The 144,179-nt window shown below is 39.8% G+C and overlaps 2 protein-coding genes and 1 pseudogene across 8 annotated transcripts; all 3 read left to right on the top strand.

Annotated features, from left to right (window-relative positions):
* The first annotated feature begins 37,309 nt into the window (after nucleotides 1–37,309).
* On the top strand, nucleotides 37,310–37,409 carry LOC121930205 (annotated as a pseudogene).
* Nucleotides 37,410–44,126: 6,717 nt separating this feature from the next.
* Nucleotides 44,127–58,092, top strand: NDUFV2 (NADH:ubiquinone oxidoreductase core subunit V2). 2 transcript variants are annotated; one of them, XM_042463109.1, is made up of 10 exons: nucleotides 44,171–44,284; nucleotides 46,821–46,972; nucleotides 48,207–48,348; nucleotides 50,540–50,605; nucleotides 52,545–52,607; nucleotides 52,689–52,805; nucleotides 53,499–53,667; nucleotides 56,081–56,190; nucleotides 57,453–57,529; nucleotides 57,935–58,092. In XM_042463109.1, the coding sequence occupies exons 3-10, from the start codon at nucleotides 48,346–48,348 to the stop codon at nucleotides 58,026–58,028; spliced, it is 699 nt and encodes a 232-aa protein (XP_042319043.1). In that variant the 5' UTR covers nucleotides 44,171–44,284; nucleotides 46,821–46,972; nucleotides 48,207–48,345; the 3' UTR covers nucleotides 58,029–58,092. The 2 variants fall into 2 exon arrangements, with proteins under 2 accessions (XP_042319041.1, XP_042319043.1); XM_042463107.1 differs by lacking the exons at nucleotides 46,821–46,972; nucleotides 48,207–48,348 and having other exon boundaries at nucleotides 44,127–44,284.
* A 10,388-nt stretch (nucleotides 58,093–68,480) lies between these two features.
* Nucleotides 68,481–142,758, top strand: ANKRD12 (ankyrin repeat domain 12). Of its 6 annotated transcripts, XM_042463097.1 has the most exons (15): nucleotides 68,482–68,907; nucleotides 96,922–97,014; nucleotides 99,153–99,289; nucleotides 103,886–103,964; nucleotides 105,589–105,736; nucleotides 112,140–112,208; nucleotides 114,757–114,903; nucleotides 116,616–116,816; nucleotides 122,298–122,440; nucleotides 124,448–124,595; nucleotides 128,656–133,259; nucleotides 134,774–134,872; nucleotides 136,204–136,347; nucleotides 139,784–139,879; nucleotides 141,329–142,758. In XM_042463097.1, exons 5-15 carry the CDS (start codon nucleotides 105,655–105,657, stop codon nucleotides 141,512–141,514), a joined length of 5,919 nt encoding a protein of 1,972 aa, XP_042319031.1. In that variant the 5' UTR covers nucleotides 68,482–68,907; nucleotides 96,922–97,014; nucleotides 99,153–99,289; nucleotides 103,886–103,964; nucleotides 105,589–105,654; the 3' UTR covers nucleotides 141,515–142,758. The 6 variants fall into 6 exon arrangements, with proteins under 6 accessions (XP_042319028.1, XP_042319029.1, XP_042319030.1 ...); XM_042463094.1 differs by lacking the exon at nucleotides 103,886–103,964 and having other exon boundaries at nucleotides 68,481–68,907; XM_042463095.1 differs by lacking the exons at nucleotides 103,886–103,964; nucleotides 112,140–112,208 and having other exon boundaries at nucleotides 68,481–68,907.
* Nucleotides 142,759–144,179: the final 1,421 nt, after the last annotated feature.

Below are 144,179 nucleotides of genomic sequence, written 5' to 3'. Positions count from 1 at the left end.
CTAGCATTTGTTATCATATACAATAATGGTTTTAAGATCTTTCTTGGCATTTTCATTTACAACCATGTGTAATAAATATAATTCCGGTTCTAGGGGATACTCTTGTTTATATATATATATATTTGGATCATATTATGTACATCTTTCCAATATTTTTTAACCTTTGTGCACATCCACCACATATGATAAAATGTTCCTGTATATTCCATATTTTTCCAGCATTTCCCGTTTTTGTTTCAATACATTTTAGACAATCTGTGTGGCGTTAAATACCACCTATGTATCATTTTAATTAAGTTTTGTTTTATATCCATACACTGCGTAAATTTCAGATCTTTTCCCCATTCCCTTTCCCACTGTTGCAATTATAAATTATGACCTATGTTCTTTGCCCACTGTATCATACATGGTTTAACAAATTCCTTTTCTAATTCTAACTTCAAACACAATTTATAAATACTGGAGATTGTTCCTTTTTTTCTTTTCCTTATAATCACATCCAATTCTGTTTCTTTCTTTAATAAACCAGGTTGTTTTATGTCCATTTTGAATCTCTCTTTTATTTGACGATACAAGAACCAATACAAATCATATCCATCTTTGAGTAATTCTTCACAAGTTTTCAAATCAAATTTCCCAGTTTCTTATTTCAAAATGTATTTGTATTGGAGCCAATTTGTCCCTTTCAAATTTCTTCTAATCAAAAAAGCTTCTTGCGGTGATGCCAAATTTGGGATTCCCCTATAAACTTTGTTTTTATATATTTTCCAAATTCTATATATTTCTCTGCTAATTATATGGTCATTAAAAATCTTTGTTTAATTCCAATTTGTGATACCAGAGGTAGGCATGCCAGCCATACCTCAAATTATACCCCTCCAAATTTAAGAGTTTGTCGTTTTCCAGATATATCCATTCTAATGCATTTTCCAGACAACAAGCGTGGTAGTATAATTTCAGATCTGGCATAGACAATCCCCCTCTTTCTTTCACATCGATTAACAAACTCCATTTCATTCTCGCTTTCCTCCCGGCCCAGATAAATTTCGTTGTCTTTTTTTCCACTGATCAAATACTATATTGTTTAACATTGTTGGCAAATTGTGAAATAAAAACATTACTTTAGGTAGAACACACATTTTAACTACAGATATTCTGCCCATTAATGACAGATATAATTTAGACCATTTTCCTAAATTTTGCTTAACTCCTTGCCACATACCTTTATAGTTATTGTCAAATAAGTCCTCGTTTTTCTTTGTTAAATATACCCCCAAGTATTTCACTTTCTTTTGAATTTGGATTTCTGTCTTTTTCTGTAACAGTTCTTGATGATTTTTTTACATGTTATAGGCTATCATTGCTGATTTGGTTTTATTTATCTTAAAGCCTCCAAAGTCTCAATATTTTTTAATTATTTCTAATATTTTCATAATGTTTTCTAGCGGGTCTTCAATTATTACAACAATATCATCTGTGTATGATTGAACATGTAGTTTTAAATCATGGTTCACTTAAAAACCAGGGTTGAGAATTGTGTGGCTCTTGGGAGGACCCCCTGAACACCAAACCTCCTCATTGCAAAAGGAGGAGGAGGAGGAGGGAGGGAGGGAAGGAAGGAAGGAAGTGTTACGGCGGGAATCAGTAATTAGTAAACTTACAATGACGGAGACAACAGCCAGAAGTTCAGTAGCTCAGATATGCTGTTTATTTGCTATAGCAAAGAGACTGACCCTTTGAATCACTTCAAGAAGAGCCAGTGTTGAAGGTAGGCTGGTGGCTCTCCTTTATGCACAGAAACCACAGAAACCAAAGCTGTCACAAGTGTTCAGTTTGACCAGACAATTACACCATGTCTCATTCTTAGTTTCTGCAACTTAAGCTAGCAACCTAAGCAAGTCTATATTTGCAATCCTTAGTGTAGCATCAGCAAGCTAGCAAGTTAACATTTGGCCTCCTTGTCCCCCATGTCTCCCCCTCCCCTATATATTTCTCGTTAGTCTAACCGCAGGACAGAAATTTCCCGTACAGCGAATGTCCAGTATACTACCTATGCAATTTTGGTTATCCCTTGTCACACATCTCTTACAGTTAGGTTTGGCAATTTCTTGTCACATAGCAACTTTGAATTGTCAATGGCTTCTAGTTATCATTTATTACCTTTAGCCCTTAATTTAGCCTCCTTTTTACCCTATCAGAAGGAAGGAAGGAGAAAAGAAAAGAACCATGTCTGCAGGGGCCTCCAGGAGATATAGATTCTCTATTTAATTGCTGTTTGGGTGGGTGCACCTGAAAAAAGGCCCCGAATAGGGGCATCACTAGGGGGTGCAGGGGTGCTTTCTGCATTGGGTAACACTCAGAGGGCTGTGTCACCTGGTGCTGTCCTCTGAGGAAAAGAGCAGTGGTGGTGGCAGCAGGATTGCGGAGGCCTGAGTCCTTCAGTTCCCCCTCCATTCATGTGTTTGGAGCACTGCAGCCTCCTGAGGCCTACACACACTCACCACCACCGCCGCTGCTTGCCTCTTCGGGGCACTGTTGCCCTTGAGGAAATGAGCAGCAGCAGCAGGAGGAATGTGGAGGACTCAGCCCTCCACCATCACCCCACCTCCACCACTGCTCATCTCTTTGAGATGCCACAACCTCCCAAGTAGATGGGTAGCAGTGGCAGCAGGAACACGTTCATCATTTGGGGGTGTCAAAAATTGATCCGCACTGGGTGTGAAGCATTTCCGGCATGCCACTGGCCCAAAACAGCGACATTCAGAAAAATGGAAGTGACCAGAATATCACTTCTGTGTTAGGGGGGAAAAAGGGTGGGGGTATTGGTACAGAGAGAGTGAAATGAAGGCATTACTCCTCCATAAAAATGCTGTCTCCTAAATTTCTAACATTGCAGAGAGTGGGGAAAACATTCACACCTAAAACTCTTATATTTACCAAATTTATATTCCCTTGGTAACTTTCCGTTCCTCTTTTCTTTGGATGCCTAAATTGTATTACTAAATCCTCAATTTAAATCTTAAATTACAGCAATGCTGGAAATTTGGGGATTGAAGAAAAATTTCACACACACACTCAGAGCTATGTTTCTGTGCTGGCATCTGGGACAGCTGAAAATGGAGAAGGTATGATCCCCACAGTGTGGCAAAGTGGTTTGAGTGTTGGACCACAATTCTGGAGACCAGGCTTTGATTCCTCGCTCTGCCATGAAACCCACTGGGTGACCTTGGGCATGTCACATGCTCTAAGCCTCCTCTGAAGGCAATGGGAAACCTCCTCTGCCAAGAAAATCCTATAATCAGTTTGTCTTAGGGTTTCCATAAGTTGGAAACAACTTGAACGCACACATCAACATGATCCCCACAGTGCTTCTGTGACTGGCTGGCCCTACTTGACTTGAATATATCCAAGTTTTACATGGAAAAATTATTATCATGTGTTAAATTTGTCTAGAGCACTAAAGAGTTGGCAGAGATTACTGGATTCTGGAAAAGGTATACTATGTAGTGAGAAAAGTGGAATGAGAGCAAATGTCTATGTATGCTGAATGGGTTCAAAAAATTCAGCCGAGTAAGATCTATTTGTCAGGCAAAATAGACTTTGATTTTTCTTTAATTCTGTTGCCCATAGAGGTTTCTGTTTCCTAATGATGCCAACAGGGGATCCAAGGGTCCTGAGCCCACAAGTTAGTGTCCTTTCTTCTCAGGCTATGTTGATTTAATCGCTTATTGATAACCTAACTCAAGCCCTTTGGCTATAAGAATAATGAAAATACATCTCATTGAATAAGTCCTTCACCAGCACTACTCAAAGTGGTGGTTTGTGGACGAATGTTAGTCTGTAAGGAGTTTCCAGAAATGAAAGGGACAGTGGTGTAGATCTCTGGTACATTAGTGAGTGGGAATTGCATGAGAAGCACAGTTCTAGACATCATGGCTTCAAGGAACAATTATAGACCTGAACATTTTACACATCTTTGGCTGCATCCACACTGTAGAAACAATCCAGTTTGACACCACTTTAACTGTCATGGTTCAGTGTTATGGAATCCTGGGAATTGTAGTGTGTTGTAGCACCAGAGCTCTCTGACAGAGAAGGCTAAATGTCTCACAAAACTACAATTCCAAGGATTCCATAGCATTCAGGCATGGCAGTTATAGTGGTTTCAGACAGGATTATTTCTACAATGCAGATGCCCTAAATTTTTCAGGCAATACATACTGGTTACTATATATTCAGAAGAGACTCACAAATAAGGGCTCTTTAAAAAAAAAAACAGTTTGAAATGCACTATATGTTATGTTGCTAATAATTTTAAATTTCAACCAGTCCTAATTAGACATCTGCCTCTTTCCAAAGAGCACTACACAATGCTAGGACACATAATGAATCAGTACTGACAGAAACCCAGAGCCTATGATAAGGCAAGGAAACAAAATCAGCACAAGGCTCCCTTCAGAATATGTCCTCTAGTACAATTGTTTTGGCATTGTACTTGGAGTGCTAATCTGTTATTTTATCACCAGGGATTGGGAGGGGGATTCTGGAACTCCCTGTCTCATGTAGCCAAATGACCTGCATGCCCTTGAATAATAAGCACCTGGATGTTGATGAATGAGTGGGGAATGCTATTTACTGGCATTTACTCAGGCAACATAATGTCTTGAGCCAACTCTATATATACAGCATGAACCAGGAACATAGGCTGAGATAAAGCATCAGGAGAAGGGACATAAAGTTCGGCCCCAGAATGGAATAGCTGGTGTGGATGGGGGTGGGCTTCAGATGCTGTGCAGCAAGTCTGGGGAGGTGGCAATGGCCCAGACTAATACAGCTATGCATGTGGACATACTATAAGACTGCAGCCTTTATGTGTAAAAGATATGAGTAAATCAAAAACCAAATTAGTGATACTTTACATAAATGTAATTACGAAGAACATAGTGCCTAATCATTTTATCAACTGTGGTGGCTTATAATTTCCAGGATTCGTATCCTCTTCAATGGCATCACTAGGGGGATACAGGGGGGCAGCCTGCACTGGGTGACATCCAAAAGAGGAGTGACACTTGCGCATCTTGTAGCCACAACCTTGTTGTCCTCATGAAGAGAATGCGACCGTGGCAATGAGGAAGGCTGAACAGCCCCCACCTCCTTGAGTGGCTCTGTTCTCCTCATGAGCAGAATGGGGTCACAGAAAAGAGGAAGGCTGAGCACATCCCCACACCGCCTTGCTACAGTCCAGCCCTGTCAAGCGCCCCCCCCCCACACACACACTTCCATCTTTGGAAGCCCTACCACACACTAGAAGCCTCACCCCAGAAACCTCCACACCAGGAAGCCCTGCTCCCCACACCAGGGGACACCAGGGGCAGGGACATGAAAATGTAATTTGTGCTACCCATCTCCCAATAATGAAAATTTTCACACTGGCACTTACTGTGAGTTATGTGCCGGTAAAACGTCCCTGAAGTGCAAGGGTGTGAAAGCCAGTCATGCTTCTGAAACATCAGTGAAGCATCCCCTCGCCTCTACCATTTTTGAGTTTTTGCGGAGCAGCCAGTTCCTATTAACAGGAACTTTGTGTTAATAGGAAATGGCTGGTCCGTAAATGATTGAAGGACAGTAGAGGCGAGGGGACGCTTCACTGACGTCTCAGAGGTGTTACTGGCTTTCACGCCCTTCAATGTTTCTCATGTATATCTAGCTGAAGTTTTTGTAAGTGGAGTTGCGCATAAGGGACCATTCAACCTACAGCAGCACACCAAAGCAGACAGAGTTGGGTGTGAATGCACATCCCCTCTATTTCATTGCCATTATATGATGGGTTGTCAGCCACACACACTGATTATGGTGCTGTTCGGTATAGGACTTGTGTAATGTAATTCTGCCGGCAGATATTTACACTAATCTGAAGCAATGCAGGATCTTGCCTAGGTCAGTAGGCAGTGAATTCACACATGTTTGAACTTAAAGGAGCTATGCAAGGTGCTCATCCTGTCCCCAAAATAGGCCCAGCACTTTAGATAGTTCCTTTAAAGTTTAGATTAAAACCTGCAATGGATTAACTACCTCACTCACATGGGGCAATTGCCACTACTTATAAATGCAGAGCATTTTATACTTGCAGTGTATTATCTTGTTTCTGCCTACTTTTTTGTTTAAAATAATAAATGCTTCCCATCTTCTACCTTAATATTTTGTAGGCAGAACTATATTCTTGTCCCGAGGATGCTTTGAAAGCTCTCTTAACTGGTCCATATGAGCAAAAGAAGCACCGGTAGGTATTATCCAAGGATACTGTGACCTTGATGAAAGCCATTCACTAAAGAGAGGGGGGACTGCATTAGACCAACAAGTTCAAATGGCTCTTTGCCAGCTGGCAAGAAATCTCTTTTGTAGGAGTTAATCCATCTGGATTAATACAGAATTTTAATAGCTGCTTCCTTGGCAGCCACAGATCAGAATTTGATCTCTCTGATTAGAGAGAAGTGCTGGTACAAGGTTGAGAGATTCACACTTTCTTTCTTTTTTTTAAATCGGTGGCAAGTTTGCCTAGAGTTCTAACATTTATACATGTGAAGTGTGCAACAAACTCCATTTGAAGGAATGCGTTAACACATCAGAGAGAGCGAATAATGTTTTCTAATGTTCAAAGTGGGGGAAATAGTTTTATTGTTTTTTACTGAACACTCAAATTGCACTATTTTGTCAGGGGGAGCAAATATCCCATTGCCAGCTCCCCTTTAATATATGAGCTGCAACTGGAATTGAATTAATTGTCATGGAGACCTATAGGCTAGTGTTTGTAACATCATCAGTAATAAGAATGTCTTATTCTTCATATCCTGTCTTTGAGCCATTTTGTGAGATTTTAAAAACTGGTTGGTGGGTCTTCTCATGCACCTTATTACGGTAGTTTCCTCTGAGAATGTAAAATCTTCATTCTTCCATTTTGGTATCTTCTGAAGCACTCATGTGCCTTCTGAAAAAGAAAGGGTTCAGTGGCTGACACAAAAAAGGCTATGTCTTCCCTGGCAGAATTCCCCTGGCATTTTTGTGAATATTTTTGTTTCATTTTAATATGTACCCCTAGGCAATGCAAATGCAGTCTCTCTCTCTCTCCCCCCTCCCCACACCTTTTGCTTTATGATCATTTGATTTAAAGTACCAGCAAATCCCTTCTCCAAATAACATATGGTCCCATGGCATAGCTAGCTGTCAGTTGCATGGGAAGGAGATACTGTGCTACTGGAGGTGGATTAGAATAGTGTTAGAATAAGTCTAAAAATAATCGGTAGTGAGATGCTTCCTTGGAAGCTCAATACAAAACCTTCTACTAGTGCCTAATGGGATGAGCTAAAATGGAACTTGACTATAGCAACTGATAATCAGAGCTTGGGAGTTGCTTTAGTAATTAGATAAAGTTATAAGTCCCAAGGCTACGTCCCAAAGTAGTTACTCTTCTAAGTACATCTTTAAAAAAAAATCAACACAATTTTATGTTCCTGTTCCTCAGAAGTATCTAGATCAGTTCTTATTTAGACTTGAAAAAGAAATTAAATGCTGTAGGCTGCTGGTTTGTGGTGCAAAACACATTCTCCTCTCCTGAACTACAACAGAACATCAGGAAGCTCTGTGAGGCACAAGAGTAGCTGGATCTTGAGCCATGTGATATTTCTCCTCCAGCACTTGTAGAGGCCACACACTCATAACTTACCATTTCTTTGCAAAAGGGTAATGTTACCTCTTCTTAATTTACCATAATAATATAATCTATAATATAATAACATAATTATTGGAAACAGGAATTAATTGCAAGCAATAGTTACTTGCAACTAGTTACATCCAAGATTTCTTATTAATTGTTTACTTGGAACTGTGGAAGCTGGATTCTGAAAAAGATAACTATGCTCTATTGTTCCTTATTTCCAAATGTAAATTAACCCTTATCTTTATTTATTTTTTAATATTTAAAATATTTATGTCCTGCCTTTTATCATGGGATCCCAGGATGCCATACAATAAAACAAGAAAATAATTTAAACCAGTCAAAAATGTATTAAACAAGTTAACCTTAAAATAGCTTAAAAAGTTAAAACAGTTAAAACCATTTATGCACACATTTTAAAAGTAAGTTAGGCCCCAGAGGCTTTATTACAAAGTCACGCTTTGAATTGTCACTAGAAAAAAACAACATTGGCACCAATCAGGAGTGATTTATTCAAGTTTTTTACTCCAAGTCTCAAGTCAAGTCTCACATTTCTACCTTCAAGTCTTGGGTCAAATCTCAAGTCCTTACAGGATATTTTCAAGTCAAGTCTCAAGTTGAGTCTCAAGTCTGCAGCGTCTAGGAAAAACTTTAGAAGGCTCCTCCTATGTGCAGCAGGGACAGATTGCTGAGTAGACCTCAACCCCATTGCCTAACATGTTTGTTGTTCCCATCCAAGACACATGCCCCATACTCTCAGCTTGAGTTCAAACTTAAGGTCTACTCTGCAGCCTCTCTCTGCTGCACATCAGAAAAGCCTTCTAAAGCCTCTCCTAAGAGCAACAGCAGGTAAGATGCACTCTTATACCACAGGGAGCATTTCTCAGAGAACAGTAAACATGTTCACAAATGGGCTTGAAGCGAACGTCTACAAGAAGCAGGGTCTTCCTATGTGGTAATGATAATGTACCGCTTCTGCCATGTGACCAACAGGTAAAAAGAAATGAAATGGAAGCATTGTTCAAAGGAGGAAAACCATTTCCAGTTCAGTAATATTTCTGGAAGAATTTAGGCTAGCAAGCTGGTTGCTAAAAATATACAAGTCAAGTCAATTGCATTTATTGTGGAGTTGAGTCCAAGTGGAGTCATTGAACTGAGTCCAGATCAATCAGAGTCCATATCACAGTCAATCAGAACTCCAAGTGGTGGACATTCCACAAATGCTGCGCCACAGTGGAGAACATCCTCCCACATGTTCTCCCACAGTGCACTGTGCCCACATCATCTCCATCACATCTCATTCCTCAGCAGCCATATATAGGGATAGGGACTCTTTCAAGTATTAAAGTTCTAAGCTGTTTAGAGGTTTGAATGTCAAAACAAGCACCGTGAATTTAGACTAGAAGCCAACAGCAATTTTAAAGTAGTGCTGTCTATACCAGTGCTTCTCCAAGTGGTGGCCTATGGACTAAAGCCAGTTAGAGGTATTGGCTGCTTGTCCGCAGACAGTTTCCAAGAAAGAAACAATTATGAGCACAATTATGGTGTCAGTCCCTCGCACAATGGAAGGAAAACCCAACTAGCTTCTCACGCAGCCCCATGTAGAGAACATTAAAGTAGTCTAATCAGGAAGTTGCCAGTTCATGAACTACATGGTTAAGTTATCCTTGTCCAGGAAAGCTGTAGCTGCCAGATCAAAGCTAACCACAAACACTCCAAGCCACAGAGTCCAGTGACAAAGATGGATCTAAGAGTACTCCCAAGCTACACACCCGTTCCCAGGGCTGGTCACTTACTTTCCAGAATGACCAATTCACATAGCCTCCTTCTTGTTGGGATTCAGCCTCAGTTTATTGACCCTCATCTAGCCCTTTACAGCATCCAGGAACTGATTAAGCACCTATACAACTCCAGCTGACGCCAGCAACAAGGAGAAGTAAAGCTGAATATCATGAGCTTATTGGTGGCACCCTGCCCCAAACCACCTTACAATCTCCCCCAGTGCCTTCCTGTGACACCCCACAGCTTAGTGGCCATGGGACTGAACAGGAATCCTGCAATGCTACTTTCTGGAAGTATCTTTCTCTTTATAATTTCTTCCCTTCCTTCCTTCCTTCCTTCCTTCCTTCCTTCCTTCCTTCCCTCCAAAGTTCCTGGTAGCTGTGGGATTGCAGCTCTCCAGATGTTTGTGGAACTCCTAGCATTCATCACCATTGGCTAGGACTGTTGGGACCCGGAATCCAACAATATCTGGAAGGCCATATTATTTCCACCTGTTCTATGGTATAATATCCATGCCGTGTTTTCCAAACACATGTCATATCAGAAGAGCATTCACATTCCCTTGGCATGCAGTCAAGTCAGGCACAGAAACAAGTTGGCACATTCTTAAAGAGAATATTGCACTGTGGTGTGTGTTGTTAGACACATCAACAATGTCAGTGATAAGCATTTCATCATGCCAAGCTGGCAAGGCAAAAGCTGCAAAATGCACATTTGTTTGGCATAACAGATGCCATGAAATAAGATACATTTACATGCACACATACCCACCCCCACCCCACTGAGACTGTCACTTAGGACTGATGGGGGAGCAATGTTAGTAGTAGTTATGATTTAAAAAGCAATACAATTAGAATAGTGAGCCAGCTCTGACAAGCTATGGAAATCTGAGAACTGTGCATGCCTGTAGTATTATTTTTAAAAACCGGGGGGGGGGGGGGAGCTGTGTTTATCTGTTGCAGCAAAAATAGTATTCTGCCACTAACAGTTTCATACATTGATTGTGGCAACAAGATTTGTGGACTGCAAACCATTGTATATTAGATGCAGTTGAGATGAATGTATACACATTATGCACATGTTGGGAGGAGTGATGTAGGGTAATTGATCTTTTTACCTTTTTCTTCCCCTGCATTGCCCTCCCCCCATGTAAATATCTTGTAACAGAGACAGCACTCCAGGCATCTGATGAAGTGGTCTACAGTCCACAAAAGCTTATTGCAAATACAATTGAATCATCCTGCAGGAGTCACAAGACTCTTCAATGTTTTGTCTTTCGTGATGTCCTTGTGTCGCTTAATTATATGTTATCAGTCATGTGCTGAAAGAGAATTGAAAGCTTGATATGTTGTGGGAGCTGCTGTTTAAGTTTAAGATCAGTCTCTTCTGGCAGACCTATCCAAATGGTGTTTAAATTATGAATTTTAAAGTTTGTATTGAGTGTTTTTAATATGTATCAGTTTCATATCCTCTTTTAGCTAGGTTATAAATCGTTGTTACGCCCTGGCTCGATCCATAGGAAGAGGCAGGTAAGAAATAAATACTGGCCAAAATCATGTTGGAGCCTTACATCTTAGTAAGTAAACTTACATCTGCAGAGATTAGAGTTGTGCAGTGGGGTAACATGCAGTAGAGGCCTGCTATTACATTACTACATAACAGAACTGGCAAACTGCCTGATGTGCATCAGTGAGCAATTCCCATCAATTTGTGATGCACATTGGTGTGCATCACACTCTGTTGTACATTACACTCTGGTGTGCATCATGCACCAATGGACATTGGGAGCCCTTGCCAGTGGCATATTACACACCTTCGCAATTCAGTAAAGAGGTTTCTTAGTGCTTCTGCTATACAGCTAAGTAGATGAGAAGTTATGTAACATTACAGGTCATATATGATTCCAGCAGTGTTGATGACAATAAGAAGGACTGATTGTGCACAGGGTAAAAAAAAGAAGTCTGCACAAAGAGAATCACACGTAATGGTGCAAAAGTCGGAGCTGTTCGTGTGCTGTTCAAAAGATTAGCCTATTCTTGGTACTAGAGTTCTGCCAGACTGTGTGGATAGCTGGAGTACAGCTGTCTTTCGCTGAGGGGCTTGGATGAGGTCATCACTGCAGAAACAGAACAAAACACCCTAACAGAGAGAAAGGATGGAAGTAACTGCAGCAAGAGATACTTCTCTATAACAGCCCCCCCCACACACACACACAAAGGTTTTTTCACAGTAGAGTGCATAGAGTTAACAACCTTTCCATGCCTAAACTCACTAACTGCTAGTTAGCATACCACTCTACAGGAATTTAGGCACAGCATATATTTATGGTGACTTCCTGTTTGCTATGTTTTTCCCTCTCTTCCTCCATCATCTTTTCCTCTTTCCTCTGTTAGACCATGTATTTGATTCTACACAAGAATTGCTAAGTAAAACTATTTTTAGATTTTAAAGAAAAGACCAAACCCATTTCTTTTCTCTGCTAGTTCCTGAGTAAATTAGCAGGTGTGGGACTGCTGATAGTTCAGCATCTGCTTCAGGGACTCACTTCAGTACTATCACATTTCGCAAAATAAACAGCCCTCAAATATATCCTAAAAATTGGTAAAAACCCAACAAGACGTGGTATGTTCAGTCCATCAAATGTGAATATAAAGGCATTGTCGTATGTACCAAATTGTTCAAGCCCAGTGGTTTGTAATGGGTCTGGTGACTTTTCCCTTATTCCAGGAGAAATCTTCTGGGGCAATTTGTAGCTGCAGGACAATAATTCCCAGATTCACTTGGCAAACTACTCCATACAGATAAGTTCCATGTGCAAATAGCCCCTCTATGGCAAGGCCACTATTCTTTTTTTTAAAACTGAGGTTTAATCACTTATTATGATAGGTAGATCTTAAATTATAATGGGCCCTTGATATCTGCTGGGGTTTGGTTCCAGGACCCCCTGTGGATACCAAAATGTGTGGATGCTCAAATCCCAGTATATACAATGGGATAATAAAATGGTGTCCCTTACATAAAATGGCAAAATCAAGGTTTACTTTTTGGAATTTTTCTAAAAGTATTTTCAAGCTACAGATAGCTGAATCCGTAGATGTAGAATTCATGGCTGCAGAGGGCCAACTGTATTGTTCCCATGCACCAGATTTCATGTTTGGGCTCTTCATCTTGTCTACGGAGATTATCACACCAAGAAATCCCACTAGGATAGACACGGGATTGAAAAACCAAAACCAGGTGTTATCACACACAGTCACGACCAGGGAATGGAACCCGAATACAGTCTGGCCCCAGCTGCACTTATCCAGCCATTTTTCAAAAACAGCAAGCTCTCATTTTTGAAAGCAGCCAGCTAAGTGCAGTTGGGGTCCAGACTGCATACAGGTTGCACTCACCCAGCTGCAGTTGCATGTGATAACACCCGTTTTTGGCTTTTCAATCCCGCATCTATCCTGGGGCAATTTCTGGGTGCAATAATCTCCTAAATCAGTACTAACGACACATCAAGTCAGCCTGTTCTTGGCCATTAAGTGACTTGCTGTTTAATGACCCAAAGGAAATGATCTAAGTGCTGACAGTGGAATTGGAAATTTTGCTACCTTCCATAAAGGAAGGCTTTGAAGAAACTTGAACTGCTATGCCAGCAGTTTGGCAATTATCCCAGTCAAGGGGATAACCTTTTAGTGAGGCAGGGGAAGATCATAAGTACTTGATTATAACAATATCTTTCCATCACAGTTCTCCTTGGTATATTGTGTAGGTGAATTCATTCAAAATCTAAAAGAAGATGTTTCAAAGGTTGTTGAAAGATGTTTCCTGACATCAGGAAACCATGGGAAAGTTACATTTGCAACTGAACAGTGCTCTGCTAAATATCAGAAGTCACAGATTATGGACAATCACCTTTTAAGTTAAAGCACAAGTTTGTTTCGATTATTGGGAGACCAAATTATGTCGGCAGATATTTCTAATGAGAACAGTAAATCCTTTCATATCTTTGGTTGCACTTAATTTCTTTTTCTTTTTGCATCTTATTTGGGTGACCTTTGTGATTGACAATGTGTATGATGTTGACAAATCCACAGTTTGCCTGGATGTGCAAGTCAGCACAGTAAATTGTGACTGGATGAAGGTGTAGCAAATTGCAGGTGTAACCAGAATAAGGTAAGCCTGCAATTAGTAAATGAGAGAGCAATTGGCTAATTAGGCCAGGTGGCTATCATAGCCAATCTGCAGACTATAACTGCTTTGCAAGTCTGCTGAGTTTCTGAGAACATACTGGTAATGTTTGTTCTCCATGCTGCTGGAGCATACAGGGAATTGTATGTCCTCCATACTGGCTGGCTTTGTTCTCTGTGAGGTTACATGCTGCAGAATTGATAATGCTGAACTGACATGCTGCTATCATTATTCTACTAGCTGCTCAAAGTGGAATTAAAAACAAAAAACAAATCATGATACCACACACCTAGGGTTGCCATACATCAGGACCTCCAAACCGGGACAAATGTAGGACAAAAATTTCAAATGTAGGACACTTTTTTGTGTCCTACATTTGAATAGGAGCCTCGCTGAGGGGAGGCTTTCCCTCCTGGCCTGGGCTTTGGCCTCGCCGCGGCGTCGGCGGAGCCCAAGCGGGGAGGGAATCCTCCCTTCAGTGAGGCTTTCCCTCCCGGCTTGGGCCCCGGCCTCGCCGCGGTGGTGGTGGAGCCCAAGCGGGGAGGGAATCCTCCCTTCAAGGAGGCTTTCCCTCCCAGCCTGGGCCCCAGCCTCGCCGCAGCGGCAGCGGAGCCCAAGTGGAGAGGGAATCGTCCCTTCAGGGAGGCTTTCCCTCGTGGCCTGGGCCCCAGTCTCGCCTCAGCGGCAGCGGAGCCCAAGTGGGGAGGGAATCCTCCCCTCAGCCCGGGGGTGGGGGAAATCCCGGGGGCGGGGGGAAATCCCGGGGCGGGACCGTGCGGACCCACCCAAAACCGGGAAAGTCCCGCCCACAGGCAGGATATGGCAACCCTACACACACCTAATATAGCATTGTATTATCCAGCAATGTTCCTTCCATGGCCAAGACCTATAGAGTATAATCATTCAACAATCTGATTAGAAAGAGTACAGGCTCCTATTTCTGAGACTTTCCAGCCACCCTCAGAGGCCAACAGCAGCCAATTCATACTAGCGTGGAAGAGCAGATCCCATTTAACACTGAATATCAGTAAAGAAATATATGTGGTGATGTCAAAGCCTTCACTAAAAGCATCTGGGATAGAACAGATCCTGAAACTCCACATGTGTGGTGTTACTAAGCAATCACTCCAAGAGGGTTCTTGTGTCTGCCTCAAAAGACAGCAAGAAAACAGGTATAAGATCCATTATAACTCCAATTTACAGTAGGAGCACCTTCACTTGTCACTTAATTCTCATTGAGCCTGCAAGCTTGGATTGTCTTGAACAAACAGGTTAACAATCACATTGAAGAACGGTCAATTTGTCAGTCAGTGTTTCTATACCTGGGATTGGCCTCTCCCATAGTCAGCAAGGATCAGTGTGTATGATGGAATTTGTTCCTGTAGAAGAGGGCAAAGGGGGGGAAAAGCAGACATGAATAGAGCAAAAAGCAATAATTAGTGGCTGAAACACATGTTCTCTAAAGATGGCTGTGAGAAGGTGGTGGGAAATGTCAGAAATAATACTTTATCACACAAGCAGAGTAATCAGATTGGCAAAGGAGAAGCTGAACAACACGGAATAAACAAATTTGTATAAGTTAGCTTTACGCACAAACTACTTGTCCATAATCAAACACATAGTCTAATGGATTCAAGAGAAAGAAGAAGAAAAAAATAGCTGCAGGTCAGAGTAACGTAGCAAGTGAATGGGTGTAGTTAAACAAGCAAACAGGAAGTCATCGATACAAACTAGGAAGCCATCAATGCAAACTAGTGAATCTAGCTGCTCAAAGTGGTTGTTGACCCTAATAGCATGTCAAGGTTGTTGACCCTAATAGAAAGAAGAGAGAATGTTGACATCTAAATGCTCATCCAGTGCTCATACAAGGCAAAAGGGAAATACCTCACCTGATCTTTGGCCAGAAATGTTAACAATTGGAATATGTCACCTTTGCCAAGAAAGAGATTAGCTGTATATCAGGGCCAACTGTTTGGATAAATGTCAGACTGCAAACAGTAGGTCCCATGAAGCCTATGAGATAACCTTTTTCACCTTTCTACAACTGCAGGATGTTAACTTTTATCTTGGTGAATTTAATGAATGCAGTAAACCTGCAAGCTCTGACACCAGTCAAGCATGTATTCAGAAAAAGAAATCCAATCTAAAATGGGGGAAAGTGCAATACAATTGTATTTGATTCCAAATGATGTCTCTGGCTATCACACAATTCAGTTTCCCACAAAGCCCCAACCTGAATAGAGGATAAAATTATCAAACAATGATGTTCTGTCCAACTTAATTCTGTCCAGCCTTTCTTCTTAGCAAAGGCCAACCCTCAATTCTACAAGTAGAAGTGACACTAATTTTTTTTTTTTGCATATTAATAGTGGAACAGTTTAGGACATGTTAGTGGTGGAACATGTTAATGGTGGAACAAGTGGATTGTTCTAGAATCACCTGTCCAACAATTCCTTTGGAACCTGATTGATGTTGCTGAAAATAGTAATAAAGTTGGGTAGGCAAAGGAAAAGTTAAACAAGATGCTTGCCTTTCAGTAGGGCCAGCTGTAATGGTAGGGCCAGCCATACCATTAGTGACAAAGTGGAAGCCATCTTAGGAAGCAGATACTGGATGCAATGGAAGGACAACAAGTCCTGTGTCAATTCCGATCCGCATGTGGTTCACACTTGTGTAGATTCAATTTATCGAAAAAGCAGCAGAAAAAATCAGCATCAAAAAGATGCGGGTTAAATGGGTCTAGTTCATGGCCCAACTCTCAGAATTGCTTCAGCAATTCAGATTAAGAGGGAACCAGGGCCGTTTGAACCAATTCAAATTGAGTCACAATCCAGTTTAAAAGATAGTGGAAATGAGGCCAACAACTCTTTGTATCTGTGTGTATACACACATGTAAACACACACACAACAATAACAACTACAGCAATCTCCTGACACATTTGCTCCATCTAGAAGCATCCATAACCATACAAGAATAACAATTAAGTTTTTTCTTTTTTTAAAAAAAACCATCAAATAGTCCTGTTGTCATCTAGATGGGGTTTTTTTTCTTTTCAGTAAAGATAGCCAAATCCACTGGCTCGTGGAATTAAAATGATAATTGTAATAAAATTGTAATAAAATCATTTTGTCCTCTCATAACATGTATTAAGCTCTTTGTGGAGATTTAGAAATGATGTACATCGTTTAGAATTCAAGAGTCTTCCACTATATATTCAAAAGATGACTCTCACTTTCAACAATTAATTTGACTTCTTGAGAGATATTGCCTCATTTAAAAATATCCAAAATCTAATTGCCCAAGTTTTTAAGACAGAGACTTTTATTGGTAGCTGTAAAATCACAGTCTCAGTTCAAAGACAAAGATAAAACACTAATGAGTATAGCAAAAAGCAAGGAAAATACTTAGACTCAAGATCACTGCATAACATCTAAAATTCTGAATTTAAAGATTCGGCTTCTGTCTCTTCTGAGACCTGGTAAAGTTTTTTTTCCACCCTAGCTCTTTTATCAGGAATTTATTTTTTTTTCCTTCATTATCTTTATGGACTCTCCATATAATATAATTTACAAATAATTCCAACTGATTCTATGTTGCCATTTTTAAAATCTGGTTTGTAGTGATTTTTAAAGTGTAGATTGGCAGAGCTCTGTGGAAGGCCCCCTCAAACTTACCTTGTAGTTTTTTGCAGGCTGTGGTTGAGGCGTAGGCATAAGGAAGTCACTATCCCCCCCCCCCCCCCCCGCTCAGCATGGGTGACTTGTCTCAGGCCCTTCATGTACCTAGAAGGAAGTAGCCAAACAGTGTGTAGGAAAGGGTGATTCCCATACCCTGGCTCAAACATTGATCAGAATGGAGACTGCAGTAAAGAAATAAGAAGACAATGATTGAGAAGGGCAGCTATGAAAGAATTAGACAATATTCTAAAGACATAAAACTGAGCACTAAAGTTTGAATCCTCCAAGCCATTGTATTCCTCATCACCATGTATAGATGTGAGAGTTGGACAGTGAAGAAAGCTGATAAGAATAAACTCATTTGAGATGTGGTGATGGAGAAGAGTGCTTAGGATACCCTGTACATGCAAAAAGACAAACAAATGGGTCCTTGAACAGATCAAGCCTGAAACCTTCCAGGAAGCCAAGATGATCAAACTGAGGCTATCATACTTTGGCCACATCATGAGAAAGCAAAACTCATTAGAAAAAGACAATAATGCTAGGAAAGGCAGAGGGTAGTAGAAAGATAGGAAGACTGCATGTCAGATGATTAGACTCAATTAGGGAGGGCATAGGCTGAAGCTTGCAGAACCTGAGAAAACCAGTGGATGAAAGGGGGTCTTGGAGATGTCTCATCCATGAGTCAGGGATGACTCAGAGACATTTAACAGCATCAACAAAGTAGAATGGTGTCACTTATATAAAACGGCAAAATCAAGGTGTGCTTCTTGATTTTTTAAAAAATATATATTTCAAACTGTGGCTGGTACAGCCTGGAGATGCAGAATCCATTGATAGGGAGAGCCAGCTGCAGCTATTCATATCTCTGTCTCTTCATAATCTCAAGTAGGCCCTGACATTCCTGGCGTGGGAGGGATAATGCAGTGCCTCTCTGATGTTGCTGATTATGTTCCCTGTGAATAATTCTTGCTTGCTCCATGCTATCTAAACTTGATCTGTACTAGCTGATTCCTAACACATCTGCTCACACACTTGACATTGTTTTGGAGCACTTTGGAAGGAGTTTGATTCAGCTAGAAACTGTCAAGTATACTTGTTAACTGAAAGGTCTGGGGGCACCAACAGGACTATTTGGTACTTGGTACATCTTTATGATCATCAGATTATGAACAGAAAGAATCATAGAATCATAGAGTTGAAAGAGACCACAAGGGCCATCCAGTCCAACCCCCCTGCATGCAGAAAATCTCAATCAAAGCATCCCCGACAGATGGCCATCCAGACTCTGAAGACCTCCAAGGAGGGAGACTCCACTACACTCCGAGGGAGTGTGCTCCACTGTCGGGCAGCCCTTACTGTCAGGAAGTTCCTCCTAATGTTGAAGTGGAATCTCTTTTCTTGTAGCTTGCATCCATTGCTCCAGCTCCTAGTCTCTGGAGCAGCAGAAAACAAGCTTGCTCCCTCCTCAATATGACATCCCTTCAAATATTTAAACAAGGCTATCATATCACCCCTTAACCTTCTCTTTTCCAGGCTAAACATCCCCAGCTCCCTAAGTCGTTCCTCATAGGGCATGGTTTCCAGGCCCTTCACCATTTTAGTTGCCCTCCTTTGGACACGCTCCAGTTTCTCAACATCCTTTTTGAATTGTGGTGCCCAGAACTGGAAACAGTTTTCCAGGTGGGGCCTGACCAAAGCAGAATAGAGTGGCACTAGTACTTCCCTTGATCTAGACACTATACTTTTATTGATGCAACCTAAAATCACAGTGGCCTTTTTAGCTGCCGCATCACACTGTTAACTCATGTTAAGCTTGTGGTCTACTTGGACGCCTAGATCCCTTTCACACATAGTTTCATTCAGCCAGGTGTCCCCCATCCTATATCTTTGCATTTCATTTTTCTGCCCTAAATGCAGTACCTTACATTTCTCTGTACTGAATTTCATTTTGTTAGCTTTGGCCCAGCTTTCCAGTCTATTGAGGTCATTTTGAATTTTGATCCTGTCCTCTAGGGTATTAGCTACTCCTACTAGTTTGGTGTTATCTGCAAATTTGATAAGTATGCCCCCAATTCGGTCATCCAAGTCATTGATGTGGGGCATACCATCCAAGAAGGATGGTCTCCCGGCGCCTGGTTTTGGTCCGCGGGGCTTCCCTGTGGACCAAAAAGAACCTGAGAAAAGCAGATTCTTCTTGCGACGCCATTACGACGTCACAGTGCACCAATGGCTATGCGTCCGGCATGTCATAATGGCGGTGCCCGTCTGTACAGATGGGCACTGCCATTTTGATGCCCTCGTCACATGCAAGAGGTGAGGGCCATCTAGAAGCCCCGCCCAAGGCACCCCTTGCACATGACGATAGTGTCCTTTTTGGCCCATCTGGACTGGGCCATTGATAAAGATGTTGAATAGTACTAGGCCCAGGACAGAACCCTGTGAGAGAAAAATTAATACTGGTAATTGTGCTTACACCTTTCTTAGACAGGATGTTGACTAGGCACATTTCTGTACACTAGTAATCATAATTCAAGTATATTCTTTCTTCAAATACTTTCAGAGCAGATGGGTTGTGCCTCTAATCACCCCTCCTCTTTTGATATCAGAAACTTAATAAAGCATAGGCTGAGTGAGCCTTCTAAAACCCTGAATGTGGACGCCATCATCAGAGAATAGCTCCTTCATGGAGGCTGGCAAAGCAGGGGTTGCATGGGGCCCCCAGTTGATTGATTGATTCCAGATATTCTGGAAGAGGTGAGGAGACCCAAGACTACAGAACAATGGGTTGCAGAGATAAGATAAAAAGCACTGGCAATCTTGCATGTTAATCCTCTCTGCCTCAGAAATGTGCGTCTATCACAGTCCATTCACACCTTGGAAAAGTGACTCCAAACCCATTTTCAAAGTATTTCAAAGACATTTCAAAGGACTCCAAAACCATTTGGACTTTTCAGCCTCTTGGAATCTGCCCCCAAGGGATATTTTTGGTATAAATATTGGGAGGATTTCAGCAAGTCCTCAGCTTAGTCCAGTAGCAGGCAGAAACTCTGTTTGCTTAACTAGCACATCTACCACTTGCCATCCCCGCTTGACACAGGAGCGATTGAGTCTTCTCTCTGTTCTTGGACACACTGCGATTGCAATCAAAATTTGCGTAGGTAATTATCACTGTTAGTGAAGCCTTACATCTATTTCAACCTTGCACCTTTTAGTAATTATTCAAGGCTAACCTGACATGATTGTTTCATTTAGAATGTGCATATTGTTCGTTTTGAATAAAAAGTTTACTGAAACATGTTGAGCTTCTTCCTGGTACAGGATCCACCCTCTATTCTTTTCATTTTATTTTTCTCTTGAGTACCAAATTTTCTGCTAAAGAAGTAATGCTCAGGAATGCATCTACTTTGTTAAGTGAGGTACTGTATATATCTTTTGGAACCAGTGCTTTTTTACATGCTCATAAGCATTCGGAGTTTGTGCTGAACAGTGAAATTTGTTGAAACATTTGCATTAAATTATTTAGAGGAGTGAGAATAAAAATGGATTGTGAAGAACTCCAAAAGGATGTTCCCAAACTGGAAGCATGGGGGGAAATAGCAAATAAAATTCAGTAGAAGCAAACTGATGCATATTAGGGCAAAATTCCAACTTCACATATGTACTCACAGAATCTAAGCTGGTAGTGACTGATCAAGTCAGGTGCTATTCAGCTGTATAGTAATATGGAATGTAATTTTTTTCATGCTGAAAATAAACCATTAATGATGCCCCCACTCCCCATTCCCAATATGATTCAGTATCCAGTGAGAGTGGATATTTCATTCCATTTCATTGTGGGTGTGGCCTGGTTGTTCCTCCCTTGAGGATTCCCAAATAAATCCACAGCACGGAAACCTCATACTGCCTGTATTTGAGCAGGGAGGACAAGGCTTCCCAAGAAACAAACAAATGGGTCCTAGAACAAATGAAGCCTGAAATCTCCCTGGAAATCAAGATGATAAAGTTGAGGCTGTCATACTTTGGTCACATCATGAGAAAGAATGACTCACTGGAAAAGACAATAATGCTAGGAAAGATGGAAGGTTGTAGAAAGAAAGGAAGTCCACATGCTAGATGGATGGACTCTATATCACAGGTATAAATTTACAGGATCTAAGCAGAGCAGTGGAAAAGAGGGAGTCTTGGGGATGTCTCATGCACAGGGTCGCCATGAGTCAGGATCAACTCAAAGGCAGTTAACAACATCAATAAGAAATGATTTGCAATTGAGCCTGACCTATTCAGATGCCTTTAGTTCATAGTCTTTTCCATAGATTTCTCCACTGCTTTCCTGTGGCACCACACACCACACTGTTACCACCACAGAGTTACTTTTTAAAAATATGTTTAGTTTTTTTTAAAGGAAATGGTAGAATAGTGCTATGACATCATGCCATAATAGCATTATTATGGCTTAAACAATACAAATGAAGTGGAAGGGTTTTTAAATGGAACAACTTTAAACAACTGACTAGCACAATAAGCATTTTTTGTTTTTCATGGGAGAAAGATAAAAATATGGCAGGGGATGGTGTAGTTTATTTCTGTTCCTGCGTCACCTCTCACATTACAAAGTCTGGGCTATGAAAGACCTGGCCAGTGATTAAGACCATAATGATGCTGTGCTATAATGTGGTATTGTGGTTTAAGGAATTCAATTGAAGCAGTGCATGTGAAGCATTTTAAACAAGACAACTTGAAACAACTAACTAGTCTGGTAAGTGTGTTTGTTTTTCACAGGAGAAATACATTTAAAATGGTAGGGATAGTGTGGTCTATTTCTCTTCCTGTGTCACCTTTCCCAATGAGAGATTTCCACAGTGATAGGCATACTGTAATAATGCTGTGTTTCAATAGTGTTATTATGGCTATATATATATATATATATATATATATATATATATATATTGAAGCAAATCAATCACAAAAGACAAGCTGGGGCACTTGGGGTGGTGACACCATCATTAGTGCAGATGAAAAATCTTTGCAAATCATCCTGTTACAGTGTAAATGTGGCAAGGGTGTAATACAGATGTCAACAATCAGCTATCATTGTGAGTGCAGCAGAAGCAGTTTTCAAATTGTATAACTAGGCATAAGAGTGTGGTGTGATGCAACTACATTTGGAATACTGTGTGCTGTTCTGATCACTGCATCTAAAAGGGATATGATAGTGCTGGAAAAGGTGTGGAAAATAGAAATGAAAATTATGAAAGAACTAGAATTAACCCCTATAAGGACAGGTTACAATATCTGAGACTGTTTGGTTTAGAAAAAGGGATGAGTAAAAGGAGATAGAAGTGCATGAAATTATGCATGGTGCAAAGAAAGAAGGTAGTGTCTAGAATCTAGGGTCATCCTCTGCAGTAAAATGGTGGGAGATCCAGGACAGACAAAAACAAGTACTTCACACAGTAGGTCATAAACAGCTACTAGTCAAGACAACTACACACCACCAACAGTATCAGAGACAGTATGCATAGGAGGGAGGCTGCAGTTGACCTCCCATCCATCTGATTGGTGACTGTGAACAGAATGGAATAGATCAGCCTTTAGTTTGACTCATCACAGCTCTTCTGTTGTTTTGTCCTTAAGGGGTTTTCTACCTTATAAAGCCCCACTTTAAAAAAGCAACCATATTTTCTGGTACCAACCAATTAATATTGTTCATAAAGGTAGCATATTTCAGTTCATTTGCGGGCATTTTATTTGTGATGTGGGTTCTTGTGGTATTTGGTGTGAGCATGTCCAACACTCTCATTCCTTCCTCATTTTGGCTCCAGGTGTGTCTCTGCTTCACCATCCACATGACATCTCTTCTTGGGTTTTTTCTTCAATGCCTCCTCATAATTTATGTTATATATTTTAAAAAAATCTCTCCAGAAGATTAGGACTAATTCTGTAAATGACCAAGGTATCAGTGCTGTGTTTAGTGCTTGATTCCCCTCCATAGCCTCCTACCTATATATCCCTATGTGAAATGAGTCACTGGAGGAGAATGAAGATTGAGAAAGGAGTGTATGTTTGGGAGGAGGAGGTGATCTTGCTCTAATTTTACAATACCACTATAGCAGTTAATAGATTAGCATTAATCTTCTCAGGAGATTTTAAAATAATTTTAAAATTTTAGAAGGCACATGGATAGAAATAGGAGGAAACCATGAGGAAAGCAAAGTGGAAACACACCTGGAGGGTGAATGTTGGAGAGGAAGGAGACTGGACATGCATACATGCAACATCACAGCCTACGGCACAAGCAAGATGCACACAAATGAACCAACATATGTTGTCTTTGTATTTTTTATTGAAGTCAGGAGATTGTTTGGAGGGAGAAGCAACAAGCAGCATAATTAAATGGTGTGGCAGAAATGGCCTGGAAAAGTCCAGAGGGAATAAAAGCAGGATAATTGGAGGCCAGTCAACCTAGCCAGAGTCCTTTCCTTCTCAGTAGGGGACTGTTGCCAAATGCATCAATGTGAAATGAGGGAACATGGCTTCTTGCCTGGATTTATGTAATCATAGCCAATAAGCTAATCACACCCTTGGGAGAAAAACCTTGTCAATGTGAGGGTAACCTAATTGGAGTGAGATTCCTTTATCTTTCCATGTTTTCACTAAATAAGTGTTTTCAGGAAGTCAGGTTAACTCCTACCTATCCTTTCACAGCCACCTTTCCCAGACAGAGTTCAAGCTTAGCTACAAATTCCATGTAACACACACAAATACATATACATAGAGAGACACGCAGGCTGGCACACATGTATAATATATCTTTGCCAGAGTATTGCTGAAGCCCAAGTAAGCAGCAGCCTGCCAGTTATACTACACTTTTTATTCATGTTTCTTTAGAAAATAATCCTTCCATGAAGGAGAGTTATCAGTATTTAAAACCTTTTTTGAGTCATTGGCTCTTTGCTGAAGTTCACCCTAGCAGCTGCCACAGAACATTTAAGCAGCACCATTCTCTGATAGGATTTCAAGGGATTGCGTAACTTGATGTTGAAAGGTTTCTAGCATCATACAAACAGCAACAGATAAATAATTAAAAATCTGACTCCAATTCCACATATTCAGTTCTCTCCATTAAGGAATAGGTTTTAAATGGGAACAAAATTTCCCTCAAAAGCACTGATTATTAAGCCAAGAGATTTTTCCTGTCCTTATCTTGTGTGAAGGATAGATCCTAATACAGATTTTAAAAAACAACCACTGATTAATTTTTTTCATATTTCCATTAAAAAGATTAGAGTGTGACCCATCTTTAAAGTTAAACATGAGTTTATTCCTACAGGAAAATGATGGGATAAAAGTTCATGCAATAATCTCCATTATCTGCTAAAGATGCAGTGAGAGATAAGAGTTTAGCCTTAATAGGATTTAGACTCCTATGTAAGAGAAAAAAAATTAGAAAAGGACGAAGGAAATCTAGTGATATTAGAGGAGTATGTTATGTTATTTGTGAAGTAATGAGCTAGTTTATTGAAGCCGGTGTTTAGAGAATTAAAAAAAAACTTCAGGTGGGGAACAAGTCAGTAAAGGAATTTGAACAAAGACAATTTGTAACAACTGCAGTAATATATATATATATATATATATATATATATATATATTGTAAGAACAAGCCTTGCAAACTAATTACATAAAAAGATTCTATCATACGTTCTGCTAAAAATGCAATTTTAGGCTGCATCAATAAAAGTATAGTGTCTAGATCAAGAGAAGTAATAGTGCCACTGTATTCTGCTTTGGTCAGGCCCCACCTAGAATATTGTGTCCAGTTCTGGGCGCCACTATTCATAAAGGACATTGAGAAACTGGAGCGTGTCCAAAGGAGGGCGACAAAAATGGTGAAGGGTCTGGAAACCATGCCCTATGAGGAACGACTTAGGGAGCTGGGGATGTTTAGCCTAGAGAAAAGAAGGTTAAGAGGTGATTTGATAGCCCTGTTTAAATATTTGAAAGGATGTCATGTTGAAGAAGGAGCAAGCTTGTTTTCTGCTGCTCCAGAGAACAGGACCCGGAACAATGGATGCAAGCTACAGGAAAAGAAATTCCACCTCAACATTAGGAGGAACTTCCTGACAGTAAGGGCTGTTCAACAGTGGAATGCACTCCCTCGGAGGGTGATAGAGTCTCCTTCCTTGGAGGTCTTTAAACAGAGGCTGGATGGCCATCTGTCAGGAATGCTTTGATTTGGATTTCTTGCATGGCAGGGGGTTGGACTGGATGGCCCTAGTGGTCTCTTCCAACTCTACGATTCTATGATTCTATGTAAATAAAAGTTATTTTCTTCTTGTGCACAAAAGAGTGGCCTGAAATGATTTATATAAGACATCAAAACACGTTACCAAGAATATTAAAACACTTAATAGTAGAGACCAAAGCTTACAGAGGGAATTCTAAGGGAAGAGAAGCTTCAAACTATTTAGGTTAAGACAAGAGAAGAATCCTGTGTAACCCAGTGGTCATGACAGAATTGGTGTCAAGTGGTGGGATCCAAGAGGCAACAGTCAAGGTAAACAGCAGATGCCTCCAGATTTCCTTGCTGAGCATTTGTGAACAACAAAATGGAAAGAAAAGGAGAGAGCAGATAAGTCAGCCTCTCAACTTACACCCAAGGTTAGAAACAAACAAATATAGAGGAAATCATATGGAAATGGGACACTGGTGAAATGAAAAAATAAATCATTTCTGGATATATTTTGGAAGAAGCTTTAAAATGGTCTTTAGACTGTTCAGAATGTTTTTGTTTACTTAGGCAAAGCTTACCCAACCTTTCACAAGTATCTGTATTGTTGGTTTTGGACAAAACAGTTGCTGAAACAGGTTGAACAGCTCTTCAGTTTTTGTGGTGCAGTAACACATTCCTATTCTTTCCATGTTATTTCTGCCTCTGGTACCAAAGTTTCTGTTAAAGAAGGAGCATACGGGAAGAACATCTACATGGTTAACTGAGGATACCACACGTGTTCAGTGTTTTCTGCTGTGCAATTTAACAGACTGAAGACAAAATCAAATACACAGAACAGTACATATGCACTGGAGGTGAGGTATACCTATATAAAAAATCTCTTCTTGGTAACAAGCTCAAAACCTAGACCTTGCATTAAGATCCCCATTGTTGTTGTTGTGTGCCTTCAGGTTGCTTCTGACTTATGGTCATGAGGCTTTCTTGGCAAGATTTGTTCAGAGGAGGCTTGTCATTGCCTTCCCCAAGGTTGAGAGCATGTGAGTTGCCCAAAGTCACCCAGTGAGTTTCATGGTTGACCAGGGAACCTGAAAGAAGCAGAAGGGAACATTTATCTGGCATGCAGGGCTGGAGTCATTCTACAGCGTGCATGCCAATATTAGAAATGCATATAAGCAATAATAGTGAGGCTTGGGCATAAATTGGAAAAGTTACTTTTTCAACTACTGTTCTCTGAGTCCCTCAACTAGTACAAGCTACTCAGATTATTTTAGTGTATTGGAAAAGGCTGTCTATAAAGTTACATGTTCTATGGATATTTTAGGACTTTAATTCAAAAAGCGGTCCACCAACTACGTACAATTATCATTTCAAGGTTTCCACTAGTTTTGTTTCTGAACAATTTCCCCCAGTGGTTTTATGTTAAATGTTATGGTTTTATGGTAAATATTCAAAAGCATTGGGACAACTGAAATTTGTGGCACTCCATGGGACAAATATTCATAAGGTGGAACACCAACCTGATGTCACCCCAACACCTCTTTCCAAAAACTATTGATGAAAAACAATGGAATCAAAACAATCTGGTGCCCTCACTCTCTTTCTGACCAGGCCATTATTTTCTGCATTCCCATAAAACTGCACAGTAACTGGCGATCAAGGCCTATTCAATGCCCTGTTTTTATTACTTCTTTTATCAGTAGCAATTAAGGATTAATTGCTGGGTTTGATGTACTGCTGAGCACAGACATCTCTAAATGTACACCCGCAGAGTAAACCCAGTCCTGTTCAGGACACCTTGAAGATTAAGATCAGTTTGTTCATATCATGAATCACAGTTTCCATCAAACTAACCTTTTGAGGCTGTGTCTGTTTTTCTAATGTTTACTGATATTCTTGGAAGGCATTCCTAAGTCACATATTAGCTTAGACAAATAGCTGTTATTTCATGACAGGAAGGTACAAATGAAGAGTACATATACAGTATTCCTTTTTTTGTGGATTTTGACTATATAGATTTTTAATGCTGCCATAGCAACGAGATTTGGATACCTTGTCTTTGAAGCTCCACTGCAGTAAAAACTCCCAGTTGCAGAAAAAACAACAGCATGATTACTATTAAGAAAAGAAGTAGAGTGTTTCTAGAACATGAAAACAACCGAGCTTTGCTTGGAAAGGTTTCTTTAGTTGCAGTACAATGAGGAGTGAAACTGAGACATGAAGCCTTATTGCATGAGGGAAGAAAGCAGAAATGGAGCTGAACATTAGCAGCTTTCTCTGTGCCTCTCCATATGCCATCATGGCACTTCTGTTCTCTTCCCAAAAGAGATGGTGAAAAAAAACTTACCTTTTGTCATATGGATTTTTCCAGCATGACACAAGACAGTCTTTATGACTGTCTCCCTCAGGAGGAAAATGGAAGTGCTATACAGCATGTGGAGATCCACAGAGAATGCCGTTTCTGCTCTCTTTTCTTATGCAATAAGGACATAACTGATTTTGTTCATGTTTATACATGCCATACACTCCAACTGTCCTGATTTGGCAGGGATAGTCCCATTTAATCCAGCTGCTTTTATAAAATGTCCCAGTTTCTCTTTCATTCTCCTACTTTCCCTTTTTGTTCTCAGCTTACTTAAATTGCAAATAATTGAATTCAACATCCAAAAGCAGTTTGCACTCATCTAAGTCTAATACCTCATATAGCTTTAAGGGCCATTTTTCTATAGCAGGGACCATCTGGCATATATCATTCTGGTGGATGTTATATAAAACAACACACATCCATGTTTTTTTCCCCTCTAAATTTTCTTCAGTCATATTTAACAGAAATAGCTCAGGTTTAAGTTCTAGTTTGATTTGTAATATTTTATTAATTGTTCTTTGTATTTTTGTCCAAAAATGTTTCGGTTCTTTACACATCCACCAGATATGGTATAGTCTTCCTTTTTTCTTTGCACATTTCCAGCCTTTATTGTCAGTGTTACCATATATTTTACAAATCTTTTCTGGTGTCATATACCATCTCTAAAATATCTTCTAGTAGTTCTCCCTCATTTCTTGGCACAGTGTATGTTTTAATCTGTTAGTCCATGTTACTTCCCACTGCTCTAGTTCTAGCGCATACCCTATATTTTGCGCCCATTTCACCATGGTTTCTTTAACAATTTCATCTTCGGTGTATTGTTTTAATAAAAATTTATACAGATTTGATACAGATTGTTACTTCTCTGTCTTAATATTTTGTAGGCAGAACAATATTATTGCCCAGGAACCCCTCTGAAAGCTCTCTTAGCTGATCAATGTGAGCCAAAAAGTAACACTGATAGGTATTTATCCAAGGTTGCTGTTAACTCCAAAATAGGTTCTGTATGTTTGATAGCTTCTTTACAGTTCAGATTAAAACCCTGAGTGGTTTTACTGCCCAGCTGATAAAGAAAGGCACCAGCTACAGTGGCTGATATGCTTCTTTCCATTGAATCACTTGGTAAGAGGTAAAAGTCTATAAAATGAATGGATCAAGGCCTGTCAGTAACAAAATTCCAAACCTTTCACCAAAAGATTACCAGAAAATTCCAGACACAGGTAAGTACTAGTCCCAGCAATGGGTAGGGATTAAAATATCTATGACAAACCATTAAAAGTTATTTATTCATTATCATATTAGAAGCCAATACAGTAGCAGCAATATGGGATGAGTTTAGTGGTTTTCCAGGCTGTAGGACCTGTAGTCCAAAACATCAAGGTGAGTAAATACTACTCTATAACAGATACCTTCCAGAGGTCATGCCATACCTGGGAAGATGAATTCTAACAAACAGAACGCCAGAAATAATAGGTGGGAAATGTGGTCTTCTCTGAAAGAGTAACAATTAACTTCAGGGGCTAGTATGAATGCACTGTAGCTGACATGGATCTACTAATATGAACTTTATTTTTACAAGAAAAGGACAAAGTAAGATGTGTAGCTCTTAAATCCATGGACAAAAGGACAAGGCAATATATATTTAAGTACCACATTGCACTAGTCACACGAAGAAACATACATTCACTTTATTCGAGCAAACCAATATATCTACAGATCTGCTAATTTAGGGCATAATCCACAGTGCTGTATCACTTGAATATACATGTATATTATTAGCTGTAGTTGTACTAAGAAATGTGAAACCTACCGGTATGTTTCAAAAACTCTCACTTCTCATAGTTTGGTAATGGCAAAAAGGAGATGCAATCCTATACGCGTCTACTTGGAAGTAAGACCTACTGAGTTAAATATGGCTTATTCCCAGCTGAGTTGATAGAAGATTATAACTTCTGTGTAGTTTATTTAGCAAGTGGATACAACACTACCACCTACTGGTTCCACAATTCATCTTTTGAGGAGGTGCGTGTGTGTGATGTATGTCCATAGCCTATACTGTAATATGTAAGGAAAGTTTACATCTTTTCTACAGTTATCTTTTCTTTATCTTATCCATCTTTCCTTATGTTATTCATCTTTTTCCTTATAGCATGCTCTTTTGCATGTTTGCTCAGAAGTAAATCTCATAGAAGGTGTCACTCTCAAAGAAGGAGACATAGGTTTACAGCCTTAATGTGCAAAACAGTCCTTTGTTTTACTTTTATTTCCACACAGCACAGTCCCACTACGTCTCTGTTCAGAAGTAAATCCAGATAAATTCAATGAAGCCTATCGTCCTCAGGGAACTAGTTGCATGGTTGCAGTTTAAATGGGCTGTTTTATAATTTTCAGACATACAGGATATTGACTGGATGTCATTATAAAGAATACAATTTAAGGATGAGTTTTTTAAACATACTATGCTTGCATATATACAAAACAAACGAATCCTTCCTCAAGGGATGATTCACATTGAAGAATTATAACCTATAAGGCAGCCTTGAGGAGTCTGGGAACATCCAGCTGTACAGTTTACCAGTCAGAATTGGTCTGATCATCTGCATACTAGCTGAGAGTTAATAGTGTTTTACATTTGGAATACATTTAGTATATTTGGATTAGAACTTGAAAAGTTACTTTTGAGAAAAATAAATATCATGACATACTGAAGTCACCAATGACTGAAAAATGAGTGGTAGCATGATCCTTCTAATACTCACTTATGGTGATCTTAAGCACATTGTTATAGTCCCACATTTTAAAAGTAACTTTCCAACCAATTGCAATAACATCCAAAACAGTGATACCTTTATGTGATCAATCAAAATGCACAAAATACATGATGCAAGATTTTAATGTTCCACTGGCTTCTTCATCAGGAAAAGGTGTTAAAAATCATAGAGGAGGGGGAAATGGCAGTGTTAATCACAAGGCTTGACATTTTGTCAAGATATAGCTGTGCTCAGTTTAGGTGGTGTGGAAGGACATTTATGCAGACAGGCCTCCCTCTTCTGGCCATGTGGGTGCTATAGGATATAAAATGTAAGTTCCATTTGCAAGACAGAGATGCTCCCCTTGAGATCCAAGTTGCCTCTGTCCTTTGTGAAGCTACATAGTTTTTTTTAATTGCATGATTTTTTAAAAATGCCTTCCTTGTCTGTACCCTGCCCAGAGATTGTATATAAATATCTAAGAAAGAGAGACTGAGAAATAAGGAATGAAAATTATATTAATCAGGATTCAGATCAACAGTCATCAGCAGAGGGAGAAAAAAGAAGAAAGGTATCCCATTGCCTTTGTTGAGAGATGCTTGTTCTCCCTTATCTTAGTCTGCATTTACACTGCAGAAATAATGCAGTTTATCACTGCTTTAATTGCCATGGCTCAATTCTATGGAATCTTGGGATATGTAGTTTTGTGAGGTATTTAGCCTTCTCTGTCAGAGAGTTCACAACAAACTACAAATCCCAGAACTCCATAGTTTTGTGCTATGACAGTTAAAATGATGTCAAACTGCATTATCTCTGCGGTGTATATAAAGCCTTAGAGTTAGCCATTTCATGAGGCTTACGGCAGCCCTAGGTACTGCTTCCATTTTAGCTTAGTCCTTTTTACTTTCAGAACTCGCAAATGTGACCCTGACAAAATCTTCCATTTATCATTTTCTGATGCATCTTTTAGTTTGCAAACCTGAGTTCATGGACTTTTGTTTTGTTGCTAATCTATCTGTAAGCTGCTTTTGGAGACATTATAAAATAAAAAAATGCTCTGTCACATAAGTGCAGCCTGCCCACTCCTCAGCTGTTCCCAAAAACATTCAGCTGAAGAGGTGAGAAGACCAACAGGATCTCAACATGTCAAGAAAGGAGGCTTAAACTTGGAGGGGTTGTTAGTATGTGTCAGCGGGGACTGGAAGGAAAGGCCCATCTGAGACCACTTAAGATATGTGGAAGTGAGGTTTGAATGTAAGATTGTGATTGAAGAATTTAGACCTACCCCATCAGGATGACCAGATGACCTCCCTTTACAGATCATGAAGATCTCAACCTTCTGTCCAGGAGGAATTTCAACATGTCTTCCATTTTGAGCATCACTAAGAAGCATGGATTTTAGCTTTTATTGGATCACGTTCTACACTTTTCTCGAATGTCCTACATTTTGCAGTACCTTGTCCTCGTTTGTGGTTAGGTCATCTGGTAACAGTATACCACCCATATACCACATCCTAGTTCTAGGCAAAACCACCAGCAGCATGTGGCCTTCATGAACAAAATGGTTACCCATCCTATCAGGAGTGGGCAACACACAGACACAAGCCAAAAGTGCATTCCTGGAACTACAATTCTTCAAGGTGCACATCCCCTTTAAACACTATTTTGGGGCAGAAGTAAAAAGTTTAAAAAACAATCTTTTAAAAAGCGTAGCATAGATTTCTGGCTACTTGTTTTTGTTGGTGGGGCAGGCCATGATGAGGATGGAAAATTGCCTCTGAATATAGTAACGCTTCCTCTTCTTGATACAAACAAATAAATAAGGAACAATATGGAGTTTATCACACTGTCCTTTCCCATCCTTTCCTCCCAAGCTAGTCGTGGGATGAAAACTTTAATACGTGGATTTTACGGGACATCTCCATGCCCATGCAGGAGGCATTCTGTACCTGATCATGGCATCCCGGGCTGTACCCAATCCAGACTTCTCTCACACTTTTTGAAAGAATGGGATTTTCCCGTTCTTTGAAAGGTGCGGGCGAAGTCCGGATCACGTCCAGGATGCCATGATCTGGGCACGGAGGTGTGCGATAAAATCAACGTATTAAAGTTTCATCCTGCCCCTAGCTCAGGAGGAAAGGATGGGAAAGGGCAGTGCGATAAACTCCTGTGATGCCAGAAGCATTTTTCTGGCCACTGCTGGAAAGAGGATAAAGAATTTGATGTATCTCTGAACTGATTTAACAGAGCTTTCTGCATGAAAAACTATTTAAAGTCATTGCACAGAATCACCAAACATAGATTGTATTAAAATTACACAGTGGGTAACAAAACAAACACAAAGAGAAATATCAACTGATTGTCAACTCAGTTGGCCATCCCTAATAACAGCAGAATCCTGTTACAAGGTGAACTTCACTAATGCCCCATTCAGACTGGCATCAAAAATCTGGAAGGAACTGGGCTGATTCAGATGCCCCTCCCCTAGGGATGCCATATCCCAGCGGGCCCTGGGACAATCCCGCTTTTGGGAGGCCCCTGCCCGCCCCTGCCCGGTTCCCCCCATCCCAGCCTTTGTCCCAGCCTCCGGGCCGGCCCCGCTCACGCGGCCATTGCTGCGGACGCTAATACGGCTGGCCGCCAACCCGCCTCCTCCTCCTCTCCTCGCCAGCGCCGCTGCCACGCCGCCCGCGGTGGGACTTTCCTGCCCACGCGCGGAGCTATGACGGAGGAGCTCATCCCCTTGGGCCAGCCGGCCATTGGCCGGCTGGCCAAAGGGGACAGGCTCCTCTTCCCTTGTGTGCGCTGCCTGGGCTGCAGCATGGGCCAGTGGCAACGCGTGCACATCCCCCAATTGTGCGCCCTCTCGCGGGGCTTCACAAGGAGCCCTTGCGCTGAGGAGGATGAAGAGGAGGAGGAGGAGGTGGAAAGGTGAGTCAGTGGCCATTTCAGGTCTGCCTTGGGGTTTTTTTTTAATTAATTTTTGAAAATATAAAATACTTATTTTTTGTTTTTTTATTTTATTAATTTTTATTATTGCTTTTAATTTTATTTAATTTTATTAATTTTTATTATTGCTTTTAATTTCATTTCATTTCATTTATTTTTATTATTGCTTTTTTATTTTATTTTATTTATTTTTATTATTGCTTTTTTATTTTATTTCATTTCATTTATTTTTATTATTGCTTTTTTATTTTATTTTATTTTATTTTTATTATTGCTTTTTATTTTATTTTATTTCATTGATTTTTATTATTGCTTGTTTTTATTTTATTTCATTAATTTTTATGATTGCTTGTTTTTTATTTTATTTCATTGATTTTTATTATTGCTTGTTTTTTATTTTATTACATTAATTTTTATTATTAAATATATATACCCCTGCCTTGTTTTTTATTTTATTTTTTCATTATTTTTTATTATTAAATATATGCAAGTGCATTTTCTGTGTATTTATGGAGTTTTGAATGCTAACAAGTCTGCCTTTCTTGGACAATTATAGTGATGATGATGATGATGATGATGATGATGATGATGATGATGATGATGATGATGATGATGGTGATATTGATATCAACAAGCCTCTGAGGCACGGCCAATGTAACTTGCTGTGATTTTTACAAACTCATGCGCAGTGAAGAAAAACCACAGTCCCTTTACCAAGTACACACTTCTGAGAAGTACAGTTGAACCCGAGGGCAAGTCCATTTCTGCCATCTGTCTAGGAATAATGCCAAAATGTCCTCCATTTTGATCATGCCTAAAAAACATGCATTTATATTAACATTTTTTAAAAAAACTCAAAATTTTTGCATGTCCTCCATTTTAAAAAAAACGTGTCCTACATTTGAAAATGTTGCCCTACATTTGTCCTACATTTGTCCTGGTTTGGAGGTCCTGACTTATGGCAACCCTACCCTCCCCCGAATCTCTCCGTTAGCAAGTGCCCACTACAAAAAGAGGGGCATTTTAAATCAAATGCATTCTGTGCCTGCTGTGAAGGTGCCTGCTGTCAATCAAGCGATCATCATGGGGACGTTTTTGCAGGGGCATCAGAGGTGTCCTCCCCCTCCTTTTTTTTAAAGAGCCATGCACAAAATGCCCTGGTGTCAATTTTTTTAAAACCTCTTTTTTGTGTGTTGTGTGTATGTGTGGGCATTTGGGTCAGATCTGCCCCTGTCCCCATTTTCAATCCCATGCAAGCTAATGCATCCCCCACTCCTTGCCCCCCAGAATGCCTCCTACACATGAAATAATAATAATAATAATAATAATAATAATAATAATAATAATAAATTCCTCACCTCAGAAATGCCAGTAAAGGATGCAATTGCCATGCATTCTTTTTCTTTTTTCTTTTCTTTCTTTTTTTTTTTCTTTGCTTTTAAAAGCAATTCAGGGCTGCCTCTGAATTCAGTAGCAAAAGCATGTATCATTATCTAATTGACAAGAGCAAAAGTGTAACATTCGCATTGTAGGATTGTAACATTTGCATTCGCAACATTTCCCCTTTGCTTGAAGCTAGCAGAGAAACCCCTTGCACAGGATACACGTGCATTTTACTGTCAATAATGGATCTTATCACATTCTCCTGAGGCTGGGCATATGCAGCCTGTGTGCAACCCAAGCTTATCCCACAGCTTTTAAAGGGTGGTATTTTCCAGTCCTTAAAAAGCCATGGGATAAATCCAGGTTGCATACAGGCTGCGTACAGGCTGCATCCACCTGGCATGGGATAAGGCACATGCGATAATCTCCTAAAATAACATGACAGCCTAATATTTCTTTTTGTTGGGAGAGGGACAGGAAAACGCCTTTCCCTCCCATATATTCCATGTCTCTTGACTAAGGGAGGGAAAAGTGTGGCCCTTGGACCATTTTGTGGCCCCTGGAGATCAAACAGAAGGAACTTTTGCATGTCATGGTTTGGTATTTTTTTAAAAATAGAAATCTGCCCTTCAGATCTATATCATTTGTCAGTCAGCTGTTACATTAACAGCATTTTCATTATGTTTTGTGGTGGCAGCCTAGTTTTTAGCCTATTAATTTCCCTAAAGGTGCTGTGCATAAAAAATCAAATGAGTGCTGATTCAAATGTATACCAATATGTGTCTGTCTGAACTTCTATGGCTAATTGTGCTAATTTTATCCATAGGACTGTAAAGGAAAAGTATTTGTTGTGCTTTGTCTGTATATCCAGAGGGTGGCAGTAAAGGACACTGCTATGCCAAGTTTTCACAGGAAAACAATCCCTCAAAAGCTAACAAGAAGTGTATGTCCTGTTTAAGCCTCCAGATGTTTTTGACTACAGTTTCCATAATTCCTTTTCATCGGCCATGTGGGCTTTTAAGTTGGATCCAAAACGTTAGGAGGGATAGATTGTCCCCACCACTGTGTTTAACAATACATAACGGCTGGAGAATATTTCTGGTTAATTTATTTTAGCTATTCCCTTTCTTAATATACACAGAATGAACAGAAATTCTCTTCTTTAGACATTTAGAAATGATAACAAAAAATCAGTCAACATGATCAGCTATTTTGGTAACAGTGGGCCATTTTCTTTTCATTTTTCTTTTGCAGGTGCGCCAGCTGCCTGTGTGACACACCCTCTGGTTACACTTGGCTCATTTACTCCAATGTAACTCTGTCTCATGTATTATGGAGTGTTGGCTCACACATCTGTCTGCTTTATGGTGATGTGGAGATCATCTGATCAGCATCTGTGGAAATATGTACTGAATGAAGCAAGGATATATTCATGCCAAGAACTTTAAAAGTGTGGTGTAGTGGTTTGGGTGTTGATCTGTGACTCTGGAGACCAGGGTTCAATTCCCAGCTGAGACATGAAACCCACTGGGTGACCTTGGGTAAATCACATGCTCTCAGCCTCTGGGGAAGGCAATGGCAAACCTCCTTGAACAAATCTTGGCCATGGAATCCCACTGGGCAAATCACACAATATTGTAATACACCAATTGATGTGCTATCACTCCAAATATGGCATTTTGATAAATAAACACGCCAGTATAAGTGCAAAAATATATAATCATAGAGTTGGAAGAGATCCCAAGGGTCATCCAGTCCAGCCCCCTGCCATGCAGGAAGACACAATCAAAGCACCCCTAATAGATGGCCATCAAACCTCTGTTTAAAAACCTCCAAAAGAAGGAGACTCCACCACACTCTGAGGGAGTGTGTTCTACTCTTGAACAGCTCTTCCTGTCAGGAAGTTGTTCCTAATGTTTAGGTGGAATCTCTTTTACTGTAGTTTGCATCCATGGGCAGTCTCTGGAACAGCAGAAAGCAGGCTTGCTCCGGCCTCAATATGACATCCCTTCAAATATTTAAACAAAGCTATCATATCACTTCTTAACTTTCTCTTCTCCAGGCTGATCATACTCTGCAAGTCATTCCTCATAAGGCATGGTTTCCAGACCCCTCACTATTTTGGATGCCCTCCTCTGGACATGCTCCAGCTTCTCAGCGTCCTTTTTGAATTGTGGTACCCAGAACTGAACACAGTATTCCAGGTGAGACCTGGTATATGGTACACTTCATGAATTTGCAAGTCATCCTTACACAAACGACACAAAATTCATGAAGCATTCTGTATTTTTTGATATAACTAAAGTTGGAATGATACAGAGAACATTAGCATAGCCCCTGCTCAAGGATGACAAACACATCTGTGAAGTGCTCCATATTATTGCATAAATCAACACACCAGAACAGCCTACTGGAAGAGGATTTGCTACTGCACCAATGCTGAATGCTGAGATCAGCATCTGAGGATTTTCTTCAAGTACCACTTCAAGGAGAGGCTCAGAAGGTGGTGGCAAGGAGGGGGGGGGTTGAAAAGCTTTCCCCACAAGATTTTGCCTATGGAATAATCTCCACAGGAAGGCCTATCAGACTCCAGTATCACAATATTTTGGGCCATATGTTAATTTATTTCTCTATTCCCATACATCTGATAGGATGTAACTGGCCAATCTTTAAATACAGTGGTACCTCGGGATACGAAATACCCAGGTTACGAAATTTTCGGGATACGAAAAAATCCCATAGGGAATCATTGTTCCGAGGCACCACTGTATTCAATTTATGGCAATTGCTAATCCTTATAATTTGCTTTTGGAATAAGAAGTTACTTTATATTGCATATTGTTTAAATTTTTTATGTTTCAGAAGCCTAGTTAAACCCTGCTACTTATACGGCAATTATTTTAAAACAGCATGTCATAATTACCAGTGCATGACTATTGGTGCATTCAAGATTCTAGAATGTAATTCAGATATTGATTGTTGAGGTGTTGAAACATCTGTCCTTGGAACTGTTTTGAAAAGGTGGCCCTTAGTACTAGATGGAAATTGAGAAAATTTAATAGCTTTGCTTTGGGGAATAAGATTGCATCAAAATTAACAGGATAAGGCAAGTAGAATCCTAACATTATTTTGCTAGCCAGCATGAATTTATAATAGCAACAGCTTACCACATTAAATGGAGCTTACCCTAATGGTATAATGGCACCATGTTCTTTCAGGGGAGTTTTTTTTTTAATTGATTTACATAAATCCTATCTTGGTAGTTACATTCTTTAAAAAGTGAAAGACCTGTGTATATTCTCATAAGCTGTGCGTGAGAGAATATTTGCATTAATAACTCTAAAGCTTCATAGATCTTTTGAAGCACTTTGTAATGATGGAGTCCAATGGCCTTTCTGTATAACTGAGGTTAGCCCCAACAAGATTTACTAACTTTGAAAGATTGCAGTAAGGAGTATTTTCATGTTCTATCTGAACATTAGAGGAAATTTTGTGCAATTGGTTCCCTGTCAATGCTGCTATTTGTTCAAAATAAAATAATCTCCCTCTGCCGTGTAAGTTCAAGAACTGCTTCTCCTGTATCTTCAGATCAGCTTTCTTCAACTATCTGTTATCCAACAATGTGGGCTGACTAGAAATCTGGTTATATGGCTTCTGCAACCCAGAAAGGGACAAAGGAGGCCAGACAAATTCCCATTTTACCAGCAAAGTTTGAGTGACTACTAGAAACTAAGTTGTGCTTTAGTTGAAGGGTGTTGCTCTTTTAATTAGCATGTTTTTAATTCTGTTTTAAAACATTTTAATTACGTTGTTTTTATGTTATTTGTACTTTTATGTTATGCTTATCTTTGTTGTGCACAAGTGTGTAGCCCGTGCTGCTTCTCAAATACAATGATGCAATGAAGAAGAAGAGGAAAAAGAGAAGGGGGTTAAAAGAGGGCTGAGAGAGAAAAAAAGACACATGAGAGATGTTCAGTGTGTGCCCTTGAAACTAAAGGTTAGAAATCTTATGGCCCTTCCCCTGTACTTAATATATTTAATTGGAAGCAATCTGAATTAAATTGAGTTCATCCATCAGACCTGTCAGCTTGAAGTCAGGGAAATTAAATTCAGAACCGTATCAAAGTATTTTGTCAGTTAAAATCTGAGTTGGTTAAAATGTAGAACATGCTGCCAATTTACCTCCTATGGGATTGGCATTAGATAGAAAACTAGAGAGCAGATAATCTTGTCAAACAACAGCAACAACTAAAGTGTCCGCCCTTGGTCCTGTGATGATCCCACTATGGTGATCACACTACTAACTACCACCTGTGGTTGCCCTGGTTCAATTCCTCACCTGGGTGGGTTCTCTTACTTCACATATGGGCCAATGAGTGTTTGCACTTATTGTATTTCCCATCACAATGCATGGATGTGAGAGTTGGACAGTGAAGAAAGCCAATAGAAAGAAAATAAACTAATTTGAGATGTGATATTGAAGGAAGAATATAGTAAGAATACTGTGGATGGCGAAAAAGACAAACAAAAGGGTCCTAGAACAGATCAATCCTGCACTCTCCCTAGAACTGAGGCTGTTGTACTTTGGCCACATTATGAGAAGGCATTACTCATTACAAAAGGCAATAACGCTAGGAAAGGTGCAAGGTAGTAGAAAAAGGGAGTAAAACTGCATGCTGGATGGTTAGATTCAATCAGGAAGGGCACAGGCCTGAGCTTGCAGGACATAAGCAGAGCTGTAGAGAACAAGGGGTTTTGGAGATGTCTCATTAACAGGGCCACCATGAATCAAGATCGACTCAAGGGCAGTTAACAACAACAACAACAACAACAACCTATTAAGTCTAGTGAGGAAAAAGGCAAAACCAGAAGCAAATCCTGTCTGCAGTTTTAAGATATCATGTGAACACAATAATATGGCACAAAAATGGTACCACTTCTTTGAGGGGGACTCAGAGAACCCTTACAGGGTCACACTAGATATTATCAGATGAGAGACATCCCATCATGTTCCTGTCCTTCTCATACGATCGTGGGAAGGACTTTCAGACCGGATTTGCACTTATCCTGTCTGGGAAGAGCGAATGATGGCAATTGCCTGAAAGGCTTTCAGATGAAGTCATGCAGATCCCGTCATTATTCCACCATTAACCTGTCATTAAAGCGACATTGGCTGGCATTTTGCATTAATGGAAGTCAATCCAATGCTGTTTTAATGGCGTTAATGGCATCATTGGTGCTACGATCTGAAAGCCTTTTGTGCCATCGCGGTCACGGACGGGAAAAGGATGGGGGAGTGATCCCTTCCCTATCTCTATTGTGGTGGCGAAGGAAGACAAAATCCACCAGCTCTGAGCAACCTGTTTCTCTAATGGCTTTTTCCTTCATTAGCAGGCTTTTTTCTCCTACCCCTGCTACTTTCTTAGCTATGATGAGCTAGCACACCAACAGGATTTTGAGTTGCCAGAGTGAATATTGGAAACAGCTCCTATACCTTTAATTCACTTGTTTTGTAGAAGAGATCGTTTCAACTTGTTATGTGGTTATATGACATACAACACCTGCAGAAATTCTTTCTTCCACACAATAATTAAAGGTACAGGAGCATGTATGGAAAGTCAATTTTCTTTGAAGGGAAGTCAATTATTTATTGGTTGATTTTCTATGTACAATATATTTTTATGTTTATATGTATTTTATATAATTGTTGAAACTAAAAACCTGGCTTAAAAACTTTATTCCATATAAGACTATGAGTGTATTTAGAAAAATGAAAATAAGCATTTAGAAAAAGCCCATTTTCTTTGACGGGAACTCAAATGTTTATTAGTTTGTTTTTTATGTATGATTTTTTAATGATTTTGTGTGTTTTCTAAAATTGTTGAGATTTTTAAAAACTGGCTTTAAAACATTATTCCATATAGGACTATAAGGATCTATTTAGAAAAAAGAAAATAAGCATATATGGAATGTTCATTTCCATTGAAGGGAAATCAATTACTGATTGGTTTGTTTTTCATGTATGATAAAAAAGGACATTTTTTAAAATTAATATATCTTTATTTTACAAAGCTTGTGTTTTTACAAGATAAATTTTTACAACAAGACATTTTTACAGCAGGATAAATAAAAACATATATCAACCTATATCAACAAGCTATAAATCTGATATATATTAGGCTTACACCTGAAAACTTTCCACAAGAAACTGTATAATTTTATCTTTTAATTACAAATAAAAAAATCTTGACTGGGTTTTCTCATAGAGGTTTTTTTAAACATTTGTCAATTTTAGCAGATTGTTTGTCATTCCTGACCATTCTTCATCCCATTTATCCATATCTTTTTTATTTAAGATTGCTATTAATCTGACAAGTTCTTTCATATCAAATATTTTATATTTCCAATCCTCTATAGATGGTACACATGTGGATTTCCAATTTTTTGCTACTAACATTCTAGCTGCTGTTATTAAATTCAGTTCTACTCTCCAATATTTTCTTTCTCCTTCCACACCTAATGTTGAGGTTACATTTAGCAAGTACAGTTCTGGGTTCATGTCAAATTCTATATTTAACATCTTATTTCAGAATGGATCTTTGTCCAAAACTTCTCTATAATTGGGCATTTCCACCACATGTGTGTATATGATCCTCTTTCTCTTTGGCATCTCCAGCATTTATCATTGTTTTGTTTATATATTCTTTTTAGTGAGCAAGGAGTCAGGTACCATCTGTTTACCACTTTGAAATAATTTTCTTTTAGGGCTTGAGCAACAGTAAATTTATTTGTTTTAATTCTTGCTTTTTCCCATTTGTCTAGATCAATATTATGACCCAATATTATTGGTCAAAAAAAGGACTTTTTGTATGTATTTCACCATAATTTTAAGTCTGAGAGACTTAAAAACTGGTTTTAAAACATTCAGTTTTATAGGCATATACTGATCGAGTTAGAATAAGGAAAATAGGCATGTATGAAAAGTCCATTTCTTTTCAAAGGAAATCAGTTATTTATTGGGTTATTTTCTGTGTATATCTTTCATGATTTTATGTATTTTATATAATTGTTAAGACTTAAAAAGTCCCAGCAGCTGGTGAGGCACCCTCCCTCCATTCCAACTGCCACTGCTGTGGACTCTGGAGGGAGAGCAGAGTGTAAAACACCCCATCAGAGAGAGAAGCAGAGCCCGGGGGGGGGGGGGGGAGAAGCTGCTGGTTCTACTGGTATTTGGACCTCTGCCTTCCAAATGGATTCCTCTCTTCAGGACTGATACCCTGACTTAGTAGGCACTGTGTTTACCATCACTCACAGCTGCTTTGCCTGCTAGGGCTATAAAACCAGGACCTGACAGGGCTCTGCTGCAAAACAGCCCAGCAGAGAGAATGAGGGGACCACAGTGACTATCTGGGGCAGAGGGAGGACGAAGCTGCTGATTCTACTGCTGCTTGGACCTCTGCCTTCCAAGTACCTTCTAAGAATAAGAGCCCTCCTTCCAGTCCATCTGGTGCCATTTGGCCATGGAGGGAGAGATGCAGGCCCAGCTCCATTGAGTCTGGCCTGAGCTAAGAAGCAAAACCCTCCCTTCAGTCCATCTGATGCCATCCAGCCAAGGAGGGGGAGATGCAGGCCCAGCTCCGTTAGGCTTGGCGTAGATTATTATTATTATTATTATTATTATTATTATTATTAATAGGATTTATTTATATGCCGCCCAATCACTGGAAATCCGGGCGGCTTACAACAGAGGGGATAATAGATGGTTCCTTGCCCTCAGGCTTACAATCTAAAAAGACACGACACAAAAGGAGAAGGGAATGGGGAGGGGGAGGGGATCAGGTCGAGCATTCTTCTCTCCCTCTGAGGCCTGGACCAAGGCAGATGGACTGGAGGGAGGGCTCTTCTTCTTCAGGCTAGCCCTGATGGAGCTGGGCCAGCCTATTCTCTCCCTCACAGGCTGAAGGATGACAGTAATGGAGGGAGGGCGCTCTATCTTCAGGCTAGCCCTGATGGAGCTGGGCCAGCCTATTCTCTCCCTCACAGGCCGGAAGATGACAGTTATGGAGAGAGGAGCCTCTTTCTTCAGGCTAGCCCTGATGGAGCTGGGCCAGCCTATTCTCCCCCTCATAGGCCAGAAGATGACAGTTAAGGAGGGAGGAGTCTCCATTAAGTTAAGATTAAGAAGCTGAGCCCTCCCTCCAATCCATCTGCCTTGGTCCAGGCCTCAGAAGGAGAGAAGAACCACTGGAGCTCATCCCCTTTCCCTCCACCATTCCCTTCTCCTTTTGTGTCGTGTCTTTTAGATTGTAAACCTGAGGGCAGGTTATTAAAAATAAAATCTTATTAAAAATAATAATCGTAAGCTGCTCTGAGAGCCATTAGGGCTGAAGGACGGGGTATAAATACCTAAATAAGTAAATAAATAAATAAAACTGGCTGAAAACATTCATCCTTATAGGAATAAAAGGACTTAGAATAAGGAAAATAAACATGTATGGAAAGTCCTTTTTTTTAAAGGAAGTCCCTTGTTTATTGGTTTATTTTTTTATTGATAATTTTTATATTCATGTATATATTTAATAAAATTTTAACCTATTTTATCATTATTATTTTATTTTTATCCCACTTTTCTCCCAAATTGGAACCCAAGGTGGCCCACAATATATATATATATATATATGTGTGTGTGTGTGTGTGTGTGTGTGTTATGTTTTATTGTATTTATATGTGCCTGTGTGTGTGTCACACTAAAATACTTTGGAAACAATCCAATTAAAACAATTAAAAGTTTAGAAAAATACATCATAAAAAATGAAAAACCCCAGGGCTATCGGTTTACTTTCAATGCATGTTATGTTTGTGGGTTTTTTGTATTTCATATAACTGTTGACTTTTTTTTTTAATATACAATATTTCCTTTAAAGTAACCAAGAGAGCGTGTTCCTGACAGAAAGGAAAACAACAACAACACAGGTACGCTTTGGGATTAAGTTTGGACTGATTTTCTTCCCGTAGAGACAAAAAAACCAACTCCTTCCTTCTGGCTGGTCAACGTCGCTGAGAATTAACCGCCGCTGCGCGCGGCCGTGACGTCAGCTGGAGCGCGCATGCGCGTCCCCGAAGCGGAATCTCCAACTGCGCCTGCGCGAGGGCCTGGGCAGCTCCTGCTCCTTTGAAGGAGAAGGTTCTGTGTCAGGCGGAGGCTGGAGGCCGCCATGTTGCTCTCCGCGCCTTTCCGGGCCGCCTTTGCGCGTTCGGTAAGGCGCTGTCTCTTTCTATGAGAGTCCGGGGAGAGCGGGAGGGCTCCTGTCCGGGTTCCTGGAGGGCGGCCGAGGCCAAGGGCACGGAGGGCACCCCTTTCCTGGCCGGGGAGGAAGAGGAGGTGCTTGGGAACATGGCTTTTGTGGCACCGCTTTAGCTCTTTGCTATGGAATTCTGGGAGTTGGAGTTTGTTGTGCGGCTCCGCTCTGGGCCCCACAACAAACTCCAACTCCCAGAATTCCATAGCATTGAGACAGAAAACTAAACTGAAAGCTGAGAACACTTGTATGAATATAAATGCATTTCATATGTTTTATTTACAGCTATATTACATGTTTGTTTTGTTGTGATGTGCCTTCAAGGCGGTTCTGACTATAGCGACCCTCTTCTCCCGGGTCATAGTCCGATGCTCAAACCACTAGGCCACACATACATTGTATTTTATGGTACACTCGACCATCCTTTTCTAATGAACGTGTATTTTTTCAAATGCCCTGTTGGCGCTCACTAAGGGAACACTGCTTAAAATGGTACTTTGCCAGCAACAAAGCCTTGACTGGATCTACATTTAAATCATTACTTTCATTTGTAGTTTTCCCATTTGTTCTCTCATAGCTCCTGCTTCTTCGTCAACCCAGATCATACAGTCTGCCACTGATCTGTTTCAGCAACCCTCATCCCTCTTTCTTTTCCACACCTCCATCAGAATCATAGAATCGGAAGAGACCCCAAGGGCCATCCAGTCCAACCCCATTGTGTCATGCAGGAAATCACAATCAAAGCATCCCTGATAGATGGCCATCCAGCCTCTGCTTAAAGACCTCCAAGGAGGGAGACTCCACTGCACTCTGAGGGAATGTGTTCTACTGTCGAACAGCCCCTACTGTCAGGAAGTTCTTCCTAATAATAATAATAATAATAATAATATGTTTTATTTGTATACCGCTTTTCCTATGATCAAAGCGGTTTACAGCATACATATGCATATACAACAAAGCAAGTAAAAAACAAAAACAAACTCTGCTTCTCTCCCCTCAAGATGGTGGTCGGGGGGAGGGCTCTTCAACTTGGCAGGCAGAGGCCTGTTGTTTCCTGCCTGCTTCTCTCCCCTAATGTTGAGGTGGAATCTCTTTTCCTGTAGCTTGCATCCATTGCTCCGGGTCCTTTTTCTGGAGCATCAGAAAACAAGCTCACTCCATCCTCATCATGACATCCCTTCAAATTTTTAAACAGGGCTATCATATCACTTCTTCATCTTCTCTTCTCCAAGCTAAAAATACCCTGTTCCCTAAGTCTCTCTGCATAAGAATAGTTTCCAGGCACTTCACCATTTTGGTTGCCCTCCTCTGGTCATGCTTCAAAAAGATCAGCTTTTCAGTGCATAAGTGAATTGAGCAATTAGAGTCTAATTTCTGTAGGGAAAAAACCCAGTGATGACTTGTCACTCAGAGATACAAGACACTCTTCATCACACCCCATGGATGCGGTGGTCACCCCAGATTTGGAACCCCTGGTTTAATGAGTGGTATGGCTAGTATTGAAGGCTTATAGCCTGGATGGGTATCTGCAGTGGTGTCTCTGATTCACCTGGTGAGGGGCGGGGGCTTCTGGGGGGAGGGCAGTGGGGCTTTGGGGCAGTGGCTAAAGGGGTGCACTTGCCCCTTCTCCTTTACTCCTGCTGCGGCAGCGCCATTCTCCGTCTAATTAAAAATAATAATTGTAACCCACTCTGATAGCCTTTAGGGCTGAAGGGTGGGGTATAAATACCATAAATAAATAAATAGAGCAGCACTTCAAGCAGCAAGGTTGAGAAGGCTACACTCATTCCTTTCCTTTACTGCTGCCACGGTGCACTTGTCCTCATGAGTAGAGCAGTGCCACAGCAGCAAGGTTGGGAGATCAGTGTCCTCTCCTTTGCTGCTGCTGCTGCTGCTGCTGCGATGCCATTCTCTTGAGGAGTAGAGCAGTGGCAGGACAGCGAGGTTGGGAGAGGTGCAGAGGAGGACACTGCTGCTACTGCAGCAAAGCAAGGAGGGGTGCACTTGCCCCTCCTCACCCTGCAGCAGGAGGAGGGCTCTCTCTTCTGGGGTTCACCCAGTATGGGCTGCACCCCTTTAGCAACAACATTAGGTATCTGACCCTTCTCCGCCAGTTCTTTCACATACATTCTTTGTAAGAAAAACCGACTACAAAGGCTTTACCATTTGTGAGATCCATGCTGCATTTTGAATAGAACTGTGTTTCAGTTGGTGCAATTGACAGGCCTGGTTCAGATTCAGTTCTGCAGCAGTTGTATGTTGTTTAAACAGGCTGATCGGGATTCATTGAAGATGAGTCTGTTGCCTGCTTGGCCATGATAACCATACAGAGCCTCCATGACGGTGAAGACTAGTGTACCCTTTGAACAGTGCATGCTGGGAAAGAATACCAGGATGTTGTCTTCATGCTTTCCATGTAAACATTCTGCACAGTGAGAGACAATCTTTTACAACTAGATTCCATCTGGATTTTTCATATGTTCTTTATATGCAGTTTGGACTGTACCAGAGATGCCTGAAGAAGGAAGCAGATTGATTTGGCAAGAATTTCTGCTGCATTCTCCACTGTAGTTATTTGACCTACCCAAGTTTATGCCATAATGGATAATGGACAACAGTCAAAGGCTCCCTATCTGACTGGCTAGGGTCAGTAAACCAGGTGACAGAAGGGGAGGGAAAGAAAACGCAGCCCTAATTTCCTCATTCTCATCTTCCTAGTCTCCCAAATTGAGAAAGCCATACCTCCTGAGGGGCAGCTATGTACAAATCAGCAGAGGCAGCAAAAACTGCCTTAAGCCATCTTCACGATCCAATAACTATTTATGGATCTGAGCAAATAGGTCAAAAATTATTCCGGATCTCAGTCACTAATGCCAGTACATAAAAGGAAAAACAATAGCAATGCCCATATGCTTTCATATTGGTGTTCAACTTTGAAGCCCTGCTTGGCTATGCTATACTGAGTATGTTGCTGTTGTATGCCTTCAAGTAAGCCTCCAATTTACGGTGACCCTAAGGAAAACCTATCACATGGTTTTCTTGATAAGATTGGTTTTGAGGGGGTTTGGAGATCTAAACCCAACATTGGTTTCTGTGCAATTTTCAAAAACAGTCATGTTATTTTCTCCCATTCCCTGGAATCTCTTTTTGGAATCATTTGTTTTCATTTTGAAATACTCGTGTCCTTTTTATAAATGTTGACCTTTGCGTCTCAGATAATGAAATGAGTCATGAACATGGAAAACCTCTAAGAGTTCAGTCTATCTATCCATAAAGAATCCTGCATCCTGAGCTGTTTATGTAGATCAGAAGTTTTAAAAGGTTTAGCCTCAGAAACAGTGGGGTTTTCCTGTCATGGGAGAGGAAGAACCACTGTTTTGTTTTGTTTTTGGAAATATATGGTCACACCTTCATGGTTCTGCATTTCAATGCATTTTATCCCTGTTGGTCATATTTCAGGATGGGAAATATATTGAATTGATACCTGCAAATACTCTACATAAGTGGCGTCATGGAGGGGACAGGGTTGCAGTGATGCGGATTGCACTGGATGACACCCCAGAAGGGGTGACACCCAGCTGAGTGCCCTCCCATCTCCCTGCTGCACATTGTTTTATTTGTGTGTAAAGTGGTGCCAGGCAAGGAGGAAGAGGGTCCAGTACATCCCACCTCCCTGCCTGGCACTGTTTTATTTGTGAATAAAATGGCACTGGGCAGTGAGGAAAGGCACGTAGCCTTTTGGCCCCACCCTAGAGCCCCCCCCCCCATGTACCGGGTGACAACCTGGATGAACACCACTCCTCTGTATTAGTGGGTGAGAGGTCAGAGTCAGTTTGCGTCTACCTTTACACATCTCTTAACAAAAATCCTCTCGTTTTAGACTAAAAAGAAGCGAATAAAAAGCATGGCAGTGGGAATTCTTATTCTAAATCAACGTGGGCAAGAGCTACAAAAAGAGTGAGAGTTGTGTGACCCTCCATATGTTCTTGGACTACAGCTCCCATTAGCAGAGCAAGGGAATGGTAAGGGAGTTGCATTCCAACATCATCTGAGGCAGCTGGGTTCCAGAAAGCTGGGTTATGTGTTACTAAGTAGAGTGATATCTACTTAGTGTGACTCTGGGTTTTAAGTAAATATATCTTTTAGATATAAGTGGGGGGCTCTGCAGATTTCTCTGTCGTGACTGTTGCATGGAAATGGGAGTCCCTGATTTCAAGCAAAAAGCATGTAATGATAAGCACCACCACACACAAGACACTTGCAAGGATTCCTGAAATTTTAGAATGTATCTCTACAGCATTTTTATTTTTGTATGAAAAGTTACTGTAGGTGACTGAAACAAGTGTTTTTGAGCAGTTTTCATGAAGAAATGAAAATGTTCCTTGGATATAAGTTTGAAACTTAATAGGAAGTCACCAGGCCTTACTGTCATCTTTTGTGTGCATGTGTGTGCTCCATTTCTTCTATTTGTTTTCCTGGAATAACATGCTGAAGATCATCATCATTGTACTGGAACAGTAATAATTCCATATGCATACAAATTTGTATATGAATGACAGTTAGAAGTAGCCTTAGTATTTTTCTAGTGTTAAATGTCTATATGAGTTAAATTATAAGAGTTAAACTGTATGGACTAAATACAATTTAATGCAAGCTAGTGTTCTATTTAAATTAAAGCATTATTAATGATAATAAGAATATAAGAATGCTTCTGGATTAAACCAGTGGCCCTTCTGGTTCAGTGTCCCTTTTTCTTGAAGTTGCTAAGTGGCAGTTGTCTCTGTGGGGACTGCAAACAAGCCCTCACCCATTGTTGGTCTCTAGTAACTGATATTGAGTGGCATACTAGCTCTCATTCTGCAGAGCAATTTATGACTAGTAACCATATTAATCACATCCTACAGTAGCAAATTGTATAGTTTAATTAAGCACTCTATAAATACATTTGTGAGGTTTTTTGTCTTTCCTGATAAATGGAGGCATGATGATTCTGAATTAGGAGAATTCACAGTGACAAGAATTCTGCTGTCTCTGATCATACAGTTGTATAGTGATGAGCAGCAAGTCTTAATACCTCTGCAGAGATTAATGGATTTGGTTGCCTAAATTGTTTCTAAAGCCATCAGAGATTACTGCTATAGGTCTTGAGGTATTTTTACCTCCAGCATCCCAACTTGAGTTCCATAGTTTGGGGAAGGGAGTAGGATTGGGGAGGGTCATGTGATTTGAGAGTAAGACAGAAATTTAGAGAAATGCAATGAATTGCCCAGTGATGCATTATGCTGTGTAGTGATTACTTTTCTTTGGAATTCAAATGTGAATGGGTTGTTTCTCTTCATTCAGAGGGATGGTCCTATTAGGCAGTGGGGTGGTCACCTCATACATCAAATTTTGAATGCCTTAGAAGGGCAGTAAATTATTTGTTATTTAAGGTATTTTATTTTTACTGAGAAGAAGCAGGGAGGTGCTAGTCAAATTTTCTGCCTCAGGTGACAAAATAACATAACTACTGTATGGACCTCGACTTTGAATGGCCAACCATGGTATCATTTGCTGCCCTGCCTATCTACAAAATGTCCTGGTCTGTCCTTGTCTGTAATAAACTTGATAGCTTATCAAAACACATCTTAATCCAACAATGTTTCCATACTGTTTCACAAATAAACACAGGAGGGTGGGGATGTATGTTGGTTCATAGGTACTCCAAAGGAATTCGAATTGGAGGTTCTTTTCCATAGTTTGATCTGGATCCTGAAGGGTGTTTTTCTGCTTCAAAATTCTGTCTTGTTACTGGGTTGTATTTCTGACTCATAGCTGTACTGACCATTATTTCTATTTGTAAATTTCTTTCCATGTGTTGGGCATGATATAATTGTCTTCTTGCCCAAGTATGGGTACTCATTTCGCTATTCAGTTTTTCTTGACTTCTTTGCATGCTTCTTTGCAATTGTTTTTTGCTATTATGTGTTTTTGGTGTCATTTTTAGGGATATCAGTGATTCTGTTAGTAAATGTACAGGGAAACTGACTCACACAAAGCTACCAAATAGTGAAGTAGATCAAGCATATAACCTAGCAGTGAGGATTCTAACTAATACAAATAAGATGTGTTTTATAAGAGGTCTCAATGGATCTACTCCAGGTACAACTAAGGTTGCATTCAACAGATTAGCAGTAATTGAAAGAACAAATGGTTTTACTTTGTGATTTGTAGGTGGCACAGGTTCGCTGCCTTCATACAACAGCTGCATGCAGTGGTGGTGGAGGAGCTTTGTTTGTGGTAAGTACAGTAATTCGTTTATATGGCCAAAGCAGATGCAACTGAAACCTGTCTTGTATTCCCAAGCCATTTAGTTTCAAATAAAATGGCCAGGAGCCTTATGCTGATGGAAGAAGATTAAGAGGACTGAGGAAAAGATGATTTCCCTCTCCGTACAGTACCTGTGAACAAGATGCTGTTTTCTCCCCTACCCCCTGAACTGTGCTATCTCAAACTCTGTTCTGAAGGGTTTTCTAGACAGCGCACTAGAGCAGATATTAGAGGTGCTAGTATGAATTTTCCTCTCCCAGGATCTGGCTGCCTTCTGACACTGTAAATACCCGGCTTGTCCTTAACATAGCAATAGTAATTTATAAAGCAAAAATAAGGCTATGCTGTAGATTTTCCCCTTGTTTAATTGTGATGTATTTAATTGTGGCAGTAGAGTTACAGATCTGTTAGTCAGGTACAGAGGCATGACTGTGGCTTGATTTAAAAGAATTACCATGAATAATACTTCTATAGTAACTGCTGTTTTGTTGGGATTAGAATTGCACTGAGGAATCCAAGAGTTGGTATTAATCAGATAGGTACCGTAGTAGTGTTTGGCAAGGTTGATGGCAAACACGCTTTAGCAACTAGCTTTCACGTTACATAGGAAAATAATGTTGTATATTTCTCTTTTGTTGTTAACAAATATTATAATTAAAGAAAATAGATAATCTATGAAAGGTGGCAATAATATGTAAATGTGGAAGCACCACTCTGTCCATTCTAATCAAGTGTTGTAGTTTCAATGGTGATGCCACAGAATTTGGTGTATAATTACTTAGATCCTGGCATATGTCAAATGGGGGAAAGCCATTAGACTATCTACTCTGATTCCAGCAGTGTGTCTGAAACTACATTGATTCTGGGATCTTTTGACACTGAGTATGGCAATATTTTGCATGCTTATTCTGACCCAGATATCAGTATAGGTGTTGGGTCCAGAATCTGCATTCTGTTGATAGAAGGGTTACCAGTATCCACAGAAGGCTTGAGATCTGGCAGAACATATTTACTATTACTGTGGGAGGGAGTGCTTCATCTGCTCTGAAGGTTTGCAGGGCTCTCTGGAACAGTATAGAAAGTAGGGCTGAGGGCTGTAGGGGGACACTTTCCAGAGTGTCTTGAATTGCTTACCCTACTCTCATCAAGGAGTGCTGCTACTGGTAAAAAAAAAAGCCTGGTTGTATACCAAGATTAAGTGATTCAATATTCTGTAGAAACCCTTAACTGCATCTAGTGCCAGCTGTATGGAAGTGAAGACACTGACAAGAAAGCCTGTGCTTGATGTTAACAGATTTGCAGTAGGAACATCTTTTTAACATTGCTCGGTTTGTCCTGACTGTAGCTAGGCTGGAGCAAGCAATTCCTGTGATCAGTGACAGCATAAGCACATTTTAAAAAGATACTACATAGTGGTATTCTTAATTTCATGGAATATCTAATAATAGGCAAATAATATTCAATCAACTGACAATATTTGGTTGGGTGCAAATTCTGAATATTTTAGACTCTTGTACAAACGTTACAGTCTGCTCTAAATTTTTACATTTACAGCCCTAGCATACAAGTGTTGCAATCTGCTAATTTAATTGGATTATACCTATATAGTAACTGCAGATTTGGAAACATTTGCTATTTGTCCTTTAAATACATACTATGTGTGTTGAGCCTATGATTAAACTGTAGGCAGTAAGATTTCACTTCAACAATCACGTTTGAAATGGCTAATCAGATGCATAGGAGATTGTGTCTGTACCTACAATTGTTGAGAATAGTATTTTTTTTCAAACTGATCTTTTAATACCTGCATGAGATGTTGCACTTGCCCTTTTCTACACAACTGACCAGGTGATAGACATATTTTAGGTACAGGTTTCAAATATTTATGTTTGTTTGTTTGCTTGTACAGCACAGGGATACTCCTGAAAACAATCCAAGCACCCCATTTGATTTTACACCTGAAAACTATGAGGTATGTAATGATGGATAAAAGACTATATTTTTGTAGCAATATGAAAATTTTGGCAGCTGTAATATTTATTTTCTTTAATAGAGGATTGAGGCGATAGTAAACAACTATCCAGAGGGACACAAATCTGCAGCAGTTATTCCAGTCCTGGATCTAGCCCAAAGACAGCATGGATGGCTACCTATATCTGCTATGAATAAGGTACATTGCTATCTTTATCTTTCATCCCACAATTTTTAACTATTTAAAAAGCACCTCCAATAACAATTTCTTGGTAGAATTTACATTCGGTACACTATTATGCAAATAATACTATTCTAATGTGAATTTTTTTAACCTTACTGATTTTTAAAAAGGAGCTTTTTTATTTTTAGTTATGATATCTTCTATGATACGTCTTCTAAGCAGGCTTTTGAGACTGAACAAAAATGCATTGACCAGTCCTGCCATACACATTCCCCTTTGACAATGTCCTAATAGAGGCCTGGAAATAGTGGTCAGCACTACAACCAGAAACAAAAAAAGAATATACATTTAGATTGTGTATTTTGAATTCTGTCATAATTATTTTCAGTGTGCAGATAGCAATTTCTGTCATAATTATTCTCAGTGTGCAGATAACAGTTCTTAAACCGAGTACTTTAGAAACAAGAAGTATTTTTAAATGGTACCAGTTCTAGTAACTAAACATTTTACATTAAACTAACAGTTTTTGCTTGGCAGTATCTATTGACTCTGAGTGGTACTATTAATTTGCTTTCTGTGAAAAATTCTGTAGATTAAGAAGATTCATGGTATAGCTGAAATTATAAATGATATTGAGAAGTATCCCTTAATAATAATTGAAATTGCTTTTTGTACCAAAAATAAAGTTGTCTTCTCTCACTGTTTTAGGTTGCTGAAATTCTAAAGATGCCTCCTATGAGAGTTTATGAAGTAGCAACCTTTTATACAATGTATAATCGTAAACCAGTTGGAAAATACCATATTCAAATCTGCACCACCACACCTTGTATGCTGCAAGACTCAGATAGCATATTAGAAGCCATTCAGAAAAAGCTTGGTACGATGCAAAGCATATTATCCCTGTATTGTGCAGAAAATTCATACTGTATTGCCTTGTCATATTTAAATCAGTTTACACTGTAAACTGGAAGGTAAATTGTGAGGGTGGTGAAGTCTCTGTCAATCAGTGACTAATATGCCCTAATATTTTACAGAGCAAAAAGATATAGAATGGTCATTGCCTGCCAATGACTGGTGTGCTCTGATGCAAGAGGAATGATCGTTATACTACCTGCAAAAGTAGAAGAAGCTGAAGGCTTGAAACAGAAGCCAGTGGCTTGAAAATTCAGAAGCACATGGAAAACATTCAAAGCAATAAAGAGTGTCACTTGAGCAAAAGCATGTCCAGAGAAATGGTGGGAGGAAACCACAGAGAGCTGCTTATGTTCATATGCTGCAGTAAGGAATAATTGCAAATTGATTTGGGATAGTCTACCAGTTACAGGCAATTTTAAAAATGGACAATATATACAATATCTTTGGTACAGAAACTTAACACTTGTCTACAGAAGCAAATATACTATAGTATTGACAGATGTCTTTTGAATGACATACTATGTTGAGACTTGTTCCTTTCTTAAGCATAAGACTTGATTTATTGTTTTGCTGCTGTTTGCCTTCGAGTCGTTTCCGATTTATGGTGACCCTATAATGGGGTTTCTCCTTGACAGAAAGTACAGTTTCATTGATTTCTAAAAAAAATGTTTAAATGAAGATCATTCTTTTTTGTTTCCAGCTACATGTTTTTCTTCCTTGGTGGCAAAAGCCAATCTGGTGTGAATTTAGTAAATAGCCTCAGTTTGGAACCAAACTGAAATGTAGAAATTTTTTTTACACACACTGCTTTAAGTATGTTAAATTAATCTTAATTTGCACAGATCTTGAAAACATTTAATTAAGAATAGATCAGTTTGACAGCACATGTGTATGTGTATATAAATAACTATACCTATGTAGACTGGGAAGATTTGTTTTACATGCAAAAGAGGCCTGTGATAGAATTAGTAACAATATGGACAATCTGTCTGGGAAGCTTGATAGCTAAAGAGTGGAGTACAATCATTTTCATAAGATATCTTATGAAAATGATTGTACTCCACTGTTTAGCTATCAAGCTTCCCAGACAGACTAATGAGAGCCCAGTTACTTCTAAGAGGCATGGCACAAAAGAAAAAAATGGAATGGAGATGTGAAAATAAAAATTCCAATTCTTAATATTACATTAAATAATACTTATAATGACAACCTGTGGTAGAAATGAGCTGTTTAGTAAAATAAAACCAGTATTCTTGGGTTTCCAAGAAATAACATAGTGGTTCCTTCCATGAAACAGCTGTTGTTGGACGTTTAATATTAAAAAGCAAATAATATTTTAATGTCATACTGTATCATTACATGTACCTTCATGGTTGTTTCAGTCATAAAAGTGAAAGTGTTTTTTGCTTCTTAAAGTATGCCTCTGTGCTAAACTTATTACAGTGGCTACATGATACCATGGTAGCATACCATTTGGTACGCATAGCAGAACAACTATGAATTTCAGCTAATATTCTTTCCATTAAATTTTATTGGTATCTTCCCCAAAACTGGGACTCAAAATCACTTACAAATTAAATTCAAAGATACAGCTGTGCTAGTCTGTAGAATCAGTATGTAGAGAGATCTTATAGCACCCTTGAAACTAACTGAAAGAAAGCATGCTGCCCACTTCTTTCTTTCAGTAGTCTTAAAGGTGCTACAAGACCTCTCTACATACTTACAAATTAAAGTGAATACAATATAGTGAAAATATAAACTTAGCAATAGGAAAACAATTTAAAACATAGAATTAAAAAATAATAATAAGCAGTTAAAATTGTACAATTAAAACAATACAGCTCCCTCTTAAATCCCTTTCATTAAAAATAGTAGCAAATGTTATGGGTTCCCTCCATAGCATTTCTAAAATTATCTTTGGATATTTGTCATGTTTACACAGATTTTTAAAAGGTTAAAATTTACTCTGATCTTAATCCAGCAGTGTGTGCATTATAAAGCTAGATTTCTCAGCCTCCTATAGCAGCTAGGTCTGTTCATCTAGAGTCTGTTGAACTGGAATGCAATTCCAGCTGCTAGCTCAGGCTGCAGAAGTACATTTATTGTTGTTGCGCACCTTCAAGTTGTTTCTGACTTATGGCAACCCCAAGGCAAATCTATCACAAGGTTTTCTGAGGCTGAGTGTGTGATTTGCCCAAGGTTGTATCTGTACACAATTTCCTATCCAGTTGGAGTACAACTGGCTACCACATATTTTCTGTCATTGTCTGAATTAGGACAAATGACTGTGAAGAATTATGTTGTCAGTTTTAATGCTACTGTTTTGTTTCTTTGTTTTGCTTTATTATAATTTAAACTGATCTCTCTTTGCTTAGGTATAAAAGTTGGGGAAACAACATCTGATAACCTTTTCACTCTGACTGAAGTGGAATGTTTAGGAGCTTGTGTAAATGCACCAATGGTGCAAATAAATGATAACTACTATGTAAGTACAAGTTGACTTTTATATCAATCTGCAATGTATTCCTGGAGGCTGTAGAGACTGAAAAGACAAATGCTGATATAAAAATAGGGGTCTCTGCTTTAAGTGTGGTCTCTGCTTTAACATGGGTCTTGGTGGTAATTTTAATGTACCATCTTTGTTCTAACTGTATTCTTAAGAGCTAAAATGATTACTGAAATGGGTTGGATAAGGCCTACATTTTGCTCTGTATGAAAATAGTGCACCAATCATTCTTAGGGGTCAAACAGACCAGTGGCTTGGAGTGGCCTCTGGCTGCTCCAGCGGGGTTAAACTGGCTGCGGGATTTAGGTAATAATTGTTATCTTCCTTGTGGTTTAAAAGTCAGTATTTTACCACTATTTTCTGCTTTTAAGTTTGTAACTGAAACTGGAACTTCATGCCAAAACCTATTCATATTTTGTGTTGTTACACAAAATATTTTATAAGCTTTAAATTAATTATTACAAGAATGGAGCGTAGTGTTGTGTGCCTTCAAGTTGTTTCTGACTTACCATGGAGTTTACTCAGCAAGATTTGTTCAGAAGGGATTTGCCTTTACCTCCTGAGGCTTAAGAGAGTATGGATTGCCCAGGATCACCACTAGGTTTCCATGGCTGAGTGAGGATTTGACCCCTGGTCCCCAGAATCATAGTCCAATGTTCAAGGCACTATACCATGCTGACTCTTGGGAATGGAATATATTTATATATGATTTGTATTGAATCTATGAATTGATGATCCTTTTAATTATAATAATACATGTACGTATTTCCCAAGATGCCAATATAATAGTTATGTTCAAATTCAATTCCTAATCCCAACTAATACAGACACATTAAAGTAAGTGCTGATTGGTCAGTCAACACTTCAATAAATCCTACTGATTTACCTCTAATTGGGACTAACGTTAGTATTTAAGCATAAATCATCTTCATCTTTACATTTCATATTTATAAGCAAGACAAGGACAATAGACAACCCATCATATTTTGTTTTCGAGTGGTAATTTTTTATCCCATCAGTGACATTATCGTTAACTGGAAGGATTATTTATTTAATAGTTGTAATTTGGTCTGTTGTAGCAAAAACAAGAATTCTGTAGCACTTTAAATGCTAATACATTCATTATGACATAAGCTTTCATTCAACCTTGTTCTTGAAATATTCAAATAATACATTTCTTTAAGTTGTTAGATGATTGTTTTTATATGGAGAATGCAATATTTCCTCATTTCATTTTACAGGAAGATCTGACAACAAAAGACATTGAAGAAATACTTGATGAACTGAAAGCTGGAAAAGTTCCAAAACCTGGACCAAGGTATTTTATTTTCCTATACAATAAGTATTCTGGGACCGTAAGAATGAAATATTGTTGCTGACCAGACCAGTACTATTGAATCTTCTTAAAGCATGTCCCAAGTATATCTCCCTCAATATAGGAAATATATTTGGAATATCCATCTTGTGTCAATACAGTATTCTTAATCCATTGATAGTGCAAAATCTGATGTCCTTGACACCATATCCATAGGACAGCAGTATGCATTCACTTCACAGGTTTATGCAGCTAGGTTCATATTTTCAATTTTTATTTATTACTTACTGACTTAAAAAGAGGATTTAATAGAAGTCTCAGCCCAAAGATGAATTAGACTTCTATTAGTTCTTGAAAATGAGTGGTGCTGTACTGACTAATGCTTAACAGTGCGCACTTTCTTTTCAGGAGTGGACGCTTCTCTTGTGAGCCAACTGGCGGGCTTACGTCTCTGACAGAACCACCAAAAGGACCTGGCTTTGGAGTTCGGTCAGACCTTTAGAACTGTTTTCTCATTGTAAAAAAAAATCTTCAAAAATAAAATCTAAAATGTGGATACATTAAAACACAATTCTTCTGTTTCAACAAATTTGAAATATTTATGGTAGTTATTGACAGCTTACATATGAGACGCAACATCACTGGAAATTAAAACAAGTTTATTATAATTGAAGTTTCTTATTATTTAAACAAACAGAAAATGTAATTATTTCTCAAATTTAGCCACTGCCATCCATACTAACCTCAAAATAGGTTTACATCAATTATACAAATAGAAAGGGAAAAAATAGCATGTTAACAAAACAGCTACAGAGATAGATTATTCATACATACATACATGCATGCACGTATATAGGAGCCCTGGTGGCGCAGTGGTTAAATGCCTGTACTGCAGCCTCTCACTCACAAACCATAGGTCTGCAAGTTCAGTACCAGCCAGGGGCTCAAGCTCAACCCAGGCTTGCATCCTTCCGAGGTTGCTAAAATGAGTACTCAGCTTGTTGGGGCAATTAGTTTACTGTTGTAAACTGCTTAGAGACTGCTTAGGTGGTATGAAGCGGTATATAAATGCTATTGCTATACGAGAAATCAGGCAGAAAGTTAATAAAGTGAGAAGAGGAATGAAACGGAAGCATAGATTCAGCAAGACAAATTTGTTCTTCAAATGAACTACTTTATCTAGCACCCTATTGCTTGAAAAAGTTTTGGCAAATCAAAGTGAAGATCAATACCTCATTTTCCATGGTAGAATTGTCAACTGAAATGAAATATCTGAAATGTTAGAAACATTATCTCTGAGTCAACAACAACAACAATAATAATAGGTTTTATTTATATACCGCCCAATCACTGGGAATCCGAGCGGTTTACAATAGAGGGGATAACAGACAGTTCCCTGCCCACAGGCTTACAATCTAAAAGACACGACACAAAAGGAGAAGGGAATGCTGAGGGGGGGAAGGAATCAGGTCCAGCATTTTTCTCTCCCTCTGAGGCCTGGACCAAGGCAGATGGACCGGAGGGAGGGCTCTTCTTCTTCAGGCTAGCCCCTGATGGAACTGGGTCAGCCTACTCTCTCCCTCAGAGGCCGTAACAAAGTTAGGAAAATATGGTGTTTAAGGAAGTTGTCAAAATATATGCTAGTATAGCTGTTGAATTAGTTTTAGTGAGGAAGTGCAGAATTAATCCTGGATTTTATCTTAGATAGGTAAAGGTAGTCCCTTGACATGAATATCTAGTCGTAACCAACAGTAGGAGGTGGTGCTCATCTCCATTACTAAACCAAAGAGCCAGCATTGTCCGAGGACTACTCTGTTGACCATGTGGCCAGCATGACTGCACCAAACACTGTTACCTTCCCACCAAAGTGGTACCTATTTGAATGATTTCCAACTGCTAGATTGGCAAAAACTGGGACTAGTGACAGGAGCTCACCCCATCATGCAGCACTCAGGCCTTGGAACTGCCAACGTTCTGATCTTACAATTGTCAGAATTGGTGTCTTAACCACTAAGCCACCACGTTATTTACCAAATAGTAATTAATTACATGTGAGTACTATTATTGAAGAGTTACACAGCTCCATCAGTCATAATATTTGCTAGTCCAAAATTGCAGACTTTAGCTGGACACCATAATCTGTTGAGTAAACTTCACTTAACCAGTTTTAATGTAGGTGACCTTACTAGAAAATACTTATAAAGCACTCTGACTGGAGGAACATAAAACTTAAAACTACTGCTCCAGCAATAAAACACCAACATTTTGCTTATGTGCAGGAATGTTTCTGATCATTGCAAATAGATGCCTTCCTTTCCATTGTTTTGTTTAATTGTGTGAATTGGCTCAGGCTCTGCTTTTCAGGCCCTGTCCTTGGGATACACTAGTTAGATGCCTACAGAATCACAGAATCATACAGTTGGAAGAGACCACAAGGCCTAAATTGGATGTGTAGACAGTTCTTTATCAGAAATGGAGAGTAGATGTTATCTTCTTTTATTTTTTAATCTTACATAAATTATGTTTTACTAAAGATTACACACTTGACTTCAAAACAGTAATATGAATGTTATGAGTGACTCATCAGGCTGTCAACAGTGAGTAGAGACAGCATAATGGAATATCCTGGCAATTCATAAACCTATACACTTGATGTAGACTCAAAATAAAACATTTTTGATGTCTTGTTAGAAATCAGCCTTATTATAAAACTATAGTCAGCCCTTGGTATCCGCAGGCTGTGCCACTATGGGAGACAATGGGACTTTGCTGCCCAACCACCCAAAGCCCACCTTGCCGCTCTCACCGTGGCTGGTGGCAGTGGGCTGCCCCCTCCTTCCTCCACTGCCACCACTCCCACCTCCTCTTCCTCCATGCCGCTGCCTCTTCCCTTTCCGCCTCTTTCTCCTCTCCCCCCCCCCCCCCCCGGCTTGACGTCCATAGATACTGGTATCCGTGGATGGCAAGTCCGTGAGTACAGAGGGCCTATTGTAGTTAGCTCTTTTTACACAAACTCCCACTCATAAATGAGGTTGTGGAAAAAGAATACCAAAATCAGTAACTTTAATCTATTTTAAATATTCTCTAGTAATACTTATTAATCATGTTTGGGGTGGTGGTGGTGGAAAATATTCTGATGCTTTGCTTTTCTGTGGAAAGTATTCCACACTCTGTGTGTGTGTGTGTGTGTTTATGCATAAGTGTATGTGCTGTTGTATGGCAGTCAATCATGCAAGACAGGCTAAATATAGTATATGAAGTTCTAGTTATCTTAAGACAAGCATTGACAAATCCGAATGCTTAGAGAAACAAACTAATGAATGTGCTGCTAAGGTTGTTTCTTTTTCTCAACATCTGTTGTTTCTCAGTTAGAAATGCAAGTAGTAAAGACAAAATGTGATAAGTTGCCTGTGCCCACATCCTTTAGTGAAACAGAACTACTTATACAGATTTTTCCCAACTTGAAATTGGACTGTTAAGTAGTGCACAGAGTGAGTGAAGTGTAAGGTACCACAGTTCTACCTCAACAAATGAAAGTTAAATTGTTGATATGTCAGATATAGCTCTCTTCAGGACTATGACCCTAAAAACAGTGTTCTTTCAAGTACAGCCATGTTTTGTTATATACAAAGAAAGCATATGCTATTCTTTTTACAGTTCTACAAATATTCCAATGCAATAGTCTCCACAAAGTTTGAGTATTTTTGAATATAATTTTTCAATCCACTGTGCCTAATCAGATAACATTTAGAGGCCTTTTTCCCCAGAAGACCCATGTCACTGCTAAAGATATATCTCAACTTACACAGGCGGGATACAAACCGCCGCTTTGCGGCGCTCCCCCGCCGCCGCCATTTGCTTCTTGCGGGAACCGCAGCAGCCAAACCGCGCGACTCCCGCGCGGAGCAAAAAAGAAGCTCTATTTCGGAGCTTCTTTCTGCGGCGCATCTATGACGTCGCGAGGCGTCGCAGGCGCATTCGCGATGTCATAAGCGCCGCGACACGTCTGGACGCTATGCGTCCAGTACGTAAAGATGGCGGCGCCCATGTGGAAGGGGCGCCGCCATCTTGTATGTACTGTATACGTACTAGGGTTAGGGGGGTGCGGAAGCACCGCCCCTTCCTAACCCTAGTACGTATACAGTACGTACTATATGGCGGTGTGTATCCCGCCAAAATTTAAAAACGGTATTAAATTACTCAATTTATAGTGCACTCTTGGAATTGCAATCTACAGACAGAACTTGGGAGATTATCTTTCATGATTGCTTCTGCACAATCCTCTAAAAAGTTATTTTTAAAGCATTATAAAGCTGCTCTTGTGAGGTTAGACAGATGTTTATATTCCTTAGAGCAAGTGTACTTAATCACGTTTTAGCAGTGGCTCAGAGTCACTAACTTGATGTTAATGGTAACAACTACAGGATTTAAAGTACAGACGTAATACCCAGATCTCTAGTACATAAAAAAATACATCTGCCAATTGCCTGTGTAAGTAAAAATAACAAAGTATCACCTTGAATAAACTTAAATTTAGAATTTTAGGATGCACTGGTTTCTAACTTCCAATCACACTGACCCATATGATGACCCATATGACGTGGTGCTAAAACATTCTTGACCAAACCAAGAAGAGAATGACCTAGAGCCATAAAACTTACATGGTATTCCAGATATTCTCCATGCTGAAAGTTGGCACACCACTTTTCCACAGTTGAATACAACAGGCACTTGTCACTCAATGTTTGCATCATACACTCATGGATTTCCTTTGGTGTTTTCTTCTGTAGGAACAGGAACTTCATGACAGCTTACAGTTCAGCACTTGAAAATTCCACACTTTTTGCTGACATAGGTCTATCAATTATTTGGGAGGGGATCAGAAATTAAAGCCATGATTCTGCAAATTGGCTATTTTCAGTACAAAAGAACACTCTCTCAAGCGACAGTGACAAAATTACACTCAAATTTTGGAAAGTGGGCCAGGCCAGGAAGTTCTCGGCATCCCCTTGTAAATTACAACCATGGTTAGCCAACACTTGCAGAATGCTGATCCTGGAAGTTTAGGACTTCTCAAGACAGCTGTCAGTGAACCTTCTGTCTTTATCTGTGGATTGCCTGGGAAATCTATGACATTTATGTTTTATTAAGTTACTTTTTCCAGAATTTTCTCCAAAGGAGTTCAGGGTTGCATAGATGGTCTCCCAAATTTTACCTAATTAACAATTCTGTGTGGTAGGTTAGGCTGAACGAATGAATATCTCAAGGTCACTCAATCAAGTCTCAGGATGAGTTCTGATTTGAACCACACTATCCATAACTCGGCTCTTCAAACATTATACCAAACTGCCTATTTGTTTGCCAAGAAATACCTTTTGGTGGCCAGACAATGCAAAATATTATTATTATTAGTAGTAGTAGTAGTAGTAGTAACCTTTATTTATAAAGTGCTGTAAATTTACACAGCGCTGTACATACAATCTTTTTAATTAGACAGTTCCCTGCCCTCAGGCTTACAATCTAAAAAGACATGACACAAAAGGAGAAGAGAAGGGAATGGTGGTGGGGAAGGGGATGAGGGCCAGCAGTCTTCTCTACCTCCAAGGCCTGGACCAAGGGAGATGGACTGGAGGGAGGACTTGGCTTCTTGGAGCTAGCCTGCCTCTCTCTCCCTCAAGATGGAGGATGAAAGGAGGGTCTTCTAATATCTAACATATTAATTTATTTATAAATACCTGACATGCTTTTAAAAAAAAAAATCTATGTTACTCATCCTGGTTCAGACTGACTGCTGAATTTCATATATCATGAAGTTCACAGATTCTCAAATTAAATAATCAGGCTACCTTTCAAAAGCTGGAGTGGGAAGAATGCTGCCTTCCGGAAGTCACTGGCCAACCTCCAGCATTCTCCACCACTGTCTATGTTGGCTTTGATTTACATTTTAAAAACATCAGGACCTTCCCTTTTTTAAATGCAAAGGGCTGCTCCAACTTTTTTGGAGATAACTAAAAATTATGTGTAGCATTATTAATTAATTTGGGGCTCACGATTATCCCAGATATTACTGTTGTGTAAAAACCATCTCACTAGGAAAGTCAGATGAACTTTTTTTCTAATTTTGTCTACTTTTTCATCATATAAAAACAGATTTTGTTTTTGGCAGTTAACTTTATACACTTGTGGTTTTTTGGTATTTTGAACACTTGTTCTGGCAGTACGTATAGACTTCTAGAACAAATGACAGATTCAAGAAGCAAGAAAAATAAAGGCAGGAATAAATTCACATTTTGGTGAGAAAAAAGTAATTTCTAACTGGCATATTCTGTGTGTGTGTGTTTACTTCTCAGTGGTCTCCCACCCAGAGAAGACCCATCTAAGCTTTCAAGATCAGATGAGATCTAGTGCCTTTAGGGTATTTAAGCTAAGGTTGGCCTACTACAGAAGCTTAATTTTAAAAGATTATCAAATACACAATGCAATGTACTATTTCAAAACAGCCACCTTTAATAATCTATAGTTGAATGTCCTTAAAGTATGGGATGGGCAAATGTTGCTCTTAAGTACCTTCCACAGTGGACTAATTAAGGGAACTTATTTCTTCATTACTACCACATAATACTCATTAATTCTACTGCTAGGAGCAAGATTTGAGTATATCTTCCACATATAGTTACAAGTGGCATTACCTGGTGGATCACCCTGATCCCTATAAATCTATACTACCATCACAACAAGAAGCAAACTGATATAACTGGTGAAATGGCTTTGCTACCAGTATTTTAAAAAATAAATAAGGAAAATCTGACAAGTATTGGTGATAATTTCCAATCAAGAAACATCCTTACCAAAGAAATCATTGCTTCCAGCTGCTGTCTTTGCTACAGAGGAGTTCCCAACCTTTTTGATTCACGGAGCCTTTTTTAAAATCAATTTTTATGGCATAGAAGTGGCCTACCCCTTATGTCTTGTAAGTTAATGGTGTTTAGGAGTAGGAGTAGTGTTACCAGGGGGGAGGGGAGAGGAAGATAAGATTATAAGGGAATGTAAAGTAAACCAGTTCAAGCTACATGGTAACTTTATGTAGGAAGCTTCCAGTACCTTTTCATTATTGGTTTTAGCAAATGTTGGCATAGTTTTCTGTGAAGCCAAAATTTTGTTGTACAGTACTTCCTCTTGAAAAAATTAGACGTTCTATCTTTCAACTTGGGATTGTTTCCCTCTAAATGATGCTGCAGTTTAACAGGAAGCATGGAACTATTGGTCAACATATTTCCACAAATCACACAGAGAGCCTGGCCATTGTTTGTTTCTGTGAATCCCATATTTAAGTAACTTTCTCTGTATTTTTGTTTTTTACTGGCAGGTCTTTGCCCCCACTGCCCCACTTCTGTTGCATTTTGCAATGATTGAAGTAGCATAGCTGATTCAGAAATAGTTTCTTTTGCAGAAAGCTCTTCTGACAAAGAAATGCTGGAGTACATTACTTGAGTATCATATTTTTTTGTGGTTGGTTCATCTGGCGAAGTAATGGAGTCAGCTGATGGTTTGTTCTCCTTTTCAAATATAACATCATTGTTGTTCAAAGTACCTTTTTAAGCCAGTGATCCATGCCTTAAAGAACATCAGACAGGAATATGAGAATAACCAACATAAACCAGAATACAAAATAAGGCAAATACAGGGTTTTTCGTTAGAAATGAGTCTTTCTTCGTTTAAAAATTAGACCTTTTTCATTTAACAATGAGCTCTTAATTTATTAAATGTTATTAAATATAATTTATATTTAATATTATTACACATATTAACTTAAAACAACTATAATATTAAGAAAAAACTTAACTATAATATTATTACAAATTATTTTTTTAACTACCAATTTGTTTAAATCGTAAAGAAATAATTGATGAATGTGCAGTTCCGAGAAATAACTATGACATTCAGTTCCAGGAAGTGTGCACAGCAGCCTGGCATTGCGCTGCCCTAGTGGCAGCAGAATGCCCAAGCGTCATCGACTGCTACAGGAGGCATGAAATTCAACTTGGCAAATTTCCAATTTCTAGTTTTCCTATCTTGATTCTACTTTTTATTTCTTATTCTTTAATTTTGTTCAATTTTTATTTCATTCATTTTCCTGGAGTGGCGAATGGAGCACCTGGGAAGTGCATGCAGAGCCCTAAGGGCTCCATGGAGCACAGGTTGGGAACTGCTGTGCAGAATGTTAGCAAAGGCATATGTAGTATTGCAAGCTGTATCATAGATTTTACCTGAATTTGGGAGATTCTTCAAGTCAGCGTTACAAGACTGTCCAACTGCTTTTAGTACTGTAAATCCTGATGGTCTACAAAGTAATTTGAGTGCTCTTGACTACACTGTGAAAGACTTGGTATAAAATTACAGCTGACACTACAGTCCTGAACTAACAGGCTTCACTTGTAGATCATCTATATTAGGGATAACGAGTACACAATCTTCCCAGATGTTCCAATGCAATGCTTATCAAGCTTGACCAGCACAGTTGATACTGAAGGAAGCTAGAAACTTAGTATTTCAATAACTGCATGGCCAGTGTTCCACATCTCTGCCTTTTGTAGAATGTTAAAGCAACTCCAAATGTTTTACTCCCAACATCCTGGTGACTTGGTGGTATTAGCTGGAGCTAATGGTACAGTAGTTTTCTAGACCAAAACAATGTAGCTTGTAACACATTAAGGCAGGCTGGTATTCAGTGTAAAGCATTCAGTACATCCTTTGAAAATACTGCCTTGTCTTCAAAAGACTCAAATATATGTGAAAGGCATATGATCACATTTGAGTTCATGGATAAAGATGAACACCCTAGTTCTTCATATGCTGTCTTCCCAGTATGCCAAGCCATGAACCAGCATCAGAGCAGTCAGTATTGTGAAAGCTGTACTGCGCATGAGAACAGCTTTTGTTCTCTTAGGCCCCATACAAACTGTCAAAGCTGCTTCGGGTCACTTTGGAAGTAGCTGTTTAAATGATGCATGTGTGTCCTTAAGACTGAATCATGGCTTTGGTGCGGCTTCTGGACGCATGCAACATTTAAACAGCTACTTCCAAAGTGACCCGAAGCAGCCTTATTTTGGTCTGTCTGTATGGGGCCTTAGTCTCACTCATTCCCCCTAAAATTTAACTAAAGGGGTGGTAATGGCAGTACCCATGGTTCAGTTGACAAGAGAGCACCAAGCAGCCTTTGAAGTCCATTTGTTGTTGTTGTTGCTGTTGTGTGTCTCTAAGTCATTTCCGACCTATGGCGAGACTCTATCATGGGGTCTTCTTGGGGAGATTTGATCAGAGGTGGTTGGCCATTGCCTTCCCTTGAGAGCATATGACTTGCCCAAGGTCCCCCAGTACCCCAAATGGCTGTTTTGTAAATCTGGATTACAATACTATGAAGTAATATTTAATGCTTGAAACAAAGTCCAGTCGTAGTTTACATGTATAATTATTAGGATACTCTTGAAGTCCATTCTTACTTCACCGTTATTGTCATATTTCTTAAGGAGAGAATTAAGTATTACATTTGTTAAATTACCATTTAAATTGGGGGTAAATGCCTACAGTGAAGTTCTTATCAAAATAAAGCTGAAAAATGCCATCGATAATTTTACTTTCCTCCTTTCTTCCATTATCTGAGGTTGGCAAATGAAATGGCTTCATGACTAGTTTCTTGTGGGTTTTTGGGGCTATGAGGCCAGAACTGAAGAAAGTTAGAGGATTTATTGCAATAGCAATAGCAGTAGCATTGATATTTCTATACCGCTTACCAGTGAATTCAGTACTCTCTGCAGCCACAAAGTTGTGAGTTCGATCCCAGGACTCCAAGGTCGGCTCAGCCTTGCATCCTTTCTTAGGTTGGCAAAATGAGGACCCAGCTTGTTGGGGGGCAATGGGCTCACAGACTGTAAACCTCTTAGAGAGTGTTGATCTCACTGATAAGCGGTATAGAAATATAAATGCTACTGCTATTGCAGTAAATAAATAATCCATGTATATGTGTAATGATCAAAGTGGTATGGAAATGTACACACTACTGTATTGTTAACAACCTCACCTAATAACGGGTTGCTGCCACACTGCAGAAGTAATGCAGTCTGACACCACTTTCATAGCATGGCTCAGTGCCACGATCAGTCATTTTGGTTAATTTAAGATGCCTCTTTTCATTAGGAAAACTCCAACCCAACTAATAACTTAATTAGTATGTAGAGAGATCTTGTTGCACCTTTGAGATTGATTGAAAGATATTGGCAGCATGAGTTTTCCTAGGCTTCAGCCTACTTCTTCAGATGCATTTGGTGGAGTGGGAGCCAGAGGCTGAAGCCTAGGAAAACTCATGCTGCCAATTTCTTTCAGTCATTCTCAATGGGGCTACACTTAACCAGTTCCTGCCGCCGACCAAGCGAGGATCCAGTGCAGGGGCAACAGAACCCTGGTACGTTCGCGCCAGTAGTCCCAAGGCGCATGCGCAGTTTGCTCCTCGGGGGAGAGACCTGTAGCCCCTCTCCCTTTGATTAGAATGTAACAGAGGAGCCCCCTCAAGGCAAGCCGCGCATGCGCAGTGGGCTGTTTATTAAAAACTCACTGCGCCACCGTCGCCGGAAAGCCCTTCCCCTGGGGAAGGGAGGAGTAACCTCCGCGAGTGGCTCCGGGACAACGACGACGAAGAGTCACCCGAGGAGGCTAAATCCAGCCCGTTACTCGCGCTGAGGGGGGGAAAGCAACCTGAACGGACCGCCGTGGCAGCGATTTCTAGAAAGTTCCACCCTGAACGCCTGAGAAAAGAATGAGACGACGACGACGGCTTGCGCATGCGCAGTGCGTGTTACGCGCTGGCTCCTCCCCCTCTCAATCGTGTCAGGGCCCGTTATCCCCCCCCCCCTTATTATTATTATTCCCTTCACTGTGGCCTCCGCTGCTGTATACGCTATTTACGGAAGGAAGTGAAATTCTGAGAAGAGGCCGTGGCGCCAGTGACAGTTATGACGGAAGCCCGCTGCGCCCCAGCTTTCTTCCTGGCTCGCCCTTTTAACGTTCGCGACAGTAGTAACAGCGGCGCGTGCCTGCGCCCGTTGCTGCTGGAGCCCTCCGCCGTCACGTGATCGGCGCCTCAGCCAATGGGAGCGCTGGGTGAGCAAACCGACATTCTGACGGGCTTTTGAGGTCCGGAGAGGAGGAGGAAGGCGAGGAAAGGCAAGAGGAGCGACAGCGCTGAGGAGGAAGGAGTGCCCTGGGAACCCACCCCCGGAGCGGGGCCCAGACTCCCGGGAAGCTCTTCTCTCCCCACAAGGACGGCAGCGGGGCTCGCCAGGGGCCGCCTCCCTTCTGCTGCTGCTTCTTCTTCCGCTGGGAAGACGGTAAGCGGAGGGAAGCTCCACGGCCGGCGGCGGGGAGGGAGCAGAGAGGGAGGGGAGGGCGGTTACGCCGATGACACCCCTTTTTTTGACGGCTGAGGCGGAAAAGGCGGCGAGGGTCTCGGAGGAGGCATACGTGTCTGCCTGCCCCGAAGGAGGACGAGGCCCCGCGACATGGAGGACGCCGTGGCCCCAAGGGGAAGGCAGAGAGAGGCGTGTCATGAAACGCGTGCCCCTCCGTCCTGCTCAAAATGGAGGGCGGCTTTTGGGTCGGAAGGGAGGACGCGCCCTGGAAAAGGAGGACGTGCCTGCCTCTCTCCGGCCAGGCTCCCGCCTTCCTTTCCCGACCTCTCCTGGCTGCGGAGGACGGGGCGGCCGTGGCTCTGTGTACACACACACACACACACACGTGCGAGTGTGTGCATGTGTATATTGTACGTGCGCGTGTATACATGTACACACACACACACACATATTGGGGAGGTTCCATATGAAGACACATACAGTGTGTATATATACACACACATATACGCACGCACGCACATATATACACGTGTGTCTGTGTGTGCGCCTTCCTAGGGAACCTCTCTCCAATATGTGTGTGTCTTCATGGGGAAGCTCCCCCCCAATGTGGGTCTGTCTGGGAGGGCGGTGGGGGTGGGCTGGGTCCCCTCCGCGCATTTAGAGGGAGGGAGAGAGAGCGAACACTCCCCCTTCCTTCCTTCCTTCCTTCCTTCCTCCCTCTCCGTAATGGAGGCGCCGCAATCCCAGTGCCGCCCTTGCCTCCGAGCCCCGCGCCAAACCCCCTTTTCTTTCCTCCCTCCCGAGGTCTCCCTGACACACCTTCCCTTCCTCCCTCCCTCCCTCCCTCCCTCCCGCCCCCCAAGTTCCAGAGGCTCTCCTCTCGTCTGCTGGAGCTGACAGCCCAGAGGAAGAGGAAGAGGAGGGCTGTCATCCAGAACTGTCACTGTTGTTGCTCATGCTGCGGCTGGAGCCATGGCCGCCGCCGCCGCCGCTGTCACGGCTCCCCCTTCCTGGTGGGGCTGCTTCGGGGGTGTGTGTGGATAACGGGGTTGGGTAATAATAACGCCGTGGAGCAGGGCTTCTCTGCTGTGCAGCATTGCCAGCCCTTTCTGAAAGGGGAGAGGCGGCGGCGGCGGCGGCGGTGGTTTGTGTTCCTTGCAGGGTCTCTCTCTGCGCGCTCCCGCCTGCCTTCCCTCCCTCTCTCTCGGGCGCGAGCCTTTGCCTACGTCTCTAGTAATGACAGGCTGCTGGGGAATGAAAGAGAAAGCGGCGCTCAACCAGCCCTAAGTTCCATTTAAGGTTGCATCCACATTGCAGCACTAATCCGGTTTGACCCCACTTGACCTGCCATGGCTCCATGCTATGGATTTCTGGGAACGGGAGTTGCAGGAATTGTAAGCCACTTTATCCGGGGCTGCTTCTACACTGGTGAAATTAACCCGGTTTGGCACTGCTTTAACTCTTTGTCTGGCTCTTTGCTATGGAATTCTGGGAGTTGGAGTTTGTTGGGGGCCCAGAGCAGAGCTCTCCCACAACAAACTCCAACTCACAGAATTCCATAGTCTTGAGCCAGAGCAGTTAAAGCAGTGCCAAACCAGGTTATTTCACCAGTGTGGATGCAGCCAGAAGAAAGTACAGTATAAGGACAAGCACCGTAACAGTAGCCATTAATGGAACAGTTGGTGGGTTGTAACACAGAGGTCTTTAGCAATGGTGAACTGCTTATGTAGTGTTTTTAAAAAGTCTTTATTAAAGCCACAGGAGACAACAGAGACTACCATTAAGATTTCTAACACAATCTCTTTTTAAAAGTCTGCAACAGCAGCCTGCGCCTTAAAATGTTATCTCACTGTTTTTGAATATTGATCCATTTCTGATATCAAATGTGTGTCCTTTATTTTATATAGGGATTAGCTTTTTCTATGCCGAATATGGTGAGGTACTTCTCCCCAACGATGGCACATGTATAATCTTCCAGTGTGATATCAGCCATGCTTTGGAAGCAGAAGTTTCAGTTCAGTCTTGTATGGCTTGAATAGAAGCAAATACAGTGCATTTTGAAAAAATCATGCTACATGTGTTGATCAGCTCAGCATAAAGTACACTGTAGTTTTTGTAATTTTGTTTAACATGGCTACTCATTTGGACATTTTGTGCTGCTTCATGTTTAAAAGTCAGAACTAGGAAAATAGTCAGAATATTTATATATGAAAAAGAGGATTTTGAAAGCCTGTGACATTTGAATGATTTGTACCCATGTGTGACCTTAAACAAATCCCCGTCACAGTAAAGTCCATTGACATTGTAAAGAAATTAAATTGATCTCATATAACTGTACCTCACATATTATTGGGTGATGGTGGCCACAAAGCGCTGTATGCCATAAATGTTTCACAATTTTAAGAAGCAATTTAGTACAAGAATGCACAGAACTTATGTAAGTGAACCTGGAAACACAGTGTCTCCTGTGAGCTCCTCTCAGCAGCCTCCTCTGGTTTACTAGCTTATCCAACATGTGGATCCTGATCCCAAATGTAATGAGCAGTTGTTTTGTGAGTATAAAGACATAAAAAACTCACTGATGCTCTTAAAATATTTTTAGATGTCCTTTTTAATTACCCTTTCAGTTCACTAGTTGTACTAATTTCTCATAGCTCTGAAAGAAATAGACTCCCAGATCTAAAACTTTTGTAGACTTGATCTGCTTTCTCACATGCATGGAGAGGAAGGAGACCATGCATCTGAGGAAGTGGACTATGAACGCTTATACTACAACCTCTTTCACACAGTCCCAAAGGTACTACAAAATCCCTTTGCATACTGATATTTCAGACTAACATGACTATATCTTTGAATTATACTTCCGGATCTAAACTGAAGGAGGAAACAAATATGAAAGGCATAATTTCATCGAGTTTCTGGTCACTATTCTGTGAACCAGGCCATGCAAATTTAGAATAATGGTTGTTATTTTGAACTTAGCTATAGTACTTTTACAATCTTTTCTGTCCTGGGATTGGGGGTTTGGGAAACATTTTCAGGATTATGATTGTCATTATCATTTATTTTGTCTTCCTTATGTGGTTTCTATTGTTTATGTTCATACTGAGATGCTTCTTCACATTACATTGCTTATTACATTGACCTTGCTGCTTAGTATAAGTCACTCTTGAGAAGGACAAAGGGCCGGTATAGACCGGCACGGAAAGCCAGCTTCTAGCAAGCTTAGGGGCGTGGTGTACATACGATGCGCTTGGAAGCTGGCTTCATGCCACCTGGCTTCTGGGCACTACGGCGTGGAAAAGCTGGCTTTTTGCTGGCACAAAAAGGAGCGACTCTTTGCCCTTTTGGGGGGGGGGCTGGCAAAAAGGCAAGTTGAGTCTGCGGAGTGCAGTTGCTGTGGCCCCAATCTGGCTTTCTCAGGGGCAAGTGGTCTGTTCCACCTCTTAGTTGGGCATAGACTAAGGGTGTAAAGGATGTTTGACTTGTAATTACCAAGGCCACACTGTGCTAGGTACTAATAGTTCTGCCCAACTGTTGGCAGTTCTGGCCAGCTGTGATAATAGATCATGTCACACTGGATGGCAATATTTTACTGGCAGAAGGACATGAGACTATAATTGCCAAGGTATCCTTGGCAGATTTCAGCAGAGAAGACCAGCTCATGTTGCATGGCTGTATTGTTAGAATAATATAAATCTGTAGTACACCTGAGCCACTGTTTCTTTAGCAGTCTCCCACCCAGGTCCTAGAAACTTAGTCCTGGTTCTTAATCATAAATATGTTGCATTATACAGTATGTGTAGTTGAAAGTGCTAGTGATTAATTTTTTAAAAAACATTGGTAGTGTGGTGACTTAAGCTTGATGTTTTAGGTCATAAAGTAGGTGAGAACATAATGGTTCTAGGCAGACCTTGGAAACTTTAGTACCTGTTAAAATCTGGATAAATACCAGTGAATTTAAAAATCTGCTTTGGATTCTGGCGATCATATTTAGTAACTTGAACCATAACATCTCATAAACACATTTGAGCAAAGATTCAATGTTTCATCTGCTTTGTGATAATTTTCATGATTGAGTGGACCTGTGCTGAAAGGCTACTTCCTAGATATTATCCAGACTATGAATTTGTTATTGTGAATGATGTCTAGGTTTTATCTTTTTGTGGGTTTTTCAGGCTATGTGGCTGTGTTCTGAAAGAGTTTATTCCTGACATCTGGCCAGCATCTATGGCTGGAATTTGAAGATGCCAGCCAAAGATGCTGACGAAACATTAGGAATAAACTCTTCCAGAACATGGGCACTTAGCCCCAAAAAACGGCCATGAAAGCCTTTGACTTCACAGTGTCTAGGCTTGTTTTCTTTCTCCTCTTCTCACATATTTGAATTTTTCCCCCTTTCACTTCCTGCTTTGAACAATTCATAGTTTGTAACAAGATTTCAGTTGGGCAAACCATAGCTGGGCAGACTATAGCTTCCATAACACACAGGCAAATTGTTTTGCAGTCTGTTTTATTGATTATATGCCTCTGATAAAGCAGACTGAATCTCTGGAAGCTTATGATATGAACTTCTTCAGTTTCAAAATTGCCACAAGATTTGCATACTGATAAAGACTAACATAACTGTATCTTTGAACACAATAATTTAGTTAGTTCAGATACAGTAAACTATAGTTTGTACAAAATAAGAGAAAATGCATAAACTCAGTGGCTTTTTACAGTGGAAAATTTATAGTTCAGTGAACAATCTGTAGTTCAGGTACTGCATTTGGGCCACATCTCTCTTTGTGTGCCTGAGTTAACGATAACAACAACAACACTACAGGTGAAAAATGAAGTAGACTTATAATGAGAGGTTGGGAAATGCAAGATTGCCAGTTAATATAGATAACAGTTAAACACAAGTGAAGAAACCTTGAAACACCAGTTTTTATACTGTATATGACAGTACTATTTTTAAAATGTGGGTATATAATAAATAGTGCAAGCCCTCCCACCGCTTGGAAACTGGTTCTGGAGGATTTCAGAGTGTTCTCTTTGGACTGTACCATATGCTGCAGTTGTGAGGGAAAACCAGCCCCTCCTTATTCTGCTAACAGAAGCAGTTCTGTCAGCAGAGATACCATATTGGATCCTGGTGAAGGAAAGAGATTAAATTCAGTATTAGAAGAATAGTAAGAACCGAGACCATTTGTAACCTGGTTTTCTTACTGGCTCTTTCATCTTACATCTTACTACAAAAACCTCTTCAATAGGGAAAGAAATACCATATACACTCATGTATAAGTCAACATCATTTATAAACTGAGGGGCGGTTTTAGGGTCAAAATTAATGGATTTTGATAAGATTTTTTGATATGATATGTCTGGAAGCACCATTGAATAATACAGTGGGCCAATGCGGATGGCAAAAAACACGGGACCCCCAATGGCAATATTTGCAGCCGCTTGGCTGGGACCACTGAAGTCAGTGGGGCTTGCTATTTGTGAATGTTCAAATCCATGGATGGCAAGCCTGCAGTTGGGGCAGGCAAGCACACTGTAGTAATAAATACAGTTTATAAAGGTGCTATAATATTTTTTTGTGAGTTGGCCTTCCGAAGAGTGTCATAACCAATATGATTGGGAGGAGATAGGACTTTGTTTTTATCTTTGTAAATTTTATTTTGTAAGCTGTCTGTAACCTCACTTTTGGGGAAACAATAAGGTATAAATAAATCTATACCTGTACAATACAGTACAAAGCCTAATGCACTGAGAGAAATACTAGGTGAAAATTAGCTGTAGCAAATGGGACAGGTGTTGAGAATTTTATAATAGTAAGATTTTGAGAATGTTTATTAAACAGTTTGGAGAAGTCAGGTAATTTTGCACTGAATGTTTTCCTTTGTTTGGTAGTCAAAGAGACAACACTTATGTTAGCTCTCATATTTATTACATGAACAATCTGCTGTGAAAATGTACCACATTTTCTAATGTGCTAGTATTGTGACATATAGCTGCCAAAAATATTATTAGATAAGATAAATTCTTATAATGACAATATACCTAATAGAGCAAGTAATAATATAGAAAAGAACAAACTGTAGAACTTATATCTTAAAATAACTTTTAAAAATAAATTATTTTTAAATCACATTTTATTCTGAAATATATTAAAGGTATTCTTATGTAAAGCTAAACAAAGAAGCATCCCAACTATTTTTAGGTTTAAGTATAAAAACTAAATCAAATAATGAGAATACACTTGTTAACTGATAATGTAAAAGCAATGGTAAAGGTAAAGTAATAGTTTTGAATTTCATTTAAATTATTCTAGACTGCTGCTTGAGAGAACTGTTCTTTACATTATTATTATTATTATTATTATTATACTTTATTTATATAGCGCTGTAGATTTATACAGCGCTGTACATACAAACAATAAAATTGATAAAAATGAAACCTGCCAATGGTGTACATTCTGCAAAATACATATAAAACAATAGATAATAATACAAGATAGAATTAAATAAAAATAAGAAAACCCACACATACAGACCGATACCTGCACAAGAACTCCAACCATCACCCAGAACAAAAAAGAAGCACAGTCAAAACTCTGGTAGACCGGGCAAAACCATCTGTGAACCCCACTTCTTGAAAGATGAACTGAAGCACCTGGACTGGGTTCTACAGGCTAATGGTTATTCCAGCTCAGACATCAGAAGGGCTGCCAGGCCCAGAAAAACTCAAAGGAGTGAAGACAAGCAGTCACCCAAAGGGAAGGTATTTTTACCATACATCAAAGGAGTCATAGACAGAATAGGCAAAGTGGTGAGGAAGCACAACCTTCAAATGGTTTACAAACCGACGAAGAAAATCCAGTAAATGCTTCGCTCAGCCAAAGACCAGAGAGACCCTCTCACAGCCGCAGGAGTTTACCGCATACCATGCAGCTGCGGACAAGTCTACATAGGGACCACCAAACGCAGTGTGCAAACAAGAATCAAGGAACACGAGAGGCACTGCAGACTGGGCCATCCAGAATATGCCACAAACCATCCTGAGCATAAAATACTGTTTGAAAACACTGAAATTCTGCACCATGCCAACAACTACCATGTCAAGATGCACAGGGAAGCCATTGAAATCCACAAACACCTGGACAATTTCAACAGGAAATAGGAAAACCTTAAAGTAAACAAGGTTTGGCTACCAGACCTGAAAAGTAGCAAGAAGAAGACACAACAAATGCAAATGAGAAATCTCCCAGGTTCAGGGGTTTTCCAGGAGACAATGAGCATTAATCAAGTAGACATTAATCCTCTTATGCAGACCCTCCCACCCTGAGACCTGCCATTAGCAACAGAGCAATACACATGCAAATCACTCCTGCCTTTCCAGGTCACACAATATATATACCCAACTCCTTTCCAGGCAAACATTCTCTGAAGATGCCAGCCACAGATGCTGGTGAAATGTCAGGAAGAAACTCTTCTAGAACATGGTCACATAGCCTGAAAAACCCACAAAAATCTATGGATGCTGACCATGAAAGCCTTCAACTCCAGCAATGGGGGTTTGTCCTCACTTATTTGATAGCCAAATTCAAATCTGACCCTAAGTAATGTGCCTTTAACCCCTTATTGTGCTCTTGTGTGTGATAATCATTAGCAAATGGGCTTGCTTTCCTGGGATGCCACCACTTTAACCATTTTTGGGATGGACGCAACCAGGGGTTGCCATGCACAAAACAATGATACCTTTATCTGCTAACCAAAATGCACAAAATAGATGAAACAAGCTTTTGAAGCTCAGATGACTTCTTCATTGGGCGAAGGGGTTAAAAATCAAAAAGGAGAAAGGTATCACTGTTTTGTGGATTTGGGATGTTATTGTTTGCAGTTTGGCCAACACAGCAACTCCTGGATATGGTTTCTAGATTTCAGGATAGTGCATTTTAGGGGAATCCTAAAAAAGAGGGAACAAAATTTTGGCTGAGACTTTTTTAGGTCCTTGTTTTTTAAATGGGTCTACATTTGATGTGCTTTAAGCGGCATTTAAGGGTTTTTTTCAGATGCAGCAACACAGAGACTTCTTGAGAAATTCAATATTATCTGCCAAAGGAGACGGCAGGTATTTTCACACAGGAGAAAAAAAGAAAGAAGGTTTCTTATTGTGTTGCTATTGTAATTATTTGCAAATTTTATTTCCTGGACTTAATTGTTTGTCTTCCAGAGCCCATATGCCACCCCCTTTTCAAAAACACACAGACATTTCTATTGGGGAGGGAAATGGAGGAAAGGGGAGCTCTAGCCTATTAGCATGCAACTAAGAGGAAAGAGGTACTCTGGACCTTAAGAAAGGGTCTTCCCCCCTTTTAAACACACACACACAAACATTTCTATGTGGGGGAGGGGGGAGCTGGAGGGAAAGGCAGCTCCAGTCCCAATAAGTAAAAAGTTCCACCACACATGCAGCGTCGCCATACATTTACCAGGACACAAGAAAGCCTCCTCGCTGCTCCAAGCCTCTGCTTGCCTCCTTTCCCTTCTGGTCTCTGGGTCTGGCACGCCTGTGCAATACCACCCAGATCTTCAAGAGTGGGATCTGGATGAGCTTTTTCCTGAGGGTTCACTCCTGCCTTCGAGACATGCTGCTTTTCAAAGACTTCAGACCCAGACTTGCATGGTTTTTTTTTTTTTTTTGGCAGCAATGGCAACCCTACTAGCAATTCTAATCCCCACAATTTCCTGACACCCTTTTTTCCCCCTGAGCGTCCCCTGCTGCTCTTTTCCCCTTCAGTGCCTCCTGGAGCTTTCTAATGCCCCCGGGGCGGCACTTTGGGGACCACTGCTCTAAGCTTATGTTGATGATCTTGTGATAATGATGCAGAACTCATTGAATTCAGTGAAGGCTTTATGGGGAAAATGTGTTTGGGGCATGCTCTCTGTTTAAAGTGAATGCACTCCCTCGGAGGGTGATAGAGTCTCCTTCCTTGGAGGTCTTTAAACAGAGGCTGGATGGCCATCTGTCAGGGATGCTTTGATTTGGATTTCCTGCATGGCAGGGGGTTAGACTGGATGGCCCTTTGTGGTCTCTTCCGATTCTATGATTCTATGACAAAACAAAATTGTTGACCAAAACTATGACTTTAGAAGAACAGGATGAATTAATAGCTCTTTCTAATTTTAAAGTGGGGAGAGAGGGTCATACATTTAAAAATTATAATTGTAAAGCACAGCAGTGAATTATTTCAAAATAATTAAGAAAAATTCTGGAAAGAAAATTTAAAAGATCTAGAAAGTTAAATTTACCTCTTATGGGAGAATTGCAGTAATAAAAGCAAATGTTTTGCCAAAACCTCTTATTTTATCTTCATAATAAGAAACAGAGTAACTTTCGTACTGTGGCAAAAAAGTTATTTCCAGGTTTGCCTAACAGGCAAAGAATCCCAAAATAAAAGTTGAAAGAACATATGTTTTTAAGGAAGGGGATGCTCTGGGTTTTCCTAATATCAAATTGTATTATATGGACTGCTGTTTTTGTATGGCTGAAAGAATGGATTTTGTTTAGAGATAAAAGACTTCTGAAAATTGAAGGTCACAATCTAAGATTTGGGTGGCAGTTATCTTTAGTGTGATAAAGTCAAGGCACATGCCAAATTCAATAATCATCGTATTATAAAGGCTCTTCTGCAAGTACAATTTCCCCCTTTTTTGGGAAAGAATGAGTTACACATCAAAAATGGCTATCGCATGATGATGTTTTTTATTTGGAACAAGTTAATTCTGACCTTAAATTAAGAGATGCTTTTAAAGGAGGGCATAGATCTTAACTGGTTTGCTTGTTTGCAACTTAAAGAAGATTTAATCAAGGTTAGAGAGAATTATGAAAAGATGGTGATCATCTTGTCTGTGTATGTGTGTGTGTGTGCGCGCGCGTGCATTTCTAATTTTGAAATTGAAGGCAGAAGATGAACCTGTAGAAGAATACATAATAAAATGGGCCAAAAATTTTGAGAATAATATACAAATGGATGAATGGAGGAAATTGTAGAACAAAGATATAAAAATTACCCTTTTCAATACATTTAAAGAAAATATGTGTACAATGAGGTACAGATGGTACTTAACCCCAAATAACTTTTCCAAAAATGTTTATGAATGTTCGGAATCAATTTTGGGGTTGTGAGGATAAGGATCTTTTTTTTCATATGTGGTGGACTTGTAAGAAGTAGAAAATTATTGTTCTAAGAAGTATATGTTTGTTAAAAAAAAAAGATAGACTTTGCAATGTCACCATAAATGTTTTTGCTTTGCATTACTGACAAAAAAAATGAATTGCAAATATAGACTATTTGGATATGTGGTAACAGCTGCAAAAACATTGTTTGCCCAACCTTGGAAACTGTCTGAACCACTGACGATTGAAAAATGGGCTATTAAGATGGTGGAGTTTGCCCAAATTGCCAAATTAATGTGGATTTTAAAAGATAAACCAATTGAAGACTTTTTGAAAAATTGAAAACTATTTATTGACTTGTTGAGGAATAAAAAAAACTAACAAGTTAATAAATCTATTGTTAAGGTTACTAGTAATTCTCGTACATTTTCTCCTATTCGGTTTTTGTTTTTCATTACAATTAGTGTTGGGGGGTGTCAGAGCATTTTAATGTTATTCTTAGTGTTTCATTAGATTTTATTTATTGCTATAGACTAGTGTTTCAGTACACTGATTCACCTCTACACTCTCATCCATCCAGCCTTTAGTGTGAACACAAACAATTTTCTAAGTTCTTTGGTACATTTTTGCTTTGCTTTATCCTTTTGATCCTTTGTTACATGCCCCTGAGTTTTACCCTCGACTTATCCATGGGTCATATTAAAATCCATAATTTTGGCTCCAAAAACTGCCCTTGACTTATACATGAGGTCAACTTATAGGCAAGTATATACAGTATATCATCTTATCTTGACAAACTCCTATCAGGATACCATATGTACAGTGGACCCTTGTTATACGCTGGGGTTTGGTTCCAAGATCCCCCGTGTATAACAAAATCCGTGTATGCTCAAGTCCCATTAAGTATAATGACATAGCAAAATGGTGTCCCTTATAAAAAATGGAAGATCAAGGTAAATTTATACTTTTTTTGGAACATTTTCAAACCGTGTATGCTTGAATCCGTGTATAAAAAATCCGTGTATAAGGAGGGCCGACTGTACTAAAACATTGTAGGAAAGTGAACTGAATATATCAATTTCGGACTCAGATTGGTATGCTATTTGGTCATCTACTGTATTGATGTCAAGATCAGCTTTAACCAGAGAGAGAGCAAAAAGTTAAGCCTAAATCTAGCACATGTTTATAACTGAGATTTTTACCACTCATCAGTGCAACCCTCTGTGCAGCCATCAAAAATATGGGTACCAAAGAGTTTCTAGGCCTTGCATCTGACTTTAGGGATATATATTTGCTGCTTTAGGGATTGGGTACTCTGCTTTTCCAGTTTTATTAGACTCTTGCCATGCATCAAACAAAATTCTGCCGTTCACTTCTAGCAAAAATTTGCTAGTTTTATTTAATTGTAAGCATAGCCAGTGTTAATGATCAAAGTATAAATTGCTGTGCTATTTAGATTAGAGCTATTTTTGTACTGCAAAATGTTAGTCAATAATCAGATGAATGCTAGCCTTTTGAATGTGTATTTACATACATTTGCATGTGAAATCACTTACGTGGGTTTAAAAAACTGGAAATAGTTACCAATAGAATATTTAAATAAGAGTAATAATGAAAATTTGAAGGGATTTAAAATAGTTGGAGACTTATATGATTCAACGGGCACAAATGGAGGAAGAAGAATTAAGTATATTAATTGGAAATCAGTATGAGATTCAAATAAAAAGGATAGTTACATTTTTAGATGAAATAAAACTGAATATTTTAGATCAGAATGAATTGTTAGAATAAATAATTAAAAATTAAAAAGTGGAAAAAGATTAAAAAGGAAAATTGATAAGATTGTGTTAATCTAATTTAGAATGATAGCAGGATTGACAGTGAACTGGGGAAAAGATTTATTGATACAGACAAAATTAAAATTTGGCTACAAGAAATTGTTAAAATTAAAAATACAAATGTAAAAGAACAACAAATGAAAATGATTGGAAAATGGTACAGGATGTCACATCAATTAACCTTTAAATATCATAAATTCCAGTCAAAATGTTGGCATGGATGTGGAGCTAAGAGGATTTATATACCATATATACAGTCCGTCCTCGCCTTACACGGGGGATCCATTCCGGATCTCGCTGCATAAGGCGAATTCTGCCTATGCTCGAGCCCCTCGTGTGCGGCGGTGCAATGGGCGCGTGCGTCCGTTCAATTGAATGGGATGCGCTGCCCCTTCTGCCCCGCGCACGCCCCGCAGCTTGAGCGCGTATGCTCAAGGCTGCGTATGGTGCGCCCGCGTATGGCACGGGCGTGCTGTACTCAACTTCATGTATAAGCCGAGGGCAGGTTTTAGTGCCAAAATTATGGAGTTTTATATGACCCATGGAGAAGTCAAGGGTAAAACATAGGGGCATGTAACAAAGGATGTAAAGAATGGAACAAAGGAAAACAATGCTAAAGAACAAAGAAACAGTGCCCTTGGGTTGGGAAGCCCAGGAGGGAGGGAGGGAGCAGCCGGAAAGGGTGTGCGCATGCTCATCCTACCTTCCCCCCATGCTTTGGCCAGCTTGCTTCAGCTGTCCAAAGCACCAGGGGAAGAGGCATGTGCATGCACGCCCCTCCCACTTTTCCATGTTCTTTGGACGGCTTGCTTCAGCTGGCTAAAGCAATGCGGAAAGAGGAGCGTCCCTCCTGCCTTCTCACACATATTTCTGTTTTTTCCACTTTCGTGGGGGTCTTGGGTCTCTAGCCCCTGTACAGACTGTACTACGAAACTGATAACTCATTCCAAAAGTATATTTACTGTACTTGTTGAAGCCAGTAAAAGGCCCCTAGTTACTGTCACTACTTGTATATCTAAAAGGCTTTATACTGAACTCTTTCCCCCCTACAAGAAGACAGAAGGCCATTCCCCACAAAGCAATGATTCCTCACAATCCAGCCAGCAACACATGTTACTTTGTATAGTTGTACATAATGCCCCACCTCTTGAAAAGCAGGGGAAACGGAGTGGGGTTGATTGTTGCAGATGTCGGGACAGGTCATCAGAATCCACCAGAATAGATAGGATGTCGCCCTTACATGTTCTACAGCCAGAAAAGCCCTGATTTTACTTACTGTCACAGTCCAAGGCCATAGCAAAACTGTGTTCTGCACAGCATCACAAAAAACAATTTATGGTACTAGATGAGGTGAGGGGTATTCTGAATTTAGACATCCATGGTAACACAAGAAGCCCAATACAGTCATAATTTTTCTAACTGCAAAAATTGGAAAGGGGAGGAAATAACCGAAACGGGGAAACAATTTAAAAGAATCATGACAGCAAGAGATGTCAAGAGACAGAAGGGAGAATAGAGTGCAAAACTACAAGGAGAAAAAAAAGAATTGTCTTCCTTTGGGATAATCGAGAAACTTCCTCTTACTTTATTTATAGGTGGATGACTGGAACAGATTGGAGATTCTGCTAGTGTACCATCCTCCCTGCTGCTCAACAGTCTCCCTTGCTGAGCTAGGCAGGGTGCTGTCAGGGGTAGTGTTGGAATCCCCCTGGCTTGTGATGCTGGGAGCCTTCAACATCCATACTGAAGTTATACTGTTGGGAGTGGCTGAACACTTCATGTCCACCATGATAACCAGGAGTTTGTCCCAGGTCAGCATTCATGCTTCTGGTTATACCTAGACCTTGTTTTCTGTACAGGATGAGATTATAGTGACAACTGAGCTGTTCCATTGTCATGGACAGATCAGTTCTTGGTCATTTATAGACTTACTGGGACTCAGAATCTCTGTAGGGCTGGAGGATCCATTAAGGTCTGCCCTAGGAGGCTCAGGGGTCTGGATAGATTTCTAATGTCTCCTGGAGAGCTTTCTGCTGTTTTGGCAGGCAAGCCTGTTGAAACCCTGATCTCTGGAATAAAAAAATAAAATAACCAGGGTGGTGGACACAATCACTCCTGTTCCTTTTTCTCGAGTAGAGCTAAGCCAACCTGGTTTTTTGAGGAGCTGGCAGCAATGAAATGAGTGAGATACTGAAAGAAAGCTCAGAGCGAGTCCAACTGGAAACATATTAATGTCTGTCTGAAGGCCTACAGTGGGGTACTAAGGGTAGAAAAAATGGTCTGGAATCTGTTACAGTCTAGCCCACAGGAGAATTTTTGCCACTCAACAACATGCTGCAAAGAATTTGCCCACCACTTTGCATGTAAAATTGCTTAGGTTTACTCTGACTTGGATGCTAGAGTTGATACATATCCGGTGGATGTATCCATTCCTTGGTTCCTGGATGTTGAGTATGGATGGATACTTTTGAATTTATACAGCCTGAGGATGTGAACAAATTCCTTGGAGATGCATCAGCTATGTGTACTAGAGCAACAGGCCAAGGGGGCTGGCTGAATGAGTAAGGGGAGCGGTTAATGCCTCTTTACTACAAGGCCTGTCCCAGCATGTCTGAAGGAAGGTGTTGTAAGACTGCTTAAAAAAAACTTCCCTGGATTGTACTATACTCACTAATTATAGACCAGTTTCCAACATCCCATTCTTGGGAAGGTGCTTGAGCATGTGGTAGTTTCTCAGATCCAGGGGGTTCCTGGATGAAACAGATTTTCTAGACCCATTTATATCTGGTTTCAGTCCTGGTTATGGAAAGAAGACAACTTTGGTTGCCTTGGTGGATGTTTTATTCAAGGAACTGGACAAGGGAGTGTGTCACTTTTGGTTTTGCTGGACCACTTAGCGGCTTTCAGTACCATCAACCTTGGTATCCTTCTGGGATGATGCTTGGAGGTACTGTTCTTCAGTGGTTCTGGTCTGTTCTTTCATAGAGGAGCACTCTCAGAGTGTGCTGCTAGAGGATTCCTGTTTGACTTCTTGGTCATTGGCCTGTGAAGTCCCCCAGGATTCTGCTTTGTCCCCTATGCTATTTAACATATACATGAAAATACTGGGAGAGGTTTTCTGGAGTTTTGCAGTCAGGTCTTACCTGATGATACCCAATTCTAGTAGTCCTTTCTATTTAATTCCAAGGAAGCTGTTTCTATGCTGCACAGATGCCTGGCAGTTGTAATGGACTGCACAAGGGCAAACAAATTGAAGTTTAATCCAGACAAAACAGTGGTGTTCCTGGTGTTCCTGGTCAGTTGAAAGACAGATTTAGAAATAGGGATTCAGCATGTGACACTCCCTCTGAAAACACTGGTTCACAGTTTGGTGGTACTTGTGGATTCAGTTCTATGCCTGGAGGTCCTGGTCTCACTGGTGGCCAGGAGTGTATTTGCACAGTTAAAACTAGTGTGTCATTGTGCTTCTTCCTGGATAAGGTGGATCTGGCCACAGGAACACATGCCTTGGTTACATCTCATTTGGATTGCTGTAATGCACTCTTTATGGGGCTGCCTTTGAAAAGTGTTCAGAAACTTCAGTAGGCCCAAAGAGCTTCACTGGCTGCTTGTCTGTTTCCGGGCACAATTCAGAGTGCTGGGAGTGACCTATAAAGTCCTATATGGCTTGAGTCTGTTTTTATGACTCCCTCGGAGCTCTGTGGTTTTCTGGAGACACCTCCTCTGTGTTCCACTACCTTCTGTTCATTTGATGGGAACAAACCTTCTCAATGACTGCTCCCAGACTTTGGAAATCCCTTCCTGGGGGATCAGAATAGCCCCATTCACCTTCATCGTGGTCTCTATGCCTCACACAAATGGGTTCTGCACCTGCACTGCACATGCTCCAACCCGCCAAGCTACCATCTCCATTTCTCCCTCCTGCTGACACAGTTAGTCTCCTCGGATCATTCTCGGGCTGAGTAGTTTTTTCTTTGTTCATTTCTTCATGTTTCTTCTTGCCATGGAGATGCCCGGAAAGGTCAGAGTGTATCTTCTCAAAGATTCTTCAAATGGACTGTACAAGTTATCTGCTTGGCTTATGAAGTGGCAAAATGCCCAATTCTGACAAGCTTATAGGCATACTCTATTAGGGCAATTACCTCTCCAGCAGCTCTTATACACAGAATCTCCTTTTCTAACTTGGGTAAAACTGCTACTTAGTCTCAACCTTCGACGTTTATTCAACATTACCGCTTGGACTATAGGTATAGGGTGGATGCTGGTTTTGGTTGCGCTGTCCTTTCTTCTGTTCTTCAGTCACCTGACTCTCCTACCTTGGGTGAGCTTTACAGTAACCCATTTGTGTGAGGCACGGGGTCCATGATGAAAAAGAACATGTTGCTTACCTGTAACTGTGGTTCTTAGAGTGGTCATCTGTGCCCTCACACAATTCGCCCTACCGCTCCTCTTTTTGACATCCCTGCTGTTTACGGCAGACTTCAAAACTGGGGAGATGGTATCTTGGAGGGCTGGAGTATTTGCGGTAGGCAATGGAGGTGGGATATTCCCGCCAAACTACTCAGCGCTATACATTTTCATAGGTGATCTCTGTGCAGGAATCTATTTGTGTGAGGGCACAGATGACCATGCGACGAACCACAGTTACAGGAAAGGAACCTATTCTTCTTCTCCTTCCATCAGCAAATTAAAACATTTTGTATGCCATCAGGCTATTAGAAACAGACTAGGGTGGGCTTTTAATGCTATTTGGTGCTGTTTTTAAGGTTTGTATGTAGTCTTTTAAGTTTTTTGTTTATAGAATCATAGAATCGTAGAGTTGGAAGAGACCACTAGGGCCATCCAGTCCAACCCCCTGCCATGCAGGAAATCCAAATCAAAGCATCCCTGACAGATGGCCATCCAGCCTCTGTTTAAAGACCTCCAAGGAAGGGGACTCTATCACCCTCCGAGGGAGTGCATTCCACTGTCGAACAGCCCTTACTGTCAGGAAGTTCCTCCTAATGTTGAGGTGGAATCTCTTTTCCTGTAGCTTGCATCCATTGTTCCGGGTCCTGTTCTCTGGAGCAGCAGAAAACAAGCTTGCTCCCTCTTCAACATGACATCCTTTCAAATATTTAAACAGGGCTATCATATCGCCTCTTAATCTTTTTTTCTCCAGGCTAAACATCCCCAGCTCCCTAAGTCGTTCCTCATAGGGCATGGTTTCCAGACCCTTCACCATTTTTGTCGCCCTCCTTTGGACACGCTCCAGTTTCTCAATGTCCTTTCTGAATTGTGGTGCCCAGAACTGGACACAATATTCTAGGTGGGGCCTGACCAGAGCAGAATACAGTGGCACTATTACTTCTCTTGATCTAGACACTATACTTCTATTGATGCAGCCTAAAATAGCATTGGCCTTTATAGCTGCCGCATCACACTGTTCACTCATGTTCAACTTGTAGTCTACTTGGACTCCTAGATCCCTTTCACACGTAGTTTCATTCAGCCAGGTGTCACCCATCCTATATCTGTGCATTTTATTTTTCCGCCCGAAGTGCAATACTTTACATTTCTCCGTGTTGAATTTCATTTTGTTAGCTTTGGCCCAGCTTTCTAGTCTATTCAGGTCATTTTGAATCTTGATCCTGCCCTCTGGGGTATTAGCTATTCCCCCTAATTTGGTGTCATCTGCAAATTTGATAAGTATGCTCCAAATTCTGTCATCCAGGTCATTGATAAAGATGTTGAATAGCACTGGGCCCAGGACAGAGCCCTGTGGGACCCCACTGGTCACTTCTGTCCAGGATGAAAAGGAGCCATTGTTGAGCATCCTTTGGGTTCGGCCGGTCAACCAATTACAGATCCATGTAACAGTTCCTTTGTCTAGCCCACATTTTACAAGCTTGTTTGCAAGAATGTCATGGGGAACTTTGTCAAAGGCCTTACTGAAATCAAGATACACTATATCCACAGCATTCCCTTCATCTACCAAGCTGGTAATTTTATCAAAGAAAGAGATTAGGTTTGTCTGGCATGACTTGTTTCTCTGAAACCCATGTTGACTTTTTGTGATTATGGCATCGCCTTCTAGATGTTCACAGACTCTCTGTTTAATGATCTGCTCCAGAATCTTTCCTGGTATTGATGTCAGACTAACTGGACGATAATTGTTGGGATCCTCTTTTTTCCCCTTTTTGAAGATGGGGACAACGTTTGCCCTCCTCCACTCTGCTGGGATCTCTCCTGTTTTGCAGGAGTTTTCAAAGATTATTGCCAATGGCTCCGATATTACATTTGCCAGTTCTTTTAATACCCTTGGATGGAGTTCATCTGGTCCCGGAGACTGAAATTCATTTAGATTAATAAGGTGTTCCTCTACTATCTCTTTACTTATTCTGTGCTGAAATTCCCCTATTCTGTCCTCTGCTCCATTATCTTCAGGTTGAGCACCCTTTGCCTTTTCTGAGAAGACTGAGGCAAAGAAGGTGTTGAGTAATTCTGCCTTTTCTCTGTCTTCTGTTAGCATTTTGCCATCTTCTCCACGCAGTGGCCCTACCGTTTCCTTCTTCTTCCTTTTGCTGCGGACATATCCAAAAAAGCCCTTTTTATTGTTCTTAACCTCTCTAGCAAGCCTGAGTTCATTCTGCGCTTTAGCTTTTCTGACTTTACCCCTACACATGCCTGCTATTTCTTTGAATTCCTTTTTCGTGATTTCCCCCTTTTTCCATTTCTTATACATGTTCCGTTTCAAACTTAGCTTGGTTGAAAGTTCCTTTGTCATCCAGCCTGGTTTCTTGAGACACCTCCCGTTTTTCTTTCTCACTGGAACTGTTTGAAATTGTGCCTTCAGTATCTCTCTTTTGAAAAACTCCCATCCGTCCTGAACTCCTTTATTTTTTAGTATTTCTGACCATGGAATCGCCCTCAATACTTCTCTAAGTTGACTGAAATCCGCTCTCCTAAAGTCTAGGATGCGTGTCTGACTATGCCTGGCTTCTCCTCTCCACTGTATTACAAACTCCAGGAGAACATGGTCACTTCCACCTAATGATCCCACCACTTGCACCCCATTAACCAAGTCATCCTTGTTGGTTAGGATCAGATCTAAAATAGCTGACCCCCTTGTTGCCTCTTCCACCTTTTGGACCATGAAATTGTCTTCCAGGCAAGTGAGGAATTTGTTAGGCCTTGAGGATTTTGCTGAGTTTGACTTCCAGCAAATATCAGGATAGTCGCCCATCACTACTACATCTCTCTTTTCTGACTGTGTGGTCATCTGTTCTAGAAAGATATCATCCAATTCCCCAGTCTGACTTGGGGGTCTGTAGTAGACTCCCACCGTAACATCCTTGTTGTTTCCCTCCCCTTTGATTCTTATCCAGATGCTTTCCACCTGGCTTCCATGATTGATGTCCAGGATCTCTTCACTGGTGTAAATATCTCTGACATATAGTGCTATTCCTCCTCCTTTCCTGTTTGGCCTATTTCTCTTAATAAGGTTATACCCCTCTATTTCCACATTCCAATCATGAGACTCATCCCACCAGGTTTCAGTGATGCCTATTACTGTATATCATATTTGCTTTGTTGTACTAGGAGTTCGAGTTCATCTTGCTTATTTCCCATGCTCTGTGCATTAGTGTAGAGACATTGCAGACCTTGGTTCCCTTTTACTTGCTGCCTGTGCAAGTTTTTTTGCCTCCCACTGTTGGGTCCTTGCACTGTTTGCCTTGTTTACTATATGTCAGTTTGACTATTTTCGCCATCCCTTTCACCTTCCTTAATATTGTCTCCCTTCCCCTTGGAACTCAGTTTAAAGCTCTCCTGATCAAGTTCTTGAGTGTTGGCAAAAACATTTCTTCCAACTGGCGTGAGATGCAACCCGTCTGTTGCAAGAAGTCCCTCTTCATGGAACCGCAACCCATGATCGAAGAATCCAAATCCTTCTCGACGGCACCATCTGCGAAGCCAGTTGTTCACATCCGTTATTTTCCTCTCCCTTCCTGGACCATGCCCTTCAACTGGCAGAAGAGACGAGATGACAACCTGTACATCCATTCCTTTCAGCTTCCTACCAAGCGCCTCGTAATCCCTTTTAATGTTCTGAAGGCTGTGTCTTGCAGTATCATTAGTTCCCATGTGGACCAAAAGGAAGGGGTATTTGTCAGTAGGCTTGACCAGTCTTGTCAGCCTCTCTGTCACATCCCGGATCTTTGCACCTGGAAGACAACACACCTCTCGAGACATCTTGTCAGGCCTACAAATCACTGCTTCTGTACCCCTGAGCAAGGAGTCCCCCACTACGACCACACGCCTCCTCCAAGGCTTAGCAGCGACTGTTCCCTCAGGTGGGACTCTCAGGCTCCCCTGCTCTGTCCCTGAAGTCTGTCCATGCTGCTCTTCTTCATCCTCCTTGATATGGGAAAGAGCTTCGAATTGTCTTTTTAAAATAATGTTTATATTTATACTTTTATTGAAGGTTTTGCATAGTTTTAATCTGTAGTGTGTTAAATATGTTGTTAGCTATCTTGGGTCTCATTGAGAGAAAGGCAGAATTTAAATGAGGAGGAGGAGGGGGGCTGAGAACCATATTTCCTCATTACAAGTGTGAGTTCTGTATGGTATTCTAGAGATAATAAGATACATTGGCACTCAGCCTTGAGGTATGATGGAACTCTGGAATGAACCAGAACTAGCACAATTGATGTAACAGTGAAAGTCATTACAGTGACTGGTGATGAAAAGCAGTGATTTATGTGGTGGTGGTGGTGATTAATAACTTTATTTATACAGTCCAAACCCTGTATCTGAGGGAATTGATTTCCAGACTTACCATGGATAGCGAGATCTGTGGATCATGGCAAATGCTCCGTTTCTGCCATAAGTGGACCATAGAGTCATGCTGGAGAACCTCCAAATGCCTAGAGAGACATATTTTTTGGTGTTGGATTGCAGAAGCATGTCTGCACTAAACAATGCAACCAGCAAATCTTGAGCTGGGAAAGGATGGTATTCTACTTTCACCTTTCCAATTGTATCCATGTCTACAGCAGGCAGGGTAAGCAGCTGCCCATAGAATTCCTTACTGGGCATGTGTGAACAGCAAAAGAGAGGGAAAGGGGGAAAATGAATAAGCTTGCTTCACCAGATATTCCAAGCATATTGAAAATCGTAGATCAAGAAGTCTGGACATAATAATGAAAATGATAAGAAGAATAGAGGACAGTAAAAGAAAGTAACAAACAACTCTGGATGCATTTAAGAAGATTAATTCAATTGGTCTCTCTAAAAGGTTACAAATGGTTTTGTTTAGCAGCAATAGCAGCTTCATTTATATACCACTTCATACTGTGCTAAGCAGTGTCTAAATAGTTTACAGCTGTAAGCTAATGGCCCCCAACAAGCTGGGTACTAATTTTAGCGACCTCGGAAGGATGCAAGGTTCAATCCTAGCCCCTGCTAGGATTGAATTCACAACTTTGTGGTTTATGAGTGAGTGGCTAGAGTACATGCATTTAACCACTGTGCCACCAGGGCTCTTTTATGCAAAGTTTATTTGATCTGGTTGTTTGATTTCACACAAATGCCATTCATGTGAAATGAATGCCAATTCACAAGATGCCATTCTATCCCCAGTACTTTTCAATATCTACATGAAAGTGCTGGGAGAGAGATCATCCAGAAGCAATGGGTGAGATGCTATCAGTATTCTGATAACACCCAAATATATTTCTCCATGCCTTTAAAAACAGCTACAGCTAAGGGTAGTGTGTCTCCCCTGAATGAATGCCTAGAGGAGGTAATGGGCCTTCAATGGGGTTACACTCTCCCTGAAAAGACTGTGCTTACAGCCTGGGAGTGCTTCTGGATCCAACACTCAAAATGACAGCTCGGATAAATGCAGTGTCCAGGAGTTGCTAGAGCTGGAGGACCTAAAAATGGTAGTGCACATGCTGGTATCCCAAAGGCTGGACTTCTGCATGCATTGTACATTGAGCTACATCTGTACCAAGTTCAGAAATTTCAATTAGTTCAAAGCATGGCAGCTAGATTGGTTACTGGTCCATCTAGGAGTGATCATAGTACAGCAATGTTCTCCTAACTGCCAGTTAGTTTCTGGGCAAAGTAGAAAGTGTTGGTTATTTCCATTAAAGCTCTGCATGGTTTGTATCCAGGTTACATGCAGGATCACCTTCCTCCATATAATTTGTCCTGGGCACTCAAGTCCTCTGTGGGACATATGCTCTAGTCAGTCAGGACTAGGTTGGCAACTGTCACCCAGAGGACTTTTTCTTCATCAGCTCCTAGACTTTGGAAGAGATTTGAAAGCTGAATGGCAAGGCCTCAGGGTGGGAGGATTGCTAATTAAATAGACACACATCCACAACACATTTCCTCCCACCTTGAGGCCTTGCCGTTCAACAACAGATCAACAAGCAGATTAACATATAAATTACTTCCTCCCAACCAAGGGTCACACAAGTATATTTCTTCTTCGTGGTCTCTGCGAATCATACAAATGGGTTGTACTGCGCCTGCGCAGTGCCTTCGGAACTTCTGGAATCACTAGGCAAAGTACACTTTGCAACATGTTGAAACTTTTTGGCGGTAACCCCGCCCATCCCCTATAAAACCTCGGTTCCCGCTCTTTTCCCCAGTTCCTTTTTTCCGCCGCGTTAGCTGCCAGTAGGAACTTCGCTCTCTGTCTTTTTGGAATCACTGTGAAAATCGACTCGGACCGTTTTTGACTCTGCTTTGGATTGCCCCTAAACTGATTTGGCTTAGACCCTGGACTGTTTTTTGACTTCGCGTTTGTCTCTCCGTCGACTTTTCTTCCTCGCTTGTTGCCAACCGGACCGCTTGACTTCGCTCTTTGGATCATGCCATCGGTGGCTTTTAAAAAGTGCTCCGTGCGTGGGGGTAAGATTCCCGGCCAGGATCCCCATTCAGCCTGCCTGTTTTGCTTGGGGGAGACTCACGTCCCGGCCTCTTGCGCTTTGTGCAAGTCCCTCACCCCCCAGGCGAGGAAAAATCGGGAGACCAGACTAAAGGCCGCGATCTACTCTAAGGTCTTTACCGCGGGGGCGATGTCTTCTGCAGGAGCCTCGTCGTCTACCGCGACTCCCCTGCCCACCCTCGCTGAGGTCCCGACTCAATCGCCAACGACCCGCCCTGTCGATGCCCCAACTGGACTCCAAGGCCCGTCCGAAGAGGCCTCCCGGCCCCCGAAGAAAGACAAGAAGGACAAGCATAAGAAGGCCTCCAAAGAGGGCCGGGCTGTCGAAAAGGATTCGAGCGCCCATAAGGGCGCAGTACAACCCATTTGTATGTATTCGCAGATGACCACTCGAAGAAACACAGTTACAGGTAGTCAACCTGTCCATATCCCACACACTTCCATGCCACCACCCTCTGAAGATGCCAGCCACAGATACAGTCAAAACGTCAGGAATCAATTCTTCCAGAACGCTGCCACATAGCCCCCCCCCCCAAAAAAAAACACAAAACTATCTTTAGAGGAGATTTTGGAGAGGTACAGAAAAGTACAATGGGAAAGAATCATCTTGCTTCTATATTCTGTTGTGATGCCAGCAGAAGTCTAGCATTAGATCCTGACTGCATTCTACTGCTGTGCTGTAAGAAGCTCAAGGCAGAGCTCTTTTAAATTAAATTTCTTTTGGATGTAAACACACTGGAGTTGTATGGTGTCTTTATAATACTTGCTTTACGTACACATATTCATGTGGAGTACAATAGAAGCAAACAGAATTCTTTTAGTGAACAACATACTATTTTGTTTATGGACGATGTTAGCCAACAGATATTATTAACAAGTGAAATCAGTGCTGGGTTCTCTTTTCTTTTCTTTCCCAGTTCAAAGGCTGTGAATTTAGGGGGCTTAACATTGATGGCTTTCCCTACTCATTTATCTTAACACTGACATCACTGGTGTTAGAAGAGGTCCACTTGGTAACTTGGCATCATTTTTAATCTTTCATGTCAGAATGAAGAGCAGGAATCACTGCAGGCATTTTGATTTGGCTTTGTTTCACGATGTGATTCTGAAGCAAAGTTAGAGGTAATATTTGTTCCTATCCTTGCTTTTTCACATTATGTAGTATTCCTGGTGTTTTTAAATGCCAGACATGACCTAACTGTATTTTTACATTGAAATTTAAGGAGATCACAGAATTATTCATAAGAGTCCAGAGAAAGTGATACACTTGGTCTTAATTAGACAAATTGCCTATATGTTCTTAGTGTTTTGCCTAATTAAAAAATTGCATCCAGAAAGGTATATTTAAGTGATAAACAATCAATACATAGAAAAACAGTTTTTAAATAAAGTTGAAATGAAATCATTAGTAGAAAATATATGCTATTTCTTTATATAAATGATTTCATCGAGTGCTCTATGTTTATCAGTAGTGTTGCAAGGCCTGACCTAGAAACCTAGGATTCTAGATAATGTAAACTGAATGTTTTAAAAAGCTGTTCCTCCCCAGTATCAGTATATCATGACGCATACTAGATGTCAATGATATCTATTCTGGAACAGCCATTTTAAGAATGAAGGGGAAGAACTAGATATTTGAGCAACTAGTGGGCAAAACAGACCGCCTCTTTGAGCCAGCTTTAGGGCAGTGTCTGAGCGCAGCATTTAGATGCCGCATGCTCCAACGATGCCCCGAAGCCAGTGTCACGCTGACCACATGGGTGGTGGCTTTCCAGTATTCCAACGGCACACTGCAGGAGTGTTGCAAAGCCTTCACGGTGGCAGAAAAGCTAGCTTTTTGCCAGCTCAAAAAAGAACAGCAGTTTGATGCTTCTTTTTGTACTGGCCAAAAGCCTGGTATGGGATCGCGGCTTGCAGTTGCCGTGGCCCCAACCCAATGTTCAAAGGAGTGGTGTCCAGCAGCCCACTTCGAGCGGTCTTTTTCATCCCTAAGATAACAAAATGTCACTTTCATGCATATTTATTTACATCTAGTTTATTGTGCTAATGCCACCACCACAGAAATATCAAAAGCACACTAGTCTTGTATGGCAGTGATGACTTACACCAAAGATAATGGATTGGTATCACATGATACCATGAACAAATGTAACTCTCAGAACTATTTTATCTAGCTCCATGTGCCCCTGCCATTTTTCAGGGCAGATATGGCTTTAAAATTGCTGAAACTTTTACTTGCATAAAAAGTACCAATAAATCTCCAGATGTATTTAACATAAAATTTATGATGTTTCTGTGTTATATGTTCCAAGTATCCATGTTGTTGTTTGTCCCTAATTACTATTGGGGCACTAAACCCAAAGAGCAACATTGATCTTGGCAGGGTACCATAGGAAGAAAGTTCAGTGTTTCTGGCAGATTTGTATTGTTATTGGTACAGTAAGCAATAGGGGTTATTTACAGTCTCCCTTCCTTCCTATAGATGGCAGCAAGATCTCAGCTGCTTTTGATACATGCAAGGATTGGTGAGAAATTTGTTCAGATTATATTTCAGGATGAATTTGTACTTCCTGAACCTAAATATAGAGTAGAACACGTTTAGGACATTTGAAAAGTACATGCAAAAAAGAGTGTAGTTTGAAAAATGTACACATACCACTTTTGTATGCAAACCGATCCAATAACACGTTTGAGACTAAGTGAAAGAAAGAAGTATTCCATCTCAGATCTCAGAACAGCAGTCCCTGATCAAAACAACTACAAAGGAAGGTTGGAAAGAGAAATAGTAGAATTGGAAAGTACAGTGGGCTCTTGGTATCTGCTGGGGTTTGTTTCCAAGACACACACACACCCCTCTTTGTGGATACCAAAATCAGCAGATGCTCAATTCCCATTACATGCAATGGTTAGAAATGGTGCCTCTTACATAAAATGACAAATCAATGTTTCCTTTTTGAAATTTATATCTATATTATACTATTTTCAAGTCATATCAAATTAATGAAAAATTAGATATGAATACTGTATATAAACTATAGGTTGACCTCATGTATAACTTGATGGCAGGTTTGGGGGCCAAAAGAATGGATTTTGCCATGGCCCGTGGATAAGTCGAGGATAAGACTTTGAGGCTTCAAGTGAAACTTCAGTGTATGTACTGTATGTGTACATGCAGCAACAGGGACTCTAATTGAGTATTTTTGCTTCAGCGTTACAGCCTTGGTTTCAGAGCAGTGCGGATGCAAGAGGGACTGTTTGTTTAACGGCAGTCAGTCACCCAGGACTGTTTCAAGAGAGAAAGAAACTGCACTCCTGACTGCATGGGAAATCTGAAAGAGCTGCTATCACATTACTGTACAGACCCGTAAATAAGTCAACCTGGGATTTTGGGATCAATTTTCGGGCATAAATTTTTCAACTTATAGACAAGTATATATGGTAGATTGATTTAGATAAAGACAATTTAAATTCATTATTTCAAACAACAAGGGCTTCTTAATCAAAATGTAAATTTAAAAATCCATTTCTTCTTAATACTACTATTCATACAAATTGGTTTCTAGCACGTATAATTAGAGTAGTGAGGCTGGGACATTTGCAAATATCTTAGTTTGTTCCTAGGCATAGAATAAAAGTAAGTGTCACCCTGACAGACAGTGTTAGTGGATGGCCCCTGTGGTGGCTTGACATTATCAGCTTGTAATATAATTAGCTGTTATGTTGTTTGATGGTTTATATTGTCTTCTCATTACAGAAATAACCAGATTTTCATAAAGTAATCATAACTTCTGTTTCAAAACATATTTAGATTAAATTTTAAAAAGGTTATTTTGTTGAAAGATGCTAACTATAGCTGATTTTCAAAAATATATTTTAAGTCTTTTACCAAATAGTTTTAATGGATTTTTATGTACTGTACTTTGCACTGGGATAAAATAGAACATTGTGGCACCAATCATCTTTTCGTAGCATGATGATATTCTACACTGGGAAAGATGCTCTGGTAGCTATTCAGTCTTTGTGTGTGTTCCTTGGGAAGGGGGAAATAACAGGTTTCTGTCACTGCATGCAGCCTGCTTGATTTATGCCTTCTGTGCTTGCATAATATGGGGTCAGTGATTGAAGATGAGCAGTGGTGAAGCTGCCAAGAATGTGATGAGACAATTTGTTAATGTTGCTATTCACCTCTTTTTTCTACAGTGCACCCACATCATATGCAGCTTTCAGATTATGCTGAAAGCTGCGTGACAAACAGGAAATGATGCGCGTATCCGTAGCGCACTGCACTATGTGCACAAGCCCCATTATTTTCAATGAGGCTCAATCATATGTGGAATTTGCCTTATACGGGAGGGTTCGAAACGGATCCCCCGCGTAAAGCAAGGGCACATTGTAGTTAAAAACATAAATGTTAAACAAGTAATTCTTACTTATTTTCTTTCTCGTTTGGTCTTTTGAGTACATGGGACCACAAAGATGTTATACTAATATAATCCTATTGCCTCAGGGATATTAAATGGTTCTGTCATATTGGAATAAGGCTTGTTCATGTGCATAGTCAATACTTCTGCCTAGCGCATTAAGAGCTAGTTTATAAATGCATGTTCTCCAGTGGCTTGTGGAACCCTTCAGAACTAGCTTTCAGGCAGTTTCAATGGGTATGGAGTGAGGATGGAAAGAAAATTCCATCTTGTTAATATTGCTATGCAGTTCAACATGTATTTTAAGCCACCTATTGTATTTCTGTTCTAAGAAAAAAACACGATTACAGTGGGCCCTTGTTATACGCTGGAATTTGGTTCCAAAATCCCCCATGGATAACAAAATCCATGGATGCTTAAGTCCCATTAAATATAATGACATAACAAAATGGTGTCCCTTAAAAAATGGAAAATCAAGGTTTGATATTTGAAATTTATACTTTTTTAAAAACATTTTCAAACCATGGATGCTTGAATCTGTGTATAAAAAATCTGTGTATAAGAAGGGCGGACTACATTTATTGTCTCATTTGTCTTAGTATTTATATTATTATTTTTTTAGGTCTCTGGATATTTCATAACAGCTAAAAATAAGTGCACGTCAAGTTTGGATAGTGCTGGCAGCCTGGAACTAACTACTGTGATTTCAGTTTAGGTAATGTTTATTTTTTTTCTTGTTTTCCTCACTGATAAGGCTTGTATTTTGCTTTAATCTGGGAGTTACTTCCATTGAACTCAGGAAGCCTTTTTTTCCCTGAGAAGACACATATAAGATAAACTTCAGCATTTCAGATTTAAAATGGGACATATGTGACTGAGCAACATCAAAATATGGTCAAGATGGCAATGATTATTAAGGAGGGGAAACACCCAAGGCTCAAAAGTTTGTTTTTGTTTAGGCCTACTGAGAAAGACAAGATTTTCTCCTCTTCTCCCTTTTCCTTACCCCCCTGCTGCGTTGATTAAATGAAAACTACTTTTGCATTTTGAACTGAGGTTGCAGGAACTGAAATAGGCTGAGGGGAAAGTGAGGGAAGAGAGATAAAATGCAAAATTTTAAAAACTACTGAAAAAGTGATTTCACAAAGGATTAATCAGGATGGTCCTGGCCAAATTAGGACAGTTGGAGGGTATAAGACTGAACTGTTCTAAACTGATCTCAGTTTAGAAACAGAATTCAGCAATATAGTGTAGAAATAGAAGAATCTCATAATGTTTATATTTTTAGAGGCAGGATTAAAGAAAATAAATATCTCAGTTTAGGAATACAATGTGGATGTGCTTATGCTGAAGCCGTGCGATAAAAGCAGCAATGGCGTGCACACCGCGGCGCATGCACAAGCCCCATTGTTTTCAACGGTGCTCGAACATACACAGTATTTCCCTTACACAAGGGGGTCCAAAATGGATTCCCGCATAAGGGAAGGGCTGATTGTAGCTACATAAATAAATGAGTAAATCAATTGTGCTAGGAGTGGTCAACTATCATGAGGCCAGAGGCCAGTTTTCTTGTTCGACAAGTGCTCAAAAGCTACAATTTTTTGTTCTGATTATTTTTGGTTTTAAAAAAACATTAAAATTACCTACATTATCACTACATGTTATATGAAATTAATTAAAATTCATCTTCAAGAATTACAAAAATAATTTAAATTCTCACTTATTATTAACAATAAAGTTTTCCAGCTTACACTTGGTTATTTTTAAATTAATATTTATATCTAAAGCACCGTAAATGTTTTAATTGACTTCAATATATTAACTATTGATAGTGAACTAAAAGGAAATAAATTGACCGTGATAGTGATTATCCCATTGGCAACTATGTATTTAGGTTTTCACCACTGACTGTTCTACTTTTAGTGGTTTGTCACCAAATATCAGATATAAAAAAAATTCTGGAAGTACTGAGACACTGAAAAGAGGGGTGTGTGGACCATACTTGCTTACTCTGATATATGCTTATAATACTGCTGAACTGGTTGATGTTATTTCATTATTTACCTCTTCAACACATATTTTGTAGAAAGGCTAAATTATCTACATTTATCTACATTTATTTATTTTTATTTAATATATAAAATAATATATTGGCTATCCCAAATAGTTTCTGTGCCGAAAGTACTAGAGTAAAACTACTCAGAACTGATGATATGGTTCAGATGTAATGCTAAACTGTGATTTCTATTATATGTATATTTTTCAAGATTATGTCCTCCCACTTCTTGTTCTCTAGCACAGCTGGAAACTACACAAACAATTGAAACTAAATAAATTGAGATCAGAGATTTAAAACTTTATTTTTGGTCCACTCGAGAATAGGTCAATTGAATCAAATTAAATCAAATCTCATATAAATTCCATTGGGTTCACTGAGTTAATTCACATTGAGACAAACAATTGGATTTAGTCTTCATCTTTTTCATGAACTATTAAAATGTAAAACAATCAATTCTGCCTATCTAAAACTTTCAGGTTGGGGTAATATCACAAAGATGGCCAGTCAGTAGTGATTCTCCCCCCCCCCCCCCATGGATTTTTCCCTTCCCGGTGTTATCTAATAAAATGAATTGTGGTATCACAATTATCTGTGCATTCTAGTTTTATTTGTCGATACCCTGAAACACTTTAATTTTTAAATATTTGTGAAAAATCTGATATAGTTTAATGGTGCTGATGAATCTAAATAAATTCAACAATCACCTTCTACTGTATGTTAAGACATGTAGTTTGTTCACGTCTTGTATGCGGATAGTTACTTTTGTTTCTTTTTGTTTCTTTCTTTCTTGGCAGATCCATAATGAGCACACTGATGCAAGATAAAGTTAGTGAACAACTATAAAATGCCCAGATTTGGGTCAGCAAAAGTAGTTCAGATTCAAAATTCTGACAGCGATAGCACCATGGTGGAGAAACCAACTGGAAGAAAGGTATAAAGAGAAATGTGATGAAGATATTTATAGTGTAGCTAGGCTAATTCATGGAATCATGTGACATGCCTGCCTGAAAAAAATTATATAGTGTATGAAAATATAGTATATTGTGGTCCCAAACAGAACTGTAGGAGGAATTTGCTAAAATAATTATTTTCCTGGTCTAATGAGCTTCTGTCCAGTGTTTTGAGTCCTTATAAACTGATGGAAATACTATGTCTTACAGCATTTCATCACTTTATGTCTAATAGCTGTTCAGATTATCTGTTTGAAAGGGTTTGATGTTGATGAAGACTAGATTTGAGCTGCATTAAATTGTATTTTCTGAAATTTAGATGGATTCTTTGTAGATGGTGTATTCTTTTCAGTAAAATTCATTGCATTACATGACATATTTACTTCATTCTTTCAGTAAGATTTTAATGAGAGATGTTAACTGGTAAAATAGGCATTAATAGATGTAATCAGTTTCACTTATATTTAACTATATTTTGATATTATCGAAAGATAAAGGTATCAAGGAAGTTAGTCAATTTAGAACTTAGTAAACAAGTATTGACAAGTTGATTTTGAAGAAGGCTGCTTTGCAGCTGCTTTTTAGAGCCTTATCACAGAGTAGTGGCTTTCTCTGTGTCTTACCACATGCTTCAGTTCAGGAGACAGTTGTAAAAGTGTGTCTTTTGTCAAACAGATTTTTCCAGTTAGAAAGAAGATGTGCTTTTATAGCCCTCTCCTGCAGGAAGAGAATTGAAGCATTACTAGGGTTGCCATTTCACGGTGGTGGGCGGGACTTTCCTGCCCCCTGGGGGGCGTGCCCGGTCCCGTCCCGCCCCCGGGTGGCGGCCCAACTCTGAGCTCCCAGGGCTGCTGCCTGCCTTCTATAGAGTGCTGCCTGTGAAACATGCCTGGAGCAGCAGTAGGAGGACTGAAACCAGCAGGGGCGGGGTCTGCTGCACTGCCCTGCCTCTATTGGCCAGCCCTCTGCTTCCTTATTTGGGCATGCTCCAAATTCCAAGCGGAGAGGGCTTTGCAGGCAAGTTGCTTTTTGTTCTTCCCCTCTTTCTCTTTCCCCTCCTTCTCTTCTTATTATTGTTCCGTTTTTTTTCCTTCTCCTCCTCTTCCCCTCCTCTTCCTCCTCTCCTTTTTCTTCCTTTCTTCCCCCTCCTCATCTTCTTTTTCTCTTTCTTCCTCTCTCTAAGCCCCCCTCCTCTTCTTCTCAGGGGTCCAGGGCTTCTCAAGGCTTTGCCCCCATTAGAATAGAAAAAAGGATTTGGATCTGTCCCATAAATCCCTCCTAAGTTGAGACATACCTGGGAAAAAGAGGGGGTGAGGGTTTTGGGCGGGTTGGAGGGGGCAAGGAAAAGGAGGAAGGGGGGAATTGCTAAGAAGGCTTGGAAGTGGGAAATGTAGTTTGCAATGGCACAAGGGTCTGCCTGTGATCTTGCAAATGCTATGCCTGCTTGGGAGTGGGAAGTGTTCTTGTAGAATTGGGGGGGGGTGTTTGGCCAGAAAGAGAAGTACATTTCAGCCTTCTGTCTAGGAATAATGTCAAAATGTCCTCCATTTTGATCATGCCTAAGAAACATGCATTTATATTAACATTTTAAAAAAAGTATCAATTTTTTCATGTGTCCTCCATTTTTTAAAAAAATGTGTCCTACATTTGAAAATGTTGCCCTACATTTGTCCTACATTTGTCCCAGTTTGGAGGTCCTGCCTTATGGGAACCCTAAGCATTACAACTTTTTGCAGCAAGGCCTAGAGAAAACCACTACTCTCTGGCTTCATTTCTACTTGTGATAAGGCTTTTAGCTGTACTTGCTGTCCTTTGCTTTTCATGGACTTATCAAAGGGCTAGCCTTCAAATTAAGAAAGGTGAGGCAGCTACAAAGGGAATTGGAACCTAAACAGGAGTTAGATTGTTTTCCCTCGATCATTTTTTCCCATAGCAAAACATCATGATTGTAATATAAAAGAAATAGGATTAAAAGATAATGCAAAGAAAACAGTTCTTGATTTCTGTGGAGAGACAGTTTAATCTGCTCTCATCAGACTGGCTCACCAAAGCACTGTTCATCACTAATTGCTATCTGCACTGAAAACAGGAAGCGATGAAATGCATTGATAGAGCAATATTATACACATCTATTATTGGTAATCTTATACAGAACTTATGTCTGAGTAAATATTAAAGTGTCCTGCCATAGTGGAGTTCGCTGCCAGATAGTATAGCTCGTTATGATTTTTGGCATTGTAGTTTTTAAAAATCCTGTTCTCAACTCACTAAAAGCTGTGGTGCTGCAGCACTAAAAAATTAATTGTTGGAACAACCTATTTTCTGGTTATACTACTAAAACAAGTCCAGTCAGCCCTCCACTTTCGCAGAGGTTAGGAGATCCCATCCCACCCCCCCACCCCGAAAATTGGAAAAACCTTGCATATCTATGCGCTTCCCCAAATACACAGCCACTGGTGGCTGATCGTTCCCTCACCCTACCTCTTCTCTGGCCAAAACCCCCAGTGCCAGTCTCCTGTATTTATAGACAGAAGTAGCAGTTGCAGCCTCTGCAACCACCAGATAAATGGAGAGACTCCCATTTCTCACAACAGTATAACATAGAGAAGGGTTCTTTAACCCCATAGGTAAAATTCTTTGGCCCTAATAGGATTTTTGTCATCTTCTGACCCATCTCCAAGATGTGGTATCAGATGGGGACTAAACAGGCCTTCCCTGCTTCCCTGCCAGCAGCCCCAGAGCCAAACTCCTGGTTTTACCAGAATCTTTATTCTTTCCTCTTATTACTGCCAGAAGCCTCAGCACCCCTTCTTTTATATGGGATGTGCTGAAGGATCCTGGTAAAACTGAGAAGCTGGCACTGCAGCTGCTGGCAGGGAAGAGGGGAAGGAGAACAAAGGGATAGGGAGGATGATCTGGTGGTTGCAGCAGCTGCTATTGCTACTCCTTTTCACTTTAACTCCTTTAACTTGGCTAGTTCTTTCCTAAATTGGCAAGGGAAAGTTTCTGTGTTGCTGGGGAGGGAAGAGGATAATTTATCACTGTGGTCCTCAATAGGACCGATCCAGCTCATCAGGAGTAAAGGGGAACCCAGAGAACCATAACATGGTGTCAGAACCATAACATATTTTTTATTTCCAGAAATGTTCTGTGCCACTAAAGTGATCATCTTTGAAAGTGGAGCCAGCCCCAAATGAGAACCACATAACACAGTGGAGGAAATCTCAAGAACAAAGCCCTATTCCCTTCTTGCCTCCACCTTGGGTGAAGCTTAAAACAGATCCTTTCTAAGAGTAGTTGAACCGCTGAACAAGTGCACTCTGTAGATAGGTGTTGCGTAAATACTGCAACATTGTATTGTGGGTCCCACTTGTGTAGTTGTACTACATTGTTGTAACTGTCACTGAAGTATATGTGTACATGATATGATACTGTGGGCCCTCCAGGTCTGTGAATTCCACCAAGTGTGCATCCATCATCCCATGTTATTAAATTGTGATAATGTAAATGCAAACACCTTGAAGCATCCATTTAATAATATGGGACTTGAACATCCGGGAGGTTTTGTATCCACATGGCACCCTGGAATCAAATCTGCATGGATACAGTTGGGCCCACTGTACATTACTCATGTCTTGTTAAAGTACAGGTGGATTGATCCTTCAGCCTACCTAGAATGATAGTTCACCTCTCATCTATCAACCTCTCATTTTCAGCCTCAGAGTTTAGTGGTAGGCTTTTACTGTTTAGTTGAAACGTTCTAGTCTAGGGCTGCTGGGTTGCCAATTGTTGTACATGATTTCAATTTCAATTCAATAAGCATTTTGGACTTAGTATATATGTGGGTATATACTTCTTCCATCTAAGGTAAAAAAAGAGCATATTGGTTTGTGACAAGTTGGATGCAATTTTCCTAGGATCAGAGGCATCACTGGGGGTTCAGGGGCCATGCCAGGTGACACCCTAAGGTGAGGTGACATCGCTGCTCCCCAGACAGCTGCCTTTTAGCAGAAACAAGCTGTTGTGCTTGCATGCATCCCTTTAAAATGCTGAAAAGATAGTGTGAGTGGTCTGAGGCTCAGTAGAACGAGAAAGCAGAAGCCCCAGATTTTAACAATATTTTCAATTTTAATTTTTTTTCTTTAAAAACATCACATCTTATAAAATTTTCACTTTAACCACGTGAAACTATATACATGTAAATATATTTATGCTGTGTGCATAATATTGTAATTTAAAGATATACCTTTGATTTTGTTGTTTATATCACAACTATTACTATTACATTCCATGATATATGGCAATTACAATTTATGAATAACATTCATACAATAACTTTACTAAGGATTCTCTATGGGAGGGTGACACTATGAGTTACTGCACTGGGTGACACTAATCCTAGTGACACCACTGCCTGGTACTGAAGCTCTTTCATGTCCATTCATGACTCAAATAGTTTGGATTCAATTCATGATTAGAGTAGTATTTCATATATGCTCAGAGGTTTCAACATACATAGTGGAACCATTCTTTTGGGAGCAGTTCGGGAATTCATGGCAATCATACGTCTGTTCCAGTAGGTATTTGACCTTCATCATTCAACAGGGTGAACTTTAGATCTAGTTTTCTGTGTTGAGTGGAATTGTGGTGATCTAGGTATGTAGAACTTTCTGTACATCTGTTGCTATCACTACCTCATAGAGTTGCAACTTACTCAGGTTTACTTTAAAAAACCAGCTTTGTTTTAACCTCTGTGTTTAAAATCTGTGTGCAGTTCAAATTTAGAACTGTGCTTATTTTATTTAATGTGACCATTTTAACGGCTTTTGCTACTGTTCATTTCATAGCAGTGATTTTCATAAGCTAAACTAAGCTTTAAAAAAATTTACAGAGTGCAAATTACATTTCATCTGTGCTGTAATCCCTACATACTATTTCTACAATTTTCAACTTGGTAAACATCTTAGATGTTTGGAACACTGGATCCTTCCCTGCTAAATTGTTTTGGCGATTGGATGTGCATCTATCCATGATGTCCCAGCATCCCAAATATGAAGAAGATGGCTTTCTACTACTTCAGTGGACAGCTGTCACATTCAAAGTACTTCTGCATTTGGCAGGTGCTTCAAATGAAGCAATATGAGATTACCAATAAATTTGTACAAAAGCCTTCCAGGAAAACAGCAATATCCTCTATGCTCTTAAATAATGTTTCAGATGCCCTTTTCTGAGTTAGTAGTCTTATAAAAAATTGCAGGACTTAGGTACTTCAGAGAACCACCCTGCAACACTAGACAACAGAGAGCTTGCTAAGCTGGAAGGGATGTTGCTGGTTAAGCACCACATAACATGCCAGCCTATCAAGTCATTTTCTCCCAAAGTCTAGACTAAAGTAGAATGGGGTAGGAGGGTCAGGGCATGATAGGAATAGTGAGATGAAAAAACCAATTATGGGAAGAAGTGTTTTGGCCATTTCTTAAATAGATGGTTAAATTGAGAATATCTGCCCAGTTAACCCTTTCTTGGCTAAAATAGTGGGTTGTCTAGTTTGAGAAATGAGTGAGAGCTAAACCGTTATCCAACAAGCTAGTGTATTTCTTTATTTCTAACTCTCTCTCTCTCTCTCTCTCTGTCTCTGTGTGTGTGTGTGTGTGTGTGTGTGTGTGTAGAAAGCTAGTATTGTCTTTACATGAAAGTGCATTTGTAATTTATATTGTGAAGCAAGCTTTAACTTTATACCTACTGAGATGTAGGGCAGGAAAGAAGCAAACAGTTTTCTAGAGTGTCTGATTGGTATAACTGAAGAATACCTCCATGCTTATTTGAACTGATTCATTACTTCCCCCTAATTTTTGCTTCTGAGTTCAGTAAAATATATAAATATGTACTGACTGCACTTGACTTCTTTTGTGCCTAGTCTTCTTTTTTCATTAAAAATGTGATTTTCTATGGCTTTCAACATTTCTGCTCTTACTCTAGGTTAGTTTTGTACAGTGTCAATTACTTTGCTTTATTTTCTTCCTAAAGTGTGGAAAAACCAGAGAATGCTAGCTTCTTTAGCATTCTATTACTACAGTGCTCTATATTTACAGGGAATCTCTTGTAAAACCTAGTAATCCTAAATCACTGTAATCTGAGAAACAGATTAGAGGCAAAACTCTGCTATTGGACAGTTGAGTTTTTTCTGTAGAATATGTTTATTTTTATTTTTAAAAATCACTGTTAGTAGTTTTACGTAAACATTGTACTTATAACATAGTATACTTTCTGTTTACATCAGAGCAAGGACAAGATTGCCTCCTACAGCAAAACTGCAAAAGTGGATAGGAGTGATGTGGGAAAGGAGATGAAAGAAAAGTCTTCCATGAAACGTAAACTTCAATTTAATGTTAGCCCATCCAGAAATGAAGATCGAAATTCAGACACAGGTAGAGCCCTTTTTATTTTATTTTTCTCTGTCATACCTTTGACTAGTTTGTTATAGTGATCTGTCACAAAAAAAGCAAAGTAATAGTGAAATGCTTGCTTATATGCCATTCATCAGTCATAAATAGAGCAAGCAAATTGTCTTACATTGTCAGGGACCTACTAAACAATTTCAGGCTTTATAGTTCTTAGCTAGTCTTCCTGGTTCACATGGACTTTATGGTCAATCTATATAATACCTGATCACAGTGTCCTATGTAGAGGCATCTGCCATTGCTTTTATAATTTAAGCACTTAAATACATTTTGTAATCATTCCCATACATGATCTGTGATCAGAAAAAGAGAACCAAATGAGCAAAAACTACAGACAGATATTTTGACATAAATTAATTACTATATGAATACAAAGGGCACAATTCACACACATCATTAACATCTGTGTATTCCATTGATGTAAATGAAACTTACACACAAGCTTAAACCTCTCAACTGTAGTCATTGGGATTTAATCGTGCTCAGAGATTTCTTTGACTACTGAAAGATTTTGCATTGCGCTACAAAAATCATGCAAATAACAATGCCAATTATTCTGAACTTTAAAAAAAAAATCAGTGCTTTTTTAGATTTTGACCAACTCCCTGCCCATGAGCTATTAAAGAACCATCTTTGATTATTAAGTTCATGGCCTAATTTTTTGGCTGAAATATTATTATGAACTTTGTTTTGTTGTGTCTTTGATCAGTATCTTAATAAAATATGTAGAACTCAGTACAGCCTCCGTATATTTACAAAACATTGTTGAAAGGCATTTGATCCCTTGTTGACTGACTAGCTGCTCACATGAGATGGTACTACACAATAGTATGGATCTTCCAAATCACTTTTGTGTGAGATTATAATTCACAATTAAGAAATTTCATTCAAAGGATTCATCTGTATGATTATTCCATCATCTCACCATTGCATATTTAACACTGCCTAGAGCATGTTGTGGAAGTACTATATGTGGAAGCTGCTGAGAGAATCATGAGAATTAGTAACATGGTATTTACCATGTCTGTTTTCTCTCTTGAAAACACCTTCATCGACAGGTTGTCTATAAGGACAACCAGTATGGTTTTAACCAGCTCAGAAAGCAAGTACTTTGGTAAGTTTATAAACATTTAGCATCCAGAAAGACTTGGAACTGAGACAACACTATAAATATCATCACCTGAGAACAACACTAGGGACTGGCCACCAGGTATTCTGGTTGTTGGGATCAAATGAAAGCTTTTCCAGAAAAGATTCAAACAAGCCCTTAGAGGCACCAAGGAAGTATCCACTGTTTCTCCATCCAGTTGTTAGTAACTAAGTAACATTTTTAAGTAGTCAAGAACAGCAAATATCAAGAGAACACAAGGTCAGTCTCATATAAGCATCCAGTCCTCATCCAAAGATTGCATACCTGTTGTTCGTTACCTCTTGCATGTTCTACTGAGCATAGTATCATTGTGGGCCACCTAACTGGAATGGAATTAGATATTATTGGCCTGGTATATACTGCCAGGACACGACGTCCTGGCAGTGATAGTAGGACTCGGGACCACACAACAACTGCATGGTCATGAGCCCTATTACGTGTGGGCGGCACCATTACAGCACCATCCCACTCACATGGGGGGGTGTGCATGACATGTGGGCTTTGCAGCGCCCACAGATCATGCAGAGGAAGAGATGTTGTAAGGGCAGCCCTTACGACATCCCAAAAAGAGCCGCTCTAGATGGCTCTTTTTTTGGTTCGCAGCATTGCTGGGCAGTTTGGTTGCTACAGCAGTGCTGCAGACCAAAAACAGGTGCCCACAGACTGCCCTGAAAGGGGTGGTCTATACTGCCCCATTGTTTTGAGGTTGCTCGTGTTCATCCTAGTGCCTAGAACAAGTTCCAGGGAAACAGGTATAATGCTTCATAGTCATTATTATACAAAGCACCACAAAGTGTCATCCTGTCTCTAAGGTTTTTTTTTAATATGTACGTAATATTTCAGCAAGGAGTCATCAGAGATTTGGACTAGGATATTACCAATAAGCTCTGTGTCTTACTTGCACCTGGACTGATATGAAAGCCCTTATTCTGGCAGGCCTTTTGGTATCTGGAAGGAATTTTGGATTGGCTGAGAGAGGTAGTGAAGTTTGATTCAGACAACTGTGATCTGCTGCAGGCCAAAAATTCTGATCAGGAATAGGTCTGTAAAGTCTTTTTGATGGCAATCTGTTTCCACTGGAGTAGAAGGCTTGCACTGTTTGGGTACTCCTGAGCCCAATAATACTTCTACAGTAAGTGTTTTAAGTAATGTCTTGTATGTCAACCATGCTCTTTCCTGGGGAAGAAGGGATGGTGGTGTCTGGCTTCTCATTCATTTATACCTTGTCACCTCAAGTTTATCATAATGTACCCTTTGTGAGGCTGCCTTTGAAGACAATTCAGAAGATTCCCATGGTCCAGAATTGACCCACCAGAGTTTTGACTGGAGTTTATAGATTGGATCATATCTTTTATCAGCTTCACAAATCACTAGTTTGCTTCCAAGATCAATTTAGGATGCCAGTCCAATTCTTCAAAATTAAAACAGCCTGGAACAAAATCATCACAATTTCTTCCAGCCATTTGACTCCTCCTAAGTTATCTCTTTCCTCTAAAGCCCTTCTTCAGCTCCTCAGACCATTCATTGTATGATGTCCTCAGAGGAGGACCTTTTCAGTTATAGCATATTGTTTTCTGAATCTTACTAGTTAGTCTCAAATAGACCCCACAGATCAGTTGTTGAATCAACACTTTGTAAATCACATTGATTCAGCATTACTCTAGATTAAACTAATAGAATTCAGGCCAAAGTCAGCAGCAGTATTATGATAAGTACACCTCAAATTTGATCTTGTGCTGCTAGAGTTTTAAATGAACAGTAAAGGTGGCTTTACTTTAGCAAGTTGTTGTTGTTGCTGCTACTACTACTACTACTACTACTACTACTATTTTATAATACTGTTTTAAAGTATATTTGACTGGTTCTTTTGTCTCCAGTGCATTCTTTTTTAGTTTTCTAAGTTTGGGCTGTAATTTGCTATGTTACAGTAGGCCCTCCATATCCGTGGACTTGCCATCTGCAGATTCCAACATCAGCAGACAGCAAGCCCGTGGGGGGGGGGAGAGAAAGAAGAAAAGGCAGAGGTGGAAATGGCTGTGAAGAAGAGGAAGACAGAGGAAGAAGAGTGGCAGCAGAGGTGGCCAGAGGGGAGGAGAAGGTGGCGGGAAGAGGGGACACTCCACCAAAACAAAGGAAAGAAAGGTGCTCCCTTCCCTGCCCTTCCCCATGGGCCTCGTCTGGCTGGAAAGGTGGCTAGTTCCTTCCTCCACTGCCCTCCCAACCCCCACCTGGTTCCTTTGCTCCCTCCTTCCTTTCTTCCTTGCCAGGGTTCCTGGGCTGCGTGTTCTGTGTGTTCTGCAGAGCGCCAGACATGCCAGGAAGCGTAGTTCCCTGTCTTCCCTAGCCGCTCCTGGGTGGAGGGAAGAATGAGGTCCTGAGGAGGAAAGAAGGAGGCACCCATTGCTCACTCGGTGGCTCCTTCATGGGCTGGCAGGGAGGCTTCCTCCTCCTCTCCCTCTTCCCTTCACTTACTCGGGCACCAGTCTCTTTGGAGAGGGGGTGGGTCCGGAATGGATCCCTCATGGATATCGAGGGCCCACTGTATTTTGATGGTGGTGGTAGTGGTGGAGGTGGAAGTGGAAGTGGCACAAACTAGAGCCCAAAGTATGTTCAATGTTATCTTCAAACTGTGAACCCTAAATTGGGAAAAGTAACTCTGTTTAGCAAAGTATGCAGCAGACAAGTCGCAGCAGTTTGTCAGTGGCACTACAGGATCCACAGATAGATTAGAATTTTTAAATATGTTTCTAACCACTTGGAGTAGGTGTATCAGACAACTCGGTCTGAATGCATTAGTGAAGTATGACCTCTTTGCCATCACGTTTACCACAGAATACCTTGTTCTAGCTCATATTTTGGTTACATTTATCAAGAGTTCTTCTCCACTGTCTTTGGCTGTTGCCAGCCCAGGTGCTATTTCAATACATAGTTTCATTAGTTCCATTTCTTCAGTAGATCAGAAATGGAGCCAGCCCTGCCCAAGAGAAAGGTTTTTTAGAAATTGTGGTGGTGGTGGTGGTTGTAGAGATCTATTAAAGCCTCCAGAAAAAAGTGGGGAAATTCGGGGAGCGGGGGATCTCTTTTTTCCCCTGAAGCTTTTTCCCCCTAGAAAAAAAAATCTGAAAATATGGGTTAAAGAATATACTTATTAAGAATGAAGAATAAAATATTTAATACAAACTGTATTCATATACTGTATTGGTTTTTCATATGTTCTTTTGAAAAGCCTTTATGTAAGACTACGTGCATCTGCAATTCTTGATTTCCTTTCTCACTTCTTTTTATGAGAATTTTGCTTTTTTTAATGAGAGTTTGTGATTGCTTGGCACTATAGAAGCTAGAGGAGACAAAATAATTGTCTCTGTTTTATTCATGTTGGTGGCTTCTTCTGCTTTTATTTTCTGCCAGCTTTTCATAAACTGGCAAAGTGGTACCCTTGCCCTTTCACCTTGTAGCTCAGTTTGTAACAATAAAGTTTAAAACTGTACTTTTAATATGTCAAGCATATGTCAAAGGTTGCTTTCAGAGTAATTTGGACAGTTAGTGTTACTAACTAATTAGTCTGGTACTAAGGGAATTGCAAAGGCCAGCTTACTATGCAAACTTGACTCTGAAATAAAAATATCAGAGTAAATTACAGTGCCAGTTTCTTCTTGGAATGGAATCGCAGGATATTGGTACTGCCCCTTTTTAATCTACACTATGTATTTTGCTACTAGTTTCAGATATCAATACATAAAATAAAATGTTTTGTGGGTGACCTAGACTACACATATCAACAAATTGGATGTGTTTCCTCTTATGTTTCTAAAAGAAGCAATTAAATTACTTTGGCATGATATATTGTTTGTTAAACCTAGTATTATGGTTTTGAAGTTGTTTGCAAACTGTCAAACGCTCTGTGTTTGCATTGGAATGGCAGAAGTGTTTTTTTGTGTGCCAGAGTCAGTACTAGTATCCTAGGGAATACACTGCTTGCTTTGTTAAATATTAGCATTTTTATTAAGGAGGAACTTCAGTCTAGAACTAGACCACCACACAGAGGTTTGAGCCTTTCCCATATAGCTGGTTTCTCCCACAGTATCCTCCCCGAAGCTGCTCTGGAGCTTTTTAAAAATTCTCCATTGGTTTCAGTGGAGGTTTTGTGTTGCAGCTGTTGCTTTAAAAAAAAATCCTCACACCAGGGTGAATGGAAGGTACCTGTTCTTGTTTGGTCTGATTCAGATTGGCGCACTGCATACTTATTAAATAAGAAAGCATTGCTTGGTTATACACTGTGCATCTAAAGTAATGTGTGGTTCAGACTTAAAGAAACCTGAATGTGTACCTTATCAGATACATGCAAAATATTTGGATGGAAATTTAATATATAAATAAAAATAATAATTAATACTTGTTTTGTGATTTTTGGCTATATAATGGTGGGAGTTTTATTAGTATTGTACTTCTATTAAGACAATTAAGGTTAAATCAACAGGTTATAAGAGATCCATCTAAATTGAAAGCTAGCATTCTGTTTTGAAATAATTGGGGGTCCAATTCTTATGAGATTTTTTTTCTTGCTTCATACATATCATAAGGAGTGTTCACACATGTATGGAATATTATTCCTTTTATAAATAAAAATGATGCATCATAAAAGGAATAATATTCCATACATGTGTGAGCATTTCTTACTATTTGTATGAAACAAGAAAAAAAATCTCAACAACCCAATTATAATCTCTCATGCCCAATTATAAAAGTAATGCTAAATATATAAGTAAATACAATTGTGCATTCCTGTGTACACTTAGAACTTTAGGGTTGTGTGTTTATTTGTGGTTTAGAAGATTGGAAGTCCTGGTAGAATCATAGAGTTACTGAGAAACAACCTCCTCTTTTTGTCAGTCTCCTTCCCCTGTTAATGTTATATTAATGTAGTGAAAATAAGATACTTTCATATAAAGAAATTTAGAGGTAGAGAGCTAAGCAAAAGAGGTTGTACTTTCAAGTGTGTTTTCCACAATTCCCCTGCTGTATTTTTACTTGAAATCACAGTTATTTTGTTAATGACTAGGAATTGTTATTCTGTGATTTTGCTACAAGCAATTAAAACTGTCACATAGATGTGATAAAATAACCAGAAAGTCCTATGTTAGTATTTCTTTCTTGTATGCCACACTTCCTTCCTCTTGCTCTCCTCCATCCCTTTTCTCCCATGTCTTCTTCATTCTGTAGATTCAGATCCAGGACATACAAATGAAAGCTTGGGGGAGAGATTAATATCTACTTACAGGACACATTCAGGTAAATGGATTATCAGGTGTGCTTACTATAGTTGCATTTTATTTCTTTTCATGCTGTAACAAGTAGTAGTTGGTTTCTTTCTCTGTATCAGTGAACTGCCTTTAAGTAACTTCCACAGTAATAAAACCATAATGTGTATCATCATTCATTGGGGAACCCAAAGTGCAGCTGTACAGGAATAGAATCTGTTCCTTCCAGTGGCATCTGTTCACATGTGTGGTTGAAGATAACAGTTACTGTGCTGTAACTACTAATATCTTTAGAGCGGGAAAAAAGGCTTCCACACTGACTGTAATTAGAATGTGAAAAAGAAAAATAGTATACGTTAAGCGTAATATGTTTATTTACTCTTTATATTTATATACCATTTAACTATTTGCTACATAATAGCAAATGGAGCAGTCCTAAATGGGGTTGCAGAAGAGAATGAAGGGAATTTACCACTTCATCCCAAATCTTGCTGGTTTGTGCCTGCCCTGTTGGGGGTGGTGGCTCAGTTTTCTAGATCATATTCTTGTATTTCCCAGTTAGAAGCAATGGGTAGGGAACAACTCAACCATCTTCAACCTGGAAGCAGTCTGGGCCCCTCATGACAAAATGTAGAGGCTTCAATGTGTCCTGCCCCACTTTCAGAATGCCCTCTTTTAAGGCCTTACCCTTGCTACCAGTAATAAGACTTCCTGCCTGCAAGTCTTTCCATGAACAGAACTTGCATAGCTCCTTCTCACCTTTCAGGGGACCCCCTCTTGCATATCCTAACCCCTATAACTGGAAGATCTGTGATCAGCAAGTGTCGGAAAATAGATCTAAATCATCAAGTTTGGATTATGCAGAGCATTTAAAAGTCATCTAAAACAGCAGTTATTTGTATAAATAAGATTTTTTTTTCTTAGAAGATAATAGCTTGCAAACAACAGATCATGCCAAAGAAACCTGAGCATCTTCTTTTTCTGGAACTGCAAAAATATGTGTGTGAAGAGCAATAATTAATCAAAGCTTGTCACATCAGCTTCCTCTCTGCTGACTTCAATTTAATACATTTTACATTTGAGAATACAGGTTTATAATTGTGCCATCTAAATATTCAGTATAACTTCCTGTTAAAGAAGAATTACGTAAAGAACAGGAGAAAATGGTAGTTATTTTGCTCAATTAAGGTTGAAGGGAGATACATAGGAAAACCCAGATAACATGAGACTGTAAGAAATGTGAAAAACACCTACTGAACTTATTTGTTCAAAGATAGTAATTTTTAATAAGATTGTAGCATAATGTTTTTATAAAATACTTGCTTGTTTAGTAAAAATGCATAATTACATACACAGTTTTACTTTGGGGTGGGAGAAGTCTTCATGGTGTGACCATCAAGGCCTGAAGCTATAGACAGATGGAGGAGAACTTGTGCAATTTTGCAGCAGTAAGAAAATCAAAGAGATGCAAGAAAAAGCTAAGGGAACCATTGATAGGGGGCACATTTATCACACATTCTCTTACAGTCTTTGGTGGAAATATAGCTTCCCGTCACCATTAATTCTCCTGATCACACTTTTGTCCAGCAACTGCACCTGTTCCCAAAAGAGCAGTTTGAAAACCACCCACTGAAAGATGGTCAGAAAGAGTATGGCTTGAGCTTAAGACAGCAGTGTCATTTCATCTCACTAAATTTAGCAGGACTTGCTTCTGAGTAGACATCCACATAAATTTTGGAAATACGTTTTTGTCTTTAAGATTCCATAATAATTTCATGAAGAAAGGTGCATAGAAAAACAGTTCAGCACTTGTCTCATCTCTCACCCTATCTCACATTGTAGGAATTTAATGGTGATTCAAAGCTGATGCAAAAGTCATGTTATTCATGCTTCTAGTGTGTTTCTACAGTGGCACCCTAACGTAATAACAATCCTTTGAAATAGAGTAGACCAGGAGAGTTCAAAGTTACGTTTGGATCTACTGGTGAATTGCAGTAAATTAGCAGTGGTTTCCAGCTCTCAATGTTTAACAACAAAAATAAATATATAAAGCTATTGAAATCAAAAAGAGGTGGCAGGTATAGATTTTTGAGTGACAGGATCTGCTTATATACTCAAGTTCTGGTACTGACAATTCTTGAGTTAAGCATGGACTTTGAGGTACTTTAATCTTCATTCTGTCCACATGTGTGAGTTCTGTGCTTTCCTGTGGTTGGTGGACCTCTTGGTTCTAGTGAAAAACAAAGTAGATCCACCTCTGCCAGTTCCTGGATTAGACTAAGATGCTTGCTTGTTGATGCCACACAGTGTGTTTCATTGCTTATCGGGGATTTGAACCTGAGTGGCCCACAATTGAGGTCAGTACTCTTGCCATTATGTCACACTGATTCTGTTTTGGTAAGCAAAATATTTTTAAGATAAGACTTGATGTACTTTTTTTCTGCCCGAAGAACACCATATTTAAAATTTTAAGGAATGTTGAATGATGTTTCTTCTAGCTGTAGATCTGTTTTATTAGCAGTGTTTTATATACAATTGGTAATATTTTGCTGTTCTTATAAATCTATGGATATTTCCAGAGAAAGAAGTCCCAGAGAAGAAAAAAATGAAAAAAGAAGCTGGAAGTAAGAAAGCAGCACCTGTTAGTATTCTTTTTGGTTACCCTCTATCAGAGCGCAAACAGATGGCCCTTCTTATGCAGATGACTGCTAGAGATAACAGTCCAGGTAATACTAATTATTAATTTGGGCTCTTTGTTGCTAAACTCTGACTGGTGTCTCTCCACTGTTTTTCTTAAACCGTTAGTTGTTGTGGGTAACCTCTTGCCCTCAGATGTTTTGACAGTATCATGGATTCCACCTTAAATTCTTCTTCATGAGAACTATTGTGTTTTATTTTTAAAAATTGTCCATATGAGAGATGATCACCTCATAGCTGTAGGATAATTACTGTAGATTTTTTAAAATATATAACGAGGTGATTAGATGACTTCCTTCTTTCTTAATCTTCAAATCTAAACATTGAACCTCTGTTTTGTTTTGTTCATTCTCAAATTGTATGTTGTTACTGATGGAACTGATTCTGTTATGAAAATATTTGAAATCATCATCATCACCTCTCCAAATGTAAAATATGTTATCTAGGTACCTTGCCTAAAAGATGGGTTTTCTTTTTTACTTACATACATAGTACCTAATATATGCCCTTCTTGTACCTTTAAATGTATTTTTTTTTTGTTTATGAAATCTGTGGAAACACTGATATATGATGGAACAGAGGGTATAAAGGGTTTCAGATATAATCAACAAATTGTGATACTGGTTTTAAACTAAGCCACATTCTGATACTATAGATCTACATGGGTGCCTTTAGGTATCTTAGAAAGAACATAAAATAATGATGTCCTGGAATTTGTTTTTAATAGAAAATAGTTTCCTTTATCTGTTATATAGCCTAGAGACTTCTCTTCTGCAATCACAATTTTTATGATTTTAGAAATATGTTCAGTTGGATAGTTTTTACATATCTTGTAAGTAGGATGATCTCATGGTGTATAATATGGTGAAGAACTTCAGCTTTGTTCAATCTTGTATCACAACCCCTCCTCTTTTATCTGTTTGTTTTATAACGATAGAATTAGCTGCTGCCAGCTTCCCTCCCGCTCATATTCTTCCCAGGGCTTACAGTTCTTTCCTCCATACTTGTTAACTCTTGAGAGACTAATTTTTCAAAACCAATTTTTATTACTTACTTGTTTATTGGGTTTATATCCCACCTTTCTCCCAAAATGGGATTCAAGGTGGTTTAATTAGATAAATTAAGAAGTATTAAAATTATGTTTTATTGAAAGACAAGTTCAATGGTGTCACAAAGATGGAGCTGAACAGGGTAGATGTGGGGGATGCATATTTCAGGAACTGGAGTAAGAAAGGTATTGCCAGCCAGCATCAAGTGCTGGTAAGGTTTTGCAAAAGTACAATGGTATACCAACTTATAATTATATAAGTTATAATTAAATTATAGTGTTGTAGTTGCCCATGGAGTGAAAAGCAGTCATTCATAGAGGGAGTGTAGTCACTCTCTTCTAATCCTGGTCCCTCCGGTGTCTGCTGTCATAATTTACTACTGCTCAAATATGTTCTGTTTGCTTTGCGTCTCTGTCTTTGCTGCATTTTGTTCATTTGTTTTTATTTGTTTGTTAGAGCAACATGAAATTTTAGGAATCAGCTTTGATTACAATTTATTATATTAGACCTCTCTGTCCCTCCCCTAGTATGAGAGGATGTATAAAAATATCTCACTTACACTGGATTTATATTTATATATGTTTATAGAAATAAATAAATGAGATGGTGGAGGATGGCTTTAGTTAAGGAATTTTGATTGTAGATCTACTTTTCACATTTTTTCATCTACTTTTTTCACATTTATTTTGTAGATCCCAATTTAAACCATCCTTTACAGACAGCACCAACACAAAAGAAAACACCAAGCTCTTCCTCAAGACAAAAGGACAAAGTTAACAAAAGAAATGAACGAGGAGAAACTCCCTTACATACAGCAGCCATTAGAGGTGATATTAAACAAGTTAAAGAGTTAATCAGTCTAGGAGCAAATGTGAATGTGAAAGATTTTGCTGGTAAGTTTGACAAGTAGAGGTTTTTTTATATACTATTGTGTTTTATAGTTAAATAATTGGACTTTTTTTAATCATGTGTCAAACTGCTTCAAATATAACATTAACTTGCTATGTGAACTAAAGCATGCTGTGAATGCCCAACTGGATCGTAAATAGATGCTGGCAACACCAATACATTTCAATAGAATTTACTGTAAAGAGATCTTGTAATAATAATATAATAATAATAAATATTTATTTATATCCCGCCTCTTCCGCTTTGAGGATCAAGGCGGGTAATAGCAAAGTTAATACAATATACAACAATAAAAACAACAAGCCCCACAAGACCCTGGCCCAACCCTCCCTCCCAACTATAAAATTAAACAGTAAAAGATGGTTAAAAAGTACATAACAATACATCAAAATTAAAAAAACAAACCACAAATAAGAAAACTAATAAAAGGAGGGGGATTCAATTGGTTCTGGGCATTATCAATCGGGGAAGGCCTGCCAGAAAAGAAAGGTTTTTGTTGCCTTTTTAAAAGCCTTGAATGAGGATAATTGGCGAATCTCTTCTGTCAGGTCATTCCAAGTTTTTGGAGCGGTGGCAGAGAAAGACCTCCAGGAGGTCACCGCCAGTCTGGTCTTTCTAGATTGTAAGAGGTTTTTCCCGGAGGATCGGAATGTGTGGGAAGGATTGTATGGGAGGAGGCGTTCCTTCAAGTAGACTGGACCCAGGCCATGTAGGGCTTTATAGGTGGTAAGCAACACCTTGTACTGTGCCCAGAAGCTAATAGGCAGCCAATGTAGTGATTTTAAAATAGGTGTAATATGGTTGAACTTGGATTTTCCGGCGACCAGGCAGGCTGCCATGTTTTGTAGCAGTTGGAGCTTCTGGATGTGGCACAAAAATTGCCCCATGTAAAGTGCTTTGTAGAAATCAAGACGAGAGGTTACTAGAGTATTATAACCGTTTCTAGGTCCCGCTGCTCCAGGTAGGGGCGCAACTGGCGTATCAGCCGAAGTCAATAACAGGCATTCCTGGCTGTTGCATCAATCTGAGAAGATAGTTGAAGCGACGAATCCAGGAGCACTCCCAAGCTGCGGACGCAGTCTTTCAGGGGAAATGTGATCCCATCTAGAACTGGAGAACTTATCTCCATACCCGGATTGGGGTTACCTATCACGAGTACCTATGTTTTATTTGGATTCAGCTTAAGTCTGTTTTCCTTCATGCAATCCATTACCGACTTCAGGCAGTCATTCAGGGGGGAGATGCCCTCCTTGGTCACTGAAACAGTCCGAGACATAGAGAAATAAATTTGGGTGTCATCAGCGTACTGATAACACCCCACCCCATGTCTCCGTATGATCTCACCCAGCAGCTTCATGTAAATGTTAAACAGCATGGAGGACAGAATGGCGCCCTGAGGGACACCAGATGTCAGCTCTCTCATAGAGGAGCAGCTGTCCCCCAGCATCACCATCTGGAATCTGCCCGAGAGGTAGGAATGTAGCCACTACAAAGCAGAGCCAGCGATTCCCAACTCTCTCAGGCGTTCCAGAAGGATACCATGGTCTATGGTATCAAAGGCTGCTGAGATGTCCAAGAGCACCAACAGGGCCACACTTCCCCTGTCAATGCACAGGCGGAGATCATCGACCAAGGTGACCAGGGCAGTCTCCACTCCGTATCCCAACCTGAAGCCAGTTTGAAATAGATCAAGAAAATTGGTGTCATCCAAGACTGCTTGGAGCTGGTTTGCAACTGCCCTCTCAATCACCTTACCCAAAAAGGGAAGAAGAGCTGTTGGCCAATAATTATTTTGTCCAGGGGATCAAGGGAAGGTTGCACCTTTGAGACTAACTAAAGAAAGCAGTTGGCAGCATGAGCTTTTGTAGACAGGTGCTACAAGATCTCACTACATACCGATTCCACAGACTAACACAGCTATATCTTTAAATTCTCTTATTGTAAAGTATTGTGTCTTGAATCAGTCTTGATTGACTTGTTGTCGTTTGTACTTTTAAGAGCTACTTCGGTTTTATTGTCAATAGTTGTAGAGAAAGTTGTTTGGTTAAATTCGTACTTTTAATAAAATTCAGAAGCCCAGTCAGAAGAACACTATAATAAACATCTTCTTGAGTGGTGATAACGTGATAACAGTTTCTGTTCAGTCTGTAGAATAAATACCTGCTGAAGGTTTCACATTGTTTTTATATGCTCAGACATAAGCTAATTGATGTGTTGTTTATACTGACTATTCGTTTTAAAAAGACCTGTGTATACTGTGATAAGGATCCTGGGCCTTTCAGAAGTTCTTGGACTCCACCTCCCTTCAGCCTCAGCCAGTGTGGGCAGAAGTGAGATAGTTCAGTGCCATTCAGAAGTCCAAAGGTTCCTTTCCCTGATAGGAGTCCTATGTATAACTTACAAATAATTATCATCCTCCTTCATCACACATTTTTCTGAAGGGGTCCCTCTAGACCTCCAAAGTGGCTTCTTAGGAGATTCAGCAAACTGTAGCTGGGAGAGAAGAATTGGTACTACACATCATGTTTGTAGAAATGTTTCTGCTCATGCAAGATGGTTTTTGAAATCAAGGTCATAGCACCACTCCGTAGACCCCACAATAGACACAGTTGTCTCAAAAAGCTGGGACAGTTATTTCTTCCTTCATATTTCATCCCTTGAAGGATTTCTTAATAAGTCGATAATCCTTAGAATTATGTCATCTCATGTGGCTGTTTATACTGCTTGTGGGGATGGGCCAACCCTGGTATATGCCATTTAGTCAATAATTAAAATGTCGGCTTGCCGATTCACACTACACCTTTTAGTTTTATTTATTTATATTTTATTCATGATACATAGGAATAGCCTCTGTGCGCAGGCACACAAAGTAATTTCTTGTTCAATTAAAATTAAAAAGGTATGTTTGTCTTTGCAAAACAATAAATACCGTATATTCCGGCATATAAGACGACTGGGCGTATAAGAAGACCCCCAACTTTACAACTTAAAATACAGTATTTGGGATATACTCACCGTATAAGACCACCCCTCTCTTCCACGATAAGTCAGAAAGGAGCTGAAGGCACACGACAACAACAGCAGCAGCAGCGGCGGCAGAAAAGAAAGAGGGGGAGGAGAAAAAAGGAGAAGAAGAAAAGGAGGAGAAAGAAGAATAGGAAAAAGAGGATAAAAAGAAAAGGAGGAGGAGGAAGAGGAAAAGAAGAAGCGGAGGAGGAAGAGGGGGAGAAGAGGAGGAGGTGGAGAAAGAATAAGTGTAAGAGGGGAAGAAAAAGTAGAGGAGGAGGAGGAGAAAAAGAAGATGGGAAGAAGAAGAGGAGGAGGAGAAAGCAGAAGATTAAGGGGAAGAAAAAGAGGAGGAGGAGGAGGAGGAGAAAGAAGAAGAGGAAGAGGGAAAGAAAAAGAAGAAGGAGAGGAGAAGAAGAAGAAAAAGAAGAGGGGAGGAGGAGGAGAAAGAGGAAGGGCCCAGCTAGCTGGCTGCCTTCTCCTGAGGCAGGGGAGCCGCGAGGTATGCCCTCCGCCTCGAAGAAGGCCTTGCAACCATGGGCTCTCTTTAGGACCCAACCAGCTGGCTTGGCCTTCTGATAATGTCCCTAGAGTTGGAAGAGACCCCAAGGGCCATCTAGTCCAACCCCATTCTGCCATGCAGCAAATCACAATCAAAGCATCTCCAACAGATGGCCATCCAGCCTCTGCTTAACGACCTCCAAAGAAGGAGACTCCAGTACACTCCGAGGAAAGAGTGTGTTCCACTTCTGAAATAGCATACACAACATTATTTCACTTGCCTTGACAACTCTTCCCGCCCTTCCTCTTGGTGCATCTACACTGTAGAATTAATGCAGTTTGAAGCCACTTTAAGAGCCACTGCTCCATCCTATTGGAATCCTAGGATTTGTAGTTTTATAAGGTCTTTTGCCTTCTCTGCCCAAAGAATGCGGGGGGGGGGGGGCTGCTCCAAACTACAAATCCCAGGGATTCTGTATGGATGGAGCCGTGGCAGTTCAAGTGGCTCCTATTGGAATCCTAGGATTTGTAGTTTTATAAAGCTTATAAAAACTACAAATCCTATGCTTCTGTGTGGATGGAGCCATGACAATTAAAGTGGATGGCGCATTCTACTTCTACAATGTAGATACACCGTGAGAGGCATGTGAGAAATAAAGAAAGAAAGAAAGCGGGAAGCCTGGAAAAAGCCTCCAGACAGACTCCTAAGGAGCAGCCTGGCTGGTTTCTCTGCGCGCCAAGAGGAGTTGTTTTTCTTTTTCTCTCCAGTTAGCCAAAGAAAAGAAACAAAGGTCCAAAACACAGGGCAGCAATAGTCCAGTTTGAGAGGACTTTAACTGCCCTGGCCCAGTGCTAGGGAATCCTGGGAACTGGAGTTTATTGTGGCACCAGAGCTCTCTGACAGAGAAGGCTCAATCTCACAAAACTACATTTCCCAGAATTCCCTAGCACTGAGCCAGAGCAGTTAAAGCAGTCTCAGACTGGATTATTGCTGCAGTGTGTTTTGGACTATAGTTTCCAGCCTGGCAACAAAAAGTGGGTCCTTGCTTCCTCCTGACTGGGGATCTCTCTCTTTCCCCCAACAAGGCTCCATCCTTCACAAGAGAAGGGAAGAGGAGAAGCAGAGGCAGAGTGCGGGAAACCCTCTGCTAATTCTCTTGGGAAGGACTGAGCCTCAGGAGGGAAGGTAGAAAGACCTCCCCAGAGAGGAATGACACCGCTTTCCCCCTGGGTGCCCGGGAAAAGGAGGACAGGAGGGGAAGGGAGAGGAGGGAGCAAGGAAGGAAGGAAGAGAAGAAAAGGAAGAAAAAGGGGAGGGAGAGAAGGAGGGAAGGAAGGAAGGGGGAAAAGGGAAGGAAGGAAAGGAAAAGTAGTGGAGAAAGAGAAGGAAACCTAGGAAGGGAAGGGAAAGAAGAAGGGAGGAAAGGGAAGGAGGGAGGGGAGGGGAGAGACGGACGTGGGCTCTCTTTAGGACCCAGCCGGCTGGCTTGGCCTTCTCCGAGGCCGAGAACATGCCACGCAGCTCCTCTGCCTTTGGGAGAAGGCTAAGCCAGCCAGCTGGGTCCTAAAGAGAGCCCTCAGCAGCAAAGCCTTCTCCCGAAGGCAAAGGAGCCGCACGGTGTGTCCTCCGCCTTGGAAGAAGGCTTTGCCGCTGAGGGCTCTCTTTAGGACCCAGCCGGCTGGCTTGGCCTTTTTTTTCCCGGCATACAAGACGACCCCCGACTTTGGGGAAGATTTCCCTGGGCTAAAAAGTCGTCTTATACACCGGAAAATACGGTATGTGAAATATACAGAAATTTCAAGCTTTATAATTAAATCTAGTTTATTTTTTAAAATGTAAAGGTTTCAGGGCCTTTAATGCTTGGATTTTGTTTAAAATTCTTTTTATTAAATGCTGACCAGATACTGCTAAAAATATTGAAAGGAAAAAAAATGAATTCTGTCTTTTCTTCTGATAGGTTGGACGCCACTCCATGAAGCATGTAATGCTGGTTACTATGATGTTGCTAAGGTCTTGATAGCAGCAGGGGCAGATGTAAATACACAAGGATTAGATGATGATACGCCACTGCATGATTCTGCAAGTAGTGGACACAGAAAGGTATCTACCATTCACACAATAAATAGGAGCCCTGGTGGTACACTGGTTAAATGTCGATACTGCAGCCACAAGGTTGTGAGTTCAATCCCAGGACTCCAAGATTGACTCAGCCTTCCATCCTTTTGTAGGTTGGTAAAATAAGTACCCAGCTTGATGAGGGCAATTGGCTTACAGATTGTAAACTGCTTAGAGAGTGCTGATTTCACTGATAAGCAGTATAGAAATATAAATGCTGCTGCTATTGCTATTGCAATAAATAAATAATCCATGTATCTGTATAATGATCATATTTTAACAGAGAAACCCTTTATACAAACTAATTCTGGGAACAGGGGTCATACAGAAACATTATATTAGAGGAATAGCCACCATTCCTGTATGTGCACTGCCCAAGATGGGAAGGGAAAACACAGCTCAAAAAAGTGATGAAAGCTTCCATCATTCCTAGAAATAGAACATTACTGCAGTTTTCCAGCCCCAGTGGCACAGCTAGAAATAGCTTTGGCATAGCAAGTACATTTAGGGTTTTGTATTCTCTTATGCTGCTCATAGTATAATGGGCCCTATCCACTGGGGTTTGGCTCCAGGACCACCACAGTCACACCATGGAGACCAAAACCCATGGATGCTCAAGTCTCGTTATATGCAATGGTGTATTAAAATGGTATCTCTTATATAAAATGGCAAAATCAACGTTTAGTTGTTGAATTCATGGATACAGATGTTTTAAAAGATAACATTCCAAGAAATGGAAGAAAAACATACACAACATGGCATCAATGTAATTCATTTGACAGGAGGCTGACAGATAGTAAATAAAAATAATGAAACAAGGAATCAAACCCCACCAGAAGAGAAGACTTTCAAGAAGTAGTCAAGAGAAAGTTCCAGGATGGGCAATAGGGAGAATGCCACGACCTTATGCTGGTAGCTCTGCACAGCACATGTTTTGAATCAGGGGGTGGGAGTTCAAACCCAACTCAAGAAAGGGAACAAATATAGCTCCACTGACTTTTTTCATACCAGGTCAAAAGCAGAGGCAAAAGAGAGAGAACCCCCATGACATTAATTCATGTTATAGTGGGGCACTTGTCCACAAACCCCCAGCCATAGATAGCAAGGATGCAGCAGTTGACCTAGCTTGGTGGAAGAGCTCAGAGTTGACATGCATACGATCCTAGATTTAAAGCTAGGGTACAGCCTCACACAAGAAACAGTTGAGAAGTTCCCTCTCAGCTGAACTGAATTCAGCACTGTGAACCAATATCTTGGCTCCTACATGAGCCATTCAGCTCCTTTTGCCCACCACTTCACTTGGCACATGACTAAACCATCCCTTTTCTATTCTGGCAGATAAACCAGACTGCTCAATAGCATCCCAGCAAGCCTCACTGATCTTCCCCACATTATTTTTCTTTTTCTCTCTCCCAATACACTTTCTCATATACCACAGTAGTATTATCTATCCCACTGCTGTTTCCTGACAGACCAGCCTCCTCAAAATACAAGAAACCTGAGTGAGCAAAGAACCCTGCCACTGCCCCTCAGAATCCCTTTCTGAGGCAGCTGTGGCCAGATCACGGGAGGAAAGAGATCTCTACAATTCCCTAGCAGCCAATCCATTTGTGGCAAAATAGAGCATATATCATATACTGTACACTCATTTTTTGTCAGTGTACCATTTGTGTTGGTGTATTTTTACTTCTGACCCTTGGAATTATATCCCTTCAGCTGACAGAATTTCAGTTTAGGGTTGCTTTGGAGAGCAATTATAAACTGAAACCTTACACTCTCTTTGATGCTTAATGTTTTATTTTTTAGCAACAATCACAGTGGTGTGTTTGTGAATATGTGTGAATATTTATATAGGGTCCCAAATGTATATGGTATTTTGCAGAATAAGAACATAATAAAGACAAATGCCTATTTCCAGTACACTATCCATCTGTTCATCTCCTGAAACCTGTTTTAATATACTTTTAATTTTGGCAAACTTTAATGTTTCAGATTGTAAAGCTGCTTCTCCGACATGGTGGAAATCCATTCCAGGCCAATAAACATGGAGAGAGACCTGTTGATGTAGCAGACACAGAAGAACTGGAACTTTTACTGAAAAGAGAAGTTCCTATTTCGGATGATGAAGATGGTTGTTCAGGTCAGTAAATAATGTGTCATTAATTTTACATAATTGGAAACTTAATTTATAGGACCAGGACACAGAATCTAAGTCAGGGCAGTATAGATAAGGATTGTTAAGGTTTTCAATGAATTCCACTGAGGTCTGTGCTACAAAGTGAAAACTATAATCTGAGACACATTGAAAGGAAGCAAAATGTGATTTGGATACAAACAATGTTGTTCTTGTTGTTGTTAACTGCTGTCAAGTCAACTTCAACGTATGGTGAACCTATGAATGAGAGACCTCAACTCATCAACAGCCCTGCTCAGGTATTGCAGACTTAGGGCCATGGCTTTCTTAATTGAATCTATCCATCTGGAGTGTGGTCTTCCTCTTTTCTTACTGCCTTCAACCTTACCAAGCATAATTGTCTTTTTGAATTATGTCTTTTCTAATATGTCCAAATAACGTGTCTACAGTTTAGACATCTTGGCTTCTAGGGCAAATTCAGCCTTGATTTGCTCTATTGTTATTATGTTCCTTCAAGTCATTTCCAACTTATGGCGACCCTAAAGCGGCTCTATCACTGGTTTTTCTTGCAAGGTTTGTTCAGAAGTGGTCTGCCATTGCCTTCCTCTGAGGCTGAGAGAATGTGACTTGCCTACAGTCACCCCGTGGGTTTCTGTGGCAGAGAAGAAATCAAACCCTGGTCTCCAGAGTCCTGATCCAATACCCAAATTACTATATCCCACTGGCTCTAGTACCCATTTATTTGTCTTTTAGCAGTCCACGGTATCTGTAGAATTCTTCTTCAGCATCACATTTCAGATGACTAATTTTATGCCTGGCAGCTTTCTTCACTATACAGCTTTCACAACCATACATAGAAATTGGAAATACAATGACATGGACAATCTTAACTTTAGTATTCACTGCTATATCTTTACATTTTAGGAGTTACCATATATACTGGACTGTAAGTTGAGAAATTTATGCCCAAAAATTGACCCTGAAATCCTGGGTCAACTTATATATTGACCAGTACAATGATAGTACTTAGAAAGATCCTGAAAGAAGCACAACCCCTGTACCTTGGCAGTGATTTCAGAAAGAGCTGCCAGCAGGGAGTGAGTATTGTGTGTGTGTGTGTGTGTGAGAGAGAGAGAGAGAGAGAGAGATGTGGTTCCCTTCCTGATCCAGTGTTAAAGACTTCTCTCCCCACCACATCCCATGTTTAAATCCAGTACCTTTCCAATCCGGTGTTAAAGGCTTCTCTCCCCACCAAAGCCTATGGTTAAATCCACTGCTTTCCCTTTCCAATCTGATGTTAAAGCCTTCTCCTCCAGCACCAGAGAGGTGTTGTCAGGTGGTTGGGAGAGATCCAGAGAAGGAGGGATGGAAATAGCATTTCCTCCTTTAAAATCCTTTGTTATAGCCTCCTACGTTTTGCCCTAGACATCCACGAGTCATATCAAAATCCATGATTTTGACCCTAAAACCTTCTTTCGACTTATACACGAGGTTGACTTGTACACAAGTATATACGGTAGTTAGAATTTCAGTGGATTCTGTCTTTGTAGTTTGAAACAGCTCTATAAATATGCCTTGTGTTCAGTAATTTATTTCTCCCAAGTGCTTTGAGTGTAGTTTCCACTTCACTTTCTAAAACTGTGGATTCTTCTACAACTTATTCTTCCTTGAATCAATCTGTCATTTTTTCATCTCTTTCATATACTTCTACAGTATGTTATTTCTATCATTTTATTTCTTCTTGATCAGGTACTGTGTTCACCTTCCAGTCATACAGCATTCCCCACTCTTGGTTTAAATTTCCCTTTGATTTCTCAAATATTATGGAAGAGATCTCTTGTTCTTATCTTCTATGTCCCTGCATTGATTATTTTCTTTCTCTCTGCTCACAAGTCATTCAACAGTTGCTTTCAGGTTTCAAGCCCTGTTTCTGTCCCCTTTTACTTCTCGACTGTTCTTAATAGCTTGCAGAGTTTCATTTTTCATCTAATGAGGTTTTTCATTCTCTTTAGCTGGAGATACGTAATGTTATTTTGGATTCCTCCCTGACAATGTCCCTGGCTTCTGTCCAGATTTCTTCTGGCTCCCAAATAATTAGGCTTAATAGTGCAAATCTATTTTTACATTATCTTTAAGTTCGACAAGGGGGGTTTTCAGGTTGCATTTGGCATGATTATTGATTTAGTGTTCTTCTTTGACGTTACTCTTATTTTTAATATTAGCAATTTATGGTCTGCAACAATCTGCTCCTAGGCTTGTTTTAGTAGAGAGAATGAGACTAGTCCAGTGATGGTGAACCTTTTACAGACCGAGTGCCCAAACTGCAACCCAGACCCCACTTATTTATTGCAAAGTGCCACGTCCCTCTGGCTTTCTAGTAAGAAACTCTGGCAAACTCTGTGCTAGGGCGACATCATATGTTCCCACAGAGAAGGCTCTGAGTGCCACCTCTGGCACGCGTGCCATAGGTTCGCCATCACTGGACTAGTCCATCTTCTGCTTCCAATTATGTAACCTATTTGATTTCTTTATTGACCATTGGGTGACATCCATGTATTTAGTTGCCTCTTTGGTCACCTGAAGAATGTGTTTGCAGTGAACAAATCATTCACCTCATAAAATTCAATTAGTCGTTCTCTTGCTTCATTTATTGATTCTAAGCCAAAATCTCCTACAGTCTTTGGTTCTGCTATGTTTCTCATTTTTGCATTCCAATTGCCTATGATTATCAACATGTCCTTTTTTGGTGTGTTATCAATTTCTTCCTTATCCCTAACACAGAATTGTCCAACTTCTTCCTCTTCTGCCTCTGCCAAATAGGGTCACTAAATGTATCAATATATCTAGAATTACTTTCTTTCATATAACTAAATAGAAACTTAAACTCACTCCAATATGATGTCAGTTATGAGACAGACTATTGATATTGAATTAAATGTAACTAAATGATCCCATTTAGTTTCTTTTCCAGTTTAATTGTCTTTAGTTTCTGTTCCCATTTAATAGCTTCTGAATTTCAGTGGCAAAATACAATGTCAGTGTTTTTTAAAAAAAATAAAAATGTGGAGGAGTACTTTAGTCAATAGGAAGCCACAAAAATGGGCTTGAAGGGAATATGCAGCCCACAAGCTACATGTTACCCACTGTTATTATACAGTGAATGGCTGGAGCTCTTTAGGATTTCAGGCAAGGGTATTTCTTAGCCATGCCTTAAAATTTTGAGACCCTTGGTATGTAAACATTGTGCTCTGTCATGTAGTTGGGGTGTGAGAGCAGACTTTTTAATGCCTTTTTTATTAGTAATCTTCAAGGCTTTATCCACACTTCAAAAGTAATCCAGGCTGACATTACTTTAAGTGCCATGAGTCAGTGCTGTGGAATTCTGGGATTTGTAGTTTTGTGATACATTTAGCTTTCTCTGTCAGAGAGCTCTGGTGCCACAATAAACTATAATTCCCAGAATTCCATAGTATTGATCCAGGGCAGTTAAAGGGGTGTCAGCCTGGGTTATTTCTGCTTTGCAGATGCAGCCAGGGGCTAGCCAGAATTCTGTATCACAGATGCCAGATTCCACATTAAGAAATGCTAAATTTCTACAACCAGCACAGATTTGGGATAAGCTCCTGGGCAGTGGGCAGTGCATTGTATTTTTAGTCATAATCAGAATGAAAACAGTAAGTAATGCCTAGCTTTCCCACAAGGTCAACTATTTACATGTAACTTTTTATTCCACAATCATTCATGCTAGTGAACCAGTGTGGTGTAGTGGTTTGAATGTTGGACCCAGATTCCAGGAGACCATAGTTTGAATTCTCACTTGGCTATAGAAGTGCACTGGGTTACCTTGGGCAACTCACACTCTCTCAGCTTCAGAGAAATGCGATGGAAAAACCCCTCTGAATAAATCCTGTCAAGAAAATCCTTTGATAGGCTCACCTTAGTGTTTCCATAAATCGGAAACAACTTGAAGGCACACAACAACAAATTAACATTTAAGAATCTCAGCAGTTATCATTAACAGCAATGAAATGAATAAAACAGTAATTTTTTAAAATTCTTATTCCAGATCTTGAAGAAACACCATCTGTAAATCCCTCCAGTATAGATGGAAATATGGATTCTGAGACAGAAAAAGAATGTCTAGTTAATGATGCGAAGCACATTCCTAATAAGGCACCACTTTCATCTGCTCTAGATGAATATGAATTTAAAGATGATGATGAAGATGAAGTCAAGAAAATGATTGATGATAGACACATACCTAGGAAAGATTTGAAAAAAGAAGATGAGTCTGAAGTAGAACAGAGTAGCATATTTCTTAAGCAGGAAAAAGTATCATTTCAGAAATCTTTGAAAAACAAAAGACAGAAGCCCTCTAGGGTCTTGTATTCAAGTTCTGAAAGTTCAGATGAAGATATTGTTCAAGATAAAAAGATAATTTCTCCTTCATGTACTGTCACAGACACATCAGGTTCTGATACCAAGATTAAAAAAGAGTATGTTCTTAATGATTATAAACAAAAGGGAAAAGTTAAAAGAAAAGTAAAAAATCAAAGCAAAAATAAAGAAAACCAGCAGTTAAAACTAGAAAAAGATAACCCCAGAGGGACAGTCTTGAGTTGTTCTGTATTAGAATCTTTTGACAAAAGTAGAGAAGAAGAGAATTTTCGAAAATCTTTCAGTCCCAAAGAGGATTCCTCTTTGCCCTTACTCCAGATTACAGCTAGCAGATCCCCCAAGCATCCATGTGGATTAATTGAAAAGCAGTCAACAACTCTTAAACAAGAAAATGTTAAAACATGTTTATCTCCAAGTGGATCAGAAGCAACATCACAATCTGATTTAGTTCGATACGACCATAATACAGATTCTGAGTTTGTAATAGAAAGCTCCAGTGGAAAAACTTATAAGAATAAAGACAAAAGTAAGCATCAGAAAGAGTTTCCTTCAGAATTTGGTGAAAAATCCAGTCCTAAACATAAAGAGGAAGATAATAGCCCATCATTTGAAAGCTCTGAATGTATGATGAAAAAAGTTGACAAGGAAGGGAAAGCAATTAAAAAGCATAAGCTGAAACATAAAGAAAGGGAAAAGGATAAGCACAAAAGAGAGCAGGATGGAGAGAAGGAAAAACACAAGCATAGAGAGAGTTCCAAGGAGAGCCAACGGAATGTTGAATTTGATAGAGAATTTTGGAAAGAGAACTTTTTTAAAAGTGATGAAGCAGAAGATATGTCAAGTTTGGACCATGAATCTCTCATGTCAGAAAGGAAATCCAAACTAGAAAAAGTTCTGATGAAAGATGACAAAAATATGAAAGATAAAAATTTTCAAAAAGAGAAAACTTTCAGAGAGGAGAGGGAGAGGGATAAAAATAAAAAAGAAAATGACAAGGAGGAAAAATCAAAAGAAATTAAGGAAGAAAAAGAAAGCATATTCACTGAAAAAGAAACAGAACTGTTTTGTGTAGGTGTTAGGGATATAGTAACAAGTATATCTTCAATAGAGAAAGAAACAGACTTTGAGAAACAAGAAAAAACTGCAAAGGAACATAGAGAAAAACTAGAGAAACGGAACTCTGCTTCTGAAAAAGTAGAAAGAAAAATTTTGGAAAAAGATAAAAAATCTAAATGTGAGCACAAGTCAGAAAAAGATAAATCAGAATTGGGTGAAAATGTTGAAAAGACAAAAGAAAGAGAAAAGTCATACGTTCAGACAGAAAGATCTCATAAAGAAAATGACAAGTTAAAAAGCTTTAATGCTATTAAAAAGCTTGATGACAAAGAAAAAATCAAGGAAAAGCTTGATAAGAAGCACGAGAAAGAAAAAAATGATAAACACCTGTCCGAATGCAAAGAGAAGTCATGCAGTGAAAAGAAAACCAAGATTTTTGAAAAGGAAAGTGAATATTCAAAACTAGAAAAAGGAAAAAACAAAGAAAAGGATGCTGAGAAAAAAGACAGATCCAAAGAACGAGACAGCTCAGTTGCAAATATAAAGCATGTATCAGAAGAGAAGAAATGTAATACTGAAAAAACATTATCTTTCAAAGAGAAACCCAAAGATGAATTGCTGAAAACTCCGGATGGTAGAGAGAAGGATAAAAAAGATAAAGATATTGATAGATATAAAGAACGTGATAAACATAAAGACAAAATGCAGCAAAATAATGTACTTAAGCTAAAACTTGAGATGGAAAAGTGTAAGTCTAAACCAGCACCAGCACCTAAAGATACTCGACCTAAAGAGAAGAGATTATTAAATGATGATTTGATGCAGACAAGCTTTGAAAGAATGCTTAGCCTTAAAGACCTGGAGATTGAACAGTGGCATAAAAAACATAAAGAAAAAATAAAACAGAAAGAAAAAGAGCGATTAAAGAATCGATCCTGTTGTGAACTTAACAAAATAAAAGATAAGGACAAGACAAAACATTCACTTACTGAAACAAAAAGCAAAGAACTGATTCGTTCAAAAAGCTCTGAGTTGTCAGATACTTGTGTGAAGGATAAGTTGCTGAAAGATGCTACAAGTAGCAGGTCGCAGTCTGTTGACACAAAAAACTTACCAGCTGGTGGAAAACCATCAGTACTGTTGGACAATAATTTAAGCAGGTCCCCTAGATCAGAAAATGAAAAAATTGGGCTAACATCCAGGTCAGTTTCCATGATTTCAGTTGCTAGCTCAGAGGATTCTTGCCATGCTACAGTGACTCCACCAGGACCTACTACTGAATATGATTCAGACTTTATGCTTGAAGGATCTGATTCACAAATGTCTTTTTCACATTCACCGTTTTTACCTAATGCCAAGTCACCTGCGTATCATGAAACTGATAGTTTATCAGAATTACCAGAACGCAGTAAGCCTCCTGTTTCAAATAGAATTGCACCAGCTTATGTTAGATCAGCATCAGTTGAAGATGTTAAATTTGTTCTAAATGATTGCAGACCCGTTGTAGAAGTACGAAGATGCAGTATGCCATCTGTTTATGAATGTGCAAAACAGTCCCGAGTTTCAGATGAAAATAATCACAGTGCTTTGTTCTCAATTCAGAGTCATAGTTATTCTCCTAAACATGAATTCCAGTGCTGTAATTTGCTTGAAAAGGACTCCCAAAATGCTATGTCAAGTTTGCATTCTGGTTTGGCGTCATCTCCAACAAGACCTATTAGTAGCAAACCTAATACAGCAGATTTAGTTGTTAAAAATGCTAATTTGTCAAGCCCATCAGGAGAAAATCTTGTGCCTTTAGAGCATAGTAGTCAGAATAATATGACTCCATCAAGTAAACCTTGGGGTATAGCTTTGGATAGGTTTAACTCATTGAACAGTGAGTGTACCTGTTATGCTGGCTGTGAGCAAGATGCCGCAATTGTCCCAGCTACACATCATTCAGAGAATAAAATCATGAAAGAGCAGAAAAGTTGTGAATCTTTTCATCATCAGGCTGAAGGCACAACAAATTTCATGTCTCAGGAGTCATTGGCATTTTTGCCTCCGCAGTCCTCTTGCCCAACTCAGATTCATCCTGTTCCCGATTCAGTGTCTGGATCAAAGCATGCATCTTCACCAGATATTTGTCAAGAGGTGCTACTTGTCAAGCATCAACAAAGTGCCATTCAAGCTACCAATTCAATTTTAGATGTAGATGCTAACAGTAAAAAGAAGGTGGAAAAAAATGTCTTCTCAAACAATAAAAAAGCTGATGTGCTTATTACTGTGTATCCTGAAAGCTTCACTAAGGATATTGCACAAAATTTTGAAAAGGATTTTACTGTAAATGATCCTCGCCTACACCCTAATGGAAGTTCCTCTGTAGTCAGTAAGTTGATTTACAAGACACTACAAACTGATGAACTAGATAACAGATTGAGTGATGTTCAGATCCAAGGTGAAAAAACCCATTCTGACTGCCTTTGTCCATCCCATATGGCCAGTAATAAAAATGACATAGAACCACAGGATCTGAATTCCAGAGCACTGAAAGGTATAGCAGTCGACTATAACAGAAAGCTTTTCAACATAGACAACACAGAAAACAGTACAGTATTAGAAAATTTGCAACAGTGCCTTTCATCTTGCTTGGAAAGCCATTCACAGTTATCTGGTCATGAAGTCCATAAATACAGTCCAACTATTAAGTCAGAGTTGGAGGAAGCAATAGAAGACCATAAAGAACAACAGTATGAAATTCCTCAAAGAATTACAAGAAACAGAGCAAATATGCTTGCTAACCAGACTAAGCAGAATCTTGCTGGGTGTCCCCAGATATCAGAAAGAGATTCTGAATCATCTGCCTCTATAAAAGGAAGGATAAGACTAACTGAGGAAGATGATCCCCAGGCACATCATCCACGTAAAAGAAAACTGTCACGTGTTCCTCAGCCTGTGCAAGTAAATCCGTCTTTAATGCAAGCTAAGGAAAAAACTCATCAGTCCCTGGCAGCTATTGTTGATGGTCTAAAACTAGAAGAAATTCAGCCATACAGTTCAGAGAGAGCAAATCCATACTTTGAATACTTGCACATAAGGAAGAAAATAGAAGAGAAACGCAAATTACTCTGTAGCGTTATTCCTCAAGCACCTCAATATTATGATGAATACGTGACCTTCAATGGATCATACCTCTTAGATGGCAATCCTCTGAGCAAGATATGCATTCCAACTGTAAGTAACTGAATAGTAGACTTATGAAAAGTGAATAATATCCTCTTAGTGATATTTAAAAAGTTAAGTTCATTTTATATTAAACTACTAAGCAGATGTTTGCCATGCTAGTCTGCACAGACAGAATGTACAACAATGTTTATTGGAAGGGGAGTTCTCAAGAAAATGAGAACAGCTACTGCTAAATGTTGGAGAACGGTGCTTATTCTTTGACACAAACCACTTTGGTCTGCATTCACTTATGTTATACCATGATTTAACATTATGGTCCACATTATATTATGTTGTTATGTGCTGTAGTTTGAACATTATATTTAATGTTGAACCACATTTTAATATTATGGGTATGCTCTTATTTGAGCTGTGGGCTCATGCAGTCCACCCCTTTCTTATCCAGCATGATGGTGAAGCTTACACTTTCTCATATTAACCATAGTTTAATATTACCCAAATTATTAATCAAAACAAGTCCGATTCACATAACAAAATACAAATTTGTACACACCATAAGAATTGTTCAGAAAAGGCAAAGGGTCCTCAACCTGAGGATAATGGATCAGAGGACAGAATAGGGGAATTTAAGCACAGAATAAGTAAAGAGATAGTAAAGGAATACCTGTTTAACCTAAGTGAATATAAGTCTCCAGGACCAGATGAACTACATCCAAGGGTATTAAAAGAACTGGCAAATATCGGAACCATTGGCAATAATCTTTGCAAACTCGGAGTGTGGTGGAGTCTCCTTCCTTAGAAGTCTTCAAACAGAGGCTGGATGGCCATCTGTCGGGGATGCTTTGATTTAGATTCCCTGCATGGCAGGGGGTTGGACTGGATGGCCCTTGAGGTCTCTTCCAACTCTATGATTCTATGCCATTAGACTTTATTTGAAAATAGATTAATAAAACTAAAATTACACAAATATAAAAAAGGAAAATAACTATATTATCATGTACATAGCTAATGTGATGTCATGTAATGTTCATGAACATTCTGACCAATAGAAAAAATGGAATGTAAAAGCAGTCCTCTGAGAAAGCTTTGGTTTGCTGTAATAAAAACCTTGTACAGACTCTAGAGACAGAAGGAGCTGTGTGGGCAAGGCAAGGGAGACTGAAAACTGGAAAGTTCCATGGGAATAAGTCCCAATATAAAAGGAAGCTTTGGAGCAAAGAGAGTTGCTGAAGGGAGGCAGTAAACAGTATTTTTATATCTTCATTTGAACCAACCAGCCAATTCTTGGTTGCCAAAAAATGGAGTGGCAGACAAAGGAGCTTTGAAAGCTATAGGCTCTAAGCCAAGGAGTCACAGAGCTACCAGGTCTGTCTATTGAAGGCTCCTGTACTTCTAAAGTTGCAAACACTACAAAGGGAAACTGTTTATTTGTAGTGTTGCTATACAAACACAAAAGTCTGAATTTAGCTTTTAACCACTATGTGTTACTTCTCTGCTGGAATAGATTTTGTTTATATTTTAATACATAAAATTGTTACATCATAATGGTGTTTCATTCACAGATCACACCACCTCCTTCACTTTCTGATCCACTTAAAGAACTCTTTAAACAACAAGAAGTTGTAAGGATGAAACTTCGTTTACAGCACAGTATTGAAAGGGTGAGACTACCATAAAATCTTGAATAATAACTTATTTAGTTTTTATACAGTTATCAGTCAATAGAATATTAATAAGCCTTTATTTTTAAGAGCTTTATACTTTTAAAGAACGGGGAAGAGAAGAAAGAAGTAAGGTAAAAACTGTTATGAAATACATACCTGATTTTTAAACTGGTTTATCAAATGCATCAACTTTTCACTTTGAGGTGTTTGTGACAAGATGGGTTGTTGTAAAGAACTCATTGGTAAAATTTTGTATCACAATGCCATAGTTGTCATCTGCTACAGATATGTAGCCAAAGAAGGAAATAGATATAAACTCTGTGTAGTTTTTCATGGTAGAAATTAATGAATGTTGCTGATAAGCCTTTTAGAACAGATATCAAAAATATTAACTTTAAGTGACTTTTGAGATATCTAAAGTACAGTCAGTATTCTATAACTACAGCTTCTGCTTCCATGGATTCAGCCATCCACAGCTATAAAATACCCCCCCCCCCCCAAAAATCCAAACAGCAAACCTTGATTTTGCCATTTAATATAAGGGACTCCATTTTACTATACCATTGTATGTAACAGGACTTGAGCATTTCTGGATTTTGGTATTTACAGTGGGTCCTGGAATCAAACCCAACAGTTACCAAGGGCTCAGTATATTTGATAATGTATTACTTTAAAAGGCATTAAAGAAAATACTCCATTCTTACAAAGAAGGTGTTATGTACAGGCTAACTTTTCTTCCAGGAACACAAACCTTCAGTAGATTCAGAAAAGCTTTATTCAGCAAGCAGAGTAGATCACAGTACATACGTGTTGGCAGGACTGAGGGATTTTCCCCAGTTACACAACTATACTTGGAGTTCAAACAATTCACCTCTTTAAAAAGCTTTTGTCCCATTTGTCAGATATTGAAAACATATTTTCCCCAGCTCTGGCCCCTCCTTATTTTTCCTCTGTACCAAGCTACGGAATCCCACCTTAGTAACTGGTAACTCATACTTCCTCCTTACTCATTAATCCAGGCCATGCCTGATACCTAGATTCACTAAAAGGATATCATAACCCATCATCTTGCATTCACACACATATATTCAAACACAGTAATTATAGCAGGACCCTCACCCTGACAGAAAGTCTGAGAAGTTTCTTAAAGGATTTTCTAAAGTAAAGTGTCATAACACTTTCTGTTTGAATTCTCATTATTTCAACTTTATAGTGACAAAGAAAAGTAACTAAAATTACGTCTGAAATGGGAAGATAGATGAGCAAATTGTTTTGATATTTAAATTGTATGTATTTCAAATCTACATGTGAATTCTTTGTTTAATTAGGAAAAGCTTATTGTTTCCAATGAGCAAGAAGTTTTACGTGTCCACTACCGAGCTGCAAGAACTTTAGCAAATCAGACATTACCATTCAGTGCGTGTACAGTATTGCTGGATGCTGAAGTATATAATGTGCCTATGGACACTCAGGTAAAAAGAAGAGTGCTTTTTGGATTTTGTGCTAACTAATTTATGCTACTGCTTTAATCTCTCTCTTTTAACCCATTTTATAACTGTGATAATACAGTGTACCTGCTAGATGAAGAACAGTGCTTTTTCTTTATTATTATTACTATTTATTTAGAATGTTTTTCATTCAGCCACAAAGGCTCTTAGAACACCCTGTAGATTGCTAATTTGACAGTGCCCTGCTGTCAGGTTTACACTGTAAAAAGACATGACACAAAATGAGAAGGGAACAGCAGTGGGGAAGAGGAACAAGTCCAGCAGATACTGCCAGTTCTTATCTCTCTCTGAGGCCAAGGCAGTGTCAGTTGGAATGGAAGGAAGGCCTTTCAACTTCTTCTGGGGTTAGGCCTGGTGGTTCTTATTAATATAAGTTCTCATTTTTCTTTCTCCCCCCCCCCCCAAAAAAAAAAAGTTAGCCATAAGGGCACAGTTAATCTGCCACAATCACTGCAGCAGTGTGCAACAGTTTTCCAATAAACTCTGTAAAGCTGGTATCCACAGATAGGCATAGATAGCACAACGGGAGAAAATAGAAAATTGTGTGTACTTCTTCCATCTCCCACTTCAGAGCACAAATAACTTAGATGGATAAAACAGGAGATAGCTGACTGGAGATGCTGAAGAATCAGGGAGATTTTCTATTTCTGTTACAGACCCTTTCAGTTGTAGTTGCCTTAATCTGAAGGCTTAGGGGTGAAGCAGATGGCTGATAAAGAGCAGCCTCTGGCCGCAGTCCAACCAGGACCATGGCAAGCACACGGGTAGCTCCCAACGTGGGCCATTGGCACAGGTCCCAAGCCACGCCAGCCAGGAGTCATTTTTAATTTACCCCCTTTTAATCCAGTCCTTGGGATCAGAGCATGGCCTTGGTGTGGCTTCCAGCTGCTTGGCGGGGGGTCATGTAAACACCATGCCCCCAAAGCAGCCAGAAGCCATTTTATTTGGCCCATGTGTTTTGGGCCTTAGAAGAGCTTATGTGAATCTTTCATTTGAACCCCTGTTCCAGTGGTGAACTGAACCATGCCCTATTTGGGGTTTTAAAAACATTTTCAAACTAATAATGTTGACATAAAGTGAAACACATATCTCATTGCCAACAGTGTCACTGGGTCCATATGGTTCAGTTAGAACTAAAACATTACACTGTTGTTAGGCTCTTTTGACAACTTCTGACAACCATCCCTAATATTAGGTTTTTAAATAGTGTACTAAAAGGTGCCCAAAGTAGGACCAATTTTAAATAGTTGTCAGGAAGTGAGGAACTGGAAATTTGCCTGTTAGCTTAATGTCTCTCCAAAGAAATTAAATAAGTTAGAATTAAAATACAGAAGAACTGGCATGGCTTTTATATAGCGATGTCTTGCTTGCTCACCCTCAGAGTTCTGTGAAAATGTCAGCATAGATAGTGTGATCCATTAGATATTATATATTTGGACTTCCAAATACATTTGACAAATTCCCCAACCAGCACAAAAGTATTCATGAGTGCTTTTTAACCTCTTTTAGAGTGATATTAAGGCTTTGCACACATTCTGAGCAAGCATATGCAAAATCCTGCTATATGTACAAAAGGCATACTCTATCTGTCTTTGCAGAGACTTAACATTTGTATGGGAGAAAAACTTCAGACACATCCCATCTTCAGAGGACTATGAAAATTATGTTGTGTGTTCCATTTCCACTTAGGAGAAGGTCCCTGGGACAAATGGCAGAGGGTTGGTCTGGATGGCCCTTGTGGTCTATGATTCTATAAAATTCTGTGGAAGAAATTATTAGGGAAGGAGTTCCGAAGCGATGGGGATAGCAATGGCTATTAGTCACAATGCATATACATTCCCTCCAGTACCAGAGGCTTGTTGTACCAGGTCACCTCTATAGATCAATTAGTAGAAAATAAAGGAGTGGGGTGCAAATGGCACTCGTGCTTGATGGCAGGTTCCCATTGGTGGTTCATTGTCTGCTGTGAACAGAATGCTAGACTAGATAGGCCCTGGGTCTTACCCAGTATGACTTTTTATGTTCTTAAAACTGCCTGTAGCATAATGCCTTTATATAACAGCATTGTGTAACTTTGTTAATTCTTTCATGATTGCCCAATCTCAAAAGGATAGGTGAGAGCTTGGAATGGTTCAGAAAACAGCAGCTGAAATTATTCCAATAGTGCAACACCTTCTTATTGAGTGAAGGCTAAAACTTTTAGTGCTCTTTTTAGTTTAGAAAGATGACTAAGGGGGAAATGGTTATAAATGATGTATGATTTGGAGGAGAGCCGGTGTGGTGTAGTGGTTTGAGCCTTGGATGAGGACTCTGGAGATCAGGGTTTGCATCCCGGCTTGGACATGTAAATTCGCTGGGTGACCTTCTGGGTCACACACTCTCAGCATCAAAGGATGGCAATGACAAACCGCCTCTGAAGGAACTTGCCAAGAAAACCCCATGATAGGTTCACCTTAGCATTGCCATAAGACGGAAATGACTTGAAGGCACACAGCAACAACAACATGGTTTGGAGACTGACTGACTGACTGATTGAACAGATGATTTTCATTTATATACCACTTTTATCCTGGAGTGAGACCCAAGGCAGCTTACAAAAGGAAATTCAGGAATCCTCAATGAAATTGGTTGTCACTTGATTCAGGGCAGAAAAAGGCAATAACTTCTTAATACAGTGCATAATACATTATTTTTTAGAAGCTACTTCCATGAGATGTAATAATGGCTAATTAGAAGCTTTAAAAACGAGCTTAAAGCAGGGATTCCCAAACTCAGGTCTTTTGGACTCCAACATCTAGAAGACCAAGATATCTTGGCCAATAGTCCGGGATGCTAGGAGCTGAAGTCCAAAATACCTGGAAGACCAGAGTTTGGGAATCACTGGTTTAAAGGATTCATGGAAAATGAACCTATCAATGGCTCTTAGTTACAATAGCTAAAAATGTAATTTAAATATATAAACAACTGATATACAGAAACGTATTCTGTGGACTGCCACTGCCTTTATTATGGTCTGTGTTACAACTTGAGAGAGATGGAGAATAACGAAGAAGATGCTGCCTGTAGCATACAAACTTTTGTTGTTGTTGTTGTTGTTGTTGTGTGCATTCAAGTTGTTTCCAAGGGAACCATAAAAAGATATTAAGAAAGAGGTTGTGCAAGAAGATATGAAAACAGATTTTTTTTTCCTGATGGGGTGCAGTTTTTCAGTCTGCTAGTTAAAAAAAAGCCCTGTCTGTGTAAAAGGCTAGTAGTAAAAGGGCACCTTTGGATCCACATTGGTGTTTTTTCATCATTCTAACATTTTAAATACATAGGTCCATGCAAGGCGATTTTTTTTTTGACACACATGTTCTAACAACTAACTCTTGTTTTCATTTCTAATATGTTTCCTTTACAGACTGATGACAGTAAAACATCAGTTAGAGATCGATTTAATGCAAGGCAGTTTATGTCATGGTTACAAGATGTGGATGATAAATTTGACAAATTAAAGGTATGTATCTTCTGGAAAAAATTTTTTCACTAAAAAGCTGGTTCTTATCAAATTCCATCCCACTGTTTGGGCCATAACAAATTCACGTGTAAGCTAGTACATGTGTATTTATTAAAACCATTTTCATTTACCTTCAGCCAAATTCCCTCCCGAAGCTCTGTCTGTCTGTGTGTGTGTGTGTGCGCGCACGCGCGCGCTTGTGTGTATAATGTCCATGCTTTCCTCTCTCTTAGATGGCTTCTGCTAGGTGACAGCTGAGTCAAAGGCATTAAATTCCACAAGTTGCTTGCCCTCTTGAAATTCCAGTGTAAACATTACATTTCTACATCTGTAGTTTTCTAGTCCAGTGCATTGTCGGAACACTGTTTGGGATAATGCACCTGTTTTATCTGTGGAATTGCCTCTCAGTATTGTACAAGATGGGGAAATCATCCTTACTTGCTGCTTTTTGTGTACTTCCAGCAAAGCCCAATCTAGAGAAAAATGCACACACTTACTCCCATTGAGTTCAATATATGTCACTTGTGTGGAACATGATTGCGCAGATGTTTAGTTTTCAAAAGACATAAGCCAGGATCCTAAGGATTACATCAGACTTTCTATATATGTAGAAGAGAGACAGACAGTCATGGTTTGTTGATTGTAAATCATACGCTAACCTGTCTGTGCTGTGTGATGTTTGAGCAGGATGAATTTTAAAATATCCTCCATTTTGAGCATGACTGAAGTCCAAACCGTACTGCAGAAATCATCCAGCTTGAGACAGCTTTAACTGCCCTAGTTTGGTGCTAGGGACTCCTGGGAATTGCAGTTTATTGTGGCAACAAAGGTCTCTGACAGAGAAGGCTAATTGTCTCACAAATCGACAGTTCTCAGAATTCCTTAGCATTAAGCCAGGGCAGTTAAAACAATCTCAAACTGGATTATTTCTGCAGTATTATTTGGACCTAAAAAGCATGAATTTAGATTTCTATGAGTGTTTTTAGCTTTAATTTAATTTAATTTAATTGTAATACCCTATGTTTTTCTTGAATGTGCTGCATTTTGCGGTGCCTTGTCCTCGGAAGTGAAAGATAAAATAGAGAGAAGGCCTATATGGGATGAAGAAGCCACTTAGTCAATTATTCTTGTGGTCATGTCCTGATTAATTTATTACAGCATTTATTTTAAGATGTATTTAATTACTTTTGGAATTTAAAACAAGCATGCTAAAACACAGTTACAGTTCAAAAATTAACACTCATTACTTATACTAATACTTCCATTATGAATTCAAATTCTTCAGCATCCTATAGCTCAAAATAAGAGGAGCACAAGGTCAAGATCTCATGAGTTTGACTGACTTCTATAGAATAAAATTGGCTACGCCTACTTTGGAGAATATTGTGTATGGTTAACATTAAAGTGTACTGTAAATAATCAAATATTCATCTGTTTATTTTGAAATAGACATGTCTCTTGATGAGGCAGCAACATGAAGCAGCAGCTTTAAACGCCGTTCAAAGACTGGAATGGCAGCTTAAACTACAAGAACTTGATCCTGCAACTTATAAATCAATCAGCATTTATGAAATTCAGGAATTCTATGTTCCTCTTGTAGACGTTAATGATGACTTTGAATTGACACCTATATGACAGCTAGCAGATTTTTGCTGTCTATCACAGCTTAAGGCTGTGGGACAGAAATACAACTGTTTAAAATATAGCACTAAAATGGAATACTGCCTTTTCCAATGTTCCATATATTCCTTCACAAAATCTTATTTAATATTGTAAATGTATGTACCATTTATTACTAAATGGCATTTATTTTAGATTCTCCATCCCCAAAGCATCTTCCCAACAGATCTATGTATGTATAACAATCTTTTGCTGAAGATTTAACAGCGCTGGCAGCTGTTACAAGAAATCCACTGAAAAGTACTTGTTATTTAAAGTTCACTTTAATTATATAATTATTAAACTTAAGCTCCCACAAGCAACATCAGTCATGCGGAAGAAATTGTAAGCTTGTGGGAATATGGAATATGGGGAATGAAAGTCTATTCATCTTATATAATTATAGGTTAACTGTACAGTTTTCTTTTTGGAAAAGAGGTTAATATTGTTTTCATTTTTAAATAACTTATTTTATACATATTGTGCAAATGTAAATATTGTATTTAATGTTCAACTCTGTATAAAATAGATATTTTAATTGTAAAACTGTTTTGTCTAATGTTTTATTGGACCAAAGTTGTTGTTTCTTATGTGTAGTGTATAGGCAGTTTTCTTTTACAAGGCATGTGTTTGATTTAGCTGCTTGTTCATCACCATAACTGCTAAGATTTGGCACTGAGCAGTATTGCATGCTAGCTCAGTTCAGGTTTTTCCTAGTGTGTGGTACCTAAATGATCACAACATATGGTGCCAATCCACCAAGCACTGCTTCTGTACAGCATCCATTCATTCAGAGAAATTTGCATGAGTGCCCCTTTCTGTGTAGCTTGCAGCAGTGCTTTGTGGATTGCATCTTGACTTTCCAGAGCCATTTGTATATTGCTCTACGGCTGTATTGCCATGCCTCTGACTTACGATGCTGAGAGTATTTTGTTTAAAATCTTAAAAGATTACAAACTTGCTCTTACATTGTAGTCTCAAAACAAGCCTTTCATTGTCCCCTCTCCTTCTTTCCAAATGCCTCTCAGTAAAAAATTCTTAAATTGTACATTGTCTATTTTAATATTTCCCAGTTGAAACATATGTGAATAGTTGTAAATACAATGTTTAATAAATTCTATTGGTCATGCTAACAGATGGTTGGAGCTTTGTGATGGTGAAATTTTCATTCTTGAAGTTTTATACAATTTGACAAAAATAAATATGTGAAAGTTCCATTATACGATTGTATTTGTATATTCTAACCAATCTTTCAGTGGTTTGTGAATAACTGACTAATGTTCAAGTAGTACCATAAAAATGACAGACAATATGATGTGAACGGGAGAGACTGCAAATAAGAGATTTGTTCAGGAGAACCTGGGTTGGAATTCTCTCTCAAACATGAAGCTGATTGGACGATAAGACTTAATCTGCCTTACACAACTGTTTGGGAATAAAATGCGGAAAACTCGTACATGCTCCTTCTCCCAGACTTCAAGAAAGATAACATAGTTAAGATATCACTGAAAGGCCACCTGAAATACACATGACAGAGTCACTGACTGCACTGTGTAGGATGCCTTTCTCAGCAAACAAGCAAGACACCGGACTGATAAGGACTCTTGGATTATTGATTCCAGTCAGTTTGTAATTTGCCATTTATAAATTAGCTCTAAAATACCAACATTTATTTCTTCAGCTTTTACTGGTATGTTCCTTTTATTTTTCCTCATTTGGGTCAGATTTCCCTGGTTTCCTTGCATTTTTATACTCCCTGGCCACTCGTTTAAATATACTATCATTCTCCAGTCCTTAATTATAAATTTTCAGTGTGTATTAGGCATTTTTTTCTCTCAACAGATTTGTTCTTCTTGACACAATCCTTTAACTTTCCTCATATTCAGGGATTGGAAGCTGTTGAATTGTAGCTCCGATGGCTAGGATAGGTAGATCTGATGTTAGTTGTAATCCAGTAACATCTGGAGGGTTACATAATTCCTACCTCTATCTACTCAATACCCCTTCTCTATAGAATAGAGAAAATCTCATTTTTGCCTTTTCTATGGCTACTGTAAATGCAGGGGATTCTTTTCATCAACAAAAAGCCTTGGTATGAAAACCAAAATAATGGCCATGGCCTGTATAACACACAATTTGGGGGTAATTGCCTCAAACCTCAGTGGAAGGCAGCTTTCATTTAGTGGCCAGATGAGGGCGTGAAAAGCCTTGGCAGTGCAGAACTATACTTCTGCAGCCAAAAGCAAACAGCAGGTGTCACTTTCCCAGATCTTGAGCAAGTATGGTGGAGATCCAGGAGGGTGACAGCAGCTGTTTTCTCCTGGATGCAAATGGCTGCTGCCTGAGTACCATGTACCCTCTCCCAGATACTAAATGGCCACCCCCCACCCTTTCCTATCCACTAAATGGCCAAGGGGATGTGCACTTGCCTGTTTAAGCAGTTTTGCACAAAGCAAGAGGCATTGTGCAAGGAGGTACTGTATATCTCTTGGAGCAATTAACTTAAAAAGACATAGATAAACATAATTCCAGCTGATTAATTTTATTTTGGCTCCACTTACCTTCTTCAGTTCTGTGTACAGTTAGGAGTAAACTGCACTAAATCTTGAGATGTCTGAGAAAACACAATGCGGTTTGATTT

This window comes from Sceloporus undulatus, chromosome 4, assembly GCF_019175285.1.
Source record: "Sceloporus undulatus isolate JIND9_A2432 ecotype Alabama chromosome 4, SceUnd_v1.1, whole genome shotgun sequence".
Classification (NCBI taxonomy): Eukaryota; Metazoa; Chordata; class Lepidosauria; order Squamata; family Phrynosomatidae; genus Sceloporus; species Sceloporus undulatus.
Note: the sequence above shows the minus strand (reverse complement) of the source record. Positions and strands in the feature narration are given on the sequence as shown.

Bases quoted from the DNA above. Each gene is read 5' to 3' on its own strand.
- NDUFV2 (XM_042463107.1), top strand. From the start codon at position 44,243: ATGTTGCTCTCCGCGCCTTTCCGGGCCGCCTTTGCGCGTTCG. The intron at 50,606-52,544 runs GTAAGTACAGTA...TTGCTTGTACAG, and splicing joins GTGGAGGAGCTTTGTTTGTG to CACAGGGATACTCCTGAAAA. The intron at 53,668-56,080 runs GTACGATGCAAA...CTCTTTGCTTAG, and splicing joins AGCCATTCAGAAAAAGCTTG to GTATAAAAGTTGGGGAAACA.
- ANKRD12 (XM_042463094.1), top strand. From the start codon at position 99,203: ATGCCCAGATTTGGGTCAGCAAAAGTAGTTCAGATTCAAAATTCTGAC. The intron at 105,737-112,139 runs GTAGAGCCCTTT...TTCATTCTGTAG, and splicing joins AGATCGAAATTCAGACACAG to ATTCAGATCCAGGACATACA. The intron at 139,880-141,328 runs GTATGTATCTTC...ATTTTGAAATAG, and splicing joins ATAAATTTGACAAATTAAAG to ACATGTCTCTTGATGAGGCA.